At 47.3% G+C, this 144,179-nt stretch overlaps 1 protein-coding gene across 5 annotated transcripts; it reads right to left on the bottom strand.

Moving 5' to 3' along the window:
* Positions 1 to 24,165: 24,165 nt before the first annotated feature.
* LOC119450573 (alpha-tocopherol transfer protein-like) lies at positions 24,166 to 131,504 on the bottom strand. 5 transcript variants are annotated; one of them, XR_007466474.1, is made up of 7 exons: positions 131,483 to 131,504; positions 94,708 to 94,858; positions 76,445 to 76,696; positions 72,448 to 72,641; positions 71,245 to 71,355; positions 57,346 to 57,945; positions 24,166 to 24,434 (listed from the first exon to the last, which is right to left on the bottom strand). XR_007466474.1 is itself a non-coding variant. In XM_037714078.2 (5 exons), the coding sequence occupies exons 1-5, from the start codon at positions 94,799 to 94,801 to the stop codon at positions 57,769 to 57,771; spliced, it is 828 nt and encodes a 275-aa protein (XP_037570006.1). In that variant the 5' UTR covers positions 94,802 to 95,442; the 3' UTR covers positions 56,130 to 57,768. The 5 variants fall into 5 exon arrangements, 1 of the variants encoding a protein (XP_037570006.1); XR_007466473.1 differs by lacking the exon at positions 131,483 to 131,504 and adding an exon at positions 97,270 to 97,304; XR_007466475.1 differs by lacking the exons at positions 94,708 to 94,858; positions 131,483 to 131,504 and adding an exon at positions 128,929 to 129,069.
* Positions 131,505 to 144,179: the final 12,675 nt, after the last annotated feature.

Genomic DNA, 144,179 nt, shown 5'->3' with positions numbered 1-144,179 from the left:
TATTTGCAGTTTCGATAATCCTGTACTTGGTTGCCAACTTCCTTGACCTCTTCCTCCATTCTGTGTCTACGCTTTTCATGTAGAGATACTTGTGCACTTTAGCCGCCCATTTATTTTCATCCATGTTCCTGAGCCTTTCTTCAAAACTAATTTTGCTCTGTGCTTCTCTGACTTCAAAAGAGGCCCAACCCATGTCACCCTGCACTGCCTCATTTGTGGTATTACCGTGGACTCCCAAAGCCAACCGGCCTACTGATCTTTGGTTAGCTTCCAATCCCGCCAATATATCCGATTTTAAGCATATAATGGCATTTGCGAATGTTAGCGCTGGCACCATTACTCCTTTCCAGATTCCACGCACCACCTCATACTTATTGTGGCCCCACAGTGCTCTGTGTTTCATTATTGCTGCATTCCGCTTCCCCTTTATTTTCAGATTATCTTGGTGGTTGTTTGAGTAATTCGTTCCTTCGTTTATGTGTACGCCGAGGTACTTATATTGCTTCACTATGGGTATTACTTGCTGTTGAATTGACACCACGAAGTTACTCGTGTGTTCATTAAAGATCATAATTCCTGATTTCTCTGTGCTAAACTGAAGGCCTAGATTTGTCGCTGCATTCCCACAGATATTCGCAAGTATCTGTGAATCTTTTTTATTGTCCGCTAGTAGCACAATGTCGTCTGCGTACATCAGTCCGGGGACCTTCTGTTGCACCATTTGTCCATTACGCATGTAGGATAAATCAAAACCTAATTCGCTGTTTTCCAGTCGTCTTTCTATACCCTTGACGTAAAGCGTGAACAACAATGGTGACAGAGCGCATCCTTGCTTCAATCCTTGGTGAATTCCCACCATTTCATTTCCTTTTCTACCTTCCTATACCACTTTTACTTGGTTGTCTCTATATATCTCCCTCAGCAGCTCCACGAAATCGTCATCTATGCCTTCGTATTGAAGAATATCCCACAACAATTCCCTGTCTACGTTTTCATAAGCTCCTTTAATATCTAGAAATGCTATCCGTAAAGGTCTTTTCTGAGCAACTGAAATCTCTATGCACTGAGTTAGTACAAACATATTGTCTTCTAAGCGTCTGCCTGGCCTGAACCCATTCTGTAGTTCCCCCAATACATCGTTTTTCTCCACCCACTTCGACAGTTCTAATTTTATGGCTTGCATTGCCATTCTATATATCACCGATGTTACTGTAACTGGCCTGTACGAGCTCGTCTTATCCTTATCTCCTTTGCCTTTGTAGATGAGATTCATCTTGCTTTCACGCCATCCAACGGGAATTTTCTTTGTTCTAATCACTTGCTCTATGGCATTAGTCAGCAGTGCCTTGCTTTTTGGACCGAGGTTTTTGATTAGCTGTATTGGGATTTCATTGGGTCCTGCTGCCGTGTTGTTAGGGACATTTTCTGCTGCTTTTTTCCAATAAAAGCTTTCTATGCTAAATTTTGATCTCTCTGGCCCCTCTGCTGTTGCTGGATCAGTTGTCTGAACTGCGCTCTTTCTCGTGCCGAAGTTATCCCTAATAACGTCTGTGATGTACCGCATCGCATCATCTCCTTCGTAGATGTTACCGTCTTCATCCCTTATAGCCGTTTGCGAGTTTTTAGTTGGAGCTCCGAGTGCTTTTATATGGTTCCAGAGTCTTTTTGGAGCGCTTTTGTCTCTTTTGTGAATGTTATGCACCCAACGTTCACTTGCGCATTTAATTTTCTCTTGCACGAGCTCACTCGCAACCCTTTTCTTTTCTCGGTATGTATTCCATCTAAGGAGCACCTCTTCTTCTTGTAATCCCAACTTTTTGGCTTCTCGATGAGCCCTAGATGCCTCTTTACGCTCTTCTATAGCTTGTTTTATTTCCTTGTTCCACCACTTACGTGGTTTCCTCTTGCCAATCCAACAATTGTTTTGCCGTGTCCGCCTTATTTCATGCTGCATAACGTCCACCAGTTCCTTATATTCCCAGACTGCTGTAGGAAAATCCTCAATTTTCTTCTCTATGTTGTGTGCGATCTCTGTTATTTGCTCGTCATTCATTTTTAAAAATTCTGAGGCTATTGGTTCATGCTCTGCGCTAGTATCTCGCCAAAAATTTAATGCTAAACGTCTATGATCGCTTCCCAGGCTATCTTTTCCATTTTCGTCTATTATCATTTGGCCTAGTTGTTCGTAGACCATTTCTGAGACTAAGGCGTAGTCGATACATGACTGCCTGTTTCCGCATTGCCACGTTACCTGTCGATGACACTTATTCTCCCTGTTAACTACTATAAGGTTCTGTTCATCACACAGATCCAGCACTAGAGAGCCGTTGTAATCAGTATATCCGTCTAAATCGTCCATGTGTGCGTTCATATCTCCCTCTAATATCACCTGGCCCGATTTACTGAACTCATTAATATCGCTTGTAATGCAATCAACCAATTCCTTATTTTTTTCTCTGCTATCACTACCTGTCCAAAGGTAAGCTACTCCCAGCCACGTCTTTTTACCTTGTCATGTGCCACTAATCCATAAATGCTCTTTACATGTCTCGTTTACCCTTTGCCACTTCGGACCTCGCCTAATTAGTACGCCTACGCCTCCGCCTTTCCTTGACCCGGTCATTCTGTTGCACCCTTCCCATACAAAATTGTCAATAACAGGCGGCTGCTCCAAATCTCTTAGATGCGTTTCGGTCAAGGCGTACACGCTAATCGCTTCATCATTCAGCTGCGTTTGAATTTCCAGCCATTTTTCCTGCTTGCGACCACCCTGCATGTTAATGTAGCAAATTTTACCTTCTCTATTCTTATCCTTTCTGCGTCTTTTCCTGACTCCTGGTCGTCTAATTCTGCCCTTTACTGGTGTTTCGCTACGTTCAATACTTAATCCTGCTTCCTGATTGCCTGGGGCCCGCCTAAAAAAGCTGCAGCTCACGCTGCGAATCGACGTCCGACCGGTGTTGCTACCCTTTCGCTAAAATGTATCCCGTCAACCCCAAAAGCGTCTTCGCGGCCTGCTCAGTGCACTTCTCGGTTGATGTCAATGACCGTAAAATTCATTGCTTTAGCTAGAGTCCAAATTTCCCTATTTACTGCAAGAATTACCCTTTCAATTTCATAGCCCTGCCTTTCAACCTCTGGCACCATGCACACCGCGATTTGCAATTCCTTTGAAGCATTCCGCAGGTTGGTGACCCCTTTGGCTATTTGCTTTGTGATCCCTGCTCCTCGTCCGTGCAGTACATCAATCACTCCGCCCATTATCACCACTAGGTGTCTCTCCTCCATTGTGTCCCACATGCATTCCTTGGCGGAGGATGCGTTCCGAGGATGCGAGCGCCATCTGGATATGATTTTCGCAAGTACCATACCTGAGCGCGCCGATGTTGGCATGGCAGAAATGCTGGAAAAGGGATTTGTGTTTGAGTTTCCTCGTAACAGAATTATGTTTTCTCGTACATTCAAATTACAATCCGACGCCACCATGTCTGTAGGTTGTGGTTAAGTCATACTTTACCGTTTTTCTGACGGATTTCACTTTGAGAAATTCCATTTTTGTTCACCAAAACCATGCACCACGTGGAGGGAATGCGCGGTCGGGGTGGTTGGGGAGATTTTCTCCGCCACAGACCGACGCCGGCGTTGACGCCTGATTTTCTGCGACAGGGGGCGCTTAACGCTATCGCGTAAAGCGCCCCCTGTGTGCAAGTACATTCGGTCATGCCCTTCGTGCCAACGCCGCACGAATGTACTTGCCAAATCATAGGCAGCGGTACAAGCTAAATTTTTGAAAAAGAAAGATAATGAGAGGTATACAAAAATGCTAGATAAAGAACATGTGTAGTATACCTCATTAAATCAAGCAGGCTAGGTGACTATTTGTCGCCACCCCGTTTCAAAGGGGATGCCAATAAATCATCATCATCATCATCATAAAGAATGTTTGGCTCCCTGCCGGGCTATCTCGCTCAGTGAGCGGTGACCCGTACATGCAGTGGCCGCACACTCAGAGGCTCATATATACATATATTCTAATGCGAACACAGGACAAGAGGGCAGCGTTCGCAGCGTGTTTCAACCTGAGCAGCTCAGGCAATCTCTAGCTCGCGCTTCCCGGATGACTGGCGATGTGGCTGCAGCGCCGGGCATTCGTCTTCACTACAGTCACCCCCCATCGGAAAAGGAGCCATCTTGGCGACTCATGGTGAACATAGAATCATGGGGTCGTAATACGGCTTCAGGCGTTGTACGTGGACGGTTTCACGACCACGACACCGTTGGTCCGTAGGTGGCGTGACAGGCTCGACAATATAGTTCACAGGCGATGTCTGCGCTACAACACGGTAGGGTCCTTGATATTTGGATACAAACTTGGATGAGAGGCCAGCAGGAACGGCAGGAACCCAAAGCCACACAAGGGAGTCCGGAAGAAAGTGACAATGCGGGTGATCATCGTCACGTCGACATTTTTGTGGCCATTGGTCGACGGCTGTAAAAGAACGGGCGAGTTGACGGAATTCCTCGGCGTGGCGGGCAACTTCAGAGATGGGTGTACATTCGGATGAATCGGGCCTGTACGGAAGAATGGTGTCGAGGGTAGTCGAAGGTTCGCGGCCATACAAGAGGAAGAATGGGGAAAAGTGTGTGGTCGCCTGTGGTGCAGTGTTGTAGGCAAACGTGATGAATGGCAGAATGAGGTCCCAATCAGTGTGATCGGAGGCGACGTATTTGGAGAGCATCTCGCCAAAGGTGCGGTTAAATCTTTCCATGAGACCATTGGTTTGAGGATGGTAGGCGGTGGTGGTGCGATGAACGATGCGACATTCAGTAAGGAGCGTGTTTACGACTTCGGTAAGGAACACACGTCCTCTATGGCTCAAACGTTCGCGAGGTGCACTGTGACGGAGAATAAAGTTTTTCAGTGGGAAGGATGCGATATCACGAGCTGTGGCAGCAGGAAGAGCGGCTGTTTCTGCGTATCGCGTCAAGTGGTCGATGGCGACGACTATCCAGCGGTTTCAGGAAGCCGTGCTCAGCAGGGGTCCATACAGGTCAATCCCAATGCGATCGAAGGGCCTGGCAGGACACGGGATTGGCTGGAGTGGACCAGAGACATGCTGAGCAGGAACCTTGCGGCGTTGGCACGAAGGGCATGACCGAATGTACTTGCACACAAAAGTGTACATGCCACGCCAATAAAACCTGGAGCGAAGCCGGGTGTACGTCTTGAAGACACCCGCGTGTGCACACTGCTGGTCAGTGTGGAAGGCAGAACATATTTCACCACGAAGATGTCGCGGTATGACGAGCAACCACTTGCGGACGTCAGAGACGTAATTCCGGCGATAGAGAAGTCCATCCCCCATTTCGAAGTGCGAAGCTTGACGGCGCAATTAAAGCTCGAGAAGGTGGAGGAACAGTCGACGGCTTTGAAAGGAAGCGAACAAGAGCACTTATCTAGGCATCCTTGCGTTGCTCCGAAGCCATGTTGCAGCCTGCTGGGAAGTAAAGTTCTTGGTCAACGGCAGAGAGGCAGGCATCGCTTTCGCTTGACACGGGCGAACGGGAAAGCGCGTCGGCGTCGGTGTGGCGGCGGCCAGACCTGTAGACAACGCGCACATCGAAATCTTGCAACCGCAAAGCCCAGCGAGCTAATCGACCTGATGGGTCCTTCAACGTGGACAGCCAACAAAGGGCATGATGGTCGGTAATTACGTCGAAGGGGCGGCCATGGAGGTAGGGTCGAAATTTACCAAGTGCCCAGATTATGGCCAAAGATTCCTTCTCCGTAACGGAATAATTCGTCTCTGCTTTGGTGAGGGTGCGGCTTGCGTAGGCAACGACGTACTCGTCGAACCCAGATTTACGCTGCGCGAGCACAGCGCCGAGCCCAACACCGCTGGCGTCGGTGTGTACTTCGATCGGAGCACTCGGGTTGAAGTGACGCACTATAGGCGGCGGTGTTAATAGACGACGCAACTCTTCATCGTGAAACTGCAGCGCGCACAGAAGAAACGAGGACAATAAGGCGAAGGTGACAGAGAGGCGCTGGAAGACACGCAACTCTTGGAAGGCATCGTCACAGGCAGGGGACCAGGCGTAATTGTTCAAGTCGCTCCGTAGAAGCTGATTCAAGGGAACGCGGTGATGGACGCAAAATTTCGAATGAAGCGGCGAAAGTATTCAGAGGCCAAGTAAGCTGCGAAGTTCTTGTACGGAGGAAGGTTTGGGAAAATCAGCAACTGCATGTAGCTTGGCGGCGTCAGGAAGAATACCGTGTTTAGATACGCATGGCCAAGGATGGTGAGCTGACTTGCGCCAAAGTGGCATTTCTTCAGGTTGAGCTGGAGGCCGGCGGCAGTTAGGCACTGTAACACTTCCTCTAGCCTACAGAGATGGGTGGGAAAATCGGGCGAAAAAATAACCACATCATCTAAGTAGCACAGGCGCGTTTTCCTCTTGAGACCACGCAGAAGGTTGTCCATCATACGCTCAAATGTTGCTGGGGCGTTGCAACGCCCGAAAGGCATGACACGAAATTCATATAGGCCATCTGGTGTTACAAAGGCCGTTTTAGGTTAGCCTTCGGGTGCTATGGGGATTTGCCAATAGCCGCTACGTAAGTCGATAGAAAAGAAGAACTCCGCGCCTTGGAGACAGTCAAGGGCGTCGTCAATTCTCGGAAGAGGGTAAACATCTTTACGAGTTATTTTGTTCAGACGACGGTAATCGACAAAGAATCGAATCGATCCGCCCTTCTTAACAAAAACAATTGGAGATGCCCAGGGGCTATCCGAAGGCTGAATGACGTCGCACTTCAGCATGTCAGCTACTTGGTCATCGATGACACGGCGCTCTGTCGTGGATACACGATAGGGTCTTTGTCGCAGTGGCGCAATAGTACCCGTGTCGATGCGATGACAAACAGTTGACGTGCGGCCCAAGTGAGCATGCTGGCAGTCGAAAGACGAACGGAACTTGTCGAGAAGGCGTAGAAGCTGGGCGCGTTGGGAAACGGTCAACCTGTCGGCGATTGAGCTATGTAGAACATCGGGCGAAGTCGGCTCCTGCCTGGGGTTACAGGTAATTCCGGCGACCTCATGAGTGGCGATGGAACCAGTTGGCATGTCAACGATGGTAGCAGGGTCGATACACTGGACGCGGCCAACGCACTCCCCACGAAGCAAAGTGAGAGGATAGGACAATCGGTTGGAGACGAGCAGTCTGCTGACGCCGGCACGAACGTCGAAAACAGCAAAAGGCCGCGGGGAACATTTGCGACGAGCGAAAATGGCGGATGGCGTAAAAAGTGTGCTGCAATCAGCAACAATGTTGCATGACACTGTGGCTAGGGAAGAAGAGTGCGGTGGAATTGTAACGTCATCGGCAAGAAAAACTTTATCTTCAGGTTCACGAGCGTCAAGGAGCGGAGCGTTGCACAGCGTTTGAAATTCGGCCTCAGCACTAGAACAGTCGATGACGGCCTTAATAGCGGAAAGGAAGTCCCAACTCAAAATAAGATCGTGGGAACAAGAACACAACACCAAACATTTGACGATGTAGAGGAGGCCGTTGATCACAACACGAGCAGTACACGCAACTGCAGGCGGGATGCGGTCTGCGCTGGCAGTACGAAGGGAAACGTTTGACACTGGCGTCGTAACTTTCCTGAGCAAATGGCAAAGTGTGGCACTAATAAGTGAAACTGCGGCTCCAGTGTCAACGAGGGCGAGTGCAGCGGCGCCGTCCACATATACATCAATAACTTTCGTCGGAGAAGAGAGAGGCCTTGATCTGTTCGTGGGTGACGCAGTTCTCACCTCTGGAACTGCGGCGATTTGTTTTCCCGTTCCGGCGTAGAAGGGCGACGACGCATTGGCGAAAGCGAGCGACGTCGGGGCGATGGCGAATGGCGGTCAACAAGAGGGCGGTGGTCTGAGTAAGAAGACATCTGGCCAGGGTTCTGAGGCACGGAGGACGACGTTTATGGTGAAGTGCATGGTTCGGTGTCGAAGCTACGGTGGTAGAATGTTGGGCGGCGACGGCAAAATCGTGCAATGTGGCGAGGTAGACCACACGCAACACATATTGGGCGGTTATCAGGAGTGCGCCATTGTCCACTGATGTGTGGATACCGCGGCTGAATGAAGTGATCGGATGGACGCAGTGGCATGGCTGATGGGAATGGCGCAAAGGTCTGAGGTGGTGGCCGTGCGAGAGCCTCGGCATAGCTTAGAGGTGCAGTCACCTCGGGAAAAGCAACAGGAGTCGGCACCGGTGGAGTCTCGCAGGCAGAAGGGAGAGCGGCGCAAACTTGCTCTAGGATGACATGGCGAATGTTCGCTGGCGAAGGCGAGGGTGGTGACGTGGCTGAGGACAGCAGCGAAAGCTAGCGAGCGATCTCAGCACTGACAAACTCTTTAATCTGGCAAAGCAAGGAGTCCATGTCAGGAGCCACGGCCACGGTCGCGCAGGCTGTCATCGGACACAGGTGGGCGCCGTGTCAGAACACGCTGCCTGCAGTGCTCGTCGAAACTCTGGCAAAGCTGTGTCAGGGCTTTTTGACAGCAGCATATGAAAGGCATCGTCGGAAATGCCCTTCATGATGTGACGTACCTTGTCCACCTCCGCCATCGTCGGGCGGACACGCCGGTAGAGGTCTACGATGTCCTCTATGTAGCTGGCGAACGTTTCACCAGTTTGCTGGGATCGGCTGCGTAGGCGTTCTTCATCGCGAAGCTTGCGCACGCCAGGGCGGCCGAGAACGTCTGCGATGCTGGTTTTGAAGCGAGCCCACGTGCGGAGATTGGCTTCGTGGTTTCCAAGCCACAGCTTGGCGACGCCCGATAGATAGAACATCGCGTTGTTGAGCTTGTGGGTGTCGTCCCATTTGTTAGTGTTGCTGGCGCCTTCATACGATTCCAGCCAATCTTAAAATCTTTCTCATCGGTGCCGCTGAAGATGTCAAGATCTCGCTGACGCTGGGCACCGGCACATATGATGGCTGGAGTAGCCGGTGGGGATGTCGGGCTGGGGTCGTCAGGCATGACGGACGGCAGAGTTCGGGTGCGCAATTCCAGGTTGGGGGAAACCGCAACACCTCCACCAGAATCTAATGCGAACACAGGACAAGAGAGCAGCGGGCAGCGTTCGCAGCGTGTCTCAACCAGAGCAGCTCAGGCAATCTCTAGCTCGCGCTTCCCGGATGACTGGCGATGTGGCTGCAGCGCCGGGCATTCGTCTTCACTACAATATATATATATATATATATATATATACATATTTCAGTGAAGCGTTCAATCACAGGATTCGGAAGTGAAACAGGCCATAGAATAGCAGCACGTAAGTCGGCTAAATACCTGGATGCTACTGATGTTTGCGCCGGGGTCGTTTGACAGGCCGCAGAAATTGTTTGGGACATTCTCTTTTATTGCGATAGCAATTATATGGACACTCCAAGCGATCTGCTATTTGCCCGAAGTGTGTGCCTGCGGGGGCTTCATCTTCAAAGCGATCTGTGATGGGTACAAAGTGCCCGCACCGAGTGCCGGTAGCTTCGTATGTACTGTGCTTTTGACGTTCGCGTTGAAGCGAGCCGAAAGACAGCGCGAAGGTCAATTTGCCCGCCGCTGTTGGCGCGCTTTCTCACTCCAGCGTTTTGACTAGTTTCCACGCTCATCGAGCGAGATGTGTCCATGTTTATACCTGTGCGTGCGTGACACCGTGCTTGCTTATTTAGTTAGTAAGAGAATATTTACAACTTTATACGGCCAATAAAACTACTATTCTTACTTTGTAAGCTGTCTACCAATTTGCTATCGCCACTGATGCTGTGCCTTTGGGGCGAAACTGCGCCTTTTTGTTCACTTTATTGGCGCTGATATACCCTAATTCAAGCAATGGAATGAACCAGACTTCCTAAAGAATTAAGCAAATTTTTATCAGTCTTCTGCAAATAAATATATTATGGTGAGTGTATTTCGGGCAGTTATTTAATGTGCCGGCTCCATCAAGCACATCGAAAAAATTCGCACATTGGGAACGTTTTTTTTTTTTTCAAAAAATAACAAGGGAGGTAACGCGTTGAATATGTGTGAACAGAAAGCAAATAAGTCTAGCTGAAATAAAGAAAATTAGTTTGCTTGCGTCATTGACAACCTCCGGCTCTACAACACTACATTTTATGATTTCACACCTGCTTACCTACAAAAGTGTACAATTAACCAGCTGTCATCGGTTCTGTCCTCATAGCCGCTCAGTCCGAAGCCTTACTGGCTGTCTTGGCAAAGTAGAAAGCCTTTTGCGATAGCTGTTCCCCTTTGTTGAGCCAAACATTTGTGGCCACACACCACAGCGATACGCATGGCTCTGCTATTCTACGACGCCACACCTATGATGTATCACTGTCTGGACTGAAAGTAATTGAACAACAGGTTGCTGACATGCTTGCGCGAAAGCTATTACGGCCTTTATCTAGCTCATGGGCTTATCGTTCGGTTCTGGCAGTGAAAAAATATGCCTCCATTAGCTTTTGCGTAGATTACCGAGCGCTGAATGAGATCACACGCAAGCACGTACACCCATACCTCGAATGGACGACGCTTTGGAAGCACTACACTGCAGGGGGCGCAGTATTTCTACAGCTATAATCTTCGATCAAGGTATTGGCAAATTTTGATGAATGAGGCTAACGAAGAAAAGACCGCATTCGGCACACCGGAGGGACTTTATGAATGTAACGTGATGCCCTTTGGCCTTCGTAACGCTCCAGCCACATTTGAGCGAATGGTAGACATTGTTCTTCGTGGTCTAAAATGGAAGACGTACCTCTATTATCGGGATGATATTGTCATATTTTCGTCTAACTTTAGACAACGTCTTCAACAATTAGATGACGTTTTTAATTGCCTTGCAATTGCTGGTCTCAAGATCAACACAAGAAAAAAGTCACATTTGCATGCAAAAATATAAAAGTACTAGGCCGCGCCGTATCAAAGGATGGCATGCAGCCATATCCTGAAAAGATTACTGCTGTTCTGCAGTTTCTTCGCCCACAGCAGCAGAAAGACTTACGTAGTTACCTCGAATTGGAGTCCTATGTTTGCCGATTTATAAGCAACTTCACTGTAGTAGCTACTCCTCGACACAAGCTACTGCTTACCGGTGCCTCTTTCACATGGACAGCCGACTGCGAGTCGGCTTTCCAAGCTCTTAAGCAATACCTTACTTCCGGACCAGTGCTTCGCCCCTTCGATGACAGATGACAGGAGTGTTTCTGCAACGTAATTCAGCCTCTAAAAAGCAAGTCATAATATTGCCAGCCGAACACTTTATCCAGCTGAGAGGAACTTCACCATCGCAGATCAAGAGTGTCTGGTTATAGTTTGGTCGATTAAGAAATTTCGCCCATACCTTCATGGCCGCCACTTCACCATCGTGACAGACCATCATGCTGTTTGTTGGCTGTCATCAAGGGAAAGCATGACGGGGCGCTTATGACGCTGGATACTCCGCTTGCAGGAATATGACTTTACAATAACGTACAAGTCTTCCAAAAACCATCACGATGCAGACGAATTATCTCTCTGCCCATCCTCGCTCTCTCCTCGTAACTTGCCGTCGTTTTCCGCACCACGTCGTTGCCACGCTGCGCCTGCATCACACCAGCTCTAGCTAAAGCACCTGGACCAACTTACGCTTTCATCACGCTCTGATTTCGTCTTGCTTAAACGGGCAGACTACTACTGCCGAACTCTCATGGATCGCCTTAGTAAGGGCCCCGAACCACCCTACAGCCGCTTGCGACGCCAGCTTCGACAATTCCGCCTTCAAGATGGTGTGCACATCGCTACCTTTACCACCCAACTGGTAACCGGTGGGTCCCAGTCCAACTTCGCTGCCTTGGCCTTCGAGTATTTGAGGCACTTCATGACGACGTATCGTCTGGCCACTTGGGCATCCACAAGACCCGCGATCGCATCAAGGCCCGCTACATCTGGCCTGGCCTATCTACAGCGGTGGCCAAATACTTTGCCTCTTGTGCGTCATGTCAGCACCAACGAACGCTCGGCATCCCCACCTGCCGGTTAAGTACCTTTCCCTTGCCCGGACGCACCTTTTGAATTTCTTGGTATTGATTTATATGTTCCTTTACCTTTGACACCCTGCGGTCACCGTTGTATTGCCCCTTCGGTCGACCCTTTGACAACATATGCCGAGACGGCGCCTCTTCGATCCGGTACCGCTTCTGAGGTCGCTGACTTCTTTTTGCGCTCCATCGTATTGCGCCACGGTGGTGCTCCACGTGTTCTTCCCGAGTGACCGTGGCAAGGCGTTTATTTCCCAAATTCTCAGGAAAGTTCTTCGGGCCACTGATACCGTGCACGAAGCTCCATCTACCGCAAACCAACGGCCTAACTCAGCACTTCCACCATACGCTGTCTGACATGATTTCCATGTAGGACCATCTCGACCACATTGACTGGGATAAAATTCTTCCTTTTGTGGCATTCGCATACAATACTGCTATTCAATGGACTACCGGGCACAGCCTCGTTTTTCCTTCCTCCGTATTCGACAGAGCTTTCTTTTTAACGCCTGCTTCGCCTAACGCGTCCCTTCCAGAAGAGTTTGCCGCTCGAGTTGTTCATTGCCGTAAAATCGGCGCGAGGAAGCATGGAAGTTACCCAAGCGGAGAGGGAACGTCGCTGCGACAACAAACGCCGCGACGTCAGTTTTCAGCCTGGAGACCAAGTCCCGCTTTGGGCTCCAGTCCTAACTCCAAGCCTCTGTGAGAAGTTCATTCAACGCTACATTGGCCGATACCCCGTTGTGCAAAAAACTTCTACAGGGAACTATCTATTCGTCTCAGTACGCTCCGTCACCAACCACCATCTCCGGAATAAAGAAATTCCTCATGTCTTGCGGATGAAGCCCTTCACTCCCCTTTTAGGTGCTCTCTAAGCTGCGGCCAGGCAGGCCGCTTCCATGACGGGGGGAATTTAGTGTAAGCGCTATTAACGTACTTCACCCTTTTCATATGTACGTAGCCATCCTGATCTACTGCTTCTTCGCGCATAAGCTGGCGCGTTTCCTTTTTCAAATAAAAAGGCCTTGGTAGCATTACCGCCACACACACACACACACACACACACACACACACACACACACACACACACATATATATATATATATATATATATATATATATATATATATATATATATATATATATAGCCATAATATAGAACGGATTCCGCAGCTAAAGCAAATAGGTGGCTCCCGGTACACAGGGTTGTCATAAAATAGGGTCTGAGGCTGGCTGTATTGGGGCGACAAACGTTGGGGTGGTGCAGCCTGGCGGCGTTCGAAGTTAGGTGAAGGATGCCGGAACTCCGCCGGGTCGAGGCCGACGCGTTCATCACGCAAGGGCCAATTTTCGCTGTCGCGGTTTGCAGTTGGCAAAGTAGCGGCTGTGCAGGACAGCGTTCATCAAGCGTGGATTGCTGGTATTCCGTTGTGTGTCTCTTCCTCCACCTTGTGCTTGAAAGTGAGCCAGTTGTTTAGTTGACGTAGTAACAAGGCGATGTCGTGGGAGGTAGAGATGTCCACGCTTGCGACAGTGGTCATGTTGTCGTCTTCCAAACTTTGGCAGTACTCGTCGCGTCTTCAGTGCCTCAAAAGCACGGCAGTGATGTCTTAGATCTGAAGGGGCACGCAGGTCTTCCTTGAAATAAGAAAATTGTAGACAGCTTCAGCGATGCCCTGGAGGAGATGTCCAACCTTATCTTCATCCGACATGCCCGTGTTCACAATTCTGGACAGTTTCAATACTTATTCAATATAAGTTGTGCATGTTTCACCGGGCAACTGTGCTCTTTGCGCAAGCGTATGCTCAGCTTTCTTTCTTTTTCAAAGTGAGTCCCCGAAGCAGCACTTGATTTCCTCAACAAACCCTTCTCACGTAGTCATCGTGCTCTCGTTGTTATCGAACCAGAGAATGGCGGTTCCGGTGAGAAAGAAAACGACGTTAGCAAGTCGCGCCGTATAGTTCCAGCCATTGTGACCGCTTACTCGTTGATAATACTTCAGCTAGTCGTCGACATCCTCATCAGCTTTACCGGAAAAGGTGCACGGTTCATTCTGAGGGATCCAGGGCGCTCACTATCATCTTGCATGCTTGTGTCATGGCTGCCGCCAGCTGCTTGCGGATCGTTCATGTCCATGTCTTCAGGTGGTAGTCCGACCAAGCGCCGGCATCGTCGGAGGGTGTGGAGAAGAAGCTTGTCCAGAGCGATTACCCAGCACCGTCCACCAAAGTTGTTGCGGGTGAGATGGCTTTATTTACAAGATGATCGAGGGGGCGTAGAGACAAGATCGCAGGCAGTCAGGCATTACTCCACACCACGAGCACTTCTTCCCTCTTCTCTTCGACGCTCCGTCGCGCTGCGTAACTATATATATATATATATATATATATATATATATATATATATATATATATATATATATATATATATATTCGATGTGCACACGACGACGAATGCTAAATTCCGGGAAGGAGTCAACAAATCTTCCCTTTAGAATGAAGGACCGGTGGGGATGCCACTTTGCATTTCCCGGCATCAATACTTACAGCATTTCCATGGTAACATTATCTTCTTCCTTTATTAACGAAAACGTAGATTGGTTGTCAAATACGTAAGTACTCAACCTGTGCCATGTACCGAAAAGTTTGCTCGCTGAAAACGGTCTAAATACGAGAAAATGAAATGACCGGTGACGTCAAGCACGGCAATTGACTCGCAAGGCGGTCAATTAGACGCTCTTCTCGTTTGTGGACTCCCCAACGTGGACCAGACGGCGCTACATACGCTGCTGAGCAGCGCCGCTCGCGCAATGAAATGAAAAATACGCCAGCGCGCGCAGTCGCGTCGTGGTGTTGTGTGCGGCCGTATGGGATGGAAGATTGTGTCTCCCTCGCTTTTCTTCGCACAAGCCTGCTATTCAGTGCCACAACAGCCTTAAAAATACTTGCGAAATTTGGGACAGAAAGTAGGACATATCCAACGCCGCGGAAAAAAACGTCCGTCGCAATAGAAAGTTTTTGATCAAGTCAGAAATGTTGTCGCAAAAGGAAGTTTCTGTTGCGCCATCAGAACGTTTGGTAGCCTCCACAAAATATTTCTGCCGCCACGTTAGAACTTCAGTCGTAACGTCATAAGTTTTTGTGGAAACTACAAACTTTTGTTGTGCGTCAATAACCTCTATCGTAAGAAAAATTTCTGTTGTCGCTTTGAACCGGGATGCTCGGGAGAAAGAGTTACTCGTTTAAGAGGAAGCCTCTAGCGCCGGAGCTCCCATTTAAGTTCAGAGAAACGGATAAATTGTTTTTCTCAGCACCCACTGCTCTGATTTTGATGGGTTTTTTTTTCCAATGAAAAGGAAAAGTTAGTTATAGTAACTGCAGCAAGGGGGTTTTCTATTTCTGGCATGAATTATTTTACGAAAATTGTTCGAGTTAGCGATGTTCGAAGCAGAAAAAAAAACAATAAAGTATCGCGTGTACAACCGCTTAGATCAGCAATACACAACTATATAACCGTTCTGTAAATTGCAGCTGATAAAACATGCAATGCGAATAAAATTGATGCATTATACACTCCTCTGAAATTAACCTCTAATTTGGGAGGACCATTTTTGTGATACCCTCGTAAACATTTTAGCATCCTCATCTAAGCTGTAAATTCGTGTGTATTTTTTCTGCCACTTAGGATGCGCTTATAGGTGTATTTTACAGAACTGCGACATCTGTCTTTCGTGCAGAGTTACGGATTTGTAAACATAATTGCCCTATTTTCTTGAAAACGCACTAACTTTCAGCAATATGGGAAAAAAAATCGAGAGAATAAATCAGAATTCCGCCTCCTATAAGTGTGGCTAGAATTTAGATTTGTTTCTCAAATGCTATACATTTTATTCAGATCGGTTCAGTGGTTGCCTCATAAAAACATTCCCGCGTTTTAGGTGTATTTGAATAGGCTCACCGTAGTTGGGCCTGAGCTAAAACTTGCAGTCGACATTTCCTACTTCTCCCCCGTTTTCTAGGTATCAAGCAAACGCAGTCGAACTGTGCACTCATGCGGGTATGCACCCGGAGGCGCCAATTCACTTCGCCCCTGGCAAATGGTTCTTCAGTCAGATTCCGCTCGAGTGTTTGATGTTCGTTCCCATAGTATTGGTGGACTACGGGGAACAAACGTGTGACAACCCCGTGTATGAGCTGCCCGTCGAAGACCTCGAAATCTTTGAGGCAAAGCATGGTCGCATACCAAACGGTGCCCTCGTCATCGGAAGTACTGGACGCTCAAAGGTGACATGAAAGGCTCGATGAACGGGCGCAACGATACCGGAGGATGGGTACATGAATTTAAAGGTGATAAATATCGAGGGCTACGGCAGTGGCTCGTATTGAAGCGGCTGAGTAATGAGAAGAGAACAAACCCAGCAATCTAATGCACAGATGAACCAACTGCAGTTACTCATAGACGGCGAGAAAGAAGCTTCAATGAATAACCACCGCCAACACTATATGTTTATATATAGGAGACCCTGAGGTAAAACTAGTGCTTTTGGGAAGTGCAACCAGTAAGAGAAACCAGTAAGAGAAAGATTTTTTAAGAATAAAGAACACACACGAATAATTAATCTTTTCAGTTGTTCTTGTGACTTGCTCACTGCAAATCAGGCAATTATGTTTGATTTCACTGCGGCGTACGAAGGTGTGCCCAATTGTGCAGCCAATCTCAGTCAACAATCAGCGTAATAAATGTTACTGATTTCTTCATAATCACCAATAGAATGACCAAATAATCACCAATAGAATGACCAGTTGTGGACGTGACTGGGTCTGATACAAGGCTGAAAGAAATTGCAGAACCTATCCGGTCATGTTTAACGCTCGTATGATTTACACTACTAAACTCTTTCGTTGTGCGGTGTTTTCTCGAGCCAATTCGAAATTAAAATGGCATGATTCGATAGTGCAACTGGCTGAAACTGGTTTTCATACGTATTCCTAGACATAATCACGTGTAACGTTGGTAAAGGCAAATCCGTGGGGTACGTGTGCCAGATTCACTGCGTTTTAGTATCACGGCTTCCAATCTCTGAAGCAGGGGCGTAGCCAGGGGGGGGGGGGGGGGGTTCAACCCCCCCCCGAATTTTTTCCGCCCCCCCCCCCCCCCACTTACCCACCTTTTGTTCTCGTCGCTTCGCGCTGACATGATTCATGAAACCGGTGCTACTATCGGAATTTCATTCCTGGGCGCTTCCGTTTGGGTTGGTAATTTACAGCGAATCATGTCTGCATATGGAAAAAACTGCCACGGTGTTTGTCAAGGCTTTGACACTCTGTGAAGTTTTGGGCGAGAATGTGGCGGCCGCATTCTGAAGCAACAAATGAGCAACAAATGAAGCAACAAATGCGGCAGCCGCATTATAGATGATGGCGAAAACGCTCGAGGCCCGTTTACTTAGATTTAGGTGCCCGTTAAAGACCCCAGGTGGTCGAAATCTCCGGTATACATTTCCGTCGCTTCCCTTCAGGTGCCGGTTAGGCCGCGCTCGCGCAGGATGTCTGCTCGAGAAACGTCTCTTGTTTGCAATTGCGCCCCTACGGAAGGCTGGTAATTACTGTTGTGTTGTTGAATCCCAAACCAGCAATTACGGAAGGCTGGTAGTTGCTGTTTTGTTGTGGAATCCCAAACCAGCAATGTACACACGAAGGGGTTGATGACAGCAGTGAAATTACACCGACTCGCAACAGAATGCACGAAACAGACAGCCGACAAGCATGAATTACTGCTGTGCGCAGTAGAGCGTAAGTAAACTCTTGTTGCAGGCGCTGACAGTTCTCGTCGGAGTTCACGCGTCCGGAGATATTGATTATGTGCACTATGTACTGAACAAGACCGGAGTTCATTCCTGCATCACTAGTACATCAATCAGTCGAGATTCTGTGAGGTGCAAGGCCGCTTCCTCTTTGCACCAGCGTAAGTGAAGCAGAAATGAGTTGCACGCACTACTTAAAACGCGTACACATGCCATATCTATGCTGTGCGGTGAAATATTCTGTACCTGTTGACGTAAAGGCAAATGATGGCTGCACGCTCGCACACAGCAGAAGACACAGCGGCCCATGCACTTGCCGCAGGAAATGCAACCCTCTCGTATGAGGGAGCAGGGCGACGAAAGCTTCGAAAAAAAAAGCCTTACGCGTTTTTGCGCGTATTTAAGTTTTCTAACGCAATGACGCTGCGAACAAGCTATTGCTATGGGAGTAGGTATAGCCTGGTCACACGTGCATTTTCACGCGTATAGCCGTCCTTGACTTGTGAAACGCGCTTCGCCCCGACGAGGACGACGCCATCTACGCTTAACGGAAATTAACAATTAATGATGTCTTCTCTGATCGCACGGGTCGTCTCAATGATGCGTTTTCGAAGACTGGTCCATTCAGTGGCGCGATGAGAGACCGTTGCTCCAAACGCCCACTGTACCTGTCGTACTTACTGTATTTCCTGAGCTTACTTTACTTTTTACTTAATTTCTTCACAAGCACACGCACACGCGAGGGGTGGGGGGTCCCATGTCTTTGATATACATGTATAGAGTCTGCTTAAACTACCGATATTTATTATCGATCAGGTGACGTAGAGGAAAGCGGAAACTTGCCCCGATCGGGCCGATGAACCCCCCCCCCCCCCCCCCCGAAAAAAGTTCCTGGCTACGCCCCTGCTCTGAAGCATCCCGGGACCAAATGATGGTGAATCCTGTGTGCAAGAAGGAAGCGTTACATTGCTGAAAGAGTTGCCGTCGAGGCTCATTGAAAAAGTGTAGTGTAAACATGATAATGTAAATTTGTATCATTCCCTTCTCTACGAAAAAAAAAGGCCGCGCATAGACAAAGTATGCTAAAGTTTCTTATTGCGAGATCAAATATAGATGTCAATAATATATATGCAAGCAAATTTGCGAAGTCATAGAAGTTAACGACACAACTTATGCGTCCAGCTAGAAAGAATTTTAATCTAATATGAGATATATTATTATCGTTGAAATCGCACTTCAGATATTTTTTTAATCGTATTCGTACTTCAAAAAGCTCGAAGGACGCTTAAGCTTCACCTTTAAGAGTGGAACGCGATAGCATTCAAAGATCCCTGACTGCTTGTCCCGCTTCCCGGCACCTGCAGCTTATGTAACCGTAATGTTCACCGAAAACGCTTGCGGTGAACGCTATGCACGACGGCGAGCTTTCTGGTATAAACGCGGCCTCTTGCATGGGCCGATCCCGGAGATTGTGCACAGCTCCGCCAAGATAATTGCATCAATTTCACGTTTCTCTTATTGTTTCGCACTTTTTATATTTCAGTCTGAGAAGATTTAACATAAAATGCATGCTCTGCCGGTGTTCTGCTTCATTAAATTTTTGTGGGCTGTCATTCTCAAAATTCCGACGGCAACTTTTGTCAAGAATGTACGACAAGGTATGAGCATCATTATTGATAGAATGGTGCGCCAATATAACGCGCATATACCGCATGTCATTAATTAAAGGCACAGGCGCACAGTCGTAATGAAGGTCATGTGAGGGCACATCCTCATCGCGCCTTACAGATGCACTCAATGAAAGCGGTTCTTATCTCGTGTGTGGGATGCAATACACAGAACAAACAATACTCGTCCTTGAACAAAAAATTATGAGTATACTCCACCCGGGTTACTATCTAAGAATTCGTTTAGTGTAAAGCATCGATTGGAGGTGGTTATAGACCTTCACATCGGTCGAGGGGGAAAGGGCGTGCGGCGCGCCTTTCCTTCTATCTTGCTTGTATGAGCCGGTGCGGCGCTGCTTGCATGCATGTGTTGCGGTCGCATGCGGGGGAACAATTTGGAGATGTTTTAGCTCGGTCCCTGTGAAATTTATCTGACGTCAGTTCATTCGAGGTCGTCGGCGAAACATTGTGTAGCCTCTCGGTGCAGCAGCAACTACAATATGCGCAAAGGTATCTTGGGTGCACAAACAAGCTGCGTACATCACAGCCGCGGTATGTGCACGTGTTGTGAACTATTTTGGCTGCACCGATTTTCACTCGACGAAGCGAACCGACGTCTGTGATTTGCCAGTGTGAATTTGAAATTATTCTCGCTATCTGATCGCTTGGCGTGAGAACTTAAATATAAAAGCACATGCTCGTGTACGGCCAACACAATGCTACCCCGAAATGTCTAAGCGCCAATCGTTATAATATATTTGCCTCAGTCACTGGCATCGTTCCCACGCATTGCAAGTTTAGCAGACTTGGAATCACTATGCTATGTCTATACGCTAGCCTCCTGTTACTCAACACAGCAATTACTGCGGTTGGTAAAGCAGCCTGGTACATATGTATAAGCTTTGTGCTTCAGCCAGTGGCGCATCGACGGGGAGAGGGGGGGGGGGGGTGGGAGTTGAAACCCCCCCCCCCCCTCCCTACGTGTCCAGGCCCACCAATCCAATGTGCACCTTCAGTGCTCTGTTCACATTGTCATTACATTTCAGGAGGTGGCTTGAGGTCAAATTTTTCTGATTAACAAGAACACTCTATCACTGTCTTGTATTTATTCCTTCACTTTTAAATATACTTTGAGTAAAACGCTGAAGCAATAAACAACGTCATCATCCTTGGTGTCAATATATATTATAATTATTAGGCATATTATTTGCGGTGTGATCCCTGTGGCAAAAGCAAGGAAATTGCATATTATGCAAAGTGCTTGCTTCCTCCCACCCCCTGGCAGCGATCCTGGGTGCGCTACTGGCTTCGGCATTGCATTCTTGCTCTATTAAGCAGTAATATCGGAAGGGTATCGCAACAAAAGAATGCGGCTTTTTGTGAGGATACGAGTTCCGTAAAACGGTTGAATGCATCGTAGAATACGGGAGGAACGAGATCGAAAATTAATGGTTCTTCTCTTCTTTCACGAGAAAAAAATATAAAGCCTGCTAACGCAGCAATAATACCTAGCATGATCATGCCATATGCTTAGATTATGCGCTATATAAAACAAACATATTATTACAGTCAATGTAGCCGCATTAGTAGAAGAGGAGGAGTGTTAGCGGAGAAGACGAAGAAGAGTTCTCTTCTTCGTCTTCTCCGCTAACACTCCTCCTCTTCTACTAATGCGGCTACATTGACTGTAATAATATATTTAGCCACGCATCTACTACTGCTTCGGACACTCGTGCAGTCCGCAAACGGTCATTCAACCATACCCTGTAATTCAGACTCTACAGTATGCTGTTATTATTAACCAAAACTACTTTATTCGTGGGCGGAAACTTCGTCCTGCAAACCAGGTGGTCGCGCAATGTATCCACAGATAACAATTTGAACCGACTCCTGTCAAAGGAAACAGCAGAGCTTATTCCGTGGCAGAGCAGTACCCACGCTGTTGGGAATGTCATATATTCACGAACTATTCATTGCTGCTAAACCAATGCCTAGAACTACAGTGAGAATGCTGAAGTACGGCCACGTTAGTGAAACGAATTTTTGGAAATACAAAACTGATCTCCGAGGCTGATTGTAGGATCGAACACGCGCACACACATCGCACTGATGCTCCGTCCACTCAACGCCACAGAAACTCCAGCCATGCTGACTTAAAACTCTTCAGCACGTCTCGCAGAACCATTCGCGATGTCATCATGTCACGTCACATCATACTAAATAGACAGGGCGCCGCGAAAGCAACCACCAGCAATTTCCGCCTAACGTATACCTGGCTTACAGACACGGAGCGCTCGCCCAAGCCAGCATGCCGACTGCCCATAGGCCATGGCGCCACTGCGTACGCAATATGGTGGCGCCCATAAACAAACGGTCTATATGTGGCCCTATGTTCCAGTTGTGGTATGGGTGTGTATCGGCACAATGATAATCGTCTATGTAGCAACGGAGTAGTTCAGGCATCAACGTATAGGCTGCCCCCCCCGCTGGAAAACTAAGGAGAGAGAAACGAGCATGTTAGATGAAAAGGCAGCACACACAGGCGCAGTGTATAACTCTGTTGCAGTGCTCTACGTACTTCCTTAGCACCAGTGTCTGAATTTCTATGAGAGGGCCAGAGGCCCGGCGGTGTAAGATAAGCGCCGACTCGCGTGATGAAGCGTAGCAGCTTGTGTCTCGGCAATCTAGCTGCTCTGTGGCGCAAATCATAGATGACGCGGACACTTGTTACTAGCTATTACTAGCACCCTGAGCTGTGTCGCTGACAGCGGCGCAGGCGTGGAGTGGTGGATAGTGTGGTTTCTGTTAGTTGAAGGGTTCTTTGTTTCCGAAATATGCGCGCTCTTGCGCTGTTTCCCGCGTGCCAGTGTGCAGTGCCATTCGTCTCAGTGTGTAGGCACCTTCTTCCTCGTACGTTTTGTAGATTGTAAATCAATTTAGTTGAGATGCGCAGCCCGTTGAGCATGCCCCATGGCCGGACAGATGGGCTTGTGCAATTATCCCGCTAGGGTACACCAGGGCACTGCGGTTCGGAGCGGTGTAATGGGAGAGGTTCGAGAGTATTCCTTAGAGCGCGAACGAGTACAGCTGTACCATGCCGAAGTTCGCAGGATACTCATTTGCTTTTAAATGCACAAAATTTACTACTGTAACCGCCACAGTGTGCCCCCCTCCCCTATGGTAGCGGCTGGTAAACTATCCGATTTCGTACATCGGTTTAATATAACTAAAGTTACATTCGTTAATAAAAAACGACAATTAGAACTGCAAACTGCCTTACGTCTGTGTACATTCAGCACGTCTCAGATAGCAAACCTGATGTATAGCTTTGCATATTTGAGCGTGTTTTGTATCTCTTCTGCTCATGAACTTCAATATACGGCATCTTACGACCAGTGTCACGGCATGTCTTAGTTGGCATGCCACCAGGCTAACATCCCCAGTTACAATTAAAGTTTTCAGGTGCGTTTAGCACTCATTGTAAGCCACCTAATTCGTCCACTGGTGCTAGCAGTGCCCTGCCATTGGTAAGGGCACATCGCTGGCCCTCATGAACAGCAGCAGACTTTTGTTTTATGCTGAATCTCTGCTAGAAACAAATGCAGTTTTATTCAAGTACGGTCGTGAATTAGGTAGCAGGGTGGCCCACACGCACCGGGAATTTTATATTGTATTCTACATATATTAGCTTCGTGCCCGCAAACAACATCACAAGCCAAAATTATTCTACTGCTACGCTAACGCAGCGCGCTGTTATCGCTTTTATCTCGGCTAGTATAGTAGTGATGGGTGATTTTCAATCTTGAAAGTATACTGATCATATCCCTAATCACTGCAGTCGGAATCGAAAAACGCGCCGCAACGATACACCACTACAAGCGGCGACAACGTTGAAATCGCACCTGTTCGGCCACTTAAGATTTTTATAACAGAAAGGGTTCTGCACACGATTGTTTTTCGACGTGACGTTCGACGTGACGCCACTATCTAGGAAAGGATGTAAGGGAGGAGAGTACCGCAGAAAGCAAGGAGGAAGAAAACAGGTGAACGGAGGCAAAGAACCCGGTGGAGTACTGGGCGCCTGTTATCGCTGGTACATTAGTCGGATACCTTGGGACCTTGGCTGGGACACTGTCCTTTTAGGACGTGATGGAATATGATGGGAATGAGTCACAGTACAAGAGTTGTTTCAAAAGGAACTTAACTTTTATTCGCCTAGAATTCAGGACTCTAAACACATGGCCAAACAAAACATGGACGACAAGTACTATGACCAACACACAGTAACAATATGGAACATTTGCGAAACCTTTTAACATAATCTTTGAAGCTTTCACAGTTAACAGCTTTGTCATGCTCACCGTAAGATACAGGCACCCCTACGGTTTAATGACACGCTAGCACTTCAACTGAGGTTAGCCGCAAGCTCAGAGAATAAAAATAGCTGCTCGCGTAGCGGTCGAAATTCCAGACCCTAAAGAAACTCAACCCGTCTCTCCAAGCACCATAACATATCGACACCACCTCCATTTGCGGGTGTGATGTCTAAACTTCTTGTGTATTTTTTCAATTTTTGTTACAGATGTCGTCCTCACGACGCACAGATGGCGATGGTTGAAACCTGGAAGCACTTTATGGTCACGTGGTCTCCTATGGAAACGTCGCTACCAGTTTAAAGATTCGCTACAATTTTAAAGCTTGGTTAAAATAAGATTTGAATTCTTTGAGAATGCTGCCACGCGCGCTTTCATGTACTCGCGGGAAAATACGCGTATTCTGGTCGTTCCAGCACGCTTGGCTTTATGCATACTTAAGGCGCGCTGTTTTACAAGACGCACTGAAGAAAATTTCGGGGAAAATACGCATCTTATAGACCTGGAAATACAGCTTTCTGGACCGTAGCCTAAAGCCTCACATGCACTTATGCCCTGTGCAGCCATCAAGTGATGTGAAATAAAGTGGAGGTGCCTTTCTGTGAAATCCTTGCTCCTGCATGTATATGGATGATGCTTTACTATAAGAGACAGGTGACACAATATAAGAGAACAATTGTGTTTACGAAATAAAGCGTGACCAGTGAGACTTGACATCCTTTCTAATGGTAACGCGGAGGTAAAGGCTCCAAAGTTCAGGGCGTTCAACAGAAGACTCGCCATCTGTTCACCCATTTAATTCGGACTGACTCGTTTTGCAATGACACTGAATAGTCATTAAGATGCAGCAAAAACTATAAACACTGCTTCTCCTTGGTCAAAAATTCTAACTTCTAGTCTCAACATATCTCTCACTGCGCTGGGCAGTCAAAACGACACAAATCTTCGAACAAATCATTTTTTCGGCGTACAGACTCCTCTTGGCCGTCGTAGTCGAAATTCTCTCGCGTACCACCAAATTCTGCTGGAACTAGATCACGGGGACATATCCTCCAAAGCTGCGAGACATCTTCCCCAATGAAGTGAATCTGCAAAGCGTCTCGTGATTAGCGCAGTAAAGAAAACACCAATGACGGAGGCCTTCTAAATTGAGAGAGGTTCATCATCTTAGGTTCATCAATTCTTCGTTCTCAAATTTAACACATTGCTAGATATGCTCGCACAGATACTAGGCCGTATTTACGAAGCAGCACTTACGGTAGTTTAGCTCGCACGATCAAATACTAGCCACTAGTGACAGTCAACCTATTATTAGGGAAGAGGGCCAGCCACTAAAAACCAGCTTTAACGAGCCGAATGCTTTGTGGATTCGGCCCCACTTTCACCACCCGCATGAAAACTCCTTTATTTGTGAGATTACCAATTCAAAAGGAACACTAATAAAACACTTGTGCAAAACAAGGGTTTGTGCACTCAAGGTATGCACTTATTGGTAAAAACATACGCGTACACAGTGCTGCACCAAAGAAGTTAGAACTTTGGCCCGAATTCTCAAAACCGTTCTTACGCTATAAGTCTGAGTAAGAGCAAAAGCCAGCTAGTCGTAATGTTGAACATACTGTCAATCAAGGCCGCCAGCCAATGGTATAAAGAGTACTTACAAACTCAAATATGCATGAATTCGGCCCCAAAGCGGATGAAACCCTTCAATATCCGGGCGATGATGGCCAAATCCTTGCAAACACTATTTTCAGGATACCCTTTGTCGAAGTACTGAACAGCATTTTCGACAATAGCTTTAGACATTGAATACAACATTTTCATTTAAGTAAGATAGACTTAAAACACAATTACAAACACGAATTCATTTGTGCTGTTTATATTGATTAGCAGTTAATCAAGGTCCATGTTCCCAAGAAATTACTTGAGCTAGAATTGTTTATACAACCATATGCTAGCCAATTGTGATGTCTCGGACATGCTATTAGCAAAGTCAGCTAGCTAATGGTGAACAGCACTTACACGAACGAAATAAATTCTTGGATGCCATTCACCGATTTGCGTTTGCAAGTGCACTTTTACATTTGCCGGCCGCGTCAGCTAATAATATGTCCATCATCGGCATTTGCTGAAATTTTCTCCTAAGATTAATGGTACTCCGAGTGCTTTTTTGTGAATATGAGCATTGTGAATAAGGGCCCAGGGCCCGTGTTCACAAAACGCTCATACGGTAGAGTTGATCGTAATAACAAAATACCCGCAAATCACGATGCTAGAGATAACACTATCGAATGCGGCCTGCCTGTGGTCTGCCTGTGGAAATGCTCTTTACCAGTGACAAAGAGCATTTGCGAATGAAAACCTTTCCGAATTCGTGCCAAGAATTTCTCCGCCAGTCAAGTTCATACAAAGAAAACCAAGCAATAGTGCCACTGAACGTATAATTAGCGAATGCTGCCAACTATTCAGAAAAGTTCGTCAATAACGAAGGCCCGTTTGCAGAAAAATTGTTACGCTAGAATTGTTTGTAAGAGAAAATTCCAGCCAATCAAGATGCTTGGCAGTTTATTAGAAAAAGCGGTCGGCCCATGGCGAAGGGCCCTTACGAAAGAATAGCTTTGTGAATTTGGCCCGAAAAACCTCGTGAATTTGGAATAAGGGCTCGTGCTCACAAAAGTCATAAGTCTGGTGCGCAGGCCAGGTGCGCGAGGCGCTAAATTGTTTGCGGCTCGGGTGCTGAAGACCCTGCGCTTAAAGGTAAGGCACAGTTTGTAACACGGGCTAAAGAGAACGAGTCTGGACGCATACTTTTACTGGGCGTGGTAAGATCGTTTGGTTCTTGCTAACCTTTCATGTCTATGGCTTATTCGGGGAGAATTTGTCGCCATTTTCGTAACCTGGTGCGACCGTTAAAGAGACTGCAAGCGATTTTTAAATACCTAGTTTTTTAGGGCGCAACGAAAAGCCCACTCTCCGCAGTGTTTACACCTGCAGCGGCTGCTTCCACATTCTCGACGGGCCGAACAGGCCCGTCGAGAATGTGGGGGAGTCGCCAACAGCTGAGGTTCCAATGAATACTCGTTCTGAGGTTAGGCCGGCAAAGAGAAAGGCAACTACTGAGCACATCAGGAACGAGTAGCTTGATTTTCGGGCGCAAATCACAGATTCCTTGGCTGATATTAAGGAGACTCTTATGCAAATGGCGGAGGCGATGGCCTCTCTTACTGCAAGGACATCCAAGCTTGAGGAAGAGGTAGGCAAATTGAGAGCCAAGAAGCTAATAAAGACTCTGGTTAAGAGCAAGGCTGCTTCCTCGGGGGAGCCCGATGGTAATACACGGGCTGAATTGGTTGATATCTCCAATGATGGCGGCGAGTAAGGGTGTATTGAACTTTACGATCTGGCAATGGAACTGTTGGGGCTTCTCTCAAGAAAGAGCGGCCCTTCAGCAGTTCCTCAGATCGAGGGATTTGAGACCGCAGATTATTCTTTTACAAGCGGTATAGGTGGGTAGAGTTTCTCTGTCGGGCTACAAATCGTACGTAAAGAAAGGGCCGGAGAGTAGTAGTGTCTCCACCCTGGTCTCTAACAAACACACTTTTATCTAGCATGACTTAAACATGGGTAGTTGCAAAAGTCAATACCTTTTTGGCGAGGTTATCCCGAGCGGTGAGGTCAGGAATAGCGTATTCATACTCAACGTGTACAGTTCCCCTAGAGGGGTGCAGCATCGCTTCACTTCATTGTTGGTTAAGGCGGTTTCTATGGAAGGCAAGGCCAGGGCCCCCATTGTTGTGGCCGGGGATTTTAACGCCCAGCATCAGGCGTGGGGTTACCCCCACACCACACGCAAGGGCGAAAACCTCTGGCAGGCAGCGGCGGATCTTGGCCTCACGTTAATCACCGATTCCAGCTTCTCCACCAGGATTGGCAACTCCGTGTCGCAGGATTCAACTCCGGACCTCACATTCGTGGTGTCGGCAGGGGAATTTTCCTGGGCTAACTTAGGGGTGGAATTGCGAAGCGATCATTATATTGTTAGCACCGTGCTGCAGGTAGCAGAAAGCCTCCCAGGACATTCCACTACATAGACTGGGATCATTTCCGTAAGATCAGGGAGGAAATGGGGGGTTATTCTCCTGAAAACTTCCAGGAATGGTTGGATAGAGTCAAAAGGGACGTAGAAGAAGTGACCAAGTCAATACACACGGCGCTGGAGGTCGATAAAATGGATAGCAGATTAGCACACTTAATAGAGGCCAAGGAATCTATACTAGCTAGGTGGAAAACACAAAACCTCAATCGCATGCTTAGAAAGAGGCTAGTCGAGCTAAACAAAGAAATTATGGCACACTGTCAAGTGCTTGAGAGACAGCAATGGAATGAGGTTTGTATGCGATTAGGTGGGAAATGGAACCTACTCAAGTACCTGCTCCACGAGGATAAGACCAAAAGCAATCAGAATCGGGTAGTGGATAAAATTCTTCATGCGGAAAGGCCGCAGCATGGGGATGACGAAATCGCCACGCACTTGGCACGAAGGTATCTTCCCCTGGCTGACAAGGCTGGGCCCCCGGAGCAGGAATGCGCCCGATATGAGGGCAAATCGGCAGAGCGCCTAGACAGGCGGTTTCAGGAGGCGGCTGTTCGCGAAACACTGCAGAAACTCAGTGGAAGGTCAGCCCCGGGACCGGATGGCGTAACCAACAGAATGCTGCGCAATTTAGATGACAGGTGAGATTAAGGTCATAACGGCAGAGATCAACCGCATTTGGGAATCGGGTGTATTTCCAGATGAGTGGAAGGTTGCATCCGTGGTTCTCATTCCAAAGCCTGGGCGCAGCCCCGGGACTGAGAACCTCAGGCCCACCTCCCTCACCTCTTGTTTGGGCAAGGTGGTGGAGCATGTGACAAATCATCGGATCTCTAAACACATTGAGGACGAGGGTCTCTTTCCCAACATGATAGGCTTCAGGCCTCACCTCTACAGGCAGGACGTCATGCTACTCATCAAGCACGATATATTAGATAAAGACACCAGGGACACGAGTGCCATTCTCGGTCTCCATCTGGAAAAGGCCTTCGACAACGTGTCGCATAGGCATATTCTAGACTCGATCTCCCGCCTTGACTTGGGGGAAAGATTTTACAGATTCGTGCACTCTTTTCTCGGAGATAGGAGGGCCACAATCAAAGTGGGTGACTTGAAATCGGAGGCTTATGATCTCGGGAAAGGGGGTACCCCACAGGGGTTGGTTGTCTCGCCGCTCTTGTTTAACATAGCGATGCAGGGCTTGGCCGACGAGCTTGAGCAGATGGAGGGTATTGGGTCCGCAATCTATGCGGACGACATTGCCCTCTGTTGCTCTGGCGGGTCAGAAGGCCACGTTGAGGACGCACTGCAAGAAGCGGTGCATTGCGTAGAAAAACGCGTCAATCGGATGGGTCTCCGGCTCTCGCCTTCCAAATCGGAGTTACTTCTATATCGTCCCACTAGAAGAGGACCCAACCCTAGAGGGTGGAGGCCTCAAGAGGAGATTGATATTGGGGTGCGAACGTCGTCCGGGAGCGATATCCCAAGGGTTCGTTCTCTCCGGGTGCTAGGCTTGATCATTGAAGCTAACGGCCAGCACGGTCGTACTGTAGATAAGCTTAGAGGACATGCTGAAGGAATAACCAGACTCGATCATTGCAAAGGTTTCGAACAGAAAAGGAGGCCTTAAGGAAGATAATCTCCTCAGGCTTTTTCACGCGTTTCTCATGAGCCATGTAAATTATGTCACTCCGATGCACAGATGGCAGAAACACTAAATGCATAAGTTAAACACGCTCATCAGAAAAAGTATTAAGAGACTCCTAGGACTCCCAAAGCACACAAGCACAGAAAACCTAGCAAGCCTAGGCGTCCGCAACACATTGGAGGAAGTTATTGAAACACAGCAATCCGCAAAAATTGCTAGACTCGTGTCTACGGAGGCGGGACGGGGGATCCTGGCTAAGGTCGGGATCAATCCGAAGACGTTAAGGGATAGGAACGTTCAACTTTCAGATAGTGTGAGGCAGGCTATTAAGGTCTCCCCAATTCCGAGGAACGTACATCCGAATTTCAACACTGGCAGGAGGAAGGCTCGCTCCTCTGCGCTTCTGCGGTACGCACATGTGCACGAGGCAGAGTCATGTTTTGTAGGTGCTGCCCAATACGAAGGCGAGTCCAGCCGTTTTGTTGCTAACGTAGTGGACATGAAGGGCCGAGTATTATCAGCCCCGTCAATCAGGACGTCGTCGGCTGGCGCTCCTTCGGTCGGACAGGGAAGATATTTATACGGACTCGAGATCACCCGTTCGAGCTTTCTCGACTGGGGCAGTTTGTGAGGAGGTTGGTAGGGCACTTGAGGGTAAGGTGTTTACTCATCACGTCATTACATGGTTCCCGGCGCACGAGGGCGCCGAACTAGGGGGGGCTAGCCAACGTTAATGAGTTGGCCCATGCCCAGGCGCGAGGTCTTGCCAGCCACGCCGGGCACTGGGAGGCCAGTGTGCCGGGTGGGACCGGCGACGCGCTTGATCCGACTATTTCCGAGGCAGAACACCCCCCTCCCCCGTCAGGGACATTCTCTCCACCTTCAACGAGATCACAAGCCACTATCAGATGAGTCGCAGGGCTTTCCCCTGCCACATCAAAATCTCACGAGGCCTCAAGCCGTGACCCTCAGGCTAATACAAACGAACTCGTATCCCACACTCTCCGTCATCAGTAGGTACACGGAGGTCTCCCCTCTGTGTCCCGACGGCGGCAGAGTTAGCAATTTTAAACACATAATGTGGGAGTGTCCCTCTTTACAGCACCACACGGACCACGTATTGATGGCGGAAGCATTTCATTCATTGGTCAAGAGCCACGAATTCATTGATCAACTCCGGGCTGTCCAAAAGGCCCGCGATGCGGCGGTGAGGCTTGGCCTTCCCGTCCCAACGTGGGAGCGGCCCGAAGTCTTGCCCCTATAAAAACGGGGTGAAGATTCTTCCGGACCTAAATAAATTTTAACACCACCACCATTGCTGATAAGACAACTTATTTCGAGTGAAATCAAATAGTTACATTGTTTGTTGTCAGCCTGGGTCGCCAATCTGTTGCCCCTTTACTACTTAGAGAGAGAGAGAGAGAGACAGAAAGCTCTTTATTGAAAATGCAGAGTGTTCAGCAAGCATATTTTCGCCTACATGCTACTCTGCAGCGAATGGGACGAAGGAGAAGTAAGGCCCTAGAAAAGGGTAAGCAGAAGAAAAATGAAAAAAAAAATGCAGCTCGTGTCATGTTATCAGCAGTTGAGTAAGTGTTCGGACGGCGAATGCAAAAGAAAGTAAGATCACAGTCTTGATGAGACGATGTGCGTGAGTCTTAGTTTAGACAGCAAACTTCAATACATTGAAGCAATAAGTCCAGGGCTTTGTGCTGTTTTGATGGGCAAGGCCAGGAACCCAACATCCATGTCAATGCCAAGGGGCCTTGGTCGAGCTTCTCCATGTTCATTTTATATCTATGTCGCTCACCTCTATAAGCTGGGTACTCAAGCAAGATGTGCTCTGGAGATTGCACGGTGCCACAGTTGTCACAATAAGGATTTGTGCTCAGGCCATTGCGAAAAAGAAGACTGTTCATGTATGCAACAGTCATATATGCAACATTCAGTCGAAGCCGGTGAAACAGGGTCTCCAGATGCCGTGGTAGACATCATGGTAGCCTTGATTGGAGTTCTGTGTTGACGTTGAACAAAAACTTGCAACTGCCTGAAGTTGAAGACCATCTTCTTTGCCGTTCATTGAGTACATATCGCTTCGCCATAGCTGAAGTGTCACTTTTAGTGAAAAACACTTTTATAAATTTTATGTGATCATGTCCTTCGCGGGCTAGCTCATCTGCCTTTTCATTACCTATAATACTGCAATTATATCTAATTCAGCATTTACGCAATGTGAAACACATTAACAAGATGAACAGAAATTAAGCATTACAATAATAGGTATGCTCCCTCTCTCAGCCATGGCAGCAAACAAAGATGATAGACTTGAGACCATTTGATACTGTCAGCATCATACATGCGTGTTCTATTTCAATCAATCTACATATGAATGAAAAATAAGTTCACACCGGATGCACATGATAAGTGAACTATTGTAAGCTCTACTAAGGTTATTTTACTGAGTTGGGCATGGGCTACATGTTGTCTATGTATTTATGTAGCAACAACCTAGCTAGCTGATGCACAGCCAGATTTTAGGAAAATGAAAAAATACATGCCATAACAAACAGCTGGTCAGTACCTGCATTTTGTTTGACAGCAAACCAAGATTATTAAGTGACTTAGCTTCACTGTGAGCTCAGCGATCGCTCGTGGTGTGAAAAGGTTGATGTAGTAAGTGGTTTTGTTTTTGTCTTTCTTAATTAGTAGCTGTTTTAACATGCACATGACAATGAAATGAAGGCTCATATGGCGGAAGACAGGCCCGCACAAAAAGTGAGGAAACATTTATTTTCATTTTTTATTTTCATAACAAACCAACAAATAGTTCCTTTGGTTCATCTTTATGAATAATGCGCGAGGTGGTTGTTCTGCATAAAACTGCAAGATTGGTGGGCTCCAATATCTATCTATTCACTATTCAAGAAGCCAAATGAATGGTACCCCCATGAGCACCGTGAAAGATATCGCTGAAATTTGCAGTCAGGAGGCCACAATGGCTCAGCCTCTGTACCCAGCATGAAATTGTTCCAGAAGAAAACAATACTGGTGAATTGGGTATGCATTCACATGTACTATTCAAATCCGCACATCACAAGTAATCTTTCATTCCTTGCTGCATTGCTCACCATTGTACAGACTTCATTACAGCGCTGTGTGTGTGCAGTAAAATAACTTGACAAATCAAAGCTGTGGTTTTTCAGTACACTGAAAGCAACTTTGCATGTGGCTTAGGTAATATAATGCTCCAACATGTACTATTCAAATCCGCACATCACAAGTAATCTTTCATTCCTTGCTGCATTGCTCACCATTGTACAGACTTCATTACAGCGCTGTGTGTGTGCAGCCAAATAACTTGACAAATCAAAGCTGTGGTTTTTCAGTACACTGAAAGCAACTTTGCATGTGGCTTAGGTAATATAATGCTCCTACACATGGGTCAGCTTAGTATCAGTCGATTTCTTGACGAGCTGTTCACTTTTACGCCTTAACTATACGGTGCCACCAGGCACTGCTGTATTCCTGCAGGCACGCCAGAACAGCTTGGCTATGCACAAACAACCCTCTCCATCGTGCTTAAATTAGGGTGGTGCAGATTTGCTGGCAGAATGTGCTTATCAGCATAACTGCGTAGCATTCAAAAAATCGTTTGAAATGTAAGGGTGGATGCTCAGCTTTGCTGGTGTGACACTTCACATCTATAGTACAAAACCACATCATTGAATAGGAAGGACACCACACAAATACTCGTGTTGTGACCTCTCAGTCATAAAACCCGTTTTCAGCACCACACGTCTTCATTTTCCTCACATGGCACTTATTGCATGTTCTGAATGTGCATTCATTGCCGGTGGAATATCTTCTAATGTGAAAATACTTTCTTTGACGTATTTTTATCTGTATAAATTCTCTCTGCTCTACATGTACAGATACCTCCTTCAGTAGGGGTAAGTGTGCAGTGCCTTCATTAGTGCAGTAAATATTATGAAAGCTGTGAATTCATAACATGGAAAGGCTATTAAATATAAATAAGAAACCAGCAGGCAAGAGCATCATGACAAGCCAGTTGAGATGGTGGCACTATTGTACAGCTTAGTTCCCCCTTGTGCTGTCATATGGTTGCAATCTGATAAGCTCACGAAGGTTTGGGTCATTCTCATTTCAAGTGATGAGTGACATTTGCGTAAGTAAAACATCTTCCTCTGCCTATATCAATGATTTAACTGTATGTAACAGCTTCAGCTCACATATAGCTCACGAAGGTTTGGGTCATTCCCATATTAAGTGATGAGTGACAGTTGCACAAGTACATCTTCCTCTGCCTATATCAATGACTTAACTAGATGTAGCAGCTTCAGCTGTGTGATTATTGGTGTAGCTGAAGTTATGTATCATACATAGTTTTGGCACACAATCTGATTGGCCAAAAGCATGCAGTAATTGGTCTTGGAGATATTGGTTCAGCGGGGGCTTTCCACTAAATTCACTGTTGGAGAGGCAGATTTTACTTCATCGAAAGGCCCAAGTGAAAATGAGCCTAGAACTAATGACACCAAATGCAGTCACCATTTATGATTGAAGAGCAACATGTGACAGAACGATGAACTGTAGAATTCTCTCACTAGTGTACAAAGTAGTGTAGCTGTGTTCAGTATTTCAGTGCTAGTATACTAAACACAGAACTTTATACGAGTTGTTTAGATGGCCTAATCAACATGCAAGGCCCCTCTAACAAGTGATGGCAAAGGATAAATAAAAATCTGCTGCCTCAGGTACTGTCATTGGCCGAAAATATGCATTCTCACATGCAGCAGATACAGTTCATAAACTGGTTTACATACAGGTAAGAAATGTAACTGCGTCACGTGATAAAATTTAAATAAGACCAGCTGAGTACCATATAGAGCATCTTTCATGGGGTCAAGTTGTAGTGACATGTCTTGATATTAGAAGTTGTGCTGTTTTATTCACACACATGCATGTTAAAGCAATGTACGCATACAATTTGTGTTTACGTGTTACTGTGTGCGTAAAATGAAGAGCATAACTTACACAATCAATACATAGATACAAATAAGTTTTTTTACTGGACTAATTACTATTAGTTTCGCAATGATTTCTTTTCTCACATGCAGCAACTCAACTGCGTGCATACGTTAAGCTGATGTTGCTAATCTAAGCTTGGCTTGGGTACTATTTCCAGAATATGATAAAATAAAGAAGTGTCCATGTGTATCAGGCTAAAATTGATGATTTGACAATATCTTATCTGGCTGGGTGGTAAATTTGTGGGTGGTAAAGAAAAATTTGGGTGGTAAAGAAAAATGCAGCACACTGACCAAAACATTGCGGCTAATATAACATAGGGAGCAAATATTCTGCTGGCAGAGTCACTTGGATAATTTTGCCACCAGTTCGTCCTCATTCATTATCTTCAATCACATAACTAATGCTGACATAATTGTGAAAATGTCTTCAGAATATTCTCATGACAGCCAATAGGCACCCTTTTTATTGTGATAGCAGCTTAATTCTCAGGCGCAATGCACTGTGGCCATGAAAATGCTTAAGAATAATGAGGTGAGGCTCCTCTTTCCGTAGTCTGGTAGCGCAGCTGAAAACTGTTCAGTTAATGAGTGGAACCGTGGCCTATTCAAAATAAAGATCTCCGAGAGGGCCACTAATAGAGTCGAACATCCTATATCCATGAATCATAGATAGCAGTACGCTTACAGCTAGATGAAAGTGCACCGGAAAAGCACCTATTGGACATGCTTTGCAAGCTCAAGTCAGCGTAACGCACTTTATTTGGTAATGACTGTGGGAAGAATTAACAAGAGGATAAAAAGTATAGCACTTCTTAGTCAGATAACGCTGGTACTTGTGATAAATATTGTACGCATTAAACTGAAGGCCCGTGCCAAGACAGGTGACACGAACCAGAGAATGAAATGGGGTGGATGCACACAGTAACGGCAAACTTTCGTTAAGCTTATTCTGCCTGCATTACTAAAGTGACCATAGCTAGCCAGTGAGGAAGAACTCTGGGCCAAATTTCTTCGTTTAGCTTATTCTACCTGCATTACTAACGTGACCATAGCTAGCCAGTGAGGAAGAACTCTGGGCCAAATTTCTTTCATGCGATTCTGCTGGCTGCTAGCAGAATATATCACCATACCTGTGTTCAGTCTTGTTATTTTTTTACATGCATACTGTTTTTTTTGTCAGCAAACGTAACTCTGTACTTCATAACGAAGTATCCAGTTCTCACCCATACCATATTCATCTACAATACCACTGGTTTCTTCACAAACAGACTCTGTGCTTAGTCACCAGCAAAAACCAAGCAGTTAACATTCTTGGGTATGCAAGCCGCTTGCATCACAAAATATAAAGCTATGTGCTTCGTACAATCTAGAAATTCCTGCTCTTCACAGCACTGCCCACATGATAAAAATCAAGGCTGCTAGAAATTTGCATTCATAGCATTAGTGCTGAGGCGCGTCCACATTTCAGGACAGCGCAGTATGTCTTGACGTATGTGACTATATGATGTTCCCTAAATTAGCCGCACCGATAGAAGCATCTTCAAAAGTGCAGTAACAACTTTTGAAACAAACGATACATGTACGAAGCAGAAATGGCGGTGTGATAGGGCTTCTCTATCAGGGTACTACACAAGAAAACGCGATCGGCAACACTTATGCACAGTCCACTTCTGAGTATGCGCACATCGCATAAAACGAGCACTTTACGCCTAGTACCGCTGCGACACATATATATCCCGATTTGTATCTTGCGAACACTTCGTAACAGCAACAACACAACTCGAACGTCGCGGTCGCCACGGCGCATCGCAGACGGCAAAACGGCTCATGCAGTATAGCACACGAGGAATGACAGTGATAACGAGGCAAAAATTTCATCGCTACTGATCTTGTCATCACTTCTAAAGGTTGGAAAGGACTGGCGTTCACCACTTCGCGGCAATGAACCGCATACACAGAACACATACAAGTCGCGTACGCTGAGTGCGCCGATCGGACACCTTTCACTTCGCCACGCCCTGAACATGTGTCGTACTCGGAACGCACGTGTATGTGATGGCCTTCTCGTTTGCAATGCTCACGCGAAGCACGGCACAAGAAAACACGAAGTCGATGACTTGAAATATTTCTTCCGACGCTCGCGCAAACACAACACACTTCCTCAGCTCCGTCTGTTTCTGTCGGTGATCGCCCGCACTGATGAGGCGTGGGAGGGTACACCGGCTTGTTGGCTTCAATGACAATCATCGTGGGTGCTGGATAACTCTAGTAAGGATCACAAGAACGAGCAAAATAGGCTGTTCCTGACGCGGCTGTAGCCTAGGCCTCGCGTCACCGCTTCGCTTCGAGCAAGCGCCATGTTTGCCATGATGACGTCCTACGGCGTCCGCCTCCTACCAGCCAATGAGAGACGAGCAGGCATGCGGACGGCAAAGTTGCGTCCGCCCGTCCAGACGATCGGACAGCCTTCCGCCCCGGTCCGCATGCGTGCGGAGCGGACGGGCGGATTTAGCGAGTATGGGCCCTAAGCGAACGTACAGGGTCTGAAGCGAGTGTTTTCCCAGGGGAAAAAATTCCTCCTGTCTTGTGGCCAAGGATGGACTGGCGAGCCGGGGACTCCGAACATATTTAGGGCCGTGCCGGGACATAGTTAAGGTAGACGGTCAAAGTCGATGCTGTCGTTCCGCTCAAAGTCTACTGCCTCTCAGCAGACCGGCGAGAACTCCCGTCAGCAGTAGGCGCACCTGCGTGAAGTGTTGTGTGCCAGAATGCCCTAATCGAACAAAAAATTGGCGTGATGGTCTGTCAGGGGCGTAGCCAGAAATTTTTTTCGGGGGGGGGGTTCATCGGCCCGACCGGGGGGGGGGGGGGGCAAGCGTCTGCTTTCCTCTACGTGACGTGATCGATAATAAATATCGGTAGTTTAAGCACCCTCTATGTATGTATATCAAAGACATGGGACCCCCCCTCCCCCCTCGCGTGTGTGTGTGCTAGAGCACTGCACGGACTCGTGCTTACCCGAAAGCCCGGGCCCGTGGGCCGGGCCGGGCCGGGTAGAACTGTTTTTTCCCGGGCTCGGGCTGGGCTCGGGCACGGCGTGTGCTTTTTGACCCGGGCCCGGGCCGGGCTCGGGCTTTCTGGCGGTGTGCATGTAACGTGCAGTGAGTTATTCTCGGGCGACTCAACTCTGAAAAACATTATTTTTCGGTCTCGGGCCGGGTTCGGGCCGGTTTAGAGTCGGGCTCGGGCCGGGCTCGGGCCTAAGGTAAAGGGGTGGTGGGCCGGGCCGGCCGGGTAACGTAGATTATTTCCGGGCCCGGGCCGGGCCCGGGTCTCGCCATAAAAGTTTTGATCAGGCTCGGGCGGGCCACCCAACGTAATAACGGGCCCGGGCCGGGCCCGGGCTGAAAAAATCGGCCCGTGCAGTGCTCTAGTGTGTGCTTGTGAAGAAATTAAGTAAAAAGTAATGTAAGCTCAGTAAAATACAGTAAGTACGACAGGTACAGTGGGCGTTTGGAGCAACCGTCTCTCATCGCGCCACTGAATGGACCAGTCTTCGAAAACGCATCATTGAGACGACCCGCCCGATCAGAGAAGACATCATTAATTGTTAATCTCCGTTAAGCGTAGATGGCGTCGTCCTCGTCGGGGCGAAGTGCGTTTCACAAGTCAAGGACGGCTATACACGTGAAAATGCACGTGTGACCATGCAGGCTATATACCTACTCCCATAGCAATAGCTTGTTCGCTGCGTCTTTGCTAGAAAACTGAAATACGCGCAAAAACGAGTAATGCTTTTTTTTTTACGAAGCTTTCGTCGCCTTGCATTTCCTGCGGCAAGTGCATGGGCCGCTGTGTCTTCCGCTGTGTGCGAGCGTGCAGCCGTCATTTGCCTTTACGTCAACAAATTCAGAATTGTACAGAATATTTCACCGCACTGCATAGTTATGGCATGTGTACGCATTTTAAGTAGTGCGTGCGAGTCATTTCTGCTTCACTTAGGCCGGTGCAAACAGGAAGCGGCCTTGTACCTCACAGAATCTCGACTGATTGGTGTACTAGTGATGCAGGAATGAACTCCGGTCTTGTTCAGTGCATAGTGCACATAATCAATTTCTCAGGACGCGTGAACTCCGACGAGAACTGTCAGCGCCTGCAACAAGAGTTTACTTCCGCTGTACTGCGCACATGTAATCCATGCTTGTCGGCTGTCTGTTTCGTGCATTCTGTTGCGAGTCGGTGGAATTTCACTGCTGGCATCAACCCTTTGGTGCGTACATTGCTGGTTTGGGATTCCACAACACAACAGCAACTATCAGCCTTTCGTAATTGCTGGTTTGGGATTCAGCAACACAACAGTAACTACCAGCCTTCCGTAGGGGCGCAATCGCAAACGAGAGACGTTTTGCGCTGCAGACTATGGCTACGTTCACACTTGGGAAGCGGCAAGCGGGTGGAGAAGTCAAAGCGGCCGGAAAGGCCAAAGCGGCCGGAAAATCTTTTCCGCGCATGTCCAAGTTCACATTTGTTTTGCTACCACCGCGGCCGCCGCTGCCGCTTTCGTCCACATCCATCTAGTCTGCGTACGTTTGTCGGCGTGGTGGCGCTCATTATCGCATTATTTCGAGCGGTATGTTCATTCACTGACCCACCCGTCATCAAAAGTGATCATCTTGCGCAATTTCGCGTGTCATCTGCGACCTTCGGTAAATTACTCGTTGGCGTTCTGTAATTCTCCTCACACGGGCGCGGTAGCGCTGTGTCACAGGTTGCTGCCTAGGCGTGATTATATTTCTTTAATAGCTTTTATTTACAAGTTGTAATAACATTTCATCATTTCGTATTATTTTCGGCGCCTCCAGGACACGAAAGTGGCAACGGGAACACCAAAGCTAAAACCCGGGCTGGCCCTTTGTGTTGAGGCTCGCCGAAGCCTGCGCGTCCTACGTGAGACCTACGCTCCCAATCTATCGTCGCGACGAGAAAAGCACCCCGCGACTTCTGCAACATACCGTGCACGTGCGAGGAGAATTATGGAGCGCAAACGAGGAATCTGCCTAACTATTGTCTGTCATGGAAGTGGAAGAAGAAATGGCTTTTATACTTCTACCTACTTGTTTTCTAGAAATGGACAATGAATAAACGGAAGAGAAGAAAACCTCGGAAACGGCGGTGGTGGGTTCGCCTGGCTTTGCAAAAGCGCGAGAAGTTGGGTCACGCGACTCCGTTGGCTTCGTTGCCGCGCCTCCGGTCGCGCGACGTTGAATACTATCGCGAGTATTGCTGACAGTACGTTTTAGTACTTCTCTTGTCGTAGAGCAAGGGGTGGTTCTTGATCGCGTCGATCAGCATTGCAGCCTACACTTTTGGTGTCATGTTCAATGTTACGACCGAAAGTTTACATGCTAGTGTAGCTTCCGGTCGAGCAGAACGACTTTCCGCCACGTTTCCGCTTCGCCATGGCGAAAAAATCGGTCCGAGACCAATTTGGTTCGCCGCCTGTTTTTCTGCCTGTTTTGCCGCCTAGGCGGGCGGATTTTTGCAAGATTTTGCCGCTTCCGCCAGCTTCGAGACCAAGTTCCTACGCGAACGCGGCCTAACCGGCACCTGAAGGGAAGCGGCGGAAATGTATACTGGAAATTTCGACCACCTGGGGACTTTAACGTGCACCTAAATCTAAGCAAACGGGCCTCGAGCATTTTCGCCTTCATCTAAAATGCGGCTGCTGCATTTGTTGCTTCATTTGTTGCGCATTTGTTGTTTCAGAATGCGGCCGCCACATTCGCGCCCAAAACCTCACAGAGTGTCAAGGCCTTGACAAACACCGTGACAGTTTTTTTCCATATGCAGACATGATTCGCTGTAAATTACCAACCCACACCGAAGCGCCCAGGAATGAAAGTGTGAAAGTAGCACCGGTTTCTTGAAATATGTCAGCGCGAAGCGACGAGAGCAAAGGGTGGGTTAGGGGGGGGGGGTGCAAAAAATTTCGGGGGGGGGTTTGAACCCCCCCAACCCCCCCCTTGGCTACGCCACTGTGGTCTGTCCTTCCATATGTAAGCACAATGAACGTTCCTTTTATTTATGAAAATAGAACTGCAATATTTGCTAGTGACTACGTAATCGAGTGAATAAATGACGAACTAGTAAGATGTTGTCCTAACCGTTGGATAAATAAAGTTTATTCCTATTCTATCCTTGTCCTAAAAAGAAGTGCATTATGGTATACATTCTAAGAAAACATAATTTTGTCCTCGATAGATGAAAACACCAGAAATAGGAATAGAAGTGTTTATTCTGCACTATTTATCAGTGCCAACAATTGAGTCGCACTGCTCTTTATATATGTTCAGTTGAAATGTTGGTTCAGAGTAATGACCATTGACACTGAAATTGTGCACCAGGTTTCCAAGGCAGCGTATCCCAAGAGAAGAGTGTGCATTAGCAGTGTGCCGCTCACCTGCATGGGCATAATCACAATGGAGCGTTGTTTGCTCTGAGCACTTGAGTGACGGTGATTTTGCGAGCAGAACCAGAGGACAGGGTCACTTGATGGCGAATGCAGTACCATCTCCCGCGGGCACCAATGTGTTTGTTGTGACACTACATGCAGTACCCATTTTATGTTTTGGTTCGGTTCGGTAAAACTTTGTTCATAGAATATTTAGAGGGTATGCTAGACGTCTAGGAGCCCGTAGACCCCAGCGATCTGCTCAGCCCAGTAGATGGGCGCCATGCAAGAAGTTCAAATTTATTTTATTTGTAACATTGTTGCAAATAAAATAAATTAAAATTGGAACTCCTTTACACGATGAAGGGACTCATGTCATGCACTTAAAATCAATTTTCTGACTGGTTGAGTTAGAAAATTGATTAGTCCAATTTCCGTATTTACTTTTTTATTACTGGGGCTAGAGCCATTTCAAAACATATGCCTCAATGGTAAAATATAATACCAGGGATATCACTGATTGATCGCATCTTCATATTTAAGTAATTTCGCAAACTTTTGCTAAAACTTCCCTTGTAATCCAAATGGCATGCAAGGCCATTTCAAACTCTCAGTTAAAAAAATTACTGCCTAAAACTTTCTAGATACGTTGCAACAAAGCCTACTATCGAATGCTCGACATGCCGTCTTTTTACTTGGACCTCCACGCTGTGTAATCAGTGGTGCAATACAAGTCTGTCATTTTTTTACGAATTTGTCATAATTACCACAAAGTGGTAATTATTTCTCGTCAGAGTATTTTTATCAGCTAGCATACACTCCTAAAAAGACCACGATGTGAAACTATTTATTGTTGAACAATTAAATTTCCTGCTATAAAAATTATTATTGACTGAATTTCGCATGTATTTCTTGCTGATGAAAACAATTAAATTTGCAATAAAACTAATTAACTGAACCCATGAAAGATTAGTCTTCACCTAACATACTAACCTTTAAAATAGTCAATAAGAACAATAATTTTGTAGAGAATATTCTGCACGTAGTAACTCTGCTTGTGTGTTTAAAGTTCAATCATGTCCTAATTTTTTTTGCATAAAGAAATTATCCCAGGTTGTACTTCCCATGTTGAGGTTAAATACCTTCTCATTTTCAGAAGATATGGTGTTGGTCAACAAACTTTTAACAGTAGGTAAATCACAGTTGAGATGGCATTATGCAGTTGTATTTCAAGTTACAGGAGTGAACATTATTTTCATTCATTTATCAGTACCCTTGGGTCCGGAGGCCTTACAGAGGGGTCATTACATTACATTATGTATGCGTTACAGCTATGTCTAAGATATTGTCGTGTGAAACATGGCTGTGTGAAACTACAGGTCCATTGTCCCCGAGATTTAATTAGTTGTACGCGTATTTTACAAGCACACTTAGATCGAACATAGTTTTCGGCACAGGGGGATGTGGTGTGTAAGGACAGCATGCACCCACGATCTCGGCCAGAGGGGGGCGCGGGGTTGACTTTTTGTGGTGGTGGTGGGGGGGAAGCAAGCGCTTTGCATAATACGCAATTTCCTTGCTTTAGCCAGAGGAATTCAAGAGCAAATAAAATGCCTAATAGTTATAATAATATAGACACCAAGGATGATGGCAATGTATATTTCGTCAGCGTTTTACTCATAGTAATTTAAGGGTGAATGAATAGATACAAGACAGTGATAGAGTTTTCTTGTTAATCAGAAAAATTCGACCTCAAGCCACTTCCTGAATTGTAATGACAATGTGAACAGAGCACTGAAGGTACACGTTGGACTGGTGGGGCTGGACGCGTAGGAAGGGGGCGGGGTAACTCGGCCTCAGGGGGGGGGGGGGGGGGGGGGCGTTACAATTCCTGAAACCAACCTCCGTCGGTGCGCCACAGGCATGCACAGATTATGCGATACCTTTTGCATGACTCTGCAAAGGTTGTGTAAATTCATTCCACAGCAAATGTGGTTGTTAGATCTTAAAAATAACTGGTGGGTTATTCTTTAACTGCAGACGCGGGCAAATGACAATGCCATAGCCATGATTCAACATTCAAGTGAAGAAGCTTCATCCATGGAAACACACAGCATCAAGATGAGCCAGTAAGTTGAAGCACAGTTGTATGCAACCATAACACATGTTTCCAGCTTCATCATGCCTTTTTCATGACTGAGGTAGATGTCCGCCACTATTCCTTGTGTGAAGTGTGCTTTTCTTATATTCAGGCTGGTTCCTCTCAAACCACATTGGATATGGACATCTCTGAGGGCTTGTCTGATGTGCTAGCAGAGGGTGCTGCTACATCTGCTAGCCCGTCCTTCACTGATTCAGACATCGCTGATGAGCCTTCCGAATTCCAACATGTCCTGGTATCTTTGAATGTGGTGATGATCATGTGTGTGCCTTGGTTCATTACTGTTCTGCTCCGCTTTGCAAAAATCTGGTGTTTCCTTGTTATGTGTAATTTGGGTTTCATCTTTAAAGTAAAAATTGCAGTTTCAAAATGCATATCAGACTTTGTCATACAGTTCTTTTGTAAGATGTTTTCGACAGATTTAAAATATTTAATGGTAATCCTCCGAATGAAGAGAAAGAACTGTTCGGCCTATCATCAGCTACCTTACAGCTGTTTTTTGACGCAAGTGACGAGCATACTGCATGAGTTGTGTGTTGAAATTGCATTGTAAACACTGGAAAAAGCAAGTGCTAATGAATGAAAGCCATATATGCTACATCATAACTTCATTTTAGTAAATCTAGGATAAGTGCAAGCTAAGTAAAATAAAACAATGTGCAGCAAAGCAGTGTTATGTAACATGAAAAACTATTTTTTTTCAGAAAAGTTTGAATAAGGAAAGCACACTCCTTGTCTGAATTCAACCATGTCCTCTCATTACACGCGTAATACCCTAGCTAGGATCCAACATTTACTACGGTAATAAAATTTATAACATGCCAACTCTGCCGGTAAGCTTGATGAATACCATTTTTGGGACAGTAAATAAAAAAGTCGCAGTTTCGCCCGAAAGGCGAAGCATCGATTGGGGTAGCAAATTAGTAGAGAGCTATACCAAGCAAGGATAGCAGTTTAATGGGCCGTATAAAGTTTTAACTAAATAGGTAAGCACGGTGTCACGCGCGCACACGTAAGCATGAACACATCTCGCTCGATGACCGCGGAAAGTCGCTGTGAAAACGCTGGAGTGAGAAAGCGCGCCAGCATTAGCAGGTTAATTGACTTTTGCGCTGTTTCTCGTCCCGCTTCAACGCGAACGTCGAAAGCGCAGCCCATACGAAGCTACTCGCACTCGGCGAATGCACTTTGTCCTCATCGCAGAGGGCTTTGAAGATTAGGCCCGCGTGGGCGGGCACTTTGCCCACGTCGCAGATCGCTTTCAAGATACGGCTGCGCGGCCGCGCTGGAAGCAGCATCCGACGAAGCATAACGCACCCTCCCTCTCCCTCTCTGTCACCTCACCCCCGTGCTTCGCGCGCGACAGACCGCGCGCTTACGGCCTGCCTTCCTCCCTCACGTGCACTACATTGACCCGCGATTGGCGGCTCACCTTCGAACTCTTTCACTCGCACACGCAGCGTACGGCGCGCGGCGACGATTTTATCGCGGTTGGATACTATACTCGCGGACAACTTTCTGTGGCAATGAAGGGAAAGCTACGGGCGCGTGGATGCTGCACATGTGTTGCCGCGCCAAGTAGTCTGGCAGCGTTTGACAGTGATTTTGGTTGCTCGGAACAGACGCTGAATCGACGCAGCTTCCACGTGCGACGGTTTCGCGTTTGCCCAGACGCGGAGGGGAAAAGCCGCAAAATAAGTAAACTTTCACACTCAGTGGTGGGTTCTGTCTTGTTTAACTTTTGCTAATAAGCTGTTTATGTTTTCTGTTCCCCAGCCTAAACCAACGTGGAATAAAACGCGGGACTCTTTTCAGAAGCGCTCTCACTTGTGCGCGCTTTGCCTCCGTAGCTTTCCTTTCATTGCCACAGAAAGTTGTCCACGAGTATATACGGAACCTCACGGCTAAGGCGACGACGAAGACGACGGGGCGACGGAGACAGCAAAAATGCGCTCGGAGTGTCCATATAATTGCTATCGCAATAAAAATACAGTAAATAGCCACAGCCCCTGAACTCCCTAACAACGTCCTGCTTGCTGGTCATTAATTATTGTGTTTCATTTTAAATCAAGCCAATGGTCCCCCTATTAGTCCTGGATTTTAGTTTCAACTGTGCATCTGGTATATCGTTTGCACGGTCAGAAATTTCAAGCTATGTTGCAGTTAACAGTCACTCATCATTACACTTCATGTGTTTTGTCCAGGCTCCCAGTCCAAGGCCTACCAGCACGCCAAGGGTGAACCTTCTGCAGTGCTGCCTACGCACAACCCAGCGACACCTCAAACAACAAGGCATATTATGGGAAGGATAATACTCGACCACGACAATTATTACATGCTCGTTTCGTTAGGTAACTGCAAGTGAAGTAACATTTATTTTCATGGGAACTGTTTAATAGCTGAAGCATAATAAATGGCGCTCAGTGAACTGCTCGTGGACACTAACATTTTTTATCATGGCAACTATGTAATTAAATGCTGAAACGTAATCATATTCGCCCACAGTGGTATGAGTTTCCTCAGGCTCTGCATTAAACACCAATTGGTGACCGATAATCTTTTCCAATTTCGATTTTCCATTAAAATTACTCAATGAACTAGAAGGCCAATAGGTTTTGCACAATTTTCTATACTCTTTATTTGTTCGATCGGTCATGATGAGCCGTAACACAAGCAGAAGTATGAGCTCAGTATATTTTGAACACTCAAACTAAAAGGCTGCTGTGCTATGCTACATTACCTATTAACTATGCTACATTAGCCTTTTCTGTGTTGTTTTGTACTTTTACCTTTCCTGCCTGGGCACAGATAGGCCTGTGGTAATTTGCAAATAAATAAACAAACAAAATTAATTTTCACTAGCAAACATGTGTGGATGTCAGTTTTATGTCCTCGCTGTTTTTATGTTCGCAAAAGCGTAAACAGAAACCGGCGTGAGCAAGGTAATGACCTAAAATTTTGCAATACATTCTTCATAGCTTACATAGGAATGTATGCCACAACAACTAAGTGCTGTGATCTTGGTACGTGATTTGTGTCATGTACGTTGTTCATGCACCTGTTTTTTGTGCGCGTGATATTTTGCAGCCACAGCCAGCAGAAAACACATCTGAAAAGTCATTTCTGAGGCATGCAGTAAGGCGCTACTCACAATTGCAAAGTGCGGCCAAGAAGATCAAGACTCTGCAGCAATCCCGTCGCTGGCTTTTGGAAAAGGTGGCTCATCTCCAAGAGGTAATAGAAGATTTACCTGACCATCGCATACTAGGAAATGAGGATGTTGCCACATTGCAGAGCCTTGGTGTGGCAAAAAAAAAAGACTTGCTCATGCGTCAATTGACACGTAAGTCTGGTATGCATTGTCACCCGCTTACTCGCCAGAGCTCAGGGCATTTGCATTGACTTTGCATTTTTATTCCCCTAGAACATACCTATATGTACGAGCTGTTTTCGACACATGGCTTCCGCATCCAAAGAGGCGGTGTAAATGGCATCAATCCATTGATGGCGCTGCTGGCTTTTCAGAAGAGGTACTGACTGCATTGGCTTTGAAGGTAAAGCAAAATTCCCAAAACGGCCACACTACATTATGCGATCTGGTTGTGGGTGAGATGGACATTCGGAGTTGAGTTCATTTATTTATCACATACATCGAGTTTCACAGAAATGAAACTTCATGAGACACGTGGAGTGGTATTGAAAAAGGTTCCATGGATATCTTGACATGGGCATTGATGTCAATGATGACAGCTTTCCAGTTGGCAAAGATGCATTTGTGTTAATGTTTGTTGCAATAAATGGCAGGTGGAAGCGCCCATTGGCTATTTTCTAGTGGATGGCCTTGGTGGTGAGCAGAGGGGCAATTTGGTGCTCCAAGCTGGTAGCTTAGCTAACGAAAGAGTAGCACACATCGTGAGTTTAACCTGCGATAAGGCTACTGCGAATTTGTCATTGCTGCGTAGCCTTGGTTAATTGCAAGATGGACCTGACTGAGTTGGATGCTTCTTTTCCGCATCCAGTATCAAAGAGCCTGTTGGATCCCTATCACATGTTGAAGCTGCTGCAGAACACCCTATGTCATAAAAAGATTATTGTTGATGCAAACAAACAGTTCATATTGTGGAACCATATTGATGAGCTGCATGAAGTCCAGTACAAAGGAGGCCTACAATTGGCAAACGAACTTCGACAGACACATAATATATGGAAAAACCAGGCCATGAAAATCTAATTGGCGGCTCAAACGTTTAGTCAATCGGTAGCAGATGCTTTTAGTGAACGCAGAGCTCAAAAATTCCAAAATTTTCAAATTCCTTACAAACAGAAGAGTTTATCAGACATGTCAACAAGGCAATTGAGATATTAAATTCAAGACATCCAAGACAAGAAGGATGGAAAAGGTTACTATGTCCTGCAAATGTGGCTCATGTCGCTGCGTATGTCAAAGAACTGATGGCCTACTTTTGCTCACTTAGGGAGTCTGCAGCTGGTAAACTAATGACAGAGACCAACCGAAAGACCGGTTTCATTGGTTTTGAGGTGTGCTTATACGATGTCATCCGTCTATACGACCACTTGGTTACAGAAAAAGGGCCTATTGGCATATCTTCCGACTTCCAAGCTCAGTCGGGACCACCTTGAGATATTTCTTGCTGCAATAAGATAATTCGAGTGCTGCAATGAAACCCAACAGCAAAGCACTTTGCAGCAGCATTCAAGCGTCTAAGAGTTCAGAATGAGATCAAGGACATTGATGGCGGAAATTTCTTGCCACTGGAACAAATCAGAATTCTCTTTGTAAGCTCCTCTGAACGACCACCTCCATCGACGTAATTAAGTTCACTGCCCCTCATAGAAGCCCTGCAGCCAGTGAACCACTCACGGAAGCAATTTTACAAGACCATGGCTACTCTGCCAACCCAGGCAGGGTGTTTGAGGTTGGAGATGGAATTCTTGCGCACATATCTGGGTTTATAGTTCGCAGCTTACTGCTTCGCCTCCAGTGCGATGAGTGTGCTTTTGCGCTAAAGGTGTCAACTCCTCCATCCAAGCCTGCATATTCCCTGATTCTGCAAAAAACGCGAGGTGGACTGACCTATGCTTCAAATGATGTTCTGAACATCTGCAGACAATGTGAGACAGAGCTGCGTAGGGCTATGGTGTGCTCGCCGCCACCATGCCAAAGGTTTGCAAGTAAAGACGCAGTGGCCACTATGACAACCTTTGTCGACAAGGACGTCTTTAATGTGTTAGATCAGCACATGCTCGAAAATCACCCACTTGAATACCACTCATCCCGTCTTGTGAGGGGAATCATAAGTACCTAGATGTGAGACTGCGCTATGTTGCCAAGATTACAACGGAACGTCTACATCAGGAAAGAATTGGGCAAAAGCACACAAAGCTGACGCAGGTCAAGGGCCGATAAATCTCCAAAATGTTGGAAATTTTTGTGCTATCATTGGCTAATTATTCACAACTACTCCAACTTTTTTATGTCGAAGCGCATGACCTACACGTAGGATTACCGACAGTGAATCTTTGAATAGAGAAAAGCTGAATTTTAAAAATTTATGTTTCACAGGCAAACGCCACGCAGCGGGTTATGAACCATGTTGTATTAGAGGGCTAGGGGTTAAGTTGGACCACCTGAGCTTCTTAATTGGTAGCCAAATAGTAGACTGTCCTTTTTGAACGTTGCCAAAACAGTGCGGGGCAGCTACGGCGAGGATAATGCCTGAAACCTCGTGGCGAGGAGCAGGATACTTTTTGCTCAATTCTATTCCTTTTTTTATCATCCGCTGTTTTGGACCGACTGGTCTCGGTGATATCATAGGCAGGGCACTGCTTGGGTCACTGAGAGTGCAAAAAGGAATACCAATGAATTCGAATCGTTACATTATCGCGAAAAGGACAGCATAGTTGCACAACCACAGTGCCACCATGGGAGTCAATAGACGTGGTGAACCAAGCTGGAGCCTCGCGTAGAGAAATACAAACCTCGCACCCATGTTGGTCATATGCTTTGGCTGCAGACTGACAAAGCATGCTTAGGGTGCATGAAGCTTTCCAACCAATCATGGCCAGTAGCACTGTGGGTACAGTACATCTGACTGATCACACAAAGAGTCAAAATTCCAAAGCTACACACGGGCTCTACGAGATGCCATAGTGGCGGGCTCTGAATTAATTTGGACTGCCTGGAGGTTCCTCAACATGTATCTAAACTCAAGTACACGATCGAATTTGCATTCTGCTCTCACAGGAATGCAACTACCTATGGAAATCAGACCCGCGACTTTGCACTCAAGAAGCATTACTGCCACTGAGCCATCATGGCTTGTCTTCTCACTTCGCTGCTGCGACTCGCAGTACAGCAAAAACTGCTACACAAGTTTCTTTGCGGGTAAATTATGTTCATGATGGCTTATACAATTAATTCCTTTATAAATCAACTTCGGCTGTCCCACCAAGTTCTATGTTAAGGCATTATTTTAGCCGCAGAGCTGTTTAAAGTCGAGGTTGATCCCTACGGAGCGATGGTGTTAGCAGTTTCGAGCGAAGTGGAGAGCGTGTAAAATTAGGAAAGGAGGTGCAGAGAGAGAAAGAGAGCGAGGAAAATAAATAAAACAAAACAACCTTGCTTGGTGAGGCGCGGGATTCAAATCCGGGTACCCACGCTCCAAAGGCGAGCGTCATAACCACTAGGCTATACAACCACGCTTGCAGAAGATGCATTTATGGGAACCATGTGATTGCGTTGTACCGACGATTGTAACACAACTTGCTATGAGTGAGAGAAAGAGAAAATGAGAGCAAGAGAGAGACGCCGAGAGAGAAAAAGAAAGAGACAAAAGAGAGAGAGAGAAAGAAAGAATTGGGACAGTTTTGCACTAGTAGCGCGAAAACTGGGCAAACAGCAAAGCTGGCAGGCCCCACGTACCTTATTCTTGCTTCGGCTAAGTTTCTGCGTAGTTATGCTTCGAGACTCTGCGAAGTTTTCTGTGAGGTTATGCTTCTAGACTCGGCCAAGTTATGCGTGGTGTTGGGAATGGTCGGTAGCTCCCTAAAGGGCAATGAACACTCGGTCATTAAAGTATGTACAGTGTGTTGTTTAATTTTCAGTACCAGTCATTCCTTTCGTCGTCGTCGTCCGTCTGTATAACTACGCAGGGCAAATCTTCGTTCAGCGAGTCTTTACCGGTTTGCTCCCTATCGCGGCTCGAAACTCGGAATCTTCTGCCATTCGCTGTCGTGTAGTCGCCGCTTCGCCGGCGCGATACTCTGAATCGGCGCGAAGTCGTCTCATCCGCTCTCGAGTAGCGGCGTGCTGCCTTTCGCACCGCGCTTCTTCTTCCTCGGGAGTGACGATCTTCTTCGGTCGCCCCATTCCCCTCCGCAGCGATGTAGACGCTGTGGCGACGTGGAGCTATATATACCCCGCGAGACCCTGACGTCACGGATTAGCTCCTCTGCACAGCTGCGGCGACCAATCCTCACGGCATGGTGATGTCATGGCTAGGCAGAGCTAAGGCGAAGCGATGCGGCGCGCGCGATCACATCATGGCTCGGCTCCCGCAGCTGTTGCGAGGCGTTGCAAGGTGATTCATGTGATGTCATAGCCAGGTGGAGGGTTATCTCCGCACACCTATCTGCGCATCTACCGGCTTAAACAGCATCGCTGTTAACATAGAGAGAAAGAAAGAGTGTGTGGCGGGATATGAACAAAGGTACTTGCGGCCTGAAGGCGAGCGTCATACACACTATGCTATACACCCACGCTTGCAGATCAAGCTCCGCTGTTTCGTCAAATTTCCCAAGCCTGCAGCAGGCCTAAATTTTTTGAGTAACTTTGTAAAGAGCATATATTGTTCAAGGGCGTTGTATGCAGACATCAAACTTCTTAGGGGAGAAATGTGATGCCTTATTGTAAATTGTGCAACTACATGTTCGTTGTCTTGCGTAATGCTGTATGGCGAATCAACTGTACGCGAATTCTGCCTAAAAAATTCAAAGTCCCTTTCTTAAAGAAAGATGGTTGAACGCGAAGCTTTCTCCCATGCAAAAGTCCAAAGCCAACGACCACGCAACGAACACAAGAAATGCTGAGTGACCCGATGCGATGGGTATGTGATTTGATTGCTTGTTTAGGATTGTATTTTCGAACGTTGAAGTTGAATGAAGACACATTTCGTTAGGTTGCATAGCCTTTATTGTAGATCATGTAGCCGTTGATTACACCCACACACTTACATTTTCACAGCGGACTCTAAACTTGCACAGTATTGCCTTGTGACCGCTGTGGTAGACGGTCAGAGGCTCTGTCGTTGCCGATACACGGGTAGCGTGGCGTTGCAGTTCCCATTGTTCTTATCGGTACAACTGCCAATGTAAACTGTAGTGTTCTACGATACGTATGTAGTGCGCCATTGTTCTATTGTGTGCGCAGATGCGCAGCCGTTGTTCTGTTGTTTGCGCATATGCGCAGGTAGTTCCATTGTAGTTCCATTGTGTAAGTTAGCTTTCCTGAAGTGCGTTTTCGGCACTCACGGACTAATCAGTGAGACATAGAAAGATTCACTTTAAAATTGCTCTGTTCAGCACTAAGCTAAACAGTATGGGCAATGACTGTAGGTTAGCTGGCCTACTTTTCACTAGAGCACGCGGTGTGATGACATGGAATGCTGTGAATCCTCTGAATGCATTATGCGTGAGCTAAGTATAACCTTGAGGAAGACAGTGCATTGTTCAAACTTTGATCCTTTATGTCTTTTACCTGATCTTAAAGGGAAAATGAGACATCCACCCAAATGTAGCAGTTGCTACAAAGGAAACCCATACGGGTTCCTCGAAAGAAAGCCTCGCAGTTGAAGAAAAATTCGTCCTTGTCCGGGACTCGAACCCGGGACCACCGCCTTTCCGGGGCAGCCGCTCTACCATCTGAGCTAATCAGGCGGCCAGCAGATGTCAGGGCGAAGTCGAATTTGTCAACAACTCGAAGCAAAGGCAAGTGTTTGACGTAATAGTTCAGCGGAAACCCGCTAGGTGGAGAGAAGTAATTAAAGGGAAAATGAGACATCCACTCAAATGTAGCAGTTCCTCTGCTACAGCTGATTTGACGAAATTTAAGGAGTATGTGGAGAAAATAGACCACTCTCGGCCGTTCTGGACGGGTTTCAAGGTGAGCGCGCTGGCAACTCCACTAACCTTGGTGATAAGCGCAATTGACGCCTTGAAAATTTTCTGTATTTATGAGTCGGGCGCCCCAGTCTTGCTCCACGTTTCAAGGCATCGCTTTTCAAGCGAAGAACGACGCGCGCAGTAGCCGAAAACCACCCGTACACGTGACTCCAAGCCTGTGACGGCAGATAAACGTTACCACGTACGAAACAATGCCGAATGGTTAGGCAACCATGCGGGCCAATTCCTACCCACAAATCACCTACTATTCCTACCACACGCATAAGGCCTCAGAGAGTGGGAGGGGCGGCTTCAGAGGAGGTTGGCTTGCCGAGGCTAGCGAAATCACGTGACGCTCCCCCCTAACTTTTTTCCTCCTTCCAACGACCAACGCATTCTTGTCGCCGGGGCCAAGGAGGCAGCCCAAGCCAGAGGGTTCCTGGAATAAGGAATCCTCCCACCTAGGGTGTACCGGGTCCTGACTCGGATTACCGTTTCAGAAAATAAAAGTTTATTTCTCTCTCTCTCTCTCTACCATACCCGTGGAGCCTATATTTCATAGGCAGACATCAGGTCGTCGTGCGAGCCGCGGGTAAGGAGGCCAGAATGCGCGCACAAAGGCTAACGTCTTTTCACCATTGCGGCCTTCTAGGCGTTTTTCAACGGTTGCTGGCGGCACGGCGTATTTTAAGTCGTCCGGGCTTTCGCGTGGCTTCGGCGGCGTGACACAAATTGTTCGCCACACAGGCCAGTCGTAACAAGAGTAACCAGTCAGAAACTCTCGCGACACCGTCAGCGGAAGTGCTCAGCGCAGCAAAAAAGAGAGGAAGAGAAAAAGAAGGCGGGGCCCACTATGTATGTGTTCCGCGATCCTCGAGGTTCGGTATGGGAGAACGCAGGAAAGGAATCTAGCTTGCAGAGGCTGGACGGGGAAAGTGGAGAGATTGATTGATTTCTGCGGTTTTACGTGCCAAAACCACGATTTGGTTATGGGGCACGCTGTCGGGGGACTCCGGATTATTTTTGACCACCGGCGGATATTTAACGTGCCCCCAATGTACCGGACGTGGGGGTTTTTGCATTTCGACCTCATCGAAACGTGGTCGCCGCAGCCGGGATTTGACCTCGCGACCTCATGCTTAGCAGCGCCACACAATATATAACCGCTAAGCTACCGCGGCGGGTAGTGGAGAGAGTGCATATATGTTGGCGGTGACGCTCGCCTCCTCAAATCATGGGTTCGCGGCACGCAAATATTTCTATATCGACTATTAATGAACCAATTCGAAAGATTCTTGCGGTAGAACGCTCCCTAGAGGCACGTAACAACTTCCAGCGTATAACCGAAATTTGCTATGTGACCTGGTGAGCTACGCCTCTTAAAGAGAGAGTAAACAATTGATGAAAGGCAGGGAGGCTAGCCAAGACTGAGCCCGGCTGGCTACCCTACACTGGGGGAAGGGAAAATGGGAGGGAAAGATGAGGAGAACAAGAGAAAGTCCACTGTGGACATCGCCAACGTGGTAACTGTTTTTTGCTCTATCACTGATGGTCACTCAGTCCGCATCACAGACGGTCACTCAATCCGGTAGTTTTCAAAAATCACAGCAGCGCTTTTTGTGCCTTTTGTAGCTGCGATATTCGAGTCCATGGTCCCACGATCTTGTTCAAGGTGAATCGTTTTAGGGGCGAAGCTGCTTAGGGTAGAGCGTTGTCCGTCGTCACGCCGTCGTAGCGACGCTAGTACTCGCCGCTCCCGCTAGAGGCGCAGCTGTGCTCTCTTTCTCTCTCGTTCCCGACGCACGCTCTCTCTCTCTCACTCGTCGGTAGCTAGGGGCGCTGTGGTGCACAAGGGCTATAAAAGCGCTGTATATACTGTAAGTATATATATGAGTTGGAATACGCTAGCGCAAGACAGGGGCAACAGGCGTACTGTTTGCACGCACGCATAAACAGATACGGCCGGGGTAATTGGAGATCGCAGGGAGAGGCCTTCGTCCTGCAGTGGACATAAATATAGGCTGATGATGATGATGATGATGATGATGATATATATGTACGCCATATATATATATATATATATATATATATATATATATATATATAGTATATGTACGCCACACTCCGTCTTCCGGAAGTCGGAACCAGAAGCCAGCTTCCGGCTTTCGGAGAACGCTTCCGGCGTTTTGCCCGAATGATCCCCAGGCCGGTGCTTCCCCACTCATCATTATTAACTTCGTGGATATGCGGTGTTCATTTTTTTATCCAGCTGATTTAGAGCTGTGCGCAGGTCATGTCTTTCCTTTTCAAATGATAGGCAGTAACACAGTAGTTTTAAGGAACGTACCGAAGCAATTGCCCTCAATATATTGACGACAATTGCTTCTGTACGTTACTTAAAAACGTGATGGAATAGGTTGGTGTCAGGATCGACAGGAAAGGATAGCAGACGGCATTGGTAATTACTGAAACGACAAAGAAGAACAAATAAACACGGCACCTAAACGGAGCACACGTGAGTGTCACAGACCCCTTGAACGAGGCGCAGACGCCGGACCAAATTACAAAGCCGACTTATCAGCTTCCGAAAATAATCCCGCGAAAGCAAGGACAATTGAGAATGGGCCCTCTGGTGCGCCAGCGAACGCCGGTTGCTGTCCAAAAACCGAGTCAGAGCCCAGAGTTGTCAAAACACGATAAAATATATTCTTCACACAAGGCAGCTGCACACACACTTGCACACTTAGGCTAGACACAACACAATACAAATCAGATGGGTATTAACAAACACAAGAAAATAATTCACGTCAAGCACTAAGAGTCCAACACGTAAAGTACAAAATGAATAGGAACACTAAAAGTGTCCAATCGTATTCACCCGTGTTGGTCTTGTCAGGCGATCTCGGCGTAACTCGGGGCAAATCTCGAAAAAGGAACTTCTTCCGGAAATGCAGACGCTCGATGGACTCGTCGACCAGCTTGCCGGGGAATCCCCTTCTTCCGCAGACGCTCGGTCTTCACGTTACATCACTTCACCGGTGCGGACTGAACTCCTGAACTCCCTGAATTCCACCCTCTGATTCTCGCACGGCGGTTATATAGCTTCCACAGGCGTTCTGGATCTTTCCTATCGGTGTCGTGATCTCGTAGCATGGCCAAAGCTTGGGAAGCTGCGAGTCTTTTCTCGTACCTTCGACCGCCGCTGTCGGAGCATTCTCGAGGCGGGGGGTTGGGGGGAGGGGGGGGGGGGTGATGACTCAAGCTGTTGGCGCGAGCTCACGCTGTAGTTATCTCTTTGGACTCGCCGGGTGAGAAGGTGTCTCGGCGCGTGCGTGTCCTCTGTCTCTCTCTCTCCGGTTAAAATCGCTTCGTCGAGGCTCTTCTAGACGTTTTGGCGCCGTTGTTCGCGTTGCTGTTTGAGCCGTATGCGCTCTCCCCCTCTGTTGAAGTTGCCGCGGGGCCGGCGTGTTATTTCGCTGGTTTGCGTGACACGCCGCGCGCGCTTGGATTACGCGCTCTTTTGTGACAGTGAGAAAAATATAAGACGTGGCAGCGCGAGCGGCGCAAGAGGAGACAAGCTTCTGGAACGCAAGACGGTCGGACGTGTCAACGCTGTGTCCGGCAACGCCGGTGAGGACTTGGCGTGCTTGTCTGGGTACTGCCTGAGCACCTGTCTCAACCAAGTCCCGCCCGAGGGCATGGTTCGGTGAGGCGCCGCCGTCGACCTCCAGGACCAGTGATAAGCTTCCTGTCTGGCCGCGTCCACGTCAGGCAAGAACAAGGGCCAGGAGTTAGCGGGCCACGTGAGTGAATGTGCCACGAAGGACATCGCGAACTTTGCTGAATATGTTCCGTTTAGTTGGTTGAGAACACTTAAGACTTAAGCTGGCTCAAGGACAGCACGTTATGTGCTTGTTATAGAATGTGAAAAATTTTGGGTAGTTCTGCTGTTGTAGAAGTTTATAAGAACATTGTCGAAGGAAAGCTTTGTTAACTATTAAGCCTGACAGGGTCTTGGTTCCCAATTGTTATCGTACTCTCTGTTTCTGTTTACGTGCCGAAATGAAGTTTGTGTTTGCTGTAAACTCCCTTTCGTCCGAGTTCGTTCCGTCGAATGGCACGACAGCGCACGTTTTGCGTGACAGATGGGAATGAATGACAGTACAAGAAAGGTTTCAAATAGAAGTTCACTTTTACTCGCGGAGAATTAAGGACTCAATACACGTGACCAAACAACACATATGTTTCCATGGATGATAAGTTCTATGACCAGCGCACAGTCCCAGTATAGAACATCTGCAAAACCTTTGACATAATCTTTGAAGCTTTCACAAGTACTAGCTTTATTATGTTCACTGTAAGATACAGGCACTGCTGCGGTTTAGTGACACGCTAGCACATCAGCTGAGGCTAGCCGTAAGCTCAGAGAAGAAATATAACTGCTTGCGTAGCGGTCGAAATGCCAGACCATAAAGCAATTCAGATATTCGCGCCAAGCACCATAACATCTCAACGTCACCTCCATTTCTGGGTGTGATGTCCAACCTTTTTCTGTATTTCTTTTTTTACAAATGTTGTCCCCCCGACACACAGACATGTGGTCTTCTATGGAAACTTCGCTACCAGTTTAAGCCTTCGTTACCAGTTTAAATTTTGGTTAAAATGAGATTCGATTTTTTTTAGAATGCAGCCGCGCATGGTTTCATGTACTCGCGAAAAAATATGTGTTTACTGGTCACGTCAGCAGGCTTGGTTTCATGCATATAGAAGACGCACCGTTGCCAAAGACGCACCGATGAAATTGCGGGGCAAGAACACATCTTATAGACCGGGAAATACAGTATATGACAGCAGCCTTGGCTTTTTGGCATGTAGCCCAAAGCCTCACATGTACCCTTATGCACTGTGCTATCAAGTGATATAAAACAAAGTGGTGGCACTTTTCTGTGAAATCATTCTTCTTGCATGTACATTGATGATGCTATATAATAGAGATGGCGCGAGATATAAGAGAACAATTGTGTTTTGAAATAAAGCGTGAACGGTGAGATTTCACTTCATTTTTAATGATAACGCGGAGGTAAAGGCTCCAAATTGCTGGGCATTCAACAGAAGGCTCGCTGTCTGTTCACATATATAATTCGAACTAACTCGTTTTGCAATATTGTTGAATAGTCATTAAGATGCAGCAAAAACTATAAAACCTGCTTCTCCTTCGTCAAAAATTGTAACTTCTACTCTTAACATATCTCTCACTGTGCTGGGCAGTCAAAACGACACAAATCTTCGAACAAATCACTTTTTCGGCGTGCAGACTCATCTTGGCGGTCGTAGTCGAAATCATCTCGCGTGCCACCAAATTCTGCCGGTACCAGATCACGGGGACAGATCTTCCAAAGCTGCGAGACGTCTTCCCCAATGAAGTGAATCTGCAAAGCATCTCGTAATCAGTGCAGTAAAGAAAACACCAATCGCGGAGGCCTTCTAAATTCGGCGATGTTCGTCAACTCAGGTACTTTTTCGCGCTCACAACTTAACGAGTGGCTTGATGTGCTCGCACAGAAACTAAGCCGTATTTACGAAGCAGTACTTATGGTAGGTTAGCTCGCACGATCAAATACTAGCCACTAGTCACAGTCAAAAATTAGAGAATGCGGCCAGCCACTATAAATATCTCTCACAAGCAGAATGCTTTATGAATTCGGTCCTGCTTTCACCACCCCATAAAAAACCTTTTATTTGTGAGACAACTACATTGAATAAATAGCAACTATGTATCTATTGGTCACGAAACATACCCAGTGCTTCGCCAAAGACGTTATAACTTCGGCCTCTATTGTCAAAACTGTTCTTATGCTATAACTCTGAGTAAGAGCAAAAGCCAGCTAGTCGTAATGTTGAAAATACTGTCAGTCAAGGCCGGTATCCAATGGTAAGGAGTACTTACGAGCTGAAATACGCGTTAATTCGGCCCCCAAGTGGAGGAAACCCTTCAACATTCAGGCGATCATCGCCAAATCATTGCAAACACTATTTTCCAGATACCCTTTGTCGAAGTACTAAACAATATTTTTGGCAATACCTTTGGACATTGAATACAATATTCTTATTCAGGTAAAATACACGTTAAAGTAATTAAAGGCACGAATGCATGAGCGCTGTTCATACTAACTAGCAGATAACCAAGGTCCGTGTTCGCAAAACAGTACTTAAGCTAGAATTGTTTCTGCTACCACATGGTAGCCAATCGTAAAGTCGGACATGCTATTACCAAAGGCGGCTAGCCAACGAGAAACAGCACTGACCAAGCAAACAATTTCTTCGGCGCATTTCACTGATTTCCGCCAGCAAGCGCTATTTAGCATTTGACGGCGGCCTCAGCTAATAATACGTCCATTATCAAGAGTTGGTGAAATTTCCTCGTAAGAGTAAGTCTTACCCACGAGCTTTTTATGAATACGAGCCCTTGTGAATAATGGCCTAGAGGCTGTATTCCCAAAAAGCCCTTACGGTAGAATTGATCGTAATAAAAAAAAATACCAGTAAATGACGATGCTCGACATATCCCTAGCGAAGTCGGCCTGCAATTGGGAAAGAGTATTTGCGAATGAAAATCTTTTTAATTTGGCCCAAGAATTTCTCCGCCAGCCAAGTTCTTACAAGGAAAACCAGCCAACAGTGCCAGTGAACATATAATTAACGAAAGCGGTCAAGCATTCCGAAAAGTTCGTTACCGACGAAGGGCCGATTGCAGAAAACGTTGTTACGCTAGAATTCTTTGTAAGAGAAAATGCCAGCCAATCCTGATATTTGGCGCCTTATTAGAGAAGGCGATCGGCCAATGGCGAACGACCCTTACGAAAGAATAGCTGTGTGAATTTGGCCCGAAAAGCCCTGTGAATTCGGAATAAGGGCTTGTGCTCCGAAACAAGTCACCGGCCTGGTGCGCTAACCTGGTGCGGTTCGTAGCCGGAGTACTGATTCGATTGGTTGGTAAAAACTTTTATTCAGTGTCCTGCAGATTGATGACCCGGGCTCAGGTCTCCCACGTCGGGACGTCTAGGCCTTACCTAGTCACCGTTTGGCGGGCCTGCTGGACAACCCAGATTTGGTCGGCGAGCTTGGAGCTGTGCAGGGCATGGGCGCACCTCGCCGAGAGAACATCGGGATTAATGCCTGTCGTCATAGCATGTGTTTCCAGAGCATGTGTTTTAATGTAGCAGGTTCTAGGCCGTAGACATTGCTGGTGCTGTCGGGATAGATCACATTGCTGGTGCTGTCGGATAAATCAAACCCGCTAGCGTATCTATGATACGCTAGCGGGTTTGGATAAGTGTCAGTCTGTAGTTGCCGCCTGATGATAATGAGGTACTGATAAGCCTGCGCTTAAACATAAAGTACAGTTTGTAACACGGGCCACAGCGATCAAATCTGAACGCATACTTTTAGTGAGCGTGGTAATTTGGGTTGCTTTTGCTAACCTAGCTTGTCTATGGTTAGTTCGGGGAACATTTGTCGTCATTATCGTACCCTGGTGCAATCCTTAAAGTACTTGACAATCAATTTTTAGGGACCTAGTTTTTTTATGGCGCCACGAAAAGCTCATCCTCGGTAGTGTTTATGGCTATAGCGGTTGCTTCCAAAAGCGCGCGGATATTTTTTAATCGGAATTTTTGGATCTGAGCACCCTATAAAAAAAAAGAGAGATTCCATTCTCCAGCAGCGCCGAGAGGGAAGAGCGATGCTGATATCCCGCCTCGCAAAGTGTGAAAGCCGCACATCGTTCTTCTTTCACAGGAGTTAGTGCAACTGTGGTTAAACACCTAAATGTACACCTTTTCATACACTTTTGAAAATAAAAAGCTGGTGCAATAAGTTTGCGTTGCTGTACAAACCTCTCTTATATTGGTACCGAGTTTTTGCGCAAGTACACACCTACGTCATGGCTGGAAAGCCGCTGTCATCGTTATTCTGTCGATAGACAGGTCAAGCCAACTCATCGACAACGAATGCGAAGGCAGCACCAGGTTTCTACTCACTACAAACGAAGGCCTATCTGCACATTGTAAGTTAGAAAAGGAAAAGCTTATAACAGAAAAACGTGTACTGGAATTTCAATACTAATAAAAAGACCAGGAACCGCGTACACTAGGAGAAGGTCACTTATGGAGAACTTATGCATCTTCATGATTTTACCGTGTGAGGCGCCAAAGGTCAATGTTGGCGACAATTAGTGAAGAATTAACAATATAAATTTACGTTTAATAAAACAAACATGGCATGTTTTAGCCAATACGATAGGCAATCTTTCCATCAGCGGGGTTATCTCGATTCATGTTGTGTGCGGTTGTCTGTCCCTTTAAAATGAAGCTTGGAGGGGACGAGCAAGTATACATAAACTTGTGGACCCTTAATCTGTTAGGGTTGTCAAAGTTTTCACGCAAATCACTGTCAAGATGCTGCATAGCGGAGAACACGACTGACGATGACGCGAAATTCTTGTAGCGCGTACGCCCAAATGGGTTGCTTAGAACCATGCAGTAGGCTCGGACAGTCGTCACAAATGAGTTACAGCTCCCACATTCTAGAAAACAGGCCTGATGGTGCCACCGGCGAAGGCAGACGTGCCTCAGCTCGGCTCCTGTTTTTTGTGTTCGTCTTGACCAGATTTTCCGCTTATTTGTTGCTATTTTCACTGAGTGAGTGAATTTCGACCACACGCGGTGAGCCCACACCACGAAGTCGGTCTTTGTTGGAAAAGTTTTGTCCCTTTTTCTTGTGTTTTTTGTGAACTGACCAACCTAGGTCTAGTGTTGCGCCTCGGACAAGCATAACAGGAACGGCTGCCCGCGGCAGCGTCTGCGCCGCGCCACCGTGGCCTCACCGAGCCTGGCGAATCTGATACCCCCGGCGCTTTCACTCCGGCTCTCATCAAGACGCCCACTATGACGATGACCCCGGAAAGCACGGGTCTTCCTTCGAACTGCGATGACTTTTAAACTTCATTTGACGGAAAAGACACCATGGACGCGAGCCAGTGTCCACTACCATCAGAGCTGTCTAACGGGCCTGCTGTTCCAAACACGGCAGCGGGCTCTTTCATCGGAGCCGCTGGACCTCGTGACGACGGGAGGCAGCGAAACCGTCTGCTACCGACGCCAAGTGTCACCGAAAAGACTGCACGCCGAACGGGCGAGTCGGCCCCGCTACACCGTCCTGATCAGGCCGCTAAACAAACTACATGTGAATGATACTCCGAAGCAGGCGCTCACAGACGCCACTGAACAAAGCGCTCCATCAGCCTTTATTGCAGTAATGGCAATCCTTCGATTTGACACAACCAGTAACTGCATACGGATCACTGTTCGCGACGAGGGTCACTTCCGCAAACTTTACACACTATCACGCTTGCTTGCAACCGTTTACGGGAATCTTCGTCGACACATCGTCTCTACAGGCACATATAGCAGGCAGTTCTCGCGGGGTGATAAAGATAAGAGCTGGACTCACAACCGAGTATATCAAAGCACATCTTCGCTGTGAATAGGCGACCATAGAGAAAGGAATTCAACCAAGAGGGGACACTCCCATAGGGCCCAGCGGCCGAATTGACTGCAGCGTGCCAAGCGGTCGGCGTCAATCACTTCCGGTTTCGGTTTTGGGCGCGCGTATTTTGAACGCCAGCTAGCACGCCGGCTCTAAAGTCCCTTGATGTAGGAAAGTACCGCCACTCTTTGTACTCTGCCGCCGGCGCGCGACCTCCTCGCCTCCTCCTCGCCCCTCGCGAGTCCCCTCCGCGGCCGACGGTCTTGCGCCCATTTTCCTGCATGATGATTGGTCTCCCTGCCGTTGCCCTTGGAAACGAGCGGAGCTTGCGTTTTGCTTTTTCGTTCGCGCCATTTTGCGCCTCAGCTCGGCTGGCTCGGCGTATAGAGAACGTCGCACGCTAACATTGCACGCTGTTTCGTGCATTGTCTGCTGGCGCTATGCCGTGCTTCTGCGCATGTAACTGCAGCAAGAAGCGTGATGATGGCTATGCAGTTTTTACGATACCGCAAGGAAAGCGTGATGGCTTGCGCAAGAAGCAGTGGCGGCACACCATTGGCCGGAAGAACTTTGTTCCGACAAGGAACAGTGTTGTTTGCGAGATAAGGCGCCTTTCTTATTGCTCGTATCAAAGCATCCCCTAATGATGCATTTTTTTCAATTCTTCCGGTCTGCTCATTAGCGTTTTTGCTGCGGCAATTTGTACATTGCATAAAAATGGGGTTCTCCTCAAAATGGTGAATATTCTGCTGGGACTCCATCACCTCGCACGTCGTCAACTCTTATTCAATCGGAAATGGCACATTTGTACACTAGCATTGTTTCTCATTCTTAATATTATATGATACTCTTCTACGTTATCTGTATCTTGTCAAATAACGTTTTTTGCGCGTGCACGAAAATAAAGCATCTTACTGACCATTCTTTGGTTTTTGTGTGATAAATGTTTTTCTGATGTCTAATCAAAATCACAATTTTAACTATCCTACTACATAATTTAACGGAATGTTGGTGTGAACTATCAAAATACCTTTTCGAGAGGCGTTTCTTTTGCCTAAAAATATAGAATGCCTTCTCCCATAGGTATACCGAGTATTTTTTAAGCTTCATTGACACCGACGCCTAAAGAATAATCTGTAAATACCTTTCCTCAGATTCTGTTATTGTGGGTGATGAGTGGCTGCCGGCACCGCTTCATCGCACTGAAATTACGGAACCGTCCTATTCAATGCAGAAACCACAGCGCAAAAGCTACTTTGACATTAAGACAAACACATGGACGGACGATGCTCTCGCCAGTTATTCATTATACTGAATATAATACCTGCGGTGCACATGCGCGCACATACAAGAAAAAACTGCCAAACATAGAGCGATCTGCCACAAGCAATACTAGATCAGATGCAAGAAGTAAAGCAGCGTATCATGTGGCAGAAAAAATAACTGGAGTATAGAACTCGCCTCAAAGCTCCCTTTACATCAGTGTGTGTCATTCATAGGGCTTTAAGATGAAACCAATCTCCTCATAAACGTTGCCTTCAGCATTCTCCATGCTGTGATCACCATTTTTCAAAATATTCTACGCCACTGGGGCGCGCAACTGGCCCAAAATAATGCGCCTCCATCGAATTCTGCGGCCCGACCGCGGGACCCCAGGCGCAATAGCGTGCCGTGCGCAGCGCGCGCAGCTGGCGGGCGAGGAGAATTGAGGAGGAAAGTGCGCTCGCGGAGGAGAGTGTCGCTACTTTCAAGATCAAGGGGCTTTAGCCGCCTCGCCCCCCCCCCCTTTTTTTGTCTTTTTTTTTGCTTTTCGTGCAGAATCGGTGTATTATTTAGTAAAAATGATTGCGAACGATCTCGTAAAGTCCCATTGAATCTGTGCCACGTGCTATTTCACAAAGTAGACGCAAGACCCTTTGTGCAATGAGGAAATATTTATTTTGCTCTATATAAAAGCTCGTTCCGCGCTTTTTGTGCGTTCATCCAACGTTGTGACCCCAGCAGGTAAGGCAGTAGCGCAGTAGCTCCTGTATGAAGCTCCACCGGACGGCACCAGCTGAAAAAAAGTAAATTACAAGCATGTTACATTTACAAGCACGTAACAGCATGTTACAAGCATGTGTCATTTTGGTATTTAGACATAGGAATACTGCGTATAGAGGCGAAACGTGCGAAAGCGGTGAATGGGCGGCAATACAAACAAAAGCAATTCGCTTTTACATACATGGCGTAGAAAATACCCGACTCATCCCAAACAAGACCATAAAATATGAAAACATCTGATTTCTAAGCGTTCCCCCATTTTCGGGCATTATTTCCTGCACTTTGGCAGCAGAAATAGTGTACAAACGGGCGACTTCTCGTTTCCAAAACTTGGCCTCGGGCGACGCGACGGTACGCTACATACATAGAGACGGACGCAACAGGCACTCAAGACAAATGCGTGGGTACAATGCTCTTTATCAGTCCTTTAGCCCTTTCAGACACTGTGTACACAATTGTGTACACCAAGATAGTGCATCAACAGCAAAAGCACCGATGAAAGTAATGATATTTAAAATGTGTCGCATATGTCTTGAAACACTTATGATTGAAATCGTGCTACAATTTCGGATAACATGTTAAAAATGTTTTAGTAAAGTGAGTGAGAATGTACACGGTTGGGTGACCTTGCTTGGTGTCAGTATGTTGATGTATGTAGTGCATTCACTTCTTTCAATGTTTTTCACAATAGTATCATGCACCAGGCTTAATTTTCATGTGGCTGGATAAGTGCTTTTCAAGCTTTTCAGCACATGAAATAGTTGATGTTCTCATATTTGATGTTCATTTTGTAAGTTCTTGCGTGGAGTCCACAGTCTGTAAATTTGACAAAACTCACTAAAGAATTGAAATTTTTTAATCTTTCCTACAGGTGTACACTTTGATGAATCTGAAGATGCAAGAAATGTGGTGAAAGTAAGTTTTCAGTCAATATTATGTGGTGTCTGAAAGGGTTAGAAGACGGAATTTTCGAATTACAAGTTTCTGATATGTTCGTCGGCGTTATCTTTCGCGCGTTCTGCCGGCGTCAGCAGCACACTCCATGTTATCACTCTTGGCAATCGCCCATCGCGTTTTCAACAGGCGTGAGTACCGAAAGAAGGTATATGTTGTTGCGGAGCCACAAAAAACGTCACAGACTTGTCCCTCCAATGGCATCTTCGAGTGGTCGTTTCATGAAGAGCGCTCTGGCTGTGCTACAAAAGTGGTGAAAGACGACTTTAAAGCTGTATTACGACAATAACCGGGTATGGAAGTGATGATCCTGCTTCGTTATCAGGGAGACCCGTTTCTGCACACGGTAACGCTTAGTAACCGTTTTATACGACCTTTGTAGCGCTACCAGAGCGCTCTAACACGACCAGCCGAAGATGCCATAAGATTCATTACACGCCAAACTAACTTTATCACCACGGCCGAGCTGCTTATCGCTAACTGCGTCACAGCGCGCTGTGCGGCCAGCGTGGCTCAAAAGTACCCCAGGAAGTAACGAAATTACTTTTCAGTAATGTCTGACGTCAGAGAAAGCGGCACAAACTTTTCCTAGCAAGATGCACTAGACTACGCACACGGCCGAGTTAGTTCTCGCTAACTGCGACACGGCGCCCTGTGCGGCCAGTGTGGCTCAAAAACCGAAATAAGTTACCATAATCCCCTAGGTAGCGTCGAAAATATGTCTCAGCACTATTCATTAACTGAAATTAACTGCGCCAGGATGGCCGAGCTGTTTTTCGCTAACGGCGTCGTAAGTCTCAGTCCCGTGCCGTAAGCCTAATTGCGTCGTAGACTGTGAAACAAGATTTCTCACCTTGCCGTAGTCCAATAGTGCAGTGGTGTCTTGTCCCTGTGCAGAAGAAACTCAAGAATACGCCGGGAGCCCACGAAACCAGGCTACTTAAGAAAAAGGGGGACAGACGGGTCGCCGCGGGCAAGCGCTCAAACGCGCGCGCGGCCGCACTCGCTGGCTTCGGGAAAGTGTCTGGCGGATGACGCATGTATCTGGCGCGTCATTGACCTGTGGCTAGGTAAGGCAAGGAAAATAAGTCGCAAAGCTTAAGTTCATTTATACGCAAAACGTTTTAGTTTTCGCGGCAAATAGTTTAAAAAATAAATCAATGCCTGTTAACTTAAGTTCACTTTCTTTTCTTTTTTTTTCGATGCTCGCGGCAGCTAACGTTCGGTGTCAAAAGTATAGCGTGACGTATGGTGACGTGTTTCCTGTTGCCAGTTTTTGCCGACTGTCCCCTCTTGTTGAATTTCTTTCTCTATGAGGCGACGATCACCGATGTGCGCATGCTCGGAAAAACACAGCTGCTGCTTCTGACATTTGATACGGAACGCATACCACAACGCTTGGTGTTCGAATACGAAGTTATCCATGTCCATGAATATCGGCCCCGTCCGGTAGCATGCTACAATTGTAACCGTTTGGGCCATGTTGCCAAATACTGTTCGTTCCCGCCGGTCTGCCGGGACTGAGGCAAACCTCCGCCCGAATTCGACCCGAATTGTAAGCAGTTTCCCCATTGCGTCGCTTGTGGGGCGTCCACACACATTGCACTCAACCCCCAATGCCCTCAATGCGATATTTCCAAAACAGCTCCCAGTAGTAGCACTAACTCAGCATATATGACTCCGCCCGCACATTCAGAGCCACTGCCGATTAAACAGGTCTCCTGGGCGCAAGTAGCTGGTTCCTCTGATTTGAGTCAGCTTATCGCCAGCCTACGCCAGGAAATCCAGGAATTACGGAAAGTAAATCAGAGACTCCACTATCTCGTAATGACCCCAAAGAAAGGGCATCGGTCACCAACGCCGAGACGCAGTCGGTCCCGGAATGAACGAAAGAGCCGCTCTCCGACACGCCTTGTCAAACCGGTCACTGACAAAGACTCCGCTTACTCACACGTAATTCGTCGCCTAAGACAAAAATGTCACAGTTTCGCCCTAAGGGCGAAGCAATGAATGCGATAGCAACACAGCAATGTCATACGAAGTAAGGTGAGCGGCTTTGGTAGCAACAACACGCAGAACTGTTGTCGACGCCATCGGCGTTTTGCCCGCGTTAGCTCAAAATGCGTGCGGCGTTGGTGACTGTTGCTGGAGCCTCTCATATAAATAGGCACTTGGTGCCGCAGCTAAACGTCGGCTCCCTTCCCTCCCCCTCCCCCACGGACTCTCGCGCGTCTGAAGAAGGCGCGTTTGCTCTACATATATGGTGATTGTAAAGGAGAAACGAGACGCCTAATTCTGCAGCCCTTAAGCGAGCACGGCGCAGAACGCGCGTTTGTTCTCCGCCGTGCGTTCACTCCCCGTGAAAGACGCGCCCCTCGCGCCCTTTCAGTCGCACATACAGCGTTCGGCGCGCGGCGACGATTTCATCTCCAAATGACGTCATACGGAACCTCACGGCGACGGCGACGGCGACGGCAGAAATCTGCTTTTGAGTGTCCATATAATTGCTATCGCAATAAAACGGGCTCAAGAATCCAATAAACTGGGACAAGCGATTCGATCAGACATGGTCAACACTCTCACACAAGCGCTAGATGCCATGCAGACTCGGTTCCAAAATATGTTCGACGAACTGCAGCGCACTGACATGAATGATGACAGTAAGCGCCGCAAACCACTGACAGCTTCATGAGCTCATCGGCTCATGCGATACAGTGAAACTGTCGCAGTTTTAATCAATCGTGTTCCACAATCCGCAATTATGTTCGAACGCATCGCCCCTTATTTCTTCTCCTCCAGGAAACGCGAGGCGCGTGCTCGCTCCCTGGTTACCGCACCGTTTCAGACACCTACCATCAAACACAAACGACAGATTCCCATGGGCCAGGCAGCATTGCTTGTCCGAAATGACTGCCCAGCCACCCAACTCGACCTTTCTGGTGTCTGTTCTAAAAATCGCGAAATAATAGCTGCTAAAATTTGCCCTCCGCGGCAAAAGCCCTTTGGGACCCATGTTACCTTTGGGACCCATGTTACTGGATCGTTCACGACGATTGAGGGTCTGCTGGATATATTTCAGCAGGCCCGTTTACTCGCGCGAGAAACAGTACCATGCGATGATAACACTTATTGGATGGACAATCATTTGGCCAACCTATAGAAAAGAGCAGATTATTTAGTATCAAGATATCGCTCACGCGGCAAACGACACACTGACTATATGAAAATCAAGCGCCAATTTAAGCTTATCAATGAGTATCAGCTCCAGCTTCAAAGCGAAGCCTGGCAATCCACCTGCGAGCGTCTCGGCCGCGTCCCGGGACTCCAGGGTCTTTGGCGCATTTTTCGTAGCCTTAGCGGGAAAGGAAGGAGTAACTCTCTCTTGACCGAGCTCTTCACGAAAGTAGATCCCGCAACAGTAGAGGAGGAAATCATCACAAATTTCTTTCCCCATGCATCACTCACTCCGCCTGTGCCTCCGAACGCCTGCGCCATACCAGAACCTGACCCAGATCTTGACCGCCCATTTAGCATGGGAGAAATGCAAGCAGCAATTAAAAGCGGCCGCCCTCGGTCAGCCCCATAGCATGACCGAATAACATGGCAAGAACTCCGCAACCTTGGAGAAGAAGCTCAGGACGCTCTACTAGAAGTAATTAACGACCTGTGGGCTTCAGGAAGCGTACCTGAGGGACTTAAGCTCTCTCTCATTGATCCCATACCAAAACATGGCACAAAACAGAACGTCCAATTGACCAATCTCTCTGACTTCGACGCTTTGTAAACTCACTGAACGCATGATTCACACGCGTATATCTCATTACCTCGAGATAACCCGGCCTGGTTACCACCCAGCTCAGGTGGGTTTTCGCCTTAACCTGGGCCCACCCGATTGCCTTTGGCTGCTACGACGCGTTACTAATCGCACGTCACGGAAAGTGTTGCCTGACTACTTGCTGGCCGTTGACATGCAGAAAGCGTTCGACAACGTTCGCCATGATGTCATCCTTGAAGAGCTAGCTGGCCGCTACCCCAGCCAGCGAGCCCAGACATGGATAAGGAATTTCCTTGCAGCTCGACCTATTCGTCTAAGTGTGGCGTCACCCGGATGGAGCCCAAAGACTTATTACCTGGGCAGAGGCGTTCCCCAGGGGTCCATCTTAGGACCGACGCTCTTTAATCTGGCTATGTGCAGAGTGGCTGAAAACCTTGAACGAGACACAACGGCTTGATTTGCCATCTACGCCGATGATATAACTATTAACTACTTGGACAGAAGCAGCAGATTATACTGACAAGGAAATAATGCAGACCGAGCAGCAGGCAGCTCTCCTCAGTTTAGAGGCCACGCTTAAGGAAATGGGACTGCAGCTCGCTCCACAAAAAACAGAACTTATCAGTATAAATGGAAAGCATCGCACCAACTCGAACATGAGTATCTCACTCCACATTGGATCGCACACCATACAGTCCAAAAACGGACAGATCAAAGTTCTTGGCCTGCCTATAGCCAGCTGTAGCAGCCTACAAAGTGGGTACTTAGCCTCCGACAGGCATGGCCAACCATGTTGCACACAATAAATCGACTCTCTAACAAATACGGGGGAGCGCGACAACAGGCATGTTGTACCCTCTCCAAGGCTGTGGCCATCAGCAAGATCTTGTACAGTACACCCATATACACGTTCTCTCCCATGGACGTCCGGAATCTGGAACGCCTTCACAGGGCCACCCTGCGCACTGTCACGGGGCTCCTTAAACACACGAAGATACCTGCACTTGAACGCGCTGCGGGCTTGCCTCCAGTGCAAGATGTCATCCGCGAAGCCCACACCCGACACCTTATCCGCATGGAAAATACACCGCCAGGTCATCGCCTTCTGGCCTGGGATGGCCAGCAACATGACGACACACCTCCTCTTAAAATGTCTTTACCACGTTGGGAAATCCCGATTGCTTTTCGACGCATTCGCCGTCCTATATCTCGGAACAACGTTCCTGCTCGCCAACTTCTTGCAACACGTCAACTTAAGAAAGCGAGCTTGGACACAATCGACACCTATACTGATGCTGCTACCTCAAATGACCGAGCCAACATGGCATGGGTTTGCACGCAGACGACCGCTTACTCAGGGGCCTATAGCTGCCATCTCCCGTGCGGTACCCCAGCGATGCTGAACTCCTGGCTATCTGGGGAGCCACTGCAAGCCTCCCATATACCATCCGGAAACCTGTCCGCGTTTATTTACACAGCCTATTCTGAAATATTTCGCCCAGCCTCGCAAGATGCTACAGCTTCTGCTATTCAAGCTATCCTTCGTAGGCACGAGAAGGCAAATAGTCCGATAGAAATCATCGGGACGCCGGGACATACGGGTGTGCCCGGGGGCAATACTGCGGCACACGCCGCTGCTGCTTCCGCAGGTGGGTCGACCAATGTTTCTCAACCCCCACCCCTCAGGGTGAACCCGTATGACCTCCTAAGCCAAATGGCTCCCTCGGTAATCACCGTGCACTATGTACGGACGTCCCTGCGTACTGCAAGTACACAACGCCTCAAGCAGGTTACCCCGCCTGGCCTCCTCTCGAGCAAGTCTTCACTTTCACGCGCTCAGGAGGTTTCCGTAAATAATGTATTTGCAAACTCGGCCTACACACGGCCGAGTGGCCTACACACTGTGGCGAAATGGCGACATCCTGACATTACGACTGTGACGTGCACGCACTGCGGGCTGTGATGCCGTGCAGACCTTTACCATTTACTGTGGCAATGTTCCGCGTTCCTCGCAGGCAGAATGGCCATACAGCCTTTACAGTTTACTAGCTACCGTGAAGCACTGCTCACGGATCCTAACGCAGTTATTATTTGCAACATATGCTAGCCGGAGCAGCCTGATCAGGGTGGTTTAGGGGGACCGACACACCACAGCACTGGTCACGCACCGCCTCAGTCAGGAGAATGCCTATTTCTTGAGACAGTTAATAATTTGAAGAGTGACGACATTAATGGGGAGGACCTGTGCCTCCCCATTTCTAAATAAAGGACTTTCATTCATTCATTCAAGAAAAGCATTCTAGAAAAGCGCATTCTACAAAAGTCTGTATGTATGGCGCTCTGCAACTCAAGCTGCAAAGCAACTGTCCAGCCTTAAGCTGCTATCTACAAATAAAAAAATGTGTCATACCCTTGTTAAAAGCTTCTGCTTTATAAAAGGTTTCACGACTTCAAACAAGGCCTTGAACGCAGATGGGTAGTTGATTATGTACAAAGCCTTCAATCGTATCGGTGCACAGTCCTGCAAATGGAGAGTAGTGTTAATGTGTGGGATCTGAGGGCGCGGTTGGCGTTCGTATTATAGTGAGTTGTGATGACAGCTGACGAATATATTTGTTTCGTTTTTCGGTAAAGCTACAGCCACACTTTGAAATCATTGCTCATTGGGTTTTGGGTTTATGCAAGATGGAAGACAATATTCGTTATGATATTAACAATAACAACGAAAAATCCACAAATCCATGTTAACGTATTTGGAGGTGGGGTCTGTAGGGAAGCTGATAAGCAGTGCTGAATGTTTTGCACGAGTATTTTGCTGAAGCATTGCCTGGTTTTGAAATTAACACCCCCAGGTCACTTTGATTCGTTTGTACAATCAATCATAAGTGTTGACGCCGGAGAACACAAGGAAATAGTATAAGAACGAACCACGTCCCTTAAACTATGTCGCTTATTTTTTCTTTTCTCACTTGTTCGTTTCTTTTTTCTTGCCCCATTTCAATCGCGCATCTCCTTGAGCCAGCTTTGCTGTCCACATGACGCCAGCATATGCCTCATGCGGGGAGATTCACGAAGATGCTTTTACGCTCCTAAAAGAAACTTGTTAACGTTTTACATCTACCTGAATGCCGATATAACGTGTTTTGAACGTAGCTCATAAGTTGGTGTTAGGTGCAGAAGGTCATTCAAAAGATACAGATCGCCTCAAGAAAATTTCGCTAACAGCTTCACAGTTGCGCCTACAGATCTGCTCCATAATATTTGTTTTTTCTTTGTTTCCACGCAACGATGTGCAGGAATTCCCACTGCATTATGGACCTCACCTAAGCAGCCTATAAACTAATTAGTTAGTGAATATTTGCCTATATAACAAAATAAGTGAGAAAGGGCAGATGCTCATAAATATTATGAATAGATTATGTACCACCAACTGCGTTACCGCTCAGTTCAACCAATGAGAAAAGTAAAAAGAAAAAGTAGGTTCCGTCAATGACTCATTACTACAGCGAAGTTGTGGGTATGGTCACCGGAGTCTTGACCCGTCCCCATTGTGAGTACGTCTCATGTTTTAAAGGATCATCGTCAAGATCAAATGACGAGCTCGTTTTCTCACCTGCATGATGTGGGCCAGCTTAATGAGTAACGATGGAGTTAGTTGCCTGAAATGATGGAAACCAAGTCCCTCTAAGTCCACAATGGCCGCCACTCCGTGTATTTGTGAGCTGTCTTCATAAAAACAGCTGCTGGCCAAAATCAGCGTGCCTCTAATTAAATCTGTGAGTGAGCACATTGTAGGATTCCAGGCACCTAGAAGAGCATTGTAGGGCATTGAGCTCTTTATATCCTCCAAACGTTACAAGCAATCGCAAACACCTTTAAATAAACGCAGAAAGGGAAATTATATTGGTTCAGGACCCAACCGGTTCGTTAGTCTTTCAAAATACATTATTCATATTCTCGGAAAAATATTTTGTTCACTAGAGGATGCAACATAAACCCGAGAACGACTTTTCATGCATTAGCATTAGGAGTGTTAAAACATGGCGTTCTTTGGCCATCTGTAGCCCTTGCGCCAACAAACAATATCCATTAATCAGCAGTGGTAAAGTGCTAAAAACGTGCATGTGGGCGCATTATGTGGAAGCCGGCCACATGATAGAGGTAGATAAGGGCTCGGAGAACGTAGAAGAGCGTATATATATATATATATATATATATATATATATATATATATATATTGTACCCGCTACTACAGGTGACAATATATTGATATATTTATGTTTGTATAGTGCAACTGAACCTGGCAACGTTCAACACGCACACCCTATCGAGTGAGGCTAGCTTACGCCTTAGTGAGGTTCGAAGAACTGGTGAGGCTTATGCAGTGCTGAATAACGGCCACGTCCTCTGTTACAGAGGCCTACCAGATAAGAGAGAATTCGGAATAGGGTTTCTAGTCCATAAGGACAGAGTGGGCAGAATTGATGAATTCTACAGCATTAATGAGAGGGTAGCAGTCGCCGTAATAAAGCTGAATAGGAGGTATAGAATGAAGGTAGTACAAGCCTACGCCCCAATCTCCAGTCACAATGATGAAGAAATCGAACAGTTTTATGAAGATGTTGAATTATCAATGAGAAAGGTATTATCAAGGTGAATTATCAAGAATCAGGCTGGTGAGCAAGCAATTGGCAACTACGGCATCCATTCTAGGAACAGTACAGGAGAGTTGTTGGTAGAATTCGCGGAAAGGAATAGGCTTCGAATAATGAATACCTTCATCAGGAAGCACAGCAACAGGAAGTGAATCTGGAAAAGCTCCAATGGAAAAACAAGGAATGAAATTGATTTCATACTCTCTGCCGATCCCAGTACAGTGCAAGGTGAAGAAGTGTTAGGTAGGGTAAAGTGCAGTGACCATAGGTTACTGAGGTCTAGGATTTGTCTTAATATGAAGAGATAAATATTAGAATTAGTCAAGAAGAAACAGGCCAACCTAGACGCAGTAAGGGTAAAAGCGGACCAAATTAGGTTGGTGCTCGTGAACAAATATGCAGCTTCAAAACAGAAAGATGAAAAAACATAGATGTAGTGAATGAAACCGTAACTAGGTTTATCTCAGAAGCAGCAATTGAAGTAGGAGGTAAGGCACCAAGGCAGCCAGTAGGTAAGCTCTCCCAAGTAACAAAGGGCCTAATGCAGAAACGAAAAAGCATGAAAGTGTCAAGCTCAAGAGATCAGATAGAATTCGCTGAGCTGACAAACCTGATCAACAAAAAAAGTAAAGGATATTCGAAATTATAACGTGGGAAAGATTGAGGAAACCGTAAAATATGGACGCTGCATAAAATCAGCGAGAAGAAAACTTGGCATAGGACAAGGCAAGATGTATGCACTCAAAGATAAGCAGGGTAATGTCATCAGAAATTTGGATGACATAGTACAACCAGCGGAAGAATTCTATACTGACCTGTACAGTTCCTAGAGCAGCCAAGCTACTATCATTCGAAGTAGTGATGACCCGGATACAGAGGCTCATTCTATAACTAGCAATTAAGTTAGAAGAGCCTTGCAAGACAACACCCAATGAAAAGCTGCTTCAGAATATGGAATTAGAGTCGATTTCATAGAAGACGGAGGGGAAATCATGCTTGAAAAGCTTGCGGCCCTTTGTACACAATGCCTCACGACTTCAAGTGTACCAGTGAACTGGAAGAATGCCAGCAATATACTAATCCTTAAAAAGGGAGACATTAGAAAACTAAAGGAAACTAAACACAGTCAAATGCCACTACCCGCCCTACGCCATCCAAAAAGAAATCATGACATTGCAAGAATGTTTGAATAAAAGTTGCGAACGACGAGCGTGCAGTCTGACAAGGCCGATTAAAGATATTCTGCAATGCAGATCTCATTTGTACGAGGAACAATACTGGCCCATGGTTGTCCTACAGCTTTTCTGAAACTAATAATCTAAACTGTATGCTTAATCTAATTGATGATAAGAAGCCCTGTCAGTGTTTTACACAAAAACACCGAATCTTATTTTAAGCTCTTGAACTACATTTTGTATTTCTTCTGTCATCGAATGTATGTGTCAGGAACAACGTGAAGATGCGCACCTCGACAATCTGCGTCGAGGGTTACACTGCAGTCGAGCTGCCTAGCAGTCAGTGACTGGGTGCTGACGAGTCTGTGTCCTTTTGTGTGGGAACTTTTGTTTGATTAGATGCATAGATTGTGTGCACCTTTCAGGTGACCAGGAGCGTGGAAGGGACCACCGAGGGAACCTAGAGCACTGTGTCTTCAATCTCGCAAGCCATGCAACTCCCCGTTACACTGTCCGCGTTCGGTGCACATTTGCTCACTTCTCAGGTTTATTACCCTTATTCAGGTTGAATTTATTCACAAAATTTTAAAAAGTCGTCCGCCCTTCCACTCCGTGAAGATGGTTAACCAGCGAAGCTGAAACGTGCGCCTCGGTGTTTATCACTGAGTTAATCTCGAGGGTTCATTAAAGTATTTCTCAATTATGAGGTCACACGTTCGGCTGCGACGGAGAGAACGACGTCGTCCGCCGTTCTCGCTTGGGTTCGATGTCTCGAGTTTGCTCGGCGGCGTGGTGAGCAGCATTTGCCTGCCATTGGCGCTTGCGATTCTTCGAAATTAAACTGCTTCAAAATTAAATCTGTCCCTTTCGAAAAACAATCAATGGCTCATACCCCTTTAAGCAATGGTTCATATCCCTGAAAAACGCGGCCTCCCCATTACGACGACAGAAGAGAAGTGAAACTCTACGCTGGAATGATGAGCGGCAACGCAGCCAGCTGTGGAAGAAGACGACGATGACGAACGCGGGAGCAGTGGCACGAGTGCATGCCAAGCACGAGCACGAACGCAACCCGAGGGGCGCCAACCAGCCAGCGGAGGAAGAAGACGACGACGCTCGGGCTAATGCTGATGATGATAGTTTTTTGTACACATGTGATTTCGCCTAGCCATATACGATTTCGCCTAGACACACAAAGCCTCGCTTTAAAATATGCAGTGGCGTCGGTGGAGAAGAATTAAAAGCGATAGCAAGGTATAGCGTTGTGCTGAAGGCGTCTGAGATAGTTGGCGTGATTAAGGGCACCGTCAGCGGCATTTCAAGGGCCGCACCGGGATTGTGCATGGGATGAGATCGAAGGAAAACGGAAGGAAAAGATGGCATTACGTAACGGGTCCCAATACAGATCCGTCTCATACACTGATTGGCGGGAGTACCTTATCAATTTTATTGCATGAATGCAATCAAGTACATGCGAGAGACAGAGAAAGAATGCGTAGAAAGGCAGGGAGGTTAACCAGAGGTTGTTACGGTTGGCTACCCTGCACGCGTGCAATGAATTGTCAATGGGTTTTTGCATGTATGCAATGGAGCGCATCTATATATTTCACTCAAAAGACCAATGCTGCGAAGTATTACCGGAGTCAATGGAAAACGCATGTGATACACGCGTCTGAAGGGATAACATGATATGCATTAAAAACTTAGCCGACAGTAACATTATTGTATTTTTAGGTTCCAGTTCTCTAAAAGGATATTGAGCGCAGCTGCGTGAACTCACCTATCCTAAGAAGGGCAACGCCCCTTCCATGTGCGTCGCCGTCCGCAGAGGTCATCACCAGATGGTTCTCGTGGGAAATTTTCCTGAGTGGTGCGTTTGCTGGCGTAAGGTCTCTGAAAAAGTCCGGTACGTCTTGACGGACGCGGACGTAGTTCTGAAACACCTTGAAGGCATCTTCAACTCTGTACTTCTTGGCTCGAAGAAACATCAGCAGGAATTTTTCATCGTTAGGAACGTCCAGTGATGGCGCCTCTGAAAGGACAAAACATGACGGTAAAAAGCAGATACGAAGTGCTACCCAAAAGTTCCAGGAATTTGAAAAGCGCGGGCGAACTGAGTGTGGCAAATATTTCCACCGCTAGCTATAGCTAGCAGTATGACTTGCGAATCAGTGTGCGGAACGACATTCATCTAAGAAGAATAATTGTTTTGCTAAGTGTTGTTTTGCAATGCAATGTTTCACTGATATGGCGCATTTCTTAGCAATCATTATGGCCGACTTCAAGGGGCAAATTATTTGCATCAAGTTTTATTTTAAACTTGGCAAAACTGCGGTAGAAACTCATTGTATGCTAGAGGACGCTTTTGCAGTCGACGCCATCAGCCAAATTAGGATGTTTTTATGGCATAAACGCTTCAAAGAGAGTCGAATGTGTGTTGACGACGATGAACGTTCTGGACGCCCGTCAATAAACACAATCCCGTAAACGATAGCAGAAGTTCGTAAGCCTGTCCTTGGAAATCGAAGACTAACTATAAAGGATGTCTGCGACATTGTAGAATAATCTTACGGCACAGTTCAGCAAATTTTGTCGGATGTTTTGTACATGAGGCGCATTTCTGCAAAATTCGTGCCAAGACTGCTCAGTGATGAATATCCTGTTTCTGTGTGTACGGAACTGAAGCAGCAAGTCAGAGACCGTCTCACATTCCTCTCCAGTGTAATAACCGGGGATGAGACATGGGTTTATAGCTACGATCCTGAAACAAAACAGCAGTCGTCGCAATCGAAGTCGCGAAATTTCCCGTGGCCGAGAAAAGGCGCGTCCAGTTCGTCGCAATGTGAGGTCCATCATCATAGTTTTTTTTTTACCTACATAAAATTGTTCACAAGGAATTCATACCTCCTGGACAAACCGTGAATAGCAAGCTTTACTGTGTCGTTTTCAGGCGCTTAAGAGAGAGCATTTGTCGCAAACGTCCGGAGAAGTGGAACAACAACAACTGGCTTCTTCATCACGACAACGCGCCCGCTCACACATCACTGGTTGTTCAACAGTTCCAGATTTGAAAACAAATCACAGTACTTCCGCACCCACCCTCTCCGCCTGACCTTGCCCCTTGAGACTTTTTCTTATTCCCACAGTTGAAGTTGAGGCTGAAAGGAAGTTGGTTTCACACTGTTGAAGAGATCCAGTCGGAATCGCAGGCGGGCCTCAACACACTGTCGCCTGGAGCGTTACACGAATGCATGAAATCGGGGCAGAAACGTTGGGATCGGTGTATACATGCTCGACGGGACTACTTTGAATGAGACAGTGCTGATTAGGCGTTATGGCGAACACTTTCTTTTTTACAACTGAATTCCTGGAACTTCTGGGTAGCACCTCGTATTTTGTGCTGTGATCAGATTTGTGGGACCTAGGCCTCTCTACCTAGATGACGGCCTCGAGCCCTTGGGCTCTGGCGGCAATCTGGCGGCGCAAGTTGTAATCAGGTAGCGCAAGACAGCTGTAATTCGAGATCGCTGTTATATACGTATTGACAAGTGTAGTTGTTCTTTCTTGGGTGACCTCGTTTCGTCGTCTAACAAATGTTATCGCTCATCGCAAGACGCGCCAGTACGTATCGGAAGCTTCTCGAATGTTATCGATGGTTCTATCCGCTGTCTGTTGTGACCAAACCTTGTGTAATCTAATTGCATGTATGCGCGACTCGAATTGTGTAGTACGTTCTAGAAGACACGCTGGCACCTGCGATTACTCTGGAAACTTCGTTGACTCATGTAAAAAAGCCCACGTGCTTGACCAGCAGATCAGATTTCCGACGATCGCCGACTGTGTTCGCCGCTATCATTGGACTTTGAGTGCAGCTTATTTTCGCGGGCACAAGTTCGCCCAATAAAACAAGCTAGTTTCGTCATTCAGGGTTTTGCTGCTGTTTTCATCGTCACTACTATGTGACATCATATATATATATATATATATATATATATATAATGCAACTGACGGTGGTCTGCTCTGCTCCCAACCACCATCAGTGGCACTTCGCTCCTCGAAGAGGCAGGACGTGGGTCGAGTGAGATCCTGAACAACACTTTGCAATGGGATGAAGGCGGTTTTAAATCATGGATTCGGTACATAAAAAGAGGTGTGACGCAATGGCTTGAATTTACCGTTAAATCGGCACTGATATCTTAGGCTTATTATACACCTAATTCGCATCTTACTCAAGTCGCAAACCTTTGTCCATAAAGTTTCGAAACTGATTTATTTTCTTCTCCAGAAATGATTCCCCAAAACAAATGTTGGTGCCAAGAACGCTGTCGCTTGCTGACGCCGAAGGCGTTCGCGACATTTCGCGTGAATAGCGCTGGACGTATCGGCGCCTACGAGCGACAGCGTTCTTGGTATGCTACAAACGCAGGCAGGCTAACCACAGTTAGCACAGTGCCAAGAACGCTGCTGCTTGCCGACGCCGAACGCGTTGGAGGCTAGCCGCTCGATATCAATCGGCCAGCGTCGCTGTGTGTTGAACTTTGCTCGGCAACAGCTGCAGGGAGTACAAAACTTCCAACAACAGATGTTTAATGAATTTCAAAATCTTAAAACTTACGTGGACGAATCCATCAACAATCTACGGCAAATGAAAAGGAAAAGAGCCGGGGATAACCCCGGGACTCCACAACTGCGAAAAACGAAAAATATAGTAGTCTCTGACTTCTCCGATAATGAATTATCGACCCCACGTGGCCAATAGATCACGGGTTTTGGAGGAAAACATCGAAATTTGGCACTGGAACTGCCGCACCTACCAAAAGAGGGCAGCAGCCCTACAACAATTCATTAATGCATCGTTAACGCGGCCAGATATAATCTGCCTCCAAGAGGTAGGAAATAAGCCGGTAAAGCTACGGGATTACTATAGATATCAGGACCCCAAGCATTTGAAAGTAGCGACGTTGGTGAGAAAGAACATCGCAACTAGTATTCATGAGCCCCTTCAAGGCTCAACTCATCACCAAATTATTGAAATTCACACGAAAAAGAGGGGAAGACCTAAATTTGTCATTGTTAATATATACTGCCCCCCCCCCCCAAAGAAAAAGGCACAGATTTTGAGCACATCATTGAATTAACAATTGGTAAAATGAATCACAAAGATAAATTAATTGCTGCCGGTGACTTCAATGCACCCCACTCGCACTGGGGATACGTAAGGGATTCGGCAAAGGGCACCAGGCTGGTGCAGGTCGCGGACAAGTTCGACCTAAAACTGGAAACGCTGCCGCTAGCGCCTACTAGACTGGGGAACAGTGTGAGTTTAGACACTTACCCCGATCTGACGTTTACCAAAAACATAGAGGCAGCGTCTTGGAAGAAGCTAGATGAAACACTAGGCAGTGACCATTATATTGTCAGTCTATCAACCTCGTCACCAAAAATCCGTAGACAGCTTGGAACAGCCAACATAAAAACTTCTTTTCGTTGTCGTCTGTCATTGCTTGAGACCACCCGAACTGCCGTTACATCGCCTTACCATTTGCTATAGTTTTTCTTTCCGTCTTAGTTTCTGTAATATGTTTATTTTCTGTTCCTGTGCCTTGTAAAGTTCCATGTGGGCCACCTGCCAAATGCCCTGCATTTGGCCTGAATAAAATAAATTAAATAAAATGATACATGACTTGTTTCTCCTGCTAACGTCACTCCGTGAACCGCAAGAGCTATCTATGCACGCTACAGGCGTCAGGGCGTGCGCGGAGCAGCTGACAAGCAGGTGCCGCGAGAGAGTCCCCGCGTCTTTGCTCCTCACTTCCTGGGTCCTGGGTCATTGTGTGACCATTGTCAAAGCAATGACAATGGTCACACAACGAGAACGCCTTAATATGTCACAGGCGGGTAGGAGGGTCCTAGAAGAGCTGGGATACCCGATCAACCCACAATACTGCAGCAGCGAACTAGTGGACATATCGAGGGAGATGCGAGAAAAACTAAAGATCTCCCCCATCCTAAAAAATGAACCCAAAATATCATTCAGGCAGGCGTAATGCCCGAGCCAAACAATTAGAAAAACGATTCGGCAATAACCCCGACACAATATACACAGACGCAGCACGGAACATTAAGGGACACGTTATCGTGGCTGCTTCGGGACCCTCCGGTATTCCAAGAACCATAACAACAGCTTCAGTCCGCACAGCCTGCACCAGCACAGCGGAGGAAGTTGCCGTGGCCCTGGCAGTAAAGACACGAGAGGGAGAAGACAGGCCCACCTACGTCCTTACGGACTCCCAGGCGGCCTGCCGACTCTTCCTCCACGGAAGAATCCCTAGGATCACCCTTAACATCTTGGGCGATCGACTAAGACAAGAACATCACATTGTATGGTGTCCGGGGCATGTTGGTGTCACTGGTAACACAGGGGCAGACGCTATTGCTCGCGAGACTTCAATCCGAGCAAGGAATGACACCCCAATCGGAAGTAACAATCAAACACTAGCATGCGATGTCTTAGAACATCAACGTCGTTCTAAGACGCAATTAACGTCGTTCAAACCCGCAATTAACAGTGGAGGAGGTTCGGCTATACAGAAAAATCCAGACAAACACCCACCCACATCTGGGGCGATGGCATGCCATCTGGCCAACCAGATATGCCAGTCAATGCCCCTGGTGTGGGGGGAGGCCATCCTTGCCCCATGTGACGTGGGAGTGCCAATCACGACCCCAAAATTCAAATTCACCCCGTTTAGCACAAAATTCCTTTAGGGAGCCTTCGGCAGCCATCCTCGCCCGGACTGACCTGGAGTCTCAATTGAGCCTCCTCGACCAGGCACGGCGCGTGGCGGTGGCCACTGCAGTCCTGGACTAAGGACCCACCCTCCGGCCCCCTTAACCCTATTTTTCCTAAATAAAGTTATTTCTCTCTCTCTCTCTCTCTCTCTCTTGCTCGGCCTAGTGGAAGCTTTCGCCTTGTTTTTTTTTTTGTTCTCCTGGCTCAGCGCGGCGCGGAGAGAAGAGAGGTGGAGGTCGGGAAGGCAGGGGGCTTGCGAGGAGGAGACCGCATGCATGCGCACGCGGTCTTCTCCTCTTTCTTTGGGTTGCCATGGCTGCGGGGCGGCAGTTTCTTGGCACGCACCACAAATTACGTCTGGTTTAAACAGCTTCGCTGTTAAAAGACACTAAAGGCAAATACTAAGTCGACGTGGACTGTTTAATACCATTCCAATACCATTCCAAAAACCTTGCAAACCTTGTTTCGTGCAAAAAAAATACTTAGTTTACGAGAAGTTTGCATCTGAACGCCCCGAATACCTTTATGGCAATTCAAATCTCCCGCCATGCCAACCGGGGAGTAGTGATGTTGCATACGCCATCGCCGCCCTTTGCTGCCGTAGGTGAGTAAAACGGCGCCCGACAGACAGCGGTTACGATGCGCCGCTGCATAAAATCCCTATATAAGAAAAGTACCGCCATCCTTTGATAAACGCCGCTTCTCTCTCTCCTGTATCTCCGATTGGACGATGATAGCGCGCGCTCTTCACTTCTTTATATTTTCTTTTTTTCCGCCTCAGAGCCATGTGGAAAGTCCTCTGCGCAGCCGCAGTCGCCGGCGGGGGCGGCGGCGCGCGCCGGCCTGAAAGCTTCAACGTGGACTTTCTAGGTGCGCCACCGTCGACTTGGCTTTCGCAAGCAAAAAGTAAAGAAAAAAGCAAGCGCTTTAGGAGAGGAGGCGGCAGAGGAAAGAGTAGATGGCGGTACTTTTCCTATATAGGGGTTTTACCGCTGCAGGCATTACAGCTGCAGCTGCATTCAGTAAAGTGGCGTGGATCGTTCGGGCATCCCGCGACAACACATGAACGTGGAGTTCTCTGCTACTTACAGTTTGTGCGAGTTTCGCGAGCCATAAATACCAGCGCAGTACTACGCTATAACGGTACTGAAACGAGAAAGCGTAGACGGCGCAGAGTCGAGCGAAAACGAAACCTTTCGAACGGACACGTCGTTGTCAATGAGTTCTTATTTCCAAAATGAAATAGAACTAGACAAGTAGCATTTGCTTTCGTCTTATTATTAAATACAATAATTTTTTCATAACCAGTGGTTGAATACTAGTGACAAAATTTAAATGAGGAGTGCCTTCATCATCGCGCAAGTACTTGAATGTCCCGGGGGAGTCTCTAATCGTGTCCTGCATTTACATCAATTTCTCGATTACTAAGGCTCTGTTGACGATAATATTGACGCCTTGGAGATACTCGAGTACTAATCCATCACTTTAGCTTGACTTTGCATTTGCCTTTAGTGTATCTTTAACGCGCGTCGGCACTATCATTGGCCTGTCGAACGCGCGCAGCTTGCGCGAGCTTGCGTTTCCTCTCTCCAGCGTCGACAGCTCTGTTTCGACGCGTGGCCATGTTGCCGTTATGAATCCCTCAGGTGCAATTTATAGTTTGGCGTTTTGAGGCTGCCGGGCAGGATCCGGAAAAGTCCGATACGCCACGCCGGTGACGCCAGAATTGCCGAAAATTTTCCCCAGTATAGTTTGGCGCGCTGAATGCAGCACGCAGCTGCGCGGCTATCAGCTGTTGCCGCAACGCTTGCGCACAAGCGCGTGACGAGCGAGCGGTTTCTTTTTTTCTTTTTTTTTTGCGGAGCACTTTAGGTACTTTAGGGCCCGGGCTGTCGGCGTCTAATATGTCATGTCGTCAGGCTCAGAAAACACAAGCGCACAACAGGGCCAACACATGCCAATACCAGCGCAAAACCGGCTCAAATTAGACTAACTAGATTCAGAATAATATAAAATACAGGAATAGTCATCTATTAATCGAATGAATTGACAAAAAAAACACTGCATATCCACGGGATGAATGATGAGGAGTGGGCGAAGCTCCGGAGGGAATCATCGGTAAACCGTGAATCTTCCGTGTAATTCGCCCAGTCTCGCCGCACTAAATGGAACGATTGACTTCCATCAATGACACGCGCCATATGTGACGTCATTCCTATTTTATAACAGCGCCGTTCATTATAATTGCACCATCTCCCGCTTAAGGGGACGCTAGCACAAACGCGTTAGAAACGTGCAGTACTCTCTAGTAGGGGGGAGAGGCCACAGCGTCTTACGCAGCCGTTTACACATGCCGGAACGTGCACCGCGTTTGCCGACGCCATCAGCGTTTATGAATACGGGGGTAAGGCGGACAGGCCACAGCGTCTTACACCAGCTTCTTACACGGGCCGTAACGCGCTAGCACAAACGCGTTAGAAACGCGCAGTCTTTCGTTAATGTTGGGTATTTATTGCCATCTAGGTGCGTCTGTCCATGTGCGCTTCGTGGCGTAGTGATGTATGTTTTGATTACGCACAATGCAATGCGTAGTGGTTAGCGCCACGCGTTCAGAAGCGAGGGGTCCCTGGTTCGATTCCGCTACGGCCACAACTCCCGGAATTTTTTTTTTCTCATAAAAGTAGACGTGGCTACTTACTACGACGACTACGACGACTACTACTACAGAGGAGGGACAGACCCACACCCTAAGGAGCTTCGCCCCTAAAAAAGTTGTCGCAGTTTCACCTGAAAGGCGAAGCATCAATTGCGATAGCAAACTTGTAGAGAGCTATACGGAGTAATGATATTAGCTTTATCAGCTGTATAAACTTGGACATGCAGCAGCATCGGCAACACGCAGAACTGTTGTCGACGCCATGGGCGTTTTGCCCGCGTTCGCTCAAAATGCGTGCGGCGTTGGTGACTGTTGCCGGAGCCTCTGATATAAATAGGTACTGCGTGCCGCAGCTAAACGTCGCCTCCCTTCCCTCCCCCTCCCCCACGGCCTCTCGCTCGTCGGAAGAAGGCGCGTTTGCTCTACATACATGGTGATTGTGAAGGAGAACAGAGACGCCTACTTCTGCAGCCCTTAAGCGAGCACGGCGCAGAACGCGCGTTTGTTCTCCGCCGTGCGTTCACTCCCCGTGAAAGACGCGCCCCTCGCGCCCTTTCACTCGCACATACAGCGTTCGGCGCGCAGCGACGCTTGGCGCTGAGCCGTGCTCCCTCAAGGGCTGCAGAAGATAGCGCCAACCTTTCCCTTTCCCTCAAGAACCACTTACCACCAGCGACGATTTCTTCTCCAAATGACGTCATACGGAACCTCACGGCGACGGCGACGGCGACGCCGACGGCAGAAATCTGCTTTTGAGTGTCCATATAATTGCTATCGCAATAAAATTGGTAATATCGCTTCTAACACGCCCGGCTTATACCGGCGCAGCGCAAGAGAGGGCACCACAACCCCACAAGTGAAAGAATTCAGCTCGCCGCGCCGCCACTCCAGCGTCCAATCAGCGCGCGATATCTGGCAGGAGAGGACGCTCATGCCTTTAAAAGCCGTTCCCGCGGTCCGCGACGCTTTTTCCCGCCATGGACGCCGAGCAGCAAGCATGCTGCTTAGAGCGACCGAGCGACTAGAGCACTGCACGGGCCTGATTTTCCGGCCCGAGCCCTGCCCGGGCCCGTAAGACAAAGCCCGAGCCCGGTCCGGGCCCGGGCGTATAGATGACCGAGACCAGCCCGGGCCCAGGCATTCATTACTAAGCTTAGCTAGGGCCCGTGTGTGCATGACCAGGCCCGGCCTGTAAGAAAAAAAAAATTGCTTTCTTTTTTACTTTCAGATTGTACCGCATCTGTGAGCCTCATCTTCTCGAGGTTTAATGAGCTGCAGTATATAGGCAATAAAAGCCCGAAGTCTTTCATTCTCCCACGGGAACATCAGTAATCCGGCCGATTGCCTGTGCTGCTATTTTTTCGCTGGTGCGCATCCACTTACCTTCACTTGTACGATATGGTTCTATGATGTCATTTAGCATGCAAATATACAGGGTGTTTCATTTTAGCTGAATGAAATTTTTAAAATTGCCTGTGGCAGATAGCAACATTATAATCCTTGATCTGAGCTACTCTATGAGGCGGCCATTACTTGCACGAGAAATCAAAACGCCTAATTGAAGAATTAACATAATTACGTTAATTAACTTTTGAATTAATTTTTTCGGCACGTCTTTCAATCTACGAATTATAGCCGCTGACTTCGCAAGGCGTATCCACTTGGAACGATTACTCAGGACTAAACTAGTTTCGAGATAATAATTTTCAAAGTGTCTGACAAAATCAATCAAATCAATTTATTCTCCAGTTTACATGCTGGATGGTCATTTTGGACTAAAAGCTGCATACGTAGCTTGACGTGACCCAAAGACCAGGCAAGGCAATAATACAGCAAACAGTGTGCGCACATGTACAATAATTTACATATATTTATTCCTCGTGGACGAATAGCTATGAACGGAAAGACAAAGAATATTTCCGTCACGGCGACTTAACAGAATTGGAAAAAGTTTTAACCGAGTGAATTTTAAACAACACTACAAGAGCAATACTATCTATACAAAACAATACAACACTAGCTATAAAACATAGCATGAGACTGAATTTTTGCAAGATTAACATTTGCTAAGCAAACGAAACAGGATGCACATTATATACTCAGAACCATGCATACACGAAGGCAGAATAATAATCACATCAGATACATTACAAGCGACCTAAGTATTAGCCGAGTTTTTTCTTACTGACATTATCGACATTTTTGTATTTCTTCAACGTGAATGGTAGGTTATGCATTAACGACTGATGCTTATAGAGTGTTCTGAAGTATGGAATTGACCATATCTCAGGATTTCTTGTGTTCGCATTAATGCGACGACGCTCTAAGGAGGCTAATTGTTTTATGTAGTTCCAAGCTAATTCTGACATGGATGGCCTAATGGATGGTCGAAACGCCTAAGTGAATATTTAACATAATTACGCGAATTAACTTTTTAATTAATTATTTTACGGCCCATCTTTCAATCTACGAATTAGAGTCGCTGAGTTCGCAAGGTCTATCCACTTGGAACAAATTCTCAAGACTGAACCAGTTTAGAGATATTCATTTTCAAAATGTCCGACGAAAAGCATGGGCGTTCCAGTTACCTTTTTGAGGAAAACGGTGTGTTATGCATTGAAGCACAAATGTGACTGGTCTTAGCGCTAAAATAATGCAATAGTATATACACCGGTAACAGTGCAATCGCAAAAGCGGTAACATGGAAATGGTTTCAGGAGCGGTTTTTTCTATAATTTGTTTTTCCTTACGCGGAAACGATGTTCGTTTTTGTGGAAAAGAAAAAAATTAGCCTAGCTTGCACTGGCGGCGCAATGCTAAAGAGACAACGGAGCTGATGGGCACCTAGCTAGTCCTGACTTTTGGGCTAGGCTAAGCGCTACCAAGTCATCCCCAGCATTTCCCGGAGTTTATTTATTATTGATTGATTATCGATTAGCTATTGATTGGCTATCGATTGTCTATCACAAGATATTGGCCACGTATTTGAGCTAGGCTAAGCACTACCAAGTCATCCCCAGCATTTTCCGGAATTTATTGATTTTTATCGATTATCGACTAGCTATATGATTGACTATCAATTGCCTATCGATGACTGACTAAGTTTAAGTAGTCCCCACCATTCTTAGCTAGACTTATCTAGGCTCAGCTTCGCTAGTTCACAGGTGTATGTGCCATTGCGCTTGGACCCTTTCTGCACCGCTGCAAGGATCGGCCCACATTTTTGGATTCAGCAGACACATTACGCCCGGTTGAAACAGCTCCGCTGTTAAAAATGATAACCTAATCTGTTTTAATATTTGCTTTGATAAGATACACAGTCATCTGATAAGATATACAGCCAAGAGAGCGGTGTGGATCAGAGAACAAACGGGGGTAAATGATATTCTAGTTGACATTAAGCGGAAAAAATGGAGCTGGGCAGTCCATGTAATGCGTAGGATAGATAACTGATGGACCATTAGAGCTACAGAATGGATACCAAGAGAAGGGAAGCGCAGTCGAGGATGGCAGGAAACTAGGTAGGGGGATGAAGTTAGGAAATGCGCAAATTGGGATCAGCTAGCGCTAGACAGGGTGATTTCGAGATCGCAGGAAGAGGCCTTCGTCTTGCAGTGGACATAAATATAGGCTGATGGTGATGATGACAGTCATCTTGCACGTGTCACTTCAGCTTGGCACAGAATGCATTGAACCATGCAATGCATAACGGTCACGTGTGCTCGAAGGCCTATACTTAGGCCCTTTAATGAGCGGGCCCAAGTCTGGCCCGGGCCCGTGGCTTCACGCCTGAGTCCGGCCCGGGCCGGCGGCCTGAAGCCCGAGCCCGACCCGGGCCCTCGGCTTTAAGCCCGGGCTCGACCCGAGCCCGCGGACAAACGGATCGGACGGCCCGGCCCGCAGGCCGGGCCGGGCTTTCGGGTCGGCCCGGGCCCGTGCAGTGCTCTACAAGCGACAGCGGGCGCTCGTCTGTGAAAGACAACGCCGACGCAGGGCTGATCAAGCGGTGCGCGCCCGAGAAGCTCAAGTTACACGGCAGAGCAAGTAAGCTAATTGCAACGTACGTGAAGGCCCGAACAAAAGCTGCTCGCCAGTGTCAACAGGCCAACCTCCAAGCCCTGGCCCGGAAAGCTCAAGGGGAACGCCAGCGTTGACAGACGAATCACTGCTCCTCACTGCTCCTCACTTCCCCAGCTTTCACCTTGAGTGGAACTGCATTACCGCGCAGTTTACTATTGCATTTGGATTACATTGTCATTATATTTACCGTCGAATTTACCATTGCATATTTTTATTTGGCCTTTACCTTTTTCTCTCTCTCTCTCTCTACACCACAGCTTCCTTATTCCTCCGACCTCGCACCATCAGACTTCCACCTCTTTTAAACAAAGAAGTCATTTTTGAAGGGCAAACATTTTTCACATGATGAGGCTCTGCTTTCTGAATTCACAACGTGGCTTTTGGGGCAACCAGTCAACTTCTTCAAGTAATGGGCTTACAGTTGCATAAAGAGATGACAAAAGTGTGTGTCCCTAGATGGCATCTATGTAGAGAAGAACCAACAACTCTGCCGACATTCGTTGCTGACAGTCCACAAGAAGTGGGTCAGGGGAAATCTTTAATGGACGCCCTTGTATCCTTCCCATTCCAAGCACAAGAGGCTCTCAACAACTGTTGGTCGTTATTATGTGCTTCGTGTGGATGACGTATCGCATGGTAGATAAGTGCCTGTTACTTTCAGGGCTGCTGAATGTCAGTGCAACTTATGTTCAAAAGTTACGTTTGTTGCGCCAGCGTTCTGAGCTAGAAATAGCTATAAGTAAATAGCGGGTTAACAGTTGTGCTGGAGTAAGACCACGGAGTAAGATAAGACAGGAGCGCCGACTCTGCTCGTCTGGAAGGGACACATTGTGCAACGCCGGCTCCTGCTTCACAGCGTGTTCGCCAGACGCTACGAATGAAGAAAAACTCTGCAGCGGAGAGGAGCAAAGACGCGGGGACTCTCTCGCGGCACCTGCTTGTCAGCTGCTCCGCGCACGCCCTGACGCCTGTAGCGTGCATATAGATAGCTCTTGCGGTTCACGGAGTGACGTTAGCAGGAGAAACAAGTCATGTATCATTTTATTTAATTTATTTTATGCAGGCCAAATGCAGGGCATTTGGCAGGTGGCCTACATGGAACTTTACAAGGCACAGGAACAGAAAATAAACAAATTACGGAAACTAAGACGGAAAGAAAAACTATAGCAAATGGTAAGGCGATATAACGGCAGTTCGGGTGGTCTCAAGCAATGACAGACGACAACGAAAAGAAGTTTTTATGGAAAAGCTGACGTTTATCACTCTTTTTTATCTGAGCACGCATCGAGTGCTAAGATGCTTCGCTTGCTTCTTTGTTTCTCGTAGTGCTTTTTGTGTCGCCCGGTTCTCTTGTGAGCAGAATCGCCACATTCTCATTAAACATAATAATTAGGAATTCCTGCCAGTGTTTCCTGCTCATTATTTCACAAGAGAAGCTGTGATTATGTGTCAGCATAACTGGGAGAATCATCTCGAAGGCAAGGCTGAGAATTTACAGGGTAGCCAGCCGGTATTTACACTGGCTAACCTCCTTGTCTTTCTTTCCCTTTCTCTCTCTATAAATTACGGCATGTCTCTGGACAAGGAAAGGAAGCTGCACTGTGTGTAGTTGTAGACAAATTTAAATTGAGCTCCTCTCGCCCTTCCGCATTGGCGTCTTCTGGTTCCTCCTGGCATTCAGCATCATTGAGCTACGCCAGGCTTCCCTAAACAAATTGAAGGAACGGCTCCGCTTCGAAGTCGAGGAACTTTCTTTACATCTAGTAGGACATCGCCTTTGTCTTTTCTGAAGTAACTATCAAAAATAAGCTGCTTCTCGAAGTGTCGCGCACATATTTTGTCCATTGCTTTAAGCGCTCGCTTATTTTAGGAATTTTTTGACGCCGCTGGTGCAGTAGTTGAAGATCAGATGGCGAAGCGAAGAGCGAAAACTTCTCGCGTCCTTTGCCATAACCAGATTTACAGCCGCGAACACAACAGTGTCCCGTTGCTCAGTCTCTTCACGCACAAGTATCAAGACACCTTGTTCAGTCAGGCATGAATAAACATACTGCAGACATGGTAAACAAAGCGAGCAAGACCAAAATTTTGCACCTTCGCTTCCGCGCAGATGTAGAGTGAAAAACAAGTACTTCTGTCGTGTCTTTTTGTACAGCATCATTTATCGTCTGTTTCCTCTAAAGACATCTAAAAATGTTTCGTATGCATGCATAAAAGCGCTACCGCGTGTTTATTTGCGCTTTATTATTTGTGCGCACAATTTTTTTGTGTTTCCCTGCTGTCAAATTGAGATGGCAGAGGGTCCACGTTTGTAGCAGACGACACGCTCTACGGGTGCCTGCGCTGCCCGTTCTGCGCCGCCGTCGCCGCCGGTCTCCGCCACTCAGCGCATGCGCACATGGAAGCAAGCTGTTGAGTGTTTTTCACGCGCCTCAACAGATGGCGCTACGCGATGTATAATTAGCGTTGCACGGTTTGTCCCGAGCGAATGCGTTGCGCGGCGGCGGAGTCGGCGCTCCTGTTTATCCCACTCCGTGAGTAAGACTAAGGGTCAAGTGGTTTGGAGAAAAGTCACTTTTGTGCCCTATTATAGGCCATGTGGTCATACGTTCTTCGCGTGTGATTGCACGACTGCACTTGTTGTGGTTCCGCTGCCAAGCGCCTACAGCTGCTTATAACAAAGCGCACCTGCTGCCCAACTTCTGACTTAATGCATTAGGCGTACCATTGTTCTATCTTCATAAGCTCTTCTCTGCCTGCGAAAATGGACAATCCTCAAGACTCTGACTGCTTTTGCGATTCTGATTCGGGGGCGGGTTCGGCGTCAGGCGTCACTTTTTGGCTGCTGTTAGGATTCTGGCTCAGGTTTATGTTTCGTAGTCAAGCGTCACACAGAGGGTCGCTTGCCTACGACGCCGGAGCACCTAAAATCTAGAAGCTGGCGTGCGCTATACCGGGACGTCGACTAAGCTGACTAAGAGGACCCATGCCGTCATCCGTCGCTATCACCAAGAGTTGCTTGTTGGTGAGCAGATGAGGGTGGGAGGTTGACGCAAACGAGAAACGGGTTTAATTTACATATTTACAACTCGCTCCATGGTTATCGGAGCACACTACATGGCGGAGCACTTTAAATGTCTGAGATGACACCGCACACACTACTCAAGATGTGCGCTTTTAAGCAGTCGTTTTTCCCAAGTCATCAGATGAGGGAATTCGATTAATGTCGCGGCCAATTAGAAGGGTCGAACTGCTCGCAGCACTCAACGGATGATGTCAGACCATTTCGCCGGAGTCGACCTCTGACGTGGCGCCTTCGCTCCCGCATATTACGAAAAGAAGAAGCAATCGGGAAGCAGCACCTGACGCCGTTCACATGATCGGACTCTGGCTCCTTGCAGCAATTACCTGGCTCTCCATGAAGGTTATCTTGGGCTGCCTGCAGGGATTGCGGTTGCACACAAACATCGCCAGATGACAGCCGCTTGAAAAACGCGGCTGCTTCGGCAGACAAGTTTAACAATGACAACGACGTCAAGTTTGTTCGAACAGAGGCTCTTGACTGCTTCGCAAAGTTTAGGCACCCTCCAGCTAGAAAGATGGGCTTGTCAGCAGATCAATGATCCCCATGTCCTGTCATAACTGCCCCTAATTTCTCTGTAGAGTCTACTAGACGATAGGCATACTCCAGCTAAAGCAAATTCCAACAGTTGCTTTCATTTCGACCATCATTATTGTCAATTGAAAAATATGCTGAGCCTAATCTATTTATTCTCTTGTTTCAGCAAGGTTGCCAGGTTTGTCTGCTTTCCGCCAAATTTTTCGGGGCTGCGAGTACGAGAAATCAACGTTGATATTCGCTTTAAGCCATTGAATGGTTTAAATGCACTGTCATGCAAAAGGGCAGAGATACATTGAGGAAACTCCTGAACTCACAGTTTCTGTCCTAAAAATATGTCATTCTGTATGCCATGCTCTCTATTTCTATGTAACATCACGCTGACTTGTGTTTCCCATGCATGCTTTAATACTCTAAACGTTTCTTACGCGGTGTTTGATTATGTGCGCGAATAATGTGCTTGGCAAAATGTATCCGGTATTTTGTACAATACCCTGAACTGTTATTTCTGTTTATCTGAGTATTGTTAGTATTGTTTTTTTTTTCATACTTTGAACTACACATTTTCTTACATGATGTTCGATATGTGTCCGAGCAATATGCCTGATAAAATTTAGCCTATGTTTTGTACGCTACCGCATCCTCTTCATTTGTAACCCTGTTTTCTGACGATGATTTCTACTCCTTTTTGAGGTCCTCGACTCTCGGCATCCACGTGTAAAACTGTCTTGCAGTGATGTCCCCCTTACCCAATGCTCCTCATGGGGCCTGTAAGTTATTTCGAAATAAATAAATAAATAAATAAATAAATAAAATAAATAAATAAATAAATAAATTCGATGCACACTTACGCACTGGGAAACTTCAGTTATTTCTTACTTGTATTGTAATTTTATTTTACGCTGAGCTTTTTTCCTCCGGTTTTGGTGTGGTCGTAGCATGGGGACGATGTTATTTAAGGAGGCCGCATTGCCACATGTACGTTTCGACGGTGAACGTTCTACTCCTGGCGGCCCGGGGGGGCGCAAGGAGGGAGGGGGCGTGTTCTACTCCAGTCCGCTGTATCTTGTATCTTGAAAGCTATCTGCGACAAAGACACAGCCCGCCGTGTGCTGTGTTTTCGTGGCTTAGTTGCCGTTCATGCGACACGCCGAACTAAGGTCAATTCACTCATTGCTGGTGCCGCGCTTCTTGACTCCTGCGTTTTGACAGCGAGTTCCCGCGGTCATCGAGGGAGATGTGTTCATGTTTGCGTGTGCGACCGTGTGCGACCATCATGTTTGTTAATTTAGTTAGCTTGCCTATGTTTACAATTATACGGCCGATAAAACTAATACGGCCACTAATTTGCTGTCGCGAACGATGCCTCGCCTTTCTGGCGAAACTGTGACTTTTTTTTTTCTCTCGGTCAGGAAATGTTCTTGCATTTTTACCGTCACTGCACCTAGACATATTGCTCCGACAAGTGAGAGATGGGGACGCAGATAGTCATCGTGAACGGCTCCGCGCAGCCACACTCAGGCGCCGCAGGATGTCGAGCAGCACCTATAAATGCAACATCGAGATTTAAGCAAGGGCCACGCAGGGCTGGCTGAACGAGGACATCGATGCGGGCCATGCTACCGACACAAGGCGTTAACACTTTACTCGTGTACAACTTTACGTGGCAATGGAGGGAAAGCTACAGGAGCGTAGTTTCAGCACATGCACTACTGCACCAAGTATATACCACAGGAATCCGACTGCACTCTCGCTTTCTTGGAACTGCTACTGGGGTAATCAGTCAAACTTCCATTTCCAACGGTTTCGCAATTGCGCAGAGGTAGAAAAGAAAACCAAAAAAGTCAACTCATTGGTGTATTTGTCTTACTTCGCGGATGTACATAACAATTGAGATAATATTTTCACTCCTCCAGCCTAAATGACGCTGATGGATTAAGGAAATTTATTTTCAGGAACGCTCTTGTGCGCGCTTTGCACATAACTTCATTGCCACAGAAAGTTACCCGCGAGTACAAGCAAACACTGCAGTCACAGAAGCTTCCACACTTGTCTTTGCCCTTTACATCAATACGTATACTGTGTTGAAGTAGGCACCTTACGCAGTTTCGTCCACAGTTTGTAGCAAGTGGGCGGCCACATAGTGCGAAAGCTACGCGACTCTCGATTTCTTACGTAAGAAGGGCAATAAATCTTAGTAGTTTTCAAGTAAAACGACACCAGCGCCTTTACTTCTATATGTAGTCTCTTGCGTTTCAGAACCTCCACCTTTGTAGAAAAGGCGAAATGTCCGGAGACCGTACGGGGGAATATGTTTCGGGACGCAGCTGCCGCTCCGGCAATCAATCGCTGCCTGTTAGGCAGTCCTTATTCTCGTTGCGAAAATAAGGCCTTGCGTGAGCACTTCTGCAATTCATCACAAACTTTAAACTATAAAAACTTCTTTTTTCAAAATTCACTGTTTAAAAACTTATTATTAAGCCGGAAAATGGAAATGACATGGTTAATCGATGAGTTGATTGAAACAGGGCCCATAATCACAAATAACTCTTACGCTATCATTGCTTGTAAGCGAAAATTGCAGCCATTCCTGATGCTTTACATTTTATTAGCAAAGGCGTCCGGTCAACGTTAATCGTCACTTATGAATGAAAACCTTTGTGAATTCGGCCGCAGGTCTCGGGCTCGCAAAAAGCTCTAACGTAAGAATTGTTCGCAAGAGCAAATACCATCCAATGCTCTCGTTGGACATATTGTTAGCGTTCGCGATCGGCAAATATCACAGAGCTCTTATAAACAAAAAGCTTTGCGAATTCGGCCCCAAATGGTTTCAAACGGTCTTGCTCGTACCTCAAGCAAGAAATTTGTGAACTCACAGTTTGGATGGCAACATACCTCTTATAAGTTGACAAAGACGTCCAAGAGATTCCTTTCTGATTTCTGGTGTTTCGCCGAGCTCGAGTCTTGCTGCTTCCTGGAGATCCATCATTTGCAGCTTGCGAGGGTTGGTTGCACCTCACTGCACTATCATAACAACAGCTGCGACCTGTCACGGGTGATGGTTTTGCTTTAGAAAACTGCGGCCTATTTCGCTGCACTCCCAAGCTCCACAGCGCATATATTGGGCTGTGGTCTTCCAATACGTTTTTGTACTCTCAAATAATAGGCTGCATTCACTTCACCTTGAAAAGATGAGCGCAATTCTTCGTGCGTCGTCCCACTCAGGTATGTACAAATGAAAACTTGTTAATCACTGGCTAACTTGCAGCCAAATTACCTGAACATTGAGACATTTGATTGAATTTGCTGGTCACGTGCCCACAATAGTTTCTTCGGTTCTGATATGGCCATCTATGCATTGTGTTAGCCTGTAGAATACTTGACACCATAACGATCACCGTATGGCAAAGTCCTCGACTAAATTGACTTTTTCATAGTCCTAACATGGATTCCTGCCAACTGCAGTTATTGGCTTCCTACTCCTCGATACATTGGGAGACTCCCACGCCATGTAATGTGGACAACAAACACCCATAAATCTTGTAAGACCTTCACAGAACTGCAATGCAACCTGAACATTTCCTGAATATCCCTTGGCAGCATGGACAGTTCTATTTTTTTGAGCAATTGCACTCCGAAAACACAACGACATGCCTGGAGGCCATAAGTATATGGGGCCTCCAATTATTCTTGACAGTCGCACTGCCCGATGCGGTGCTTTCAGCCAATGGGCTTTGTTTATGCAGAATCTCGGGTAGCACGGGACTGTCATGGACGGATAATCGAAGAGGCGCACTGTTTGCAGCAGAACTATTCTAGTACACTGTACTCGAGGACCACTTTCTTTGGCAAAGCAGGAAAAGCTACAGGGGCCGTCAGCTGCGCTGTCCGCTGCAGCGGCTTGCGACGCCTGTTGGCTCAATCGCCGGCTGTGATCGGAGCCGTCAGTGGACGGCACGCCATTGTGAAATGTCTGTTCCTCGCAGTGACAGCTTTTATTGACAAGGTTCAGCTACATGCAACGACACCTGCAGGAACACCTGCAAGGACACGTGGTCTGGGTGAAGTCTATATACCACTTTCTCGCTCAAATGTCCGTCACTTATGTCCGGAATCGTTGTATGTGGCAAGTTGGACGGTCACACGTCGAATGACTAATGACACGCGAAAACGCACCGTGAGTTTCCTGTCTTCGCTCTCCTGTCAGCACCAGCAGTATGCTGAACACATCGTCATCACGGGGCATCGGTGCGGGGCGCAGCATCGTTCATCGAAGCAGAGACGGCACCACAGCAGCCATATAATTTAATTTGTTTCCCTACGTAGGTCCTTGAAATCAATGGGTCAATTTCGTCTCCAACAAAGATGAGAGTGAATGGACAACTGGCTGCTCTGCAGGGGCCACACTGACAATGATTCGCTACATGCACTGCGGCAGCAATATATCGACTTACGCAAGGTTGTCGGCCTCACTTAGCAATGACGACGACCGCCATTCGGACGGCCGACAGCATAGTGACCAGCCCACAAATTCTGCAACTGGCTATTCAACAAGCGCGCTGCTTCCTCCACGTCATTCGTTTGCGAACCCACGTGAACACGTGTCTGGTCAGTTGCAAACACCGAGGTGCGGCACTCGTCTGGCTACGGTTTTTGGCACTCGCTTTTAAGTGATGCCAGAGCTGAGTGTAATTAACTATGTCACCGCAAATATTCATCCCGTCGTTGCTGTCACGGAGTCTTTCTGTAATTAATAGGCACAGGTAACTCATCAAAGCATAGAAGTCAAAAGCAAGACTTTGCTGTCAGTGATCCTTTAAGTGAAACCAAGCGACTAACACAATCGTGTTACAAGTAGTACATTCTACGTAACAGAGCAGTACTGGTTCTTGCGGCCGAAAGTTGTGAAAAACAACGCTGACCAAACTTCCGAATATTTCTGTGACTGTTCATTACGGATGCTACGGCATCTCACTGCTCGTAGGCAGTGACATGCCTGTTGCGCTACGGATGTTCGGAATAAATGCGGTTGAGATCGTAGAAACGCACTATTTGCTCCACTCAGCCAGCGAATTTTCCGGCTTTTTGCATGGTACGAGGATGCAATGTCCACTGAGCGTCCCTCTACTGGTGCATTCAGCTATTGCTCCAAGCTAGCGTAGTTATAAGCACAGGCTGCAGCTTGCGCAGTGTCAAAGGAAAAAAAAAAGAAAACAGACATCCGAGTGTTTGTCCTTCGTTACATGCTACGCAGCTGTGAAGCCTACGCGCCTCAATGAGCACAAAGAAATGCGACTGGCGCAGTAAAGCACAATGTGCAACCTCTACCTGATGAGTAATAAAGTTACTCTTAAACAGCGCAGATCACAGTACGTAGCAAAGGCCACATGCTCGAATTAGGCGTTTTGTTCACTCAGGGTTACGCACGTGTTCACGACAGCAAATTTATCAACTCACCGGCGGCGGACGAGAACAGACCGGTCGCAACAACTATCGATCGGCAAACTGCGACTTCTCGCATCGCAGCGGTAGACAGCATGTTTCTCCTTGCCACTGATTTGAATTCTTGGCACACACAGCCATACATACCGGCAAGCAAGAGCGCGCCGTTCATACCGGGATGTTACGTCAGTACGCTCGTGTGCAGGCTTGTTCGATGTTTGTCGAGCTCTTCGTTTTCTTTCTCAAGGTTAATTTACGGCTGCCATTCGCAGTACAGGAGAGTTAAATGTGCCACGGAACACACTTCTAAATAATCACACAATGACCTCAGCACTGGAGGAGATCGCCTCACGAATCTCCTAACGCTAGAATGCTTTGAATCCTGAAAGTGCACGTGAGGTTCACCACCACACGGCTTTATCTTTCAGAAGTAGTTATCGCACTGATGCACGACTTTATGTTTCCTTTCGTCTCCACTAGCTTGCAAGAGAGCAACAGCCCCGAGGCCCCGTCTGAAACTTACGTCACCGTGTCTCGTGGCCTTGGGCTTTTTCACTTATTTTTTCCGTTAGGACATGTTGGCCGCTACTTCTGGTTCAGACGTGGGCGGCGCTTTCTCGTCGCGACTACGTGATAAGTACTCGTACGGGCAGCGGTGGCGTTTCTTTTTTATCTATTTTTGCCGCAAGGTGCCCTTCGTGCGCAACTCTCGGAACAGCTGACTAGCCGTGCTACGCCAAGTGGTCGTATCGCCAGGGTGCGGAAACTCTCTATACACTCCCTTGGGACACTCGGTCCCATGCCGATACGCTGGCGGTTGCCGGAGCATCACCAGACCATATTTATGTCCACTGCAGGATGAAGGCCTCTCCCTGCGATCTCCAATATAGGTGACCCGTAAAACGAGCAATCGCAGGGAATTGTGGGGCGCACCGTCTGCTAGCAGCTTCCGGTTCGACGGACGATGCAGTGGCATCGGCGGCCATGCCTGGCGCACGTGTTTTTCTACGCGGTTTCAACTGTCAGTCGTGCGAAGCTTTCCGTCCGCTTTGATGACCATAAAGTTCGTACCATTCATGCAGCTGATTTCTAGGTTTCAGTTCACTCTGGGCGCGACGATGACGAGCCAAGAAAGGCAAGGATATGCTTTTATTCATAAAGAAACTCTGGTTTTCGTTTCGGCGGCCTTATTTGTTTCTGCCAGGTTTAGCTCTACGACATTTGCCGTTGCTTGGACGCACCGTCACTGACTGCTCTGCCTGCGGGTCAGTAAGACAGGTGAAGAAGTTATCGTTATCCGATAATTTATCAAGCGTATGGAAGCATTACTTAGAAAATCGGGTGCTGAGGCGATGGCTACAGCGGTGCATGCTGCTCTGTGATGGTTGCTAAAAACCGATATCGTCGGTATAACGGCGCAGCCAACGCTGAAAATTATAACTTTGTGCGCTGTCAACGGCATTTCTCGGTGAAAACACTTGGTTCGTTTGAAGTGGTACGTAGTTAGGCGTTCTCGCTTTTTTGTCAACAATGGCCGTATCGCCGTTATATTACGGCGGCGCATTATCTCTATCTGTGCAGAAGGAGCTAAGGTGGGCTAGTTGGTTACGAGTATTATGTATGTATCTAGCTGTGTCCTGCTTAAATTCGTGCCGTAAAACCTCGCTTCATAATACCTCTATATGTGCATGCGAGTACTGAAATATTTCTGGTTGCCTGAGTCAATGTTAGAGAAAGAAATATCTTGGGGAATCGTTCTGTGTCGGCCCTTACACAGCTAATCGCCGCCTGATAAGTGGCACCGTACGTTCATTTTCTTTTTGTTCACGGATGGTCTTTGCCTTGTTAGTTTTGGAAGTGGAAGCCATTCCTCTGATGCTTGTGCACAGCTGACTCAGCAAGGGTTGCTGCAAGGCAGTAGTTACATGCGTTTACCTTTAACGCTTGAATTTGTGCAGCCAATGGCTGAACAGCCGACGATAGTTTTGCTAGGCACCTGCAACCGGGTAATCTTCGAGTGGGACAAAGCCGGACTGCGAGCGCAAGTGGCTCAGTCAGCTAAGGCGTTGCACTGCTGAGCACGAGCTCGCGGAATCGAATCCCGGCCGCGGCGGCCGCATTTCGATGGAGGCGAAATGCGAAAACACCTTTGTGCTTGCGTTTTAGTGCATTTTAAGGAACCCCAGGTGGTCAAAAGTAATCCAGAGCCCTCCACTACGGCGTGCCTTATAATCAGAACTGGTTTTGGCACGTAAAACCCCAGAATAAAGAACGAACTGCAGGCGCATCAATGGACTTGAACTGCGAAGCGCTGGCGGCGGCTGCGCTGACTCGAACCGGAAACAGCTAGCAGACGGCGCATCCCAGAATCCCTCGCTATTTTACGGGTCACCTATTACCCCTGTCTTGCGCTAGCTGATTCCAACTTGCGCCTGCGGTTGCCGGATATCGAAGTGCAAATAATTCCCAAACAAAACAATGCCCCCATGACGTTAGTGATGACGTCAGAAGGCAGAGGGCGCTCAGCTAGGAGGAGGAGTGTTACCGCGGAAGCCCTCCTTTCCCACTTCGCATGCAAGCGGGCTGTGTTCGTGCTCTCTTGCAGGTCCGCAGGCAGTGCGGCCACAGTGACGAAACCGCAGGGCAGAACTCGCTGAAGTTTGCCATCTTTAAGAAGCGCTTTCTCTGTGCCCCGCTTACCTTGCAAGCTACTATTCATTTTTTAAATGACTGGGGCATCGCTAGTTTACACCAGGGCCAAGCAATTATAATGAGAAATATTTATATAGGAAACCATCGTTAACTAACAATATTCGCTGTTAACATGTTGCAATTTCGTCATTTCGTGAAAGTAGTCGCTCTAAAATTCCTAACTTGTTCAGTTTAGGGCTACAGTTCAACTAGTCCGCAGATACAGTGGGGGCTAGCATAAAGAAATTAACTTCCTGGCACCATCATTCGTTCATTTTGTTCATGTGCTGTAGAGGGGATCAACTGAAACCGATTCCCAAAATTAACACAAGTAAAAGTTGAACGTTTTTCTTTTAACAGCTGAGCTGTTTATGCCGAGCGTAATCTGTCTGTCGAAGAGAGAAAACTGCGCGGAGCGATGACGTCACCTTGCGTTGCCTAGTAACCGCCAGCGCAGTTGCGCGCTCGCTTCGCCCGTCACAGACACGGCTCCGCCGAGCTCCCACCAGCTGTGCGCTACTGCGCATGCGCCGTGACGTCATCCCGGTGCGTCTGCGCTTGCCGCCCGTACACTGTGCATAACTTTCGCCCCACTTCCCCTACGACTTCGCCACCAGCTTCGCACTATTGCGCATGCGCCACGAGTCAGGTGTGACGTCACGGCCAACTGTGCATGTGCTCCTTCGGTCCGTATGAAAGCCGGTGCGTGGCAGCGGCGCGCCACATGTGGAAATGGGGAGACCAAGGAAGGTTCGCACTGCCGAGGAAGAAGCCGCTTACCTAAAATCGCGGCGAGCTCCTAAGCGAGACTGCCAGCGTCGACGCCGATTGGAGCCATCACGGTTAGCCGAAGAAGCCGCTGCAAAACGACGACGGCGAGCCGGAGACCTCGAGTACGTCTAGCGAGAGAATGCTAGGGAACGGGAGAGAAAGCGTCGGCTCCGAGAAGATCCCGACGTGAGAGAAGCTGAGAACGAACGATACCGTGCCCGTAAGTCCGTGGGAGGTGCGAACGGCCGGTTCCTGCGTGAGTTTTTCTCTCTCTCGAGTTGCGACATCCGTGCCGTGTCTGCGATCGTCTGTGGTTCAACACGAACCTCTCTGCCCTGAGCTCGGTGCGTAGCAGCGACAAGCGTGTGCTCGGACTGCAAGTGCTTCGCGAGGCGTTCCCCGATTACACGGACCACGAGGAAATGTTTATATGTCGGACATGCGCATGCGCCGCGATGCTTGCCTGTCCCGCGTGGCGGGTACAACGAGGACGGCGAGAAGGATGACTATGGAGACTGTGTGATTACTGAAGCGGTGCGACTTGGCATTTGCTTTGCATCGCTTTGCAGCACTACGTAAAACATGGCAATAGTTCGTATAACATAGCATCACTTGGCATTACTGCGTATGACTTAGCATTACTTCGTATAGCCAGGACCAGCTAGGAGCCGATCAGCTCCGCTGTGTCTTTAGCCTTGGGCCACTAGTGCAACCTACCCAGAATTTTTTTTTATTCACAAATTTCCTAGTGGAAAAATACTAACCTCCACGCAGTGTGAAAGTGTCAATTTGCAGACGCAATTTTCATTCACAACTGAAATTTGTACACAATAAGAAATCATAGATTCCTGAAGATCAAAATCGATGCGATAATTATTAACCATCACGGCTGTCTTTCTTTTTTACTTTAACCTTGACTCTATATGTCGACAAAGTAAAGAGTGAACAAAATCTATACCTCAACAAACACGCACTCAAGGCCATCATTACAATTATTACACCGGCAGCAGATGGGCTGCTGTCATGACGAATGAGTCGAGCGACACTGCTATTGTCAGTCACTCAAGCTTGCACAGAACTGGTCTATTTATTCACTACATCCTCAGCATCTCGGTGTCCACCCCGAAACTCAAGAGAACAATTGGAGAAATAAGGCTCACGGACTGGGAGGCGTACAGGCAGTACTCCCCACCTGAAAGCGTTATAACGGACATAGCGGAATGGATGCAGCACCTCCGAGACGCCCACATCCAAACCACCAAAACCATCCAGCGCATGGTCGAGACGCCCGAAGTCGACCGCCGGCTCTTACACCTGTGGGAAGCCCGTGAGGGCCTCCTCAAACGGTCGAAGCGACAGCGGTTAAACCGGAAACTCCGTCTACGAATCGCGCATATAACAGAAGAGGCCAGAGATTACGCGACCGAGCTGACGCAGCAAAATTGGGTCCAGTTTTGCACCTTGCTCAAGGGTACCCTGAACACGGCGAAGACGTGGGCTATCCTGCGTGGCCTGATCGAGCCCGACAAGGCCAAATCGCCAACCAGTCGGACGCTTCAAGAAATCGCTCACAAATTCCCCGGGAATGACCAGGATCTGATTGACACCCTAAAAACCAGATACCTGGGTAGCGACCCCATACGACCCTGCCTCCTAAAAAACGAAGGGGAACAAAGACCAGAACTGGACGCTCCGATCACGGAGGAAGACGTGTATGCCGCGGCACGAGCCTCACAGCGCAACACTGCTCCCGGGGCCGACAAAATCACCAATGCCATGATTAGAAACCTGAGCCCGAAGCACATCCTGGACTTGACCGAACACCTAAACGAGGAACTCTGGAGCAAGGACCACGTACCGAACGAGGGGAAACACGCGGAAGTCGTGACCATTCCCAAACCAGGCAAGAAGCCAGCGATCGACGCCCTACGTCCCATCTCGCTGACTTCGTGCCTCGGCAAGCTGTACGAGAGGGTCATCGGAGCCCGCCTCCAAAACTACATAGAGGACGGTGACCTCTTCCCGCACACCATGCTTGGCTTCAGGCCGGGACTATCTGCGCAAGATGCTTTCCTAATCCTGAAGGAAGTTCTCAAGGGCATCTCGAAGGGAGGAGAACACCTCCTACTCGCACTCGACCTGAAAGGGGCCTTCGATAACATCTCTCACGAGGCCATTCTCAAGGGACTGAACTAGCGCACTGCACGGTTTTTTCAGCCCGAGCCCGGCCCGGGCCCGTTTTTACGTTCGGCGGCCCGCCCGAGCCCGATCAAAACTTTTATGCCGAGAGTCGGGCCCGGCCCGGGCCCGGAAATAATCTACGTTACCCGCCCGGCCCGGCCCGCCACCCCTTTACCTTAGGCCCGAGCCCGGCCCGAGCCCTGCTCGAAACTGGCCCGAACCCGGCCCGAGACCGAAAAATACATGTTTTTCAGAGTTGATACGCCCGAGAATAACTCGCTGCACGTTACATGCACACCACCAGAAAGCCCGAGCCCGGCCTGGGCCCGCGTCAAGAAACCCGAGCCCGGCCCGGGCCCGGGTCAAAAAGCACACGCCGTGCCCGAGCCCGTGAAAACACTGCTCTACCCTGCCTGGCAGTGGGCCGGGCCGGGTCCGGGCTTTCGGCTAAGCCCGAGCCCGTGCAGTGCTCTAGACTGAACGACATCAGCTGCGGAGAGCGCATCTTTAATTACGTCAAATCGTTCCTGACGGGCCGGACGGCTACCATCGGAATAGGCCAGACTCGATCGGATACGATCGATGTGCCGAGCAAAGGAACGCCGCAAGGGGCGATAGTCTCCCCGATTCTCTTCAACATCGCCATGCTAGCACTGACCAAAGAGCTGCGGAAGATCCCAGACCTAGGTTACGCCTTATACGCAGACGACATCACGCTCTGGGCCACCAAGGGCTCCCTCGCGCAAAAGGAGGCGACCCTTCAGGAGGCCGCGACGGCCGTGGAGAGATTTGCGGCAGCGAGCGGGATGCGTTGCGCGCCCGAGAAGTCCGAGGTGATCTGGGTGCATGGAGGAGGAATCTACAAGTCACCCGGCCCTATCGAACTCTATCTAGAGGACCACAAGATCACGGAAAGCAAAAAGACTAGGATACTGTGTTTTTGGATCCAGAGAAACTTGAAAGCCACCCACACCATCCAAACCCTAAGGTCCACCACCAACCAGATCTCGCGGATTATCAAACGAATAACAAGAAGCCGCAAGGGAATGCGAGAAGAGGACACGCTCCACCTCGTACAGGCTCTGGTGATCAGCAGGGTAACGTTTAGCATGCCGTATCACTATGACTCGCTAAACAAACGCGACCAAGAACAAGTCGATGCCATCATCAGAGGCGCGTATAAAACGGCCCTGGGTTTCCCAGTTACCACCTCAAACGAGAAATTAGCAGCTCTCGGGATCCACAACACCTTCGCTGAGCTGTCGGACGCGGTTATGGCTTCGCAAAAAGCCAGACTACAAAACACGGCGGCGGGCAGAGCCATCCTCCACCGGACCGGAACGGCAACGGAGCTTCGTGCCCTCGATGGGCAACGATCACTCCCGCCCGAGGTCAGAAGCAAGATCACGGCGAACCCCATACCAAAGCACATGAGTCATGAACTCCACGAAGGACGACGCAAGGCGCGGGTCGACAGACAGCGCCGTCAATTCAAGGGTGACCCGTACGTAACGTACGTGGACGTGGCGGCGTACCCTGCAGGGGGCCTCTTCGTGGTAGCTGCCGTGAACGGGAGAGACAACTCCTTAACCCTCGCGGCCTCCGTCAGGGCAGAGACCCCAGCTGCGGCTGAGACCATAGCCGCGGCGCTAGTAATAAAGCAACATGACAGGGTGGGCAGGGAAGTTCATGTCGTTACCGACTCGCACCAGGCCTGCCGCAACTTTACCAACGGACGAACAGCGGTGCTGGCGGCTCAGATTCTAGGCCCGAGGCTGCAAGAATCCCATCAAATCACGTGGACGCCAGGTCACGCGGGACTGGAGGGGAACGAAAGGGCGAACGCCTTAGCTCGAGCGCTAATTAACTGAGCGGGGCAAAACCAATCGTCTGATCAATCCCCACCCTTTACCTTTGTGCCCCTGCCATCAAATTACTGCGACCGACTCGAGATCCAGCGACTCAACCGCAGGATTTATCCTCCCCCTCACAAAAAGCTCAGCACTGCAGAGGCAATAGCCCTCAGACTTATCCAAACAAACAAACATACACAGATACAGCAAAATATACCCACAAACATATCGCGGCATCTGCCCCTGGTGCGGCGACACACGCCGCACATCTCGTGCGGGTGCGGGGGCAAACGTGAACATTTAAAGACGCCTAACACGTCGTTTGAGCGGTGGGAGGTACAGCTGACCGGCGATGCCCTGGCGGGACAAGAAGCTCTCGTCCAGCAAGTACGTCGAGCAGCCATGGCCAGTGGAGTCCTGGAATGAGGACACCACCCACTCGTCCTCAAGATCAACTCGATGGTCTAAATAAATGTTTTCTCTCTCTCTCTTCATGCAAAATGAATACCTGCTCAGAAAATAGAGTAAAATACTTGTGCTTACCTGTTGTCATTAGGCAACCTGAACAATTTCGCAGAACTGGAAATCCCAGTGTTAGAACACCACACCGTCGCACAAGACATGTGGTATCCCGATTTAGCCATGTTTTTCTAATGCTTGGTTGGCCTATTTTCCTGCGTCTTCCGTTCCTTGCACGCCTGATCAAGCTTATCTGTCTTATCTTTGCCATCTTCATACTTGACACGACAACCGAAGCAGACAACCAAGAGCGATCTGACTTGTGATATCACTGAGCTAGTGGCAAGGGTGAGCGGAGGCAAGCTCGACGGACCCACGAAGACAACCATTTCCCGCGCATCGCCTGATATAAAAGTACCAAAAAGAGAAATTAAAAAATAACTTAGGATTTCCGGCAACAGGTAGGAGTGCGCATGTTCCTTAAAACCGAAACTGGCACTCGCCTTCCAGGGGTTGGTTTCGCCCTGTAGATGAAAGATGCAGCCGTTATACGGCAACCCTTCGGGTAGTTGTAAATCCTAGCCTCAGCGAAAATTTACAACTTTCGAGTGGACTAAGTAGGGACGGTGAGGTGACTGGAGACGACGGACCCTGTCAGCGACAGGATCCATTAGTCTGTGCATGAAACAAAGTTGTTGGCACAGTCTCCTTAGTCCTACCATGTCAGTATTTACAATAATAAAGGTGCACTAGTTTCCTGGCTAACAAGGCTACCAATACAGCTGAGGTACTATGAACGGTTAGGGCCTGCAACAAATCTAGGAAAAATTTGGAAGACGCTTAAGCTTCGCTTTCAAGAGTGGAATGCGATAGCATTCAATGATCCCGGACTGCTTCTGACGGTTCCCGACAACTGCAGCTTATGCAACCTTAATTGTTACCGGGAAACGCTGGCGCCGAACGCTATGCACGAAGACGAGCTTTCTGGTAGAAACGCGGCCTCTTGCGTGGGCCGATCCCTGAGATAGTGCACAACCGCGCCAAAAAAAGTACATCATTTTCAGGTTTTCGTTATGTTTCGCACTTTTAATATTTTCATCTGAGAAGATTTAACATAAAATGCATGCGCTGTGGGTGTTATGTTTCATGGCGTTTGTTTGTGGGGTGTCATTCTCAATAGCTTTGTCAAGAATGTAAGTCAAGGTATCAGCAACATTAGTGGTAGAATGGTGTGGCAATATAACCCGCATATGCCGCACGTCATATAGCAAGGCGTGGAATTCTGAGGGTCTTCGTGGTTGGGGATGATTTTCTCCGCCGCGGACGCCAATGCCAAGATCGACGGCGAGACCGACGCCAACGCCAGATTTTCTGCGAAACGGGTTCCTTAACGCTTTCGCGTTAAAATGTCGAAAAGGGAACAACCTTTGCGTTTATGACACTGCAACAGAAGACGAAAGGGAAGAATGTGCATCCAAGCTGTCAGGCATTATAAAAAGAAAATCTGGCTTATTCAACGTCATGCGCTAGAAAAACTGCAAGAGTCGGGACCCTTAGTGGTCTGACTGGGTAAAGTCGGGAATCGGGACTTCTGCTCAAAATTCGGGCCGGTCCCGCTAAATTTGGGATGGATGGCATCCGTGTCCTCACCCCGTTTCGTCAACACGTTCCACCACGGGCATGCACACAACGCGCAGATGGGCAAGAGACATCAACGCATGTGTGGTCTGAATATGTAAATATCACGCCGCCGCTCATGGCATCGCGGGAAGCACGTTGTGAGCGGAAAGCTTATTTGTCTCAATGGTCACCTGGCTTCTTGCCCTGCTCGGGGCAGCGAAACACTATCTCACGCGTCAGCCACCTCGCACCCAGCCTGTAAGTTGTACAGTCAAACGTTAGCGCAATGTTCATTCACTAAGACATACAAATGGTTTTTACATTATGGTTGTGTGGGAAGGAGTGGCAAAAAAGAAAGGCAAATAAACGCCTGACAATGTACCGAAACCCGCCCTAACGACGAAATTGCCCAGCACAATCGTCTACTACATTTTCCAACAATATGTTAACGGAAGAAGCGCACATAATTTTACACCTACAAATAAATAAATAACATAAAAATAAAAAAGCACACAATTAAACTGTAATTCACAAACTCCTTGTAGAAATAAAATGACAAAACCTTCATCTCAGCAATACGGTCCTAAACACTTGAAAAGAACAGCAAATCATAACGCAGACTATGAGATTAAATATAACATTGCAACACTTGTGCGTGCCATCGTGTATCGCACCTATGTAAGTAAGACCCTTCTGGAAAGAGAACAGGTCACAAAATATCAACAATATTCACATCTGAGGCGTGAGTAGATAAGCATGCATCTTCTTTTTAAAAACAGCTACGGAGTGGCACTCTCCTACCATGCTGGTAATAAGATGATCTGTAATAAGTAGCTTAGGAATCATGTCTAAATTTTTGCCTGCTGTAATTTGTCCGGATTCTCTCACTGTAATAGGTCGTGTGTAAGCACCGCTATGAATCGGTTGGATTCTAGACAAAAGAATTAATTGCGGCACAAGGAAAAAAAAAGGAAAACGGAGAAGGAGATAGGATAGGGCGCCCTATCCTGTCTCCTTCTCTGTTTTCCTTCTTTTTCCTTGCGCCACAATTCATTCGTTTAGCTATGCACCAACTCGCCCAACGCAATACCTTGCAAATGGATTCTAGAAAATTTTCGGAAATCAATGTCCTTGGACCATGGCCGTACGCATCCATGGTACAAAAAGCCACAAAAGCGTTGTTGCATTACTTGAAGTCGACAGGTCTTGGCGACAGTTTGTAGACTCGGTGCGAACCTTCAAATGCGCGAGAAACTGTGCTCTCTCTATCGCCTCTCTTTCTATCTTTTCCCTATACCTCCTTCCCACAGTGCAGGGTAGCAAACCGGACGTGCGTCACGTTAACCTCCCTGCTTTTCTTCTCTTGTATTTCTCTCTCTCTCTGTTGCATCACACTGAGTCGCGCTGTATGTGCGACGGCGCACCTTCGAAGACAGCCAGCGGGAGACCGTAGTACGGAAGCTTCGTTATGCTGCCTACTTATCATTCTTCGTATTCTCTTCATGCACAAAATAATGTGTTCCGTAATGTAGACATAAAATAGCCGCAGTTTTTCCCGGCAGGCGAAGCATAGATTGCGATAGCAAATTAGTAGACAGCCATACGAAGTAAGGACAGTAGTTTAATCGGCTGTATAAACTTGTAAAAACTCGCTTAGTATCTAAATTAACAAGCAAAGTGTCAGCGCGCACAGGCAAACATGAACACATCACACTCGATGACCGCGGATGCTAACCTATCTTCCTAATAACCAAACACGATTAAGATAAATCGATACTGTGCGGAACTACTATTATTAGGAAGTGAATTTTTACTATTCGCTTTAAAGCAACAGCAATTATATGGACACTCCAAGTGCATTTGTACCATCTCCGTCACCGTGATGTTCCGTAGAGATTCAAAATATGGTAACATCGTCACCGCCCGCCGTGCATTTTATGTGCGAATGAAAGGTTGCGAGGGTCTGCCGACCATCGCGGCTAAATCTTACGCGCACGAGGGAGGAAGGTGGCGGGGCGGCAGCGCGCCATATTCTGTCGCGCACGAGGCATGGGGGCGAGGGAGGGGGGAGTTGGGGGGGGGGGGGGGGACGTTCTACTCAAGCGATCTGCGACATGGACAAACTATGTCCAGAGCCGGCAGCTTCGTATGCGCTGTGCTTTCGAGGTTTAGTTCGCATTGCAGCGAGAGACAGCAGAAAGGTCAATTCGCTCGCTGCTGCCACCGCGCTTCCTCCCTCCAGCGTTTTGACAGCGAGTTTTCGCGGTCATCGAGCGAGATGTGTTCATGTTTACCTGTACGCGCATGACACCGTGCTTGTTAATTTAGTTAGTAAGCAAAAGTTTGCAAATTTATACGGCCTATAAAACTAATATTCTTACTTCGTATAGCTGTCTACTAATTTGCTGTCGCAATCGATGCTTCGCCTTCTGGCGATACTGATACTTTTTTTTAATTATACTTGTTAGATGGAATGTTCAACCTGCAGAGTGAAAGAGCGCCCATGGCATGTATTTTTACTTGAAATTTTATGCTTTAGAACCAGTATCGAGAAATAAGTTCAGTGCGCTTGTCATGAAATGCATTGCTGTTTCAGCAAGCAGTTTGACATAACACATATTCCACAGTGAAGAAATGCATTGACTGGAACAGCAATGCATTCTGGGGCCGATACTTTGCATATTTACTGCACTTGCGAGCGCTCATGCAGTTACTGCTAAACACCGTCAGATGCTCCGTAATGGATTTCGAAAACGCAAAAGCAGGCGCTAAACACGACACCAAGTTGAACGCGGTCAGCTGGTCGCCGCTGTCGTACATTTACCTTCGGGCCAGCATACTGTTCGAAGTGACGTGCCCAAATATATTTTACGTGCCAGAATATTCCATGGCAGCTGCACGAAATATGGTCAGCAGTTCCTCATTAGGAATGATATTCATAATATTGATGTGGTACCGATTCAATATTACTAGCCAGAAAAAATGAACGCCGTCACAATTAGTTACCAGTGCTTGACGGGTCTACCTTCGCTCTGATGCTTGTGTCCAGACTGCATAGTTCTATGACTCCAGTCAACTTTTACTATTTTTGCCTTAGATTGATTTACCATTCTCCTACTATATTTTATTCAAGGCCTTCGGAAGGGTGACTACGTTCAAAAGTAGTATCTCTATATAAATATTTTCGCCCGATAACAAAACATGCTGAATAGTTCCTGAGATATTTCAAGACGCTACAGACTAACAGTGGTCATCGGCCATTTTTCTCCGATAACACCGTGTTCAGAAAATAACATATCCATATATATGAGCTCCAACCGCAGTGCCGAAGTGTTTTGTATTATAAAATTTATTTATATTTCATTATTTTATTACACGTATTTAATGTAGTTCCATAGCTGGTTTCCTCTCGGTCTCCTTTGTCCATTTTCCTATCGCTGGGTAAGGTTTCCCTTGAGTCTGGCCCCTTGGACCGCTGTCCATTTTCCTATGCCGCAGTCCACTGTCCTCAGGCCCGTTCACGTAACATTTAGTGATTACTTTCGTAGCACATGTGCATATTTTCTCCATTGTCAGTCAGCGTTTTTCGAAAGTTACCAACACTTTTTGAAGTTTTTCCACTGCTCTGACATCACAATGTGAAAGATCAGTTTGTTGCCAAATCCGAAACATCGCCGAGGCCTTTCGCACCGTTTGCGAGCTCACTTCTGGAAGTTTCTATCAAAAAGCTGCGCTCGGTTAATCATACCCTGCTTGCCATCTCAGACAGAGCATTATATAATTCGTCTGATGGGCATAACGTGAAATCCAAATGAACGTTTGCAAGGCCAACATCAGCGGGGCGTATACTGCTACACCGCGAATTTTAATAATAACTTAATCTTACGCGCACTCTGAACGACATTGGTGCAAACGCTGTTGTCATGATAATGATGATGATAATGATAATAATATCACCTTTTCTCTTGGAACAACCAGGTCGGTGTCATATATCACCAAATTCTGGTATGTTTAAGTTTTTACATACCTTTGTACCACAAGTAACGTCTACCCCCATTTCCTGATGCATATAGAAGCGAAAAGTGGTATATACAGGGTGTTTCACTTAACATTAGCCAAACTTTAAAAATATGCAAATGCCATGCACCTGGACAGAACCAAGGTAATGTTGTTTGCCGTCGCTTGGAGATACTCAGATTATTTGCTGCATCCCGCCTGATTAGATAATAAGTCCTTATTTATTAATCAACTTCTCAATTATTATAGTTAGATGAAAAGTGTCAATCGGAAGATTGTAGTGCAACATGAGCAACTCCCAATAAAGCTTACAGTTGCTTAATGCGTGCTACATAAAAGTGTTTTTCCGAGTGTGCTAGATGCCCGCGAGTACACGCAAACTACCTCGAGCGGCCAGTAGCGCGGAAGTTCTGTGTGTATTAGCCTGTAGAATACTTCATGCCGTAACGCTTATAGCATAAAGAACATGCAGGTTCATTGCAAATGTTGGAATCTATGTGAAGCGAAGCATTCGTGAATCGAATAAATAAAGGCTTTACAGCTAACGGCGATGCTAACAATTTTGTTTACATTCATGCTATGCAACGTGTAATCACATAAAATGCTTGTTTTTCTGTCACAAGGGTCACAAAAGCATGGTCATGGAACTTTTGTATATATGTACTACATTGCTCATAAGCTATGCCAAACGCAAGCAGTAAATCAGGCGGACGCACAGTGTGAGACGCGTACGCGGCGATGTCACAAGGACGAATACGTTTTATGGATCCTGTCGAGGGAAAATGGGGATGACCAGATCTATATATAAGAAATCATTTATGGATTCTATACCTCTTGCTTCATGATGAGTGTGACTATCCCAGAGATTTGGACAAGAACGGGCACACGCCCATCGACAAAGGCTGAGCGGCTAAATCAAAGAAGATCAAATAAATCGAACAATCTTGTATATGTAGTTCACCATTCCATTCACAAATCATAGTGTTTTACTGATGCCTTTGAGCCAACATTGTTGTTGAAGTTTTATGTGGGAAGTTATTTCTTACTGTCACAAAAGTGCGCTAAATCAAAGCCCGCATCGCGCGTCACCCAACCCCGCAAGGGAGCACGACGGACTCTCGGCAGCTTCGACAGAGGAAAAGAGCGCATGTGCTGCAGACAGCCGATGCGATCAACGGAGATTAGAAGCTTCGACAAGATAAGCGAAGACTACGGTATCGAGAGAGAGAAGAGAGAGGGCACGCGCCGAAACACCCTCTCAGACCCAGACGCAAGGCGAGCATGGAGAAAGAGGGAGTACGACAACCCGAGCGTGCGCCAACAGATGAGTCCCCACCCTCCTCGAAGACTTCAGCGGCCGCTGCCGAAAACCTGAGAAATGTCTAGAAGATTCCCAGGCTTTGTTCATGTTTTGGTAGGACGACTCGGTCAGAAAGTTCGAGAAGCACCGGCGAAGGCAATAAAAGCACCGTGCGGGAATCAGTAAGAGGATCAGACCTCGCCGGTGAAGAGATGTGACGTGTAAAGACTGACCGTCTGCTGAAGAAGGGGATTCCCCGGCAAGCTAGTCGACGAGTTCCACGAGTGTCTGCATTTCCGGAAGAAGTTCCCTCTTCCAGATTTGCCTCCAGCTACGCCGAGATCGTCCGGCTCAAGACCAGCACGGGTGAATACGAGTGGATACTTCGTGTTCCTGTTCATTCTGTATTGTACGTGTTGAACTCTTACCGCTGGTCGTTAATTAATTTCCCGAGTTTTGTTAATACCCGTCTGGATTGTATTGTGATGTGTCTAGCAGAAGTATGCACGTGTGTATTTAACTGCCTTATAGTAAGAATATGTTTTGTTGTATTTTGACAACTTTGGGTCTAACCCGGTCGTTGGGCCACAAACAGCGTTCGCTGGCGCACCAGAGGGCCCATTAGTAATTATCCGTGCTTTCCTGGGGTTATTTTTGGAAGCTGATAAGTCGGCTTTGGAATTTGGCCCGGCGTTAGCACCTCGTTCACAGGGTATGTGATACGCAAAACAGAGGTGGCCGTACCGCTCAACATGCGAGTTACATAAGCCATTCACAGGGACTTTTAAATAACTTTTGTTTATATATCCACAAACATATACCAGAAGAGAGTGACCGATCTAACAGCCAGGCAGCCATGCCAAACGCTGAAAAGTAGACAAAGAAAGCTTCGCTTTAAAAGCCCTAAACTGACTCTTTGATCGGCCTAACTGAACTCCTATTTAACTGAATTCTTACTAGCTGTAGTTATGAGTTTCTGACTCCTCGATACGGTGAGTGATGCACATGTGTTGTCTCCAAGAAGCCCCTGTGACTCTTCGAGAAGTTCCGCCTGAACAATTTCTGCTGCACTGCTGCAACACACAACGTAGCAGTTACATAGCGTTGGTCAAAAGGAGACGCACTTGAATAACACATATTGTTGGATTAGATTATGCATGTTTTGATAAGAATTGTGGCACAACAGTCAGGACATCAATGATGAAAACAACACGGATATGCTGTTTGCTTTACAATATGCTTGTGGAATGGAATCCGGCGCCCCTGCCGGATTCCATTCATATTACACCTACCATACTGTGGCCTCCGACGTCGCACCAGCAATTTTTGAAGCCACGACCCTGCGGTCTGCCGCGACACTGTTTTAGTATACTAGACTCGCGGATAACTTTCTGTGACAATAAAGTGAAAGCTACAGGGCCGGAGCTTCTGCACTGTCTTACTGCGCCAACTAGCCCGGCAGCGTTTGAGAGCGCTCTCAGTTTCCTGAAGCGCATAATTAATCAGCTTAGGTTCCACATGCAACGGTTCCGAATTTCCTCATACCTGAGGCAGAACAGAAAAACAGCAAAACAAGTGAGATTTACCCCTCAGTGGTATGTGTTGTTGTATTAAGCTGTTCAAAATAAGATCTTATAGTTTTAGCTTACTGTTAGCTTAAACTAGCACTGTTGAATATGTGGAAGTTTTTTCAAGACCGCTCTTACTTTCGCGCGTTTTCTCTCTGTAGCTTTCCTTTCATTGCCTGAGAAGTGAGAAATTGTCGGCGAGCAGCAGCATACTGCTTCCGTAACGCCATCCACTGGCAACTGGGACGTGCAAAATCTGTGCAGTTGGTGAGCCCTCCACGAGGTAGCGCGAATGTGTGATTTCAAGCACTTCAGGTTCCGGACACATTTCACGACAGCAGCCGTGGCGTGGTGTTCAGAACGCTCGTCTTGAAACTGTGGATCTTTGGTAAACTACCTGCTCAGATAGAGTTTTCTTTTTATGGTTCATCATGCCGCATATTTAACGAAGTGTGACGAAGTGTGACGAATGAACGAGCATGAGTAGCCCACTGCCTATCCTAGATCATAAGTGCCGCTCGCATTAACAGAACTTTTAAATATTTACCGCTAAAAGCCTAAGCTCATGTGTCGCTGAAAGGGAGAGGGCCTGAGGCAATTTTGTGCGCAGTTACACTCTGTTATACACACGCAACGTTTTTGGCCAACCTTGTTTCCCCTACTGTGCACCTGAGGTTTACGTGAAGACTATTTTTCTTATTTTGTTAAATTATTTGATGTGCTTCTTTCAGCAGAATAACAAAACTTTTAGCCTTTGGTTCATCTGTCTCTATCTGTACAAATACAACATCAGGCAGTGTCATTAACCGGTGATTTTTGTCGTATACAAGTAACAAAGACGCTTCATATGTTTGTCTAGAATAGAGAGACGAAAGTATTCACAATATTGCGCGCTACACAATATATACCATAGCGCAAGCACAACATATGCCTACTTTATGCTACTATCAAGAAATTCAAGTCTCATTACTTTTCAATGGAATAGGACATGACACAGACATTGAACCATCACTTCTTGAAAGACTTATTTGTTTATTGCTCATTCACAAGTAGAAGTATAAAGCAATTCATACTCACTTCTTACATCCAAAGCAGTGTGCGTTGCTGTTCCGCTCCACTGACCGTTCGGGTTCCTTCATACGAGTGGCGGGGAGATTGAAATTTAGATTGCTTGCATATCTAGTGCTAGAGGTTGGTATATTATACAGGCTGATTGGCAGTTGGTAGTTGTTTGTAATGCTATGGATGGTACATGACACCTTTAAATCAAATACAAGAAGTAATGGAAGTTTCTGCTTCGCTTGTTTATGCTGGAGAACGTCATAATCCGTAAGGCTGTTTTTTGAAGGTGAATGACCGGTTCCAGTATGCTCTAAATGTAAAAGTTCGTGATTCGAAGAAATAGGTTAAATGACAATGGAATATAGAGCAGTGCATACGTTTTGAGAGGTTTCAATTGAGTCCTTGTCCTAAGTAACACAAAACACGCGGATGCGAACTTTGAGGAGATATTATTCATATGTAATTTCCACTGCCGTATATAGTCCAATAAAACCCTCCATTGGACTACAATAGAATGATATCACGGCCACATACCCAAGCATACTATTATCAATGCGTTCTTGAGGTTTTTTAGCTGTGGCAGCTATTTCGTCAATTGTAGCGAAATACCAGGTTGCGCACCAAAGCAATTTGGTGCGCAACCTGGTACTCCATGTCATGTTGACCGCTAATCAAGGAAGAAGTCAGAGAAAGAAAGAAAAACAAGAAACGACGACATGAGCAGTGTCGATACCGTCCATGTCATCGTTTCGTGTTTTTCTCTTTTTTTCTTTCTCTGTCTTCGTCCTTGATTAGCTGTCAACATGACATGCAGTAAACACCAACTAGGCCCAACTCAAGTTCTTCTGAATCAGGCGCTCTATTAGTAAGACATGTAAAATTGCGTCGTACTATTTTACTTTTTTCGCTTCGGTTAATTGAGTCTGATGTTGGCCAGCTGGTATATCATTTTTTAATAGACCAAGGCCTTTGTCATACGTCGTAGATAAAGTTCCTAGAGCCCTCTTTGTTTACTCGTAAGGTTACCAAGCATGTCATAAATTTGAGATAAGTGCAATAGTAGCTACCGGAGCCAGGGCGCTGCCCCCCGCCCTCCCCCTCCGCTTTCGTTTACATCTTCATAGAAGCCCTCCGGCTGTTGACTTTAGGGATTGGTGTGGAGTTAAAATGTAGAATAATGCTGTTCCTTACTTCGAGTGCCTTCTGGGTGTTACTTTCGTTAAGACTTGCAATAGAGTGAGATTTATGCGGTGAGCAGCAGATCCTTTCAGACTTCAGATGGGCTTACACTATATCCAATACCCTTTGTAACGCGTCCTACGGCTCACCTGCTGAGCCCTTGCTGCTTAAAATGGTCAGAGCATCAGCATAGAGGCAGTGTTGAAGGTTTGGTATCCTGTTGAGCTCAGGTGGTAACTTGTGTATCGCTAGGTAGAAAAACTTCGGGGAGTGTATAGACGCCTCTAGCACTCCTGTAAGTAAAAGGATTTGCGTCTGATAGGTGGTCTTAAATTTTCTCCCGAACTGTCCTGTCGGTCAGAAAAAAAGTTTACGTATTTGAACAGGCCTTCGCCTTGGTTGGAGCTCAAGCACGCTGGTGAGCAAAGCGACGTGTTCAACATTGTCAAACACTTCATGAAGATTGACGCATGCAATGGTTCTACTTCGGACAGCACTATGGGGATGGAAGAGGCCCAGCTCATACCTAATCGTTATGTCTTGTGTGCTGACGCCTTCACAATATCCCATTAGATTCGGTAGGAGCTGGTCGCGTTCTGCCTTCGTGTTGCGCGCACGCCACTATAAATAATTAAAGTAGTATTCCCGCTGAGCTTCCGTGTGTATGCACTGCTCCGAGCGGAACGGGCACTTAACGTCAAGCTAATAATATTTCCTTTCTTCTTTCTGTTGTTTTACGTGCCAGATTCAAACTCAAACTCAAAACCAGTTCTGATTATGAGGCACGCCGTAGTGGGGGCCTCCGGATTAATTTTGTCCACTTGGGGTTCTTTAACGTGCTCTACAACGTATTTCATTAGGTTCTCACTAACCTTGACGGTTTCCCACCGGTCTCATCTCAAACACCATCGAGGTGTGACGCCTGCTGTAGACAGCCCGCCGTTGTGAATTGCTTGTCGCTCGCGGTGACGCGCTTTTATTGAAAATTTTCATGTAAAATGCTTTCCTCACTCTCCTGCGCGCGCCACCAGCAGTCTGAGCACACCGTCAAGATGGTGCATAGGTGCGGGTTGTAGCAGTGTTCATCGAAGCAAAGAGATGGCACCATTGCGGCAGCAGCCATATCGTTTCATTCGTTTCCCCACGCGTGGCGGCAACAACATTAGGTCGACTTTGTTTGCAACAGCGGTCAGAATGAATGGATACTAGGAAAATGCACGCGAATTTTCTCACTTTAGTACACAGCGGCCAATGAACACGTATACGCGCCCGCTTTCATCGCTGCTTGCAGCACTGTCGATTATGTGACTTGCAATCAAACAAGCGGGCTCCTCAACGTTACTGGTTTGTAAGTCCATGAGATCACGTGTCTGGTCAGGGGCGAAGGGGCAACCACGGTGTTCGCGACAGCCGCGGTGCGTCGCTCGGTGAGCTAGTGTTCTTAGCGCAAGCTTTGAACTGATGCAAGTGTGGATCATAATTAACGACGTTTTCAATAACTATTCATGTTGTAGCAATTACTGTTTCATTCGGTGAACTCAACAAAGCATAAAATACATTTAAAAAGATTTGCTGTCTGTGGTCTGTCAAGTGAAACCAAGCGGCTAACACATCCATGTTAGCAATATAGTGCTCCGCGATTCAAACACATGGAGCGCGTGGTTACTAGCAATTTTTGCGCCAACGCTGGGTGCTGGGGATACCAACCTGATGCATTGTGGCATACAATAAAAATAAGCGAAAACCTGTGTGCTGCATTTTGACAGAATTTGGCTCTCACAACACCCAAACACACTCACCCTTCAAAATGTGTTCTACCTATTGCCTTGAAAATTTCCACGCCGGAAAAACCACTGGGGTTGCCTTTTCATACATCTACAATTTTCTATTTTTTATGATTTAATAAACGTCTTTCTTTCTCTCTCTCTCCACATTTGCTCAAACTAATAACTTTATGGGAGATGTAGTTTTTTTTTCTTTTTTGCAAAAAAAATTCAAGGAAATAGACATATAACGTTTTCTTTTTTCCTTTTTTGTGCTTCTAATCTCATTAATTAACAACTTGACTAAAAAGTAATTCGTTGCACGTGTGGCCACTCTGAAAGCGCGTACATTGAGGATTGTTTCTGTAATACTCACTATAATTGCATATTGTGTAGCAATTATCGCCTAAAATTCTACTTTTAGTGTACTAACCTACATCATAAGTGCTGCTACCAGCTCTTCGTACACTATGGAATATACCTACACCTTCTTGCAACTGTGGCCATTCGTATAACGAACGCAGTCAAGGTTCTTATGAGTTGCTTTGTTTAGCTGTCCAACTAACGTTATATTGAAACAAATTGCCGGCATAAATATGGGCTAGTAGCGTTCTTACCAAATTATGTCACAGTTACAACGATCCGATTAAGCGAATGCAGTTTTTGTACGTGTGTGAAATAAATGACGGGTGTCCTCAACGCCTCGAATGAGAGACACCATAAATCTTAATGCATTACTGCAAATGCAAGTACTGGCGGAAATTCCTAGAAACAGCTATCATTTTACAACAAGGCACATGGTGTTGGTGACCATATAATCTGCTGAGAAAGTGGAGTACACTAGTTGTAGTCCTGCCTGAGTTGATGCATTTCTCTTGAGGAGGAGCAAAGAGAAAAAAGTGTTCTTGTTTATACAGGGTGTCCCAGCTATCACGCAGCACGATTAAAAAAATAGGAACGGCTTTACGCGAAGCCAACCTAGTGCGTATTGTTTCCAGTACAGTGGAGTAGCTGCCAGTAATTTTTCGTTACTGATATTTAATTAGCTAATTGTAATTCATGATCTCACTTGAGAAGTACTGTCTTAATTATCAAAGTGTCAATGAGAACATTGTAGAGCAACATGCAAAACTCCCGATACAGCTTTCTGTTGCTGAATACGCGCTACATAAATGTGTTTTTCCGAGTGTGAAAGGTGTGAAAGGAGCCCGCGAATACACGCAGATTTGCCGCGCGACTGGCCGCTCGAGGCACCTTGCGTGTATTCGCGGGCTTCGTTCACACTCAGAAAAGCACTTTTATGCAGCACGTATTGACCCATAGAAAGCTGTATCGGGATATTTGCATGTTGCTCTACAATGTTCTCATTGACGCTTTGATAATTAGGAGAGTACTTCTCGAGTTAGACAATTAATTACAATTAGCTAATCAAATCTCAGTAACGAAAAAATTACTGCCAGCTACTCCCCTGCACTGGAAACAATACGCACTAGGTTTGCTTCGCGCAACGCTATTGCTCTTTTTTTAAATCGTGCGGCGTGATAGCTGGGACACCCTGTATAGTCTGTTGCGAAAAGCAATTTCCACTAGATATCATATAGAGGACATTTGTATCGCCTTAATAAGAAGATTTATAAATCGGTTATATATCGACGAGAGGGAGAGACGTTTAGTGTATAAGTCTTTTGGCATTGGCTAATTGCCTTCATTATAATAAAGTCTAGCAAACAAAAAAGCTGGTATCAAAGGCATATATAGTGCTAACAATTTACGAAATTTTGGATTCGCGCAAGGTAATTGACAGTTCATACCAATAAATAGAACACTAACATAGCTTAGCCATTTCTTTTGGGCGAGAACGCTTTCTTCTTGCTCGTCATTTACATAAAAAATGTCACAGTTTCGCCTAAGGGCGAAGCAATGAATGCGATAGCAACACAGAAATGTCATACGAAGTAAGGTGAGCGGCTTTGGTAGCAATATGAATTGTAGTAAACATGAGCTGATTAAGTAAGCAGGTGTGCTGCGGCGTACAGGGTGTTTCATTTTAGCTGAATGAAATTTTTTAAAATTGCCTGTGGCAGATAGCAACATTATAATCCTTGATCTGAGCTACTCTATGAGGCGGCCATTACTTGCACGAGAAATCAAAACGCCTAATTGAAGAATTAACATAATTACGCTAATTAACTTTGAATTAATTTTTTCGGCACGTCTTTCAATCTACGAATTATAGCCGCTGACTTCGCAAGGCGTATCCACTTGGAACGAATTCTCAGGACTAAACTAGTTTCGAGATAATAATTTTCAAAGTGTCTGACAAAATGAATCAAATCAATTTATTCTCCAGTTTACATGCTGGATGGTCATTTTGGACTAAAAGCTGCATACGTAGCTTGACGTGACCCAAAAGACCAGGCAAGGCAATAATACAGCAAACAGTGTGCGCACATGTACAATAATTTACATATATTTATTCCTCGTGGACGAATAGCTATGAACGGAAAGACAAAGAATATTTCCGTCACGGCGACTTAACAGAATTGGAAAAAGTTTTAACCGAGTGAATTTTAAACAACACTACAAGAGCAATACTATCTATACAAAACAATACAACACTAGCTATAAAACATAGCATGAGACTGAATTTTTGCAAGATTAACATTTGCTAAGCAAACGAAACAGGATGCACATTATATACTCAGAACCATGCATACACGAAGGCAGAATAATAATCACATCAGATACATTACAAGCGACCTAAGTATTAGCCGAGTTTTTTCTTACTGACATTATCGACATTTTTGTATTTCTTCAACGTGAATGGTAGGTTATGCATTAACGACTGATGCTTATAGAGTGTTCTGAAGTATGGAATTGACCATATCTCAGGATTTCTTGTGTTCGCATTAATGCGACGACGCTCTAAGGAGGCTAATTGTTTTATGTAGTTCCAAGCTAATTCTGACATGGATGGCCTAATGGATGGTCGAAACGCCTAAGTGAATATTTAACATAATTACGCGAATTAACTTTTTAATTAATTATTTTACGGCCCATCTTTCAATCTACGAATTAGAGTCGCTGAGTTCGCAAGGTCTATCCACTTGGAACAAATTCTCAAGACTGAACCAGTTTAGAGATATTCATTTTCAAAATGTCCGACGAAAAGCATGGGCGTTCCAGTTACCTTTTTGAGGAAAACGGTGTGTTATGCATTGAAGCACAAATGTGACTGGTTTTAGCGCTAAAATAATGCAATAGTATATACACCGGTAACAGTGCAATCGCAAAAGCGGTAACATGGAAATGGTTTCAGGAGCGGTTTTTTCTATAATTAGTTTTTCCTTACGCGGAAACGATGTTCGTTTTTGTGGAAAAGAAAAAAATTAGCCTAGCCTGCACTGGCGGCGCAATGCTAAAGAGACAACGGAGCTGATGGGCACCTAGCTAGTCCTGACTTTTGGGCTAGGCTAAGCGCTACCAAGTCATCCCCAGCATTTCCCGGAGTTTATTTATTATTGATTGATTATCGATTAGCTATTGATTGGCTCTCGATTGTCTTTCACAAGATATTGGCCACGTATTTGAGCTAGGCTAAGCACTACCAAGTCATCCCCAGCATTTTCCGGAATTTATTGATTTTGATCGATTATCGACTAGCTATATGATTGACTATCAATTGCCTATCGATGACTGACTAAGTTTAAGTAGTCCCCACCATTCTTAGCTAGACTTATCTAGGCTCAGCTTCGCTAGTTCACAGGTGTATGTGCCATTGCGCTTGGACCCTTTCTGCACCGCTGCAAGGATCGGCCCACATTTTTGGATTCAGCAGACACATTACGCCCGGTTGAAACAGCTCCGCTGTTAAAAATTATAACCTAATCTGTTTTAATATTTGCTTTGATAAGATACACAGTCATCTGATAAGATATACAGCCAAGAGAGCGGTGTGGATCAGAGAACAAACGGGGGTAAATGATATTCTAGTTGACATTAAGCGGAAAAAATGGAGCTGGGCAGTCCATGTAATGCGTAGGATAGATAACTGATGGACCATTAGAGCTACAGAATGGATACCAAGAGAAGGGAAGCGCAGTCGAGGATGGCAGGAAACTAGGTAGGGGGATGAAGTTAGGAAATGCGCAAATTGGGATCAGCTAGCGCTAGACAGGGTGATTTCGAGATCGCAGGAAGAGGCCTTCGTCTTGCAGTGGACATAAATATAGGCTGATGGTGATGATGACAGTCATCTTGCACGTGTCACTTCAGCTTGGCACAGAATGCATTGAACCATGCAATGCATAACGGTCACGTGTGCTCGAAGGCCTATACTTAGGCCCTTTAATGAGCGGGCCCAAGTCTGGCCCGGGCCCGTGGCTTCACGCCTGAGTCCGGCCCGGGCCGGCGGCCTGAAGCCCGAGCCCGACCCGGGCCCTCGGCTTTAAGCCCGGGCTCGACCCGAGCCCGCGGACAAACGGATCGGACGGCCCGGCCCGCAGGCCGGGCCGGGCTTTCGGGTCGGCCCGGGCCCGTGCAGTGCTCTACAAGCGACAGCGGGCGCTCGTCTGTGAAAGACAACGCCGACGCAGGGCTGATCAAGCGGTGCGCGCCCGAGAAGCTCAAGTTACACGGCAGAGCAAGTAAGCTAATTGCAACGACGTGAAGGCCCGAACAAAAGCTGCTCGCCAGTGTCAACAGGCCAACCTCCAAGCCCTGGCCCGGAAAGCTCAAGGGGAACGCCAGCGTTGACAGACGAATCACTGCTCCTCACTGCTCCTCACTTCCCCAGCTTTCACCTTGAGTGGAACTGCATTACCGCGCAGTTTACTATTGCATTTGGATTACATTGTCATTATATTTACCGTCGAATTTACCATTGCATATTTTTATTTGGCCTTTACCTTTTTCTCTCTCTCTCTCTCTACACCACAGCTTCCTTATTCCTCCGACCTCGCACCATCAGACTTCCACCTCTTTTAAACAAAGAAGTCATTTTTGAAGGGCAAACATTTTTCACATGATGAGGCTCTGCTTTCTGAATTCACAACGTGGCTTTTGGGGCAACCAGTCAACTTCTTCAAGTAATGGGCTTACAGTTGCATAAAGAGATGACAAAAGTGTGTGTCCCTAGATGGCATCTATGTAGAGAAGAACCAACAACTCTGCCGACATTCGTTGCTGACAGTCCACAAGAAGTGGGTCAGGGGAAATCTTTAATGGACGCCCTTGTATCCTTCCCATTCCAAGCACAAGAGGCTCTCAACAACTGTTGGTCGTTATTATGTGCTTCGTGTGGATGACGTATCGCATGGTAGATAAGTGCCTGTTACTTTCAGGGCTGCTGAATGTCAGTGCAACTTATGTTCAAAAGTTACGTTTGTTGCGCCAGCGTTCTGAGCTAGAAATAGCTATAAGTAAATAGCGGGTTAACAGTTGTGCTGGAGTAAGACCACGGAGTAAGATAAGACAGGAGCGCCGACTCTGCTCGTCTGGAAGGGACACATTGTGCAACGCCGGCTCCTGCTTCACAGCGTGTTCGCCAGACGCTACGAATGAAGAAAAACTCTGCAGCGGAGAGGAGCAAAGACGCGGGGACTCTCTCGCGGCACCTGCTTGTCAGCTGCTCCGCGCACGCCCTGACGCCTGTAGCGTGCATATATAGATAGCTCTTGCGGTTCACGGAGTGACGTTAGCAGGAGAAACAAGTCATGTATCATTTTATTTAATTTATTTTATACAGGCCAAACGCACGGCATTTGGCAGGTGGCCTACATGGAACTTTACAAGGCACAGGAACAGAAAATAAACAAATTACGGAAACTAAGACGGAAAGAAAAACTATAGCAAATGGTAAGGCGATATAACGGCAGTTCGGGTGGTCTCAAGCAATGACAGACGACAACGAAAAGAAGTTTTTATGGAAAAGCTGACGTTTATCACTCTTTTTTATCTGAGCACGCATCGAGTGCTAAGATGCTTCGCTTGCTTCTTTGTTTCTCGTAGTGCTTTTTGTGTCGCCCGGTTCTCTTGTGAGCAGAATCGCCACATTCTCATTAAACATAATAATTAGGAATTCCTGCCAGTGTTTCCTGCTCATTATTTCACAAGAGAAGCTGTGATTATGTGTCAGCATAACTGGGAGAATCATCTCGAAGGCAAGGCTGAGAATTTACAGGGTAGCCAGCCGGTATTTACACTGGCTAACCTCCTTGTCTTTCTTTCCCTTTCTCTCTCTATAAATTACGGCATGTCTCTGGACAAGGAAAGGAAGCTGCACTGTGTGTAGTTGTAGACAAATTTAAATTGAGCTCCTCTCGCCCTTCCGCATTGGCGTCTTCTGGTTCCTCCTGGCATTCAGCATCATTGAGCTACGCCAGGCTTCCCTAAACAAATTGAAGGAACGGCTCCGCTTCGAAGTCGAGGAACTTTCTTTACATCTAGTAGGACATCGCCTTTGTCTTTTCTGAAGTAACTATCAAAAATAAGCTGCTTCTCGAAGTGTCGCGCACATATTTTGTCCATTGCTTTAAGCGCTCGCTTATTTTAGGAATTTTTTGACGCCGCTGGTGCAGTAGTTGAAGATCAGATGGCGAAGCGAAGAGCGAAAACTTCTCGCGTCCTTTGCCATAACCAGATTTACAGCCGCGAACACAACAGTGTCCCGTTGCTCAGTCTCTTCACGCACAAGTATCAAGACACCTTGTTCAGTCAGGCATGAATAAACATACTGCAGACATGGTAAACAAAGCGAGCAAGACCAAAATTTTGCACCTTCGCTTCCGCGCAGATGTAGAGTGAAAAACAAGTACTTCTGTCGTGTCTTTTTGTACAGCATCATTTATCGTCTGTTTCCTCTAAAGACATCTAAAAATGTTTCGTATGCATGCATAAAAGCGCTACCGCGTGTTTATTTGCGCTTTATTATTTGTGCGCACAATTTTTTTGTGTTTCCCTGCTGTCAAATTGAGATGGCAGAGGGTCCACGTTTGTAGCAGACGACACGCTCTACGGGTGCCGCGCTGCCCGTTCTGCGCCGCCGTCGCCGCCGGTCTCCGCCACTCAGCGCATGCGCACATGGAAGCAAGCTGTTGAGTGTTTTTCACGCGCCTCGACAGATGGCGCTACGCGATGTATAATTAGCGTTGCACGGTTTGTCCCGAGCGAATGCGTTGCGCGGCGGCGGAGTCGGCGCTCCTGTTTATCTTACTCCGTGAGTAAGATAAGGTCAAGTGGTTTGGAGAAAAGTCACTTTTGTGCCCTATTATAGGCCATGTGGTCACACGTTCTTCGCGTGTGATTGCACGACTGCACTTGTTGTGGTTCCGCTGCCAAGCGCCTACAGCTGCTTATAACAAAGCGCACCTGCTGCCCAACTTCTGACTTAATGCATTAGGCGTACCATTGTTCTATCTTCATAAGCTCTTCTCTGCCTGCGAAAATGGACAATCCTCAAGACTCTGACTGCTTTTGGGATTCTGATTCGGGGGCGGGTTCGGCGTCAGGCGTCACTTTTTGGCAGCTGTTAGGATTCTGGCTCAGGTTTATGTTTCGTAGTCAAGCGTCACACAGAGGGTCGCTTGCCTACGACGCCGGAGCACCTAAAATCTAGAAGCGGGCGTGCGCTATACCGGGACGTCGACTAAGGTGACTAAGAGGACCCATGCCGTCATCCGTCGCTATCACCAAGAGTTGCTTGTTGGTGAGCAGATGAGGGTGGGAGGTTGACGCAAACGAGAAACGGGTTTAATTTACATATTTACAACTCGCTCCATGGTTATCGGAGCACACTACATGTCGGAGCACTTTAAATGTCTGAGCAGACACCGCACACACTACTCAAGATGTCCGCTTTTAAGCAGTCGTTTTTCCCAGGTCATCAGATGAATCAGATGAGGAAATTCGATTAATGTCGCGGCCAATTAGAAGGGTCGAACTGCTCGCAGCACTCAACGGATGATGTCAGACCATTTCGCCGGAGTCGACCTCTGACGTGGCGCCTTCGCTCCCGCATATTACGAAAAGAAGAAGCAATCGGGAAGCAGCACCTGACGCCGGTCACATGATCGGACTCTGGCTCCTTGCAGCAATTACCTGGCTCTCCATGAAGGTTACCTTGGGCTGCCTGCAGGGATTGCGGTTGCACACAAACATCGCCAGATGACAGCCGCTTGAAAAACGCGGCGGCTTCGGCAGACAAGTTTAACAATGACAACGACGTCAAGTTTGTTCGAACAGAGGCTCTTGACTGCTTCGCAAAGTTTAGGCACCCTCCAGCTAGAAAGATGGGCTTGTCAGCAGATCAATGATCCCCATGTCCTGTCATAACTGCCCCTAATTTCTCTATAGAGTCTACTAGACGATAGGCATACTCCAGCTAAAGCAAATTCCAACAGTTGCTTTCATTTCGACCATCATTATTGTCAATTGAAAAATATGCTGAGCCTAACTATTTATTCTCTTGTTTCAGCAAGGTAGCCAGGTTTGTCTGCTTTCCGCCAAATTTTTCGGGGCTGCGAGTACGAGAAATCAACGTTGATATTCGCTTTAAGCCATTGAATGGTTTAAATGCACTGTCATGCAAAAGGGCAGAGATACATTTAGGAAACTCCTGAACTCACAGTTTCTGTCCAAAAAACAAGTCATTCTGTATGCCATGCTCTCTATTTCTATGTAACATCACGCTGACTTGTGTTTCCCATGCATGCTTTACTCTAAACGTTTTTTACGCGGTGTTTGATTATGTGCACGTATAATGTGCTTGGCAAAATGTATCCGGTATTTTGTACAATACCCTGAACTGTTATTTCTGTTTATCTGAGTATTGTTAGTATTGTTTTTTTTCATACATTGAACTACACATTTTCTTACATGATGTTCGATATGTGTCCGAGCAATATGCCTGATAAAATTTAGCCTATGTTTTGTACGCTACCGCATCCTCTTCATTTGTAACCCTTTTTTCTGACGATGATTTCCACTCCTTTTTGTGGTCCTCGACTTTCGGCATCTACGTGTAAAACTGTCTTGCAGTGATGTCCCCCTTACCCAATGCTCCTCATGGGGCCTGTAAGTTATTTCGAAATAAATAAATAAATAAATAAATAAATAAATAAATAAATAAATAAATAAATAAATAAATAAATTCGATGCACACTTACGCACTGGGAAACTTCAGTTATTTCTTACTTGTATTGTAATTTTATTTTTACGCTGAGCTTTTTTCCTCCGGTTTTGGTGTGGTCGTAGCATGGGGACGATGTTATTTAAGGAGGCCGCATTGCCACATGTACGTTTCGACGGTGAACGTTCTACTCCTGGCGGCCCGGGGGGGCGCAAGGAGGGAGGGGTGTGTTCTACTCCAGTCCGCTGTATCTTGTATCTTGAAAGCTATCTGCGACAAAGACACAGCCCGCCGTGTGCTGTGTTTTCGTGGCTTAGTTGCCGTTCATGCGACACGCCGAACTAAGGTCAATTCACTCATTGCTGGTGCCGCGCTTCTTGACTCCTGCGTTTTGACAGCGAGTTCCCGCGGTCATCGAGGGAGATGTGTTCATGTTTGCGTGTGCGACCGTGTGCGACCATCATGTTTGTTAATTTAGTTAGCTTGCCTATGTTTACAATTATACGGCCGATAAAACTAATACGGCCACTAATTTGCTGTCGCGAACGATGCCTCGCCTTTCTGGCGAAACTGTGACTTTTTTTTTTCTCTCGGTCAGGAAATGTTCTTGCATTTTTACCGTCACTGCACCTAGACATATTGCTCCGACAAGTGAGAGATGGGGACGCAGATAGTCATCGTGAACGGCTCCGCGCAGCCACACTCAGGCGCCGCAGGATGTCGAGCAGCACCTATAAATGCAACATCGAGATTTAAGCAAGGGCCACGCAGGGCTGGCTGAACGAGGACATCGATGCGGGCCATGCTACCGACACAAGGCGTTAACACTTTACTCGTGTACAACTTTACGTGGCAATGGAGGGAAAGCTACAGGAGCGTAGTTTCAGCACATGCACTACTGCACCAAGTATATACCACAGGAATCCGACTGCACTCTCGCTTTCTTGGAACTGCTACTGGGGTAATCAGTCAAACTTCCATTTCCAACGGTTTCGCAATTGCGCAGAGGTAGAAAAGAAAACCAAAAAAGTCAACTCATTGGTGTATTTGTCTTACTTCGCGGATGTACATAACAATTGAGATAATATTTTCACTCCTCCAGCCTAAATGACGCTGATGGGATTAAGGAAATTTATTTTCAGGAACGCTCTTGTGCGTGCTTTGCACATAACTTCATTGCCACAGAAAGTTACCCGCGAGTACAAGCAAACACTGCAGTCACAGAAGCTTCCACACTTGTCTTTGCCCTTTACATCAATACGTATACTGTGTTGAAGTAGGCACCTTACGCAGTTTCGTCCACAGTTTGTAGCAAGTGGGCGGCCACATAGTGCGAAAGCTACGCGACTCTCGATTTCTTACGTAAGAAGGGCAATAAATCTTAGTAGTTTTCAAGTAAAACGACACCAGCGCCTTTACTTGTATATGTAGTCTCTTGCGTTTCAGAACCTCCACCTTTGTAGAAAAGGCGAAATGTCCGGAGACCGTACGGGGGAATATGTTTCGGGACGCAGCTGCCGCTCCGGCAATGAATCGCTGCCTGTTAGGCAGGCCTTATTCTCGTTGCGAAAATAAGGCCTTGCGTGAGCACTTCTGCAATTCATCACAAACTTTAAACTATAAAAACTTCTTTTTTTCAAAATTCACTGTTTAAAAACTTATTATTAAGCCGGAAAATGGAAATGACATGGTTAATCGATGAGTTGATTGAAACAGGGCCCATAATCACAAATAACTCTTACGCTATCATTGCTTGTAAGCGAAAATTGCAGCCATTCCTGATGCTTTACATTTTATTAGCAAAGGCGTCCGGTCAACGTTAATCGTCACTTATGAATCAAAACCTTTGTGAATTCGGCCGCAGGTCTCGGGCTCGCAAAAAGCTCTAACGTAAGAATTGTTCGCAAGAGCAAATACCATCCAATGCTCTCGTTGGACATATTGTTAGCGTTCGCGATCGGCAAATATCACAGAGCTCTTATAAACAAAAAGCTTTGCGAATTCGGCCCCAAATGGTTTCAAACAGTCTTGCTCGTACCTCAAGCAAGAAATTTGTGAACTCACAGTTTGGATGGCAACATACCTCTTATAAGTTGACAAAGACGTCCAAGAGATTCCTTTCTGATTTCTGGTGTTTCGCCGAGCTCGAGTCTTGCTGCTTCCTGGAGATCCATCATTTGCAGCTTGCGAGGGTTGGTTGCACCTCACTGCACTATCATAACAAGAGCTGCGACCTGTCACGGGTGATGGTTTTGCTTTAGAAAACTGCGGCCTATTTCGCTGCACTCCCAAGCTCCACAGCGCATATATTGGGCTGTGGTCTTCCAATACGTTTTTGTACTCTCAAATATTAGGCTGCATTCACTTCACCTTGAAAAGATGAGCGCAATTCTTCGTGCGTCGTCCCACTCAGGTATGTACAAATGAAAACTTGTTAATCACTGGCTAACTTGCAGCCAAATTACCTGAACATTGAGACATTTGATTGAATTTGCTGGTCACGTGCCCACAATAGTTTCTTCGGTTCTGATATGGCCATCTATGCATTGTGTTAGCCTGTAGAATACTTGACACCATAACGATCACCGTATGGCAAAGTCCTCGACTAAATTGACTTTTTCATAGTCCTAACATGGATTCCTGCCAACTGCAGTTATTGGCTTCCTACTCCTCGATACATTGGGAGACTCCCACGCCATGTAATGTGGACAACAAACACCCATAAATCTTGTAAGACCTTCACAGAACTGCAATGCAACCTGAACATTTCCTGAATATCCCTTGGCAGCATGGACAGTTCTATTTTTTTGAGCAATTGCACTCCGAAAACACAACGACATGCCTGGAGGCCATAAGTATATGGGGCCTCCAATTATTATTGACAGTCGCACTGCCCGATGCGGTGCTTTCAGCCAATGGGCTTTGTTTATGCAGAATCTCGGGCAGCACGGGACTGTCATGGACGGATAATCGAAGAGGCGCACTGTTTGCAGCAGAACTATTCTAGTACACTGTACTCGAGCACCACTTTCTTTGGCAAAGCAGGAAAAGCTACAGGGGCCGTCAGCTGCGCTGTCCGCTGCAGCGGCTTGCGACGCCTGTTGGCTCAATCGCCGGCTGTGATCGGAGCCGTCAGTGGACGGCACGCCATTGTGAAATGTCTGTTCCTCGCAGTGACAGCTTTTATTGACAAGGTTCAGCTACATGAAACGACACCTGCAGGAACACCTGCAAGGACACGTGGTCTGGGTGAAGTCTATATACCACTTTCTCGCTCAAATGTCCGTCACTTATGTCCTGAATTGTTCTATGTGGCAAGTTGGACGGTCACACGTCGAATGACTAATGACACGCGAAAACGCACCGTGGGTTTCCTGTCTTCGCTCTCCTGTCAGCACCTGCAGTATGCTGAACACATCGTCATCACGGGGCATCGGTGCGGGGCGCAGCATCGTTCATCGAAGCAGAGACGGCACCGCAGCAGCCATATAATTTAATTTGTTTCCCCACGTAGGTCCTTGAAATCATGGGTCAATTTCGTCTCCAACAAAGATGAGAGTGAATGGACAACTGGCTGCTCTGCAGGGGCCACACTGACGATGACGCTACATGCACTGCGGCAGCAATATATCGACTTACGCAAGGTTGTCGGCCTCACTTAGCAATGACGACGACCGCCATTCGGACGGCCGACAGCATAGTGACCAGCCCACAAATTCTGCAACTGGCTATTCAACAAGCGCGCTGCTTCCTCCACGTCATTCGTTTGCGAACCCACGTGAACACGTGTCTGGTCAGTTGCAAACACCGAGGTGCGGCACTCGTCTGGCTACGGTTTTTGGCACTCGCTTTTAAGTGATGCCAGAGCTGAGTGTAATTAACTATGTCACCGCAAATATTAATCCCGTCGTTGCTGTCACGGGTCTTTCTGTAATTAATAGGCACAGGTAACTTATCAAAGCATAGAAGTCAAAAGCAAGACTTTGCTGTCAGTGATCCTTTAAGTGAAACCAAGCGACTAACACAATCGTGTTACAAGTAGTATATTCTACGTAACAGAGCAGTACTGGTTCTTGCGGCCGAAAGTTGTGAAAAACAACGCTGACCAAACTTCCGAATATTTCTGTGACTGTTCATTACGGATGCTACGGCATCTCACTGCTCGTAGGCAGTGACATGCCTGTTGCGCTACGGATGTTCGGAATAAATGCGGTTGAGATCGTAGAAACGCAATATTTGCTCCACTCAGCCAGCGAATTTTCCGGCTTTTTGCATGGTACGAGGATGCAATGTCCACTGAGCGTCCCTCTACTGGTGCATTCAGCTATTGCTCCAAGCTAGCGTAGTTATAAGCACAGGCTGCAGCTTGCGCAGTGTCAAAAAAAAAAAGAAAACAGACATCCGAGTGTTTGTCCTTCGTTACATGCTACGCAGCTGTGAAGCCTACGCGCCTCAATGAGCACAAAGAAATGCGACTGGCGCAGTAAAGCACAATGTGCAACCTCAACCTGATGAGTAATAAAGTTACTCTTAAACAGCGCAGATCACAGTACGTGGCAAAGGCCACATGCTCGAATTAGGCGTTTTGTTCACTCAGGGTTACGCACGTGTTCACGACAGCAAATTTATCAACTCACCGGCGGCGGACGAGAACAGACCGGTCGCAACAACTATCGATCGGCAAACTGCGACTTCTCGCATCGCAGCGGTAGACAGCATATTTCTCCTTGCCACTGATTTGAATTCTTGGCACACACAGCCATACATACCGGCAAGCAAGAGCGCGCCGTTCATACCGCGATGTTACGTCAGTACGCTCGTGTGCAGGCTTGTTCGATGTTTGTCGAGCTCTTCGTTTTCTTTCTCAAGGTTAATTTACGGCTGCCATTCGCAGTACAGGAGAGTTAAATGTGCCACGAAACACATTTCTAAATAATCATACAATGACCTCAGCACTGGAGCAGATCGCCTCACGAATCTCCTAACGCTAGAATGTTTTGAATCCTGAAAGTGCACGTGAGGTTCACCACCACACGGCTTTATCTTTCAGAAGTAGTTATCGCACTGATGCACGACTTTGTTTCCTTTCGTCTCCACTAGCTTGCAAGAGAGCAACAGCCCCGAGGCCCCGTCTGAAACTTACGTCACCGTGTCTCGTGGCCTTGGGCTTTTTCACTTATTTTTTCCGTTAGGACATGTTGGCCGCTACTTCTGGTTCAGACGTGGGCGGCGCTTTCTCGTCGCGACTACGTGATAAGTACTCGTACGGGCAGCGGTGGCGTTTCTTCTTTATCTATTTTTGCCGCAAGGTGCCCTTCGTGCGCAACTCTTGGAACAGCTGACTAGCCATGCTACGCCAAGTGGTCGTATCGCCAGGGTGCGGAAACTCTCTATACACTCCCTTGGGACACTCGGTCCCATGCCGATACGCTGGCGGTTGCAGGAGCATCACCAGACCATATTTATGTCCACCGCAGGATGAAGGCCTCTCCCTGCGATCTCCAATATAGGTGACCCGTAAAACGAGCAATCGCAGGGAATTGTGGGGCGCACCGTCTGCTAGCAGCTTCCGGTTCGACGGATGCAGTGGCATCGGCGGCCATGCCTGGCGCACGTGTCTTTCTACGCGGTTTCAACTGTCAGTCGTGCGAAGCTTTCCGTCCGCTTTGATGACCATAAATTTCGTACCATTCATGCAGCTGATTTCTAGGTTTCAGTTCACTCTGGGCGCGATGATGACGAGCCAAGAAAGGCAAGGATATGCTTTTATTCATAAAGGAACTCTGGTTTTCGTTTCGGCGGCCTTATTTGTTTCTGCCAGGTTTAGCTCTACGACATTTGCCGTTCCTTGGACGCACCGTCACTGACTGCTCTGCCTGCGGGTCAGTAAGACAGGTGAAGAAGTTATCGTTATCCGATAATTTATCAAGCGTATGGAAGCATTACTTAGAAAATCGGGTGCTGAGGCGATGGCTACAGCGCTGCATGCTGCTCTGTGATGGTTGCTAAAAACCGATATCGTCGGTACAACGGCGCAGCCAACGCTGAAAATTATAACTTTGTGCGCTGTCAACGCCATTTCTCGGTGAAAACACTTGGTTAGTTTGAAGTGGTACGTAGTTAGGCGTTCTCGCTTTTTTGTCAACAATGGCCGTATCGCCGTTATATTACGGCGGCGCATTATCTCTATTTGTGCAGAAGGAGCTAAGGTGGGCTAGTTGGTTACGAGTATTATGTATGTATCTAGCTGTGTCCTGCTTAAATTCGTGCCGTAAAACCTCGCTTCCTAATACCTCTATATGTGCATGCGAGTACTGAAATATTTCTGGTTGCCTGAGTCAATGTTAGAGAAAGAAATATCTTGGGGAATCGTTCTGTGTCGGCCCTTACACAGCTAATCGCCGCCTGATAAGTGGCACTGTACGTTCATTTTCTTTTTGTTCACGGATCGTCTTTGCCTTGTTAGTTTTGGAAGTGGAAGCCATTCCTTTGATGCTTGTGCACAGCTGACTCAGCAAGGGTTGCTGCAAGGCAGTAGTTACGTACATTTGCCTTTAACGCTTGAATTTGTGCAGCCAATGGCTGAACAGCCGACGATAGTTTTGCTAGGCATCTGCAACCGGGTAATCTTCGAGTGGGACAAAGCCGGACTACGAGCGCAAGTGGCTCAGTCAGCTAAGGCGTTGCACTGCTGAGCACGAGCTCGCGGAATCGAATCCCGGCCGCGGCGGCCGCATTTAGATGGAGGCGAAATGCGAAGACACCTTTGTGCTTGCGTTTTAGTGCATTTTAAGGAACCCCAGGTGGTCAGAAGTAATCCAGAGCCCTCCACTATGGCGTGCCTTATAATGAGAACTGGTTTTGGCACGTAAAACTCCAGAAAGAAGAACGGACTGCAGGCGCATCAATGGACTTGAACTGCGAAGCGCTGGCGGCGGCTGCGCTGACTCGAACCGGAAACAGCTAGCAGACGGCGCATCCCAGAATCCCTCGCTATGTTACGGGTCACCTATTACCCCTGTCTTGCGCTAGCTGATTCCAACTTGCGCCTGCGGTTGCCGGATATCGAAGTGCAAATAATTCCCAAACAAAACAATGCCCCCATGACGTTAGTGATGACGTCAGAAGGCAGAGGGCGCTCAGCTAGGAGGAGGAGTGTTACCGCGGAAGCCCTCCTTTCCCACTTCGCATGCAAGCGGGCTGTGTTCGTGCTCTCTTGCAGGTCCGCAGGCAGTGCGGCCACAGTGACGAAGCCGCAGGGCAGAACTCGCTGAAGTTTGCCATCTTTAAGAAGCGCTTTCTCTGTGCCCCGCTTACCTTGCAAGCTACTATTCATTTTTTAAATGACTGGGGCATCGCTAGTTTACACCAGGGCCAAGCAATTATAATGAGAAATATTTATATAGGAAACCATCGTTAACTAACAATATTCGCTGTTAACATGTTGCAATTTCGTCATTTCGTGAAAGTAGTCGCTCTAAAATTCCTAACTTGTTCAGTTTAGGGCTACAGTTCAACTAGTCCGCAGATACAGTGGGGGCTAGCATAAAGAAATTAACTTCCTGGCACCATCATTCGTTCATTTTGTTCATGTGCTGTAAAGGGGATCAACTGAAACCGATTCCCAAAACTAAACACAAGTAAAAGTTGAACGTTTTTCTTTTAACAGCTGAGCTGTTTATGCCGAGCGTAATCTGTCTGTCGAAGAGAGAAAACTGCGCGGAGCGATGACGTCACCTTGCGTTGCCTAGTAACCGCCAGCGCAGTTGCGCGCTCGCTTCGCCCGTCACAGACACGGCTCCGCCGAGCTCCCACCAGCTGTGCGCTACTGCGCATGCGCCGTGACGTCATCCCGGTGCGTCTGCGCTTGCCGCCCGTACACTGTGCATAACTTTCGCCCCACTTCCCCTACGACTTCGCCACCAGCTTCGCACTATTGCGCATGCGCCACGAGTCAGGTGTGACGTCACGGCCAACTGTGCATGTGCTCCTTCGGTCCGTATGAAAGCCGGTGCGTGGCAGCGGCGCGCCACATGTGGAAATGGGGAGACCAAGGAAGGTTCGCACTGCCGAGGAAGAAGCCGCTTACCTAAAATCGCGGCGAGCTCCTAAGCGAGACTGCCAGCGTCGACGCCGATTGGAGCCATCACGGTTAGCCGAAGAAGCCGCTGCAAAACGACGACGGCGAGCCGGAGACCTCGAGTACGTCTAGCGAGAGAATGCTAGGGAACGGGAGAGAAAGCGTCGGCTCCGAGAAGATCCCGACGTGAGAGAAGCTGAGAACGAACGATACCGTGCCCGTAAGTCCGTGGGAGGTGCGAACGGCCGGTTCCTGCGTGAGTTTTTCTCTCTCTCGAGTTGCGACATCCGTGCCGTGTCTGCGATCGTCTGTGGTTCAACACGAACCTCTCTGCCCTGAGCTCGGTGCGTAGCAGCGACAAGCGTGTGCTCGGACTGCAAGTGCTTCGCGAGGCGTTCCCCGATTACACGGACCACGAGGAAATGTTTATATGTCGGACATGCGCATGCGCCGCGATGCTTGCCTGTCCCGCGTGGCGGGTACAACGAGGACGGCGAGAAGGATGACTATGGAGACTGTGTGATTACTGAAGCGGTGCGACTTGGCATTTGCTTTGCATCGCTTTGCAGCACTACGTAAAACATGGCAATAGTTCGTATAACATAGCATCACTTGGCATTACTGCGTATGACTTAGCATTACTTCGTATAGCCAGGACCAGCTAGGAGCCGATCAGCTCCGCTGTGTCTTTAGCCTTGGGCCACTAGTGCAACCTACCCAGAATTTTTTTTTATTCACAAATTTCCTAGTGGAAAAATACTAACCTCCACGCAGTGTGAAAGTGTCAATTTGCAGACGCAATTTTCATTCACAACTGAAATTTGTACACAATAAGAAATCATAGATTCCTGAAGATCAAAATCGATGCGATAATTATTAACCATCACGGCTGTCTTTCTTTTTTACTTTAACCTTGACTCTATATGTCGACAAAGTAAAGAGTGAACAAAATCTATACCTCAACAAACACGCACTCAAGGCCATCATTACAATTATTACACCGGCAGCAGATGGGCTGCTGTCATGACGAATGAGTCGAGCGACACTGCTATTGTCAGTCACTCAAGCTTGCACAGAACTGGTCTATTTATTCACTACATCCTCAGCATTTCGGTGTCCACCCCGAAACTCAAGAGAACAATTGGAGAAATAAGGCTCACGGACTGGGAGGCGTACAGGCAGTACTCCCCACCTGAAAGCGTTATAACGGACATAGCGGAATGGATGCAGCACCTCCGAGACGCCCACATCCAAACCACCAAAACCATCCAGCGCATGGTCGAGACGCCCGAAGTCGACCGCCGGCTCTTACACCTGTGGGAAGCCCGTGAGGGCCTCCTCAAACGGTCGAAGCGACAGCGGTTAAACCGGAAACTCCGTCTACGAATCGCGCATATAACAGAAGAGGCCAGAGATTACGCGACCGAGCTGACGCAGCAAAATTGGGTCCAGTTTTGCACCTTGCTCAAGGGTACCCTGAACACGGCGAAGACGTGGGCTATCCTGCGTGGCCTGATCGAGCCCGACAAGGCCAAATCGCCAACCAGTCGGACGCTTCAAGAAATCGCTCACAAATTCCCCGGGAATGACCAGGATCTGATTGACACCCTAAAAACCAGATACCTGGGTAGCGACCCCATACGACCCTGCCTCCTAAAAACGAAGGGAACAAAGACCAGAACTGGACGCTCCGATCACGGAGGAAGACGTGTATGCCGCGGCACGAGCCTCACAGCGCAACACTGCTCCCGGGGCCGACAAAATCACCAATGCCATGATTAGAAACCTGAGCCCGAAGCACATCCTGGACTTGACCGAACACCTAAACGAGGAACTCTGGAGCAAGGACCACGTACCGAACGAGGGGAAACACGCGGAAGTCGTGACCATTCCCAAACCAGGCAAGAAGCCAGCGATCGACGCCCTACGTCCCATCTCGCTGACTTCGTGCCTCGGCAAGCTGTACGAGAGGGTCATCGGAGCCCGCCTCCAAAACTACATAGAGGACGGTGACCTCTTCCCGCACACCATGCTTGGCTTCAGGCCGGGACTATCTGCGCAAGATGCTTTCCTAATCCTGAAGGAAGTTCTCAAGGGCATCTCGAAGGGAGGAGAACACCTCCTACTCGCACTCGACCTGAAAGGGGCCTTCGATAACATCTCTCACGAGGCCATTCTCAAGGGACTGAACTAGCGCACTGCACGGTTTTTTCAGCCCGAGCCCGGCCCGGGCCCGTTTTTACGTTCGGCGGCCCGCCCGAGCCCGATCAAAACTTTTATGCCGAGAGTCGGGCCCGGCCCGGGCCCGGAAATAATCTACGTTACCCGCCCGGCCCGGCCCGCCACCCCTTTACCTTAGGCCCGAGCCCGGCCCGAGCCCTGCTCGAAACTGGCCCGAACCCGGCCCGAGACCGAAAAATACATGTTTTTCAGAGTTGATACGCCCGAGAATAACTCGCTGCACGTTACATGCACACCACCAGAAAGCCCGAGCCCGGCCTGGGCCCGCGTCAAGAAACCCGAGCCCGGCCCGGGCCCGGGTCAAAAAGCACACGCCGTGCCCGAGCCCGTGAAAACACTGCTCTACCCTGCCTGGCAGTGGGCCGGGCCGGGTCCGGGCTTTCGGCTAAGCCCGAGCCCGTGCAGTGCTCTAGACTGAACGACATCAGCTGCGGAGAGCGCATCTTTAATTACGTCAAATCGTTCCTGACGGGCCGGACGGCTACCATCGGAATAGGCCAGACTCGATCGGATACGATCGATGTGCCGAGTAAAGGAACGCCGCAAGGGGCGATAGTCTCCCCGATTCTCTTCAACATCGCCATGCTAGCACTGACCAAAGAGCTGCGGAAGATCCCAGACCTAGGTTACGCCTTATACGCAGACGACATCACGCTCTGGGCCACCAAGGGCTCCCTCGCGCAAAAGGAGGCGACCCTTCAGGAGGCCGCGACGGCCGTGGAGAGACTTGCGGCAGCGAGCGGGATGCGTTGCGCGCCCGAGAAGTCCGAGGTGATCTGGGTGCATGGAGGAGGAATCTACAAGTCACCCGGCCCTATCGAACTCTATCTAGAGGACCACAAGATCACGGAAAGCAAAAAGACTAGGATACTGTGTTTTTGGATCCAGAGAAACTTGAAAGCCACCCACACCATCCAAACCCTAAGGTCCACCACCAACCAGATCTCGCGGATTATCAAACGAATAACAAGAAGCCGCAAGGGAATGCGAGAAGAGGACACGCTCCACCTCGTACAGGCTCTGGTGATCAGCAGGGTAACGTTTAGCATGCCGTATCACTATGACTCGCTAAACAAACGCGACCAAGAACAAGTCGATGCCATCATCAGAGGCGCGTATAAAACGGCCCTGGTTTCCCAGTTACCACCTCAAACGAGAAATTAGCAGCTCTCGGGATCCACAACACCTTCGCTGAGCTGTCGGACGCGGTTATGGCTTCGCAAAAAGCCAGACTACAAAACACGGCGGCGGGCAGAGCCATCCTCCACCGGACCGGAACGGCAACGGAGCTTCGTGCCCTCGATGGGCAACGATCACTCCCGCCCGAGGTCAGAAGCAAGATCACGGCGAACCCCATACCAAAGCACATGAGTCATGAACTCCACGAAGGACGACGCAAGGCGCGGGTCGACAGACAGCGCCGTCAATTCAAGGGTGACCCGTACGTAACGTACGTGGACGTGGCGGCGTACCCTGCAGGGGGCCTCTTCGTGGTAGCTGCCGTGAACGGGAGAGACAACTCCTTAACCCTCGCGGCCTCCGTCAGGGCAGAGACCCCAGCTGCGGCTGAGACCATAGCCGCGGCGCTAGTAATAAAGCAACATGACAGGGTGGGCAAGGAAGTTCATGTCGTTACCGACTCGCACCAGGCCTGCCGCAACTTTACCAACGGACGAACAGCGGTGCTGGCGGCTCAGATTCTAGGCCCGAGGCTGCAAGAATCCCATCAAATCACGTGGACGCCAGGTCACGCGGGACTGGAGGGGAACGAAAGGGCGAACGCCTTAGCTCGAGCGCTAATTAACTGAGCGGGGCAAAACAAATCGTCTGATCAATCCCCACCCTTTACCTTTGTGCCCCTGCCATTAAATTACTGCGACCGACTCGAGATCCAGCGACTCAACCGCAGGATTTATCCTCCCCCTCACAAAAAGCTCAGCACTGCAGAGGCAATAGCCCTCAGACTTATCCAAACAAACAAACATACACAGATACAGCAAAATATACCCACAAACATATCGCGGCATCTGCCCCTGGTGCGGCGACACACGCCGCACATCTCGTGCGGGTGCGGGGGCAAACGTGAACATTTAAAGACGCCTAACACGTCGTTTGAGCGGTGGGAGGTACAGCTGACCGGCGATGCCCTGGCGGGACAAGAAGCTCTCGTCCAGCAAGTACGTCGAGCAGCCATGGCCAGTGGAGTCCTGGAATGAGGACACCACCCACTCGTCCTCAAGATCAACTCGATGGTCTAAATAAATGTTTTCTCTCTCTCTCTTCATGCAAAATGAATACCTGCTCAGAAAATAGAGTAAAATACTTGTGCTTACCTGTTGTCATTAGGCAACCTGAACAATTTCGCAGAACTGGAAATCCCAGTGTTAGAACACCACACCGTCGCACAAGACATGTGGTATCCCGATTTAGCCATGTTTTTCTAATGCTTGGTTGGCCTATTTTCCTGCGTCTTCCGTTCCTTGCACGCCTGATCAAGCTTATCTGTCTTATCTTTGCCATCTTCATACTTGACACGACAACCGAAGCAGACAACCAAGAGCGATCTGACTTGTGATATCACTGAGCTAGTGGCAAGGGTGAGCGGAGGCAAGCTCGACGGACCCACGAAGACAACCATTTCCCGCGCATCGCCTGATATAAAAGTACCAAAAAGAGAAATTAAAAAATAACTTAGGATTTCCGGCAACAGGTAGGAGTGCGCATGTTCCTTAAAACCGAAACTGGCACTCGCCTTCCAGGGGTTGGTTTCGCCCTGTAGATGAAAGATGCAGCCGTTATACGGCAACCCTTCGGGTAGTTGTAAATCCTAGCCTCAGCGAAAATTTACAACTTTCGAGTGGACTAAGTAGGGACGGTGAGGTGACTGGAGACGACGGACCCTGTCAGCGACAGGATCCATTAGTCTGTGCATGAAACAAAGTTGTTGGCACAGTCTCCTTAGTCCTACCATGTCAGTATTTACAATAATAAAGGTGCACTAGTTTCCTGGCTAACAAGGCTACCAATACAGCTGAGGTACTATGAACGTTAGGGCCTGCAACAAATCTAGGAAAAATTTGGAAGACGCTTAAGCTTCGCTTTCAAGAGTGGAATGCGATAGCATTCAATGATCCCGGACTGCTTCTGACGGTTCCCGACAACTGCAGCTTATGCAACCTTAATTGTTACCGGGAAACGCTGGCGCCGAACGCTATGCACGAAGACGAGCTTTCTGGTAGAAACGCGGCCTCTTGCGTGGGCCGATCCCTGAGATAGTGCACAACCGCGCCAAAAAAAGTACATCATTTTCAGGTTTCGTTATGTTTCGCACTTTTAATATTTTCATCTGAGAAGATTTAACATAAAATGCATGCGCTGTGGGTGTTATGTTTCATGGCGTTTGTTTGTGGGGTGTCATTCTCAATAGCTTTGTCAAGAATGTAAGTCAAGGTATCAGCAACATTAGTGGTAGAATGGTGTGGCAATATAACCCGCATATGCCGCACGTCATATAGCAAGGCGTGGAATTCTGAGGGTCTTCGTGGTTGGGGATGATTTTCTCCGCCGCGGACGCCAATGCCAAGATCGACGGCGAGACCGACGCCAACGCCAGATTTTCTGCGAAACGGGTTCCTTAACGCTTTCGCGTTAAAATGTCGAAAAGGGAACAACCTTTGCGTTTATGACACTGCAACAGAAGACGAAAGGGAAGAATGTGCATCCAAGCTGTCAGGCATTATAAAAAGAAAATCTGGCTTATTCAACGTCATGCGCTAGAAAAACTGCAAGAGTCGGGACCCTTAGTGGTCTGACTGGGTAAAGTCGGGAATCGGGACTTCTGCTCAAAATTCGGGCCGGTCCCGCTAAATTTGGGATGGATGGCATCCGTGTCCTCACCCCGTTTCGTCAACACGTTCCACCACGGGCATGCACACAACGCGCAGATGGGCAAGAGACATCAACGCATGTGTGGTCTGAATATGTAAATATCACGCCGCCGCTCATGGCATCGCGGGAAGCACGTTGTGAGCGGAAAGCTTATTTGTCTCAATGGTCACCTGGCTTCTTGCCCTGCTCGGGGCAGCGAAACACTATCTCACGCGTCAGCCACCTCGCACCCAGCCTGTAAGTTGTACAGTCAAACGTTAACGCAATGTTCATTCACTAAGACATACAAATGGTTTTACATTATGGTTGTGTGGGAAGGAGTGGCAAAAAAGAAAGGCAAATAAACGCCTGACAATGTACCGAAACCCGCCCTAACGACGAAATTGCCCAGCACAATCGTCTACTACATTTCCACAATATGTTAACGGAAGAAGCGCACATAATTTTACACCTACAAATAAATAAATAACATAAAAATAAAAAAGCACACAATTAAACTGTAATTCACAAACTCCTTGTAGAAATAAAATGACAAAACCTTCATCTCAGCAATACGGTCCAAAACACTTGAAAAGAACAGCAAATGATAACGCAGACTATGAGATTAAATATAACATTGCAACACTTGTGCGTGCCATCGTGTATCGCACCTATGTAAGTAAGACCCTTCTGGAAAGAGAACAGGTCACAAAATATCAACAATATTCACATCTGAGGCGTGAGTAGATAAGCATGCATTCTTTTTAAAAACAGCTACGGAGTGGCACTCTCCTACCATGCTGGTAATAAGATGATCTGTAATACGTAGCTTAGGAATCATGTCTAAATTTTTGCCTGCTGTAATTTGGTCCGGATTCTCTCACTGTAATAGGTCGTGTGTAAGCACCGCTATGAATCGGTTGGATTCTAGACAAAAGAATTAATTGCGGCACAAGGAAAAAAAAAGGAAAACGGAGAAGGAGATAGGATAGGGCGCCCTATCCTGTCTCCTTCTCTGTTTTCCTTCTTTTTCCTTGCGCCACAATTCATTCGTTTAGCTATGCACCAACTCGCCAACGCAATACCTTGCAAATGGATTCTAGAAAATTTTCGGAAATCAATGTCCTTGGACCATGGCCGTACGCATCCATGGTACAAAAAGCCACAAAAGCGTTGTTGCATTACTTGAAGTCGACAGGTCTTGGCGACAGTTTGTAGACTCGGTGCGAACCTTCAAATGCGCGAGAAACTGTGCTCTCCTCTATCGCCTCTCTTTCTATCTTTTCCCTATACCTCCTCCCACAGTGCAGGGTAGCAAACCGGACGTGCGTCACGTTAACCTCCCTGCTTTTCTTCTCTTGTATTTCTCTCTCTCTCTGTTGCATCACACTGAGTCGCGCTGTATGTGCGACGGCGCACCTTCGAAGACAGCCAGCGGGAGACCGTAGTACGGAAGCTTCGTTATGCTGCCTACTTATCATTCTTCGTATTCTCTTCATGCACAAAATAATGTGTTCCGTAATGTAGACATAAAATAGCCGCAGTTTTTCCGGCAGGCGAAGCATAGATTGCGATAGCAAATTAGTAGACAGCCATACGAAGTAAGGACAGTAGTTTAATCGGCTGTATAAACTTGTAAAACTCGCTTAGTATCTAAATAACAAGCAAAGTGTCAGCGCGCACAGGCAAACATGAACACATCACACTCGATGACCGCGGATGCTAACCTATCTTCCTAATAACCAAACACGATTAAGATAAATCGATACTGTGCGGAACTACTATTATTAGGAAGTGAATTTTTACTATTCGCTTTAAAGCAACAGCAATTATATGGACACTCCAAGGCATTTGTACCATCTCCGTCACCGTGATGTTCCGTAGAGATTCAAAATATGGTAACATCGTCACCGCCCGCCGTGCATTTATGTGCGAATGAAGGTTGCGAGGGTCTGCCGACCATCGCGGCTAAATCTTACGCGCACGAGGGAGGAAGGTGGCGGGGCGGCAGCGCGCCATATTCTGTCGCGCACGAGGCATGGGGGCGAGGGAGGGGGGAGTTGGGGGGGGGGGGGGCGTTCTACTCAAGCGATCTGCGACATGGACAAACTATGTCCAGAGCCGGCAGCTTCGTATGCGCTGTGCTTTCGAGGTTTAGTTCGCATTGCAGCGAGAGACAGCAGAAAGGTCAATTCGCTCGCTGCTGCCACCGCGCTCCCTCCAGCGTTTTGACAGCGAGTTTTCGCGGTCATCGAGCGAGATGTCATGTTTACCTGTACGCGCATGACACCGTGCTTGTTAATTTAGTTAGTAAGCAAAAGTTTGCAAATTTATACGGCCTATAAAACTAATATTTACTTCGTATAGCTGTCTACTAATTTGCTGTCGCAATCGATGCTTCGCCTTCTGGCGATACTGATACTTTTTTTTAATTATACTTGTTAGATGGAATGTTCAACCTGCAGGGTGAAAGAGCGCCCATGGCATGTATTTTTACTTGAAATTTTATGCTTTAGAACCAGTATCGAGAAATAAGTTCAGTGCGCTTGTCATGAAATGCATTGCTGTTTCAGCAAGCAGTTTGACATAACACATTTTCCACAGTGAAGAAATGCATTGACTGGAACAGCAATGCATTCTGGGGCGATACTTTGCATATTTACTGCACTTGCGAGCGCTCATGCAGTTACTGCTAAACACCGTCAGATGCTCCGTAATGGATTTCGAAAACGCAAAAGCAGGCGCTAAACACGACACCAAGTTGAACGCGGTCAGCTGGTCGCCGCTGTCGTACATTTACCTTCGGGCCAGCATACTGTTCGAAGTGACGTGCCCAAATATATTTTACGTGCCAGAATATTCCATGGCAGCTGCACGAAATATGGTCAGCAGTTCCTCATTAGGAATGATATTCATAATATTGATGTGGTACCGATTCAATATTACTAGCCAGAAAAAATGAACGCCGTCACAATTAGTTACAGTGCTTGACGGGTCTACCTTCGCTCTGATGCTTGTGTCCACTGCATAGTTCTATGACTCCAGTCAACTTTTACTATTTTTGCCTTAGATTGATTTACCATTCTCCTACTATATTTTATTCAAGGCCTTCGGAAGGGTGACTACGTTCAAAAGTAGTATCTCTA

This window comes from Dermacentor silvarum, chromosome 4 (assembly GCF_013339745.2).
Source record: "Dermacentor silvarum isolate Dsil-2018 chromosome 4, BIME_Dsil_1.4, whole genome shotgun sequence".
Lineage (NCBI taxonomy): Eukaryota > Metazoa > Arthropoda > Arachnida > Ixodida > Ixodidae > Dermacentor > Dermacentor silvarum.
Note: the sequence above shows the minus strand (reverse complement) of the source record. Positions and strands in the feature narration are given on the sequence as shown.

Excerpts from the sequence above, each read along its gene's own strand:
- LOC119450573 (XM_037714078.2), bottom strand. The coding sequence starts at position 94,801 with ATGATGGATCTCCAGGAAGCAGCAAGACTCGAGCTCGGCGAAACACCA. Across the intron at positions 72,642-76,444 it reads CGTTGCCCTTCTTAGGATAG|GTGCCTGGAATCCTACAATG; the intron begins GTGAGTTCACGC and ends ATGCTCTTCTAG. Across the intron at positions 57,946-71,244 it reads AGCAGAAGCTTTTAACAAGG|ATTCACTTCATTGGGGAAGA; the intron begins GTATGACACATT and ends GATGCTTTGCAG.